Source organism: Erpetoichthys calabaricus, chromosome 1 (genome assembly GCF_900747795.2).
Source record: "Erpetoichthys calabaricus chromosome 1, fErpCal1.3, whole genome shotgun sequence".
NCBI classification, from domain to species: Eukaryota; Metazoa; Chordata; class Cladistia; order Polypteriformes; family Polypteridae; genus Erpetoichthys; species Erpetoichthys calabaricus.
The window spans coordinates 61425571-61544551 of NC_041394.2; the positions used below are offsets into that span (position 1 = coordinate 61425571).

At 37.8% G+C, this 118981-nt stretch overlaps 1 protein-coding gene across 1 annotated transcript; it reads left to right on the forward strand.

The window, feature by feature from the left end:
* The first annotated feature begins 7437 nt into the window (after positions 1-7437).
* On the forward strand, positions 7438-113362 carry vars2 (valyl-tRNA synthetase 2, mitochondrial). Its single transcript, XM_028800536.2, has 30 exons — positions 7438-7561; positions 9772-9997; positions 17456-17537; positions 19431-19531; positions 34290-34411; positions 36575-36641; positions 38459-38556; positions 45334-45415; positions 45505-45624; positions 47161-47269; positions 47406-47494; positions 50972-51062; positions 51701-51828; positions 53393-53496; positions 53648-53729; positions 54300-54376; positions 61483-61570; positions 63018-63126; positions 80777-80847; positions 91822-91947; positions 92839-92943; positions 93375-93443; positions 93769-93847; positions 97277-97404; positions 100375-100527; positions 100693-100905; positions 101219-101330; positions 102402-102577; positions 102963-103112; positions 112581-113362. The coding sequence occupies exons 2-30, from the start codon at positions 9788-9790 to the stop codon at positions 112656-112658; spliced, it is 3219 nt and encodes a 1072-aa protein (XP_028656369.1). The 5' UTR covers positions 7438-7561; positions 9772-9787; the 3' UTR covers positions 112659-113362.
* The last annotated feature ends 5619 nt before the right edge of the window (positions 113363-118981 follow it).

Sequence of the window (118981 nt, forward strand, 5' to 3'; positions counted from 1 at the left end):
TCCTACAAGCCTAATCTTAACCGTATTGTAATGGCCATAGTGCGATGGGCATTTTGTGAATGACGTTCTGGGCAGTACTTGACATACGTCATAGGTATTACAGGCTGCAGTTAAACCCATCTCCAACCATCCCATACTCCTTTAATAAATAAATGCTTTTTTACATCACCGCGCTACAAGAGCTGGAAGTGACGTCAAACTGAAGCGTTGAAGCCTTGGTAAATGCGTAATTAGGTAGCCCGGAAGCGCACTTTTGTAATTTTTTATTCTAACATTATCTCGTACATACGTGAAACTATCCCGTACGTACGCGAAAACGTATGAGATAAGGGTTATCCCATAATTTTCTTACTGACTGGACTGAAGATAGACTTCACTTTTTTTTTTTTTTTTTTTGCACTGTATATTCCAGAATCGAAAGGCCGTGAAGGATCAGTTAAGAACTGATCACTAATAATGTTATTACAGCATTCTATGTTATGTTACAGTAACGTTACATTTTAATGTTAATGAAATGTTAGCACGTAGAGTTTCCTCTGTGTTTTTAGAACGTTATTTATGAACGTTGCACCATAATGTTACAGTAACATTATATTTTAATTTTAATGGAATGACACAGTATAGATTTCTCTCCGAGTTCATACAAAGTTATTTATCCCAACTGGAAAACGGGACTTGCCGTCCCTGTCCAGAAAGGGAAGGGTGATCGCCTGGATTGCGGCAATTACAAAGGGAAAATACTGCTCTATAAAGTCCTCACTAGGGTCATCCTTAATAGTATCTGTGATCACTTGGTCTGGTGAAGAAGTTTACCATCAACCTCATCCTGGCATTGAAGGTTCTCATTGAGTGCCAACGCAAATATCGGCAGAGTTTCTTTGCAGTCGTAGTCGATTTTCGTAAAGCGTTTGACTCAGTTGATTGAGCTGCCCTTTGGGACATCCTGAGGGTTCATGGGGTCCCCCTGAATTTGCTGGATATCATGGATGGCCTGTACACTGGTACTGTGAGTGCTGTGCAGAGTGGAGGCAGGACCTCTGCATCTTTCCCAGTTGATTCTGGGGTTCACCAGGGTTGTGTTCTTGCTCCTACTCTGTTCAATGCTTGCATGGACTGAGTGTTGGGCAGGGTTGTGGGGTCCAGCAGCTGTGGAGCATCTGCCGGTGAAGAAAGATTCACAGATTTTGACTTTGCTGACGATGTTGTGATCTTCGCAGAGTCAATGGAGGCTCTGATTGGGGCTCTCAAGAGACTGAGTGAGGAGTCTGAGTGTCTGGGCTTAAGAGTGTCCTGGATAAAAACCAAGATCCAGATCTTTAATGACCTCTTGGGCACGGCCATTAGCAGTGTGTCTGTCTGCAGAGAGAGTGTCAACCTTGTCGAGAGGTTTACTTACCTCAGCAACAATATTCATGTTTCTGGTGACTCTCCCTTTGAAATCAGTAGATAGATTGGGAGAGCATGGGTTGGGGGGTAATGAGGTTGCTGGAAAGGGGTGTGTAGATAGATTGGGAGAGCATGGGTTGGGGGGTAATGAGGTTGCTGGAAAGGGGTGTGTGGTACTGCCGATATCTATGCAAAAGGACAAAGGATCAAGTCTTTAGAATCTTATAGAGCTCCTTGTATTGCTATATGGTTGCGAGACATGGAAACAATCCAGTGACCTGAGATGAAGACTGGACTCCTTCAGTACTGTGTGTCTTCAGGGAATCCTTGGGTACTTCAGGTTTGAGTTTGTTTCGAACAAGAGGTTGCTCACAGAGTCCTGAATGAGGCACATTACCTGCATTGAGAGGTAGCGTCAGTTACAGCACTACAGCCATGTGGTGCGATTCCCAGAGGGTGATTCGGCTCACAGGATCCTCATTGTTGAGGATCTGAGTGGCTTGATCAGGTCAAGGGGACTCCCATGTGACACCTGGCTGTGGCAGAGAGAGGGTCATTTCCAGAGGGTGGGACTGGAGCACATGTCTGCCTGGGGGTTGCCATCCGGGATCCCAAGCTGTTTCTTTGTGTGATGGGTGTGGCAATGCGCTGTACCAGTGCATGCTTCCCAGACTAACCTGGCATGACTGAAATAACATTATCAAAGTTTATTCCCTGTACCCTTTATTCCTTGTTCTGAACAAATAACTCATAGACAATCAAAAAGGTCAATTCAACAGTACACCATGTATTATGTCTCCAAGTAAGACACGGATAACACTAGGAATAGCCACTACACCTTCCTGAAAGGAATAACCACTATGCTTTCCTTATTTATAAAAAAACCCCAAAACCAATCAAAAAAATTAATCAGTCAAACAAAAAAAGATTTATTCAACAAGGAAAACCTGGAAAGTCACACCCCTGAGAGAAAAGATTCATCTATGTAGCTCGTGTCTCCACATTTCAAATGCTTGGTCTATTGGAGCTTTTGCAATAGAATGCAATACAAAGTACGCATAAATGGGAACATTTTAAAAAAAGAACAAAATTTGAACATGAAATACTTTATTGTTGTCATACTGGTAGAGCCAGAGCTGCTCCTGCCAAAAGACTTTTATTTGGATCCACCATCCCAAAAAGGTGCATGTTTTAGGACCTCTCTGAGCTCATTGTTTACATCTTAGTTATTTTTTGTAGGTCAGTAAGCCTTTTCTGTAATTATAACAGCCAAACACTAGCTTTACACCTTGATAGTCATGCTTTTTACTTCAGTATCTTTGCAAAGGAAAAAAAAACTGCTTTATAAGGCATATAAGACTATTGACTGTAAAGTGAATCGTAGAGCATATGAGAACATGAGGGCACCCATTAAGAAGGATATCAGGGAGGCTAAAAGACAGTTGGAGAGGAATAGAGCAGATAAGGCAAAAGAAAACCCTAAGAGATTCTTTCAATATTTTAGTAGTAAAAGAACAGTCAAGGAGGAGGTCAAATGCATCAGAAATAGTAAAGGGGAATTAAAAGGTATAGACAATGAAATACTGTAGTGGATGTCCTAAACTTATATTTTTCTGAGGTATTCACAAGTGACCAAGTGGATAACCTCCCAGAGGTAAATGTGACTACTAAGGAGGTACTGAGGGATTTGGAAATTGTAGAGGGAGAAGTACTGCTCAGATTAAATAAGCTGAAATCAAACAAATCACCAGCACCAGATAATACTTACACTCGAGTTCTTAAGGAGGCTTGTGAGTACATATGTATTTATATATATAAACATTTGACACATATTATTAGGAAGTCATTGCACACTAGAGAGATTCCAAAGGACTGGAAAATGGCAAATATCATCTCATTATATATAAAGAGTGACAGGGCAGATCCAAGCAACTATAGGCCAGTAAGCTTAACATGCATCACAGGAAAATTAATAGAAGGAATTATTAAGGATAAGATTGAGCAACACCTGGCAAGGACAGGAGTTATTAGGAACAGTCAACATGGGTTCAGAAGAGGGAGGTCATGTTTTACTAACATGCTGGAATTCTATGAGGAGGCATACAAAAGGATACGATCAAAGTGGAGCATATGATATTATTTATCTGGACTTTCAGAAAGCATTTGATAAGGTGCCACATGAGAGGTTGGGCATCAAACTAAAAGAAGTGGGAGTTCAGGGTGATGTTTTTAGATGGGTGCAGAATTGGCTCAGACACAGGAAGCAGAGGGTGATGGTGCAAGGAACCTCATCAGAATTGGCTGATGTTAAGAGTGGAGTTCCAGAGGTCAGTGCTAGGGCCGCTGCTATTTTTAATATATATAAATGATTTAGATAGGAATATATGTAACAAATTGGTTAAGTTTGCAGATGATACCAAAATAAGTGGATTAGCAGATAATTTGGAATCCGTTATATCATTACAGAAGGACTTGGATAGCATACAGGCTTGGGAAGACTTGTGGTAGATGAAATTTAATGTCAATAAATGTAAAGTATTACACATAGGAAGTAAAAATGTTAGGTTTGAATACACAATGGCCGGTCAGAAAATCAAGAGTACACTTTATGAGAAGGAGTTGTAGTGGACTCTAAGCTATCGACTTCCAGACAGTGTTCAAAAGCCATTAAGAAGGCTAACAGAATGTTAGGTTATATAACATGATGTGTGGAGTACAAGTCCAAGAAGGTTCTGCTCAAGCTTTATAATGCACTGGTGAGGCCTCATCTGGAGTCCTGTGTGCAGATTTGGTCTCCAGGCTACAAAAAGGACATAGCAGCACTAGAAAAGGTCCAGAGAAGAGCAACTAGGCTGATTCCAGGGCTACAGGGGTTAAATTATGAGGAAAGATTAAAAGAGCTGAGCCAATACAGTTTAAACAAAAGAAGATTAAGAGGTGACATGATTGAAGTGTTTAAAATTATGAAAGGAATTAGTACAGTGGATCGAGACTGTTATTTTAAAATGAGTTCATCAGGAACACATGGACAAAGTTGGAAACTTGTTAAGGGTAAATTTCGCACAAACATTAGGGAGTTTTTCTTTACACAAAGAATGATAGACACTTGGAATAAGCTACCAAGTAGTGTGGTAGACAGTAAGACTTTAGGGATTTTCAAAACTCGACTTGATGTTTTTTTGGAAGAAATAAGTGGATAGGACTGGCAAGCTTTGTTGGGCTGAATGGCCTGTTCTCGTCTAGAGTGTTCTAATGTTCTAATTAAAATGATTAAGGAAGAATTAATTAAAATAAGGCACACTTACTAGCAATCACTGTATAAATAGAAATCATCTTTAGAGAAACCTTCTCTTTTTCTGATGATTACTGAACAACTCCTAAACGTTGTTCTCTACAACATTCCTCATCATACTTAGAAGTCATAGTTCCAGAATGCTGGGTTTAAACTCTAAAATTTGCCAAAAACATAACTGGCCACATTTATTCAATGTGTTTACAGACATGCACAAAATTAGGCTATGTTGAGTAATCTGGTAAGGCAGAAGTCAGTGGTGTTGTTTATGGGCTTCTGGGCCTTGAGCCTCTTGTTTTTGTCTGTGTATATAAAAGACAAAAACACAAACAGCAGCACTCATGTTCCGAAAGCAAAATGTGAGGAAACAGCAAATATCGTGAGGTGTAAGAGAGAACCTCCTAGTCAAAGGTATGTACAGTGTTACATCCTTAATTTTAGTGCCATAAGTATAACCTTTGAAACACCCCTCATCACGGGCATCTAGCCCCTGATCTTTGAGAGCCCAGCCCTCCGTCCTCCTGTTCTGCGTTCTGACATGTATGGAGGACTAAGCAAAAACTCAGGCATGGAAACTATGGTTACCCGTTTTTCCCATCTAAACACATATGTTGAAGTACAAACATTATCAGGATCATAATAATAATAATAATAATAATTCATTGCATTTATATTGCACTTTTCAAGGTACTCAAAGTGCATTATACAATGAGTCAGGAGCCACCTCAACCAACACTAATGTGCAGCATCCACTTGGAGGATTTGATGGCAGCAATTTTGCGCCAGTATGCTCACCATACATTAGCTGTTAGGTGGTGAAGGGGTGAGAGATAGTTAGCCAATCAGAGACAGGGGATGATTAGGGGGTCAGAATGACGGTTACATCCTACAATTTACAAAGGATGCCCAGGAATCTTCTATGACCACAGAGAGTCAGGACCTCAGTTTTATGTCTCATCCGAAGAACAGTGCCATTTTTACAGCACTGGGATCCACATTCAGACTACAGGATAGGTACCTTCTGCTGCTCTTAGCAACACCTCTTCTAGTGAAATGTATCGATCTGCAGAGCCATAGCACCATACGTCACGGTAGGTCTACGTCAACAGTTTCAGGGCGGAAGTGACATAAACACATGTCTAGACCTGCAGTTTGGTAATAAATGTTTATAGGTTGTCACAAATCAAATTGATTGACATGTTAACCACACCAAACCTAAAAAAACTAACCACTAACCTTAGCCATTTATCCTACATGCTAACCATACTAACCCCTAACCTTAACTTCCGTCCTATAACCTCTGGTCATGGACTTGCGGTGACGAATGGTGCTGTGGCGCTGCAGTTGGGTATTATTGCTTCCAGCTGCAACCCAAGCTTTTTCCTGGGTGGTCTCCCATCCAAGTACTGGCCAGGTCCAAACATGTCTAGCTTCAGGTGGATGACCTGTTCTGAAGTGCATGTGGTAAGGCAGCTGGCTGGGTTTAAGTTTCTAATAAGTGCTGAAGCTGGCGACACCCCTAGCAGAAACTTGGCTTCATCAAAACCTCTGTTTACATGCGGGAGTCCCCTTAGGACTTCTTCTTTGGCAAAACGCTCCTTTGTCCTAGAAATGTGAAAAAAAAATGACTGTTGTGAATCTGAATAAAAGCATAGCGCCTGTGTCTCCCGAGCAACATTGGGAATGTTACTTTTAAAAATAGCTTACTTACGTTACTCATTACATACAAAAAAGTTACTAAAATGCTATATAACTACTACTATAAAATGTAACGCATTACAAGCAGTGCCTTAATTTTGAAATACTTTTTCTTATTTTGTATGAAAAGCTGCACATTTCACTGGCCATAATTTACTATTAAATGACAAGAGCATAAATGAACGTTTTCTGGAAAATGACCAGAAAAACAGTCAAATTTGATAATATTCAACCATCCATCCATTATCCAACCCGCTATATCCTATCTACAGGGTGTTTTTACTTTAGTAAAATAAGTAGGCCGTTAGGTTATTCGATATTTCAAACAGCAATTGGACTGCGTAACGCACGTTACTTTTTATGACAGGTCGTTTTAATATTTAATCAATTTTCCTTAATATCATCAGTTACAGCTGATATCAAGCTTTTACATGTGGTAACCTGCAAAATCGCTCCCAAAATTGAATGTGGTTTCTGAGACTAGCACTATACCCATAGCTCAGTAATATAGATTTAGCGATGTCTAAAATATTAAGACAGGTTATTTCATCCAGGAGAAGGAATAATGCCATTTGCTTTAGGATATTTATCTTGTGGACGCTTCTACATCTGGCTGCTAAAAGCCTCCTGCGGAGCAAAGCAGGCGAACAAAGTACAGCGGACATACACATACTACACATCATTATGTACTAGCTAAATAACTGTTACTCGCGCAGAAATCTCCGTGGGTTAAGCTGGTTTCTCAGACACCAATAACCCGATTTCTCTAGCCTGAATAAAGGTTTATATAGCTTTTTAAAAACCAAGTATCTGTGACTAACCTGCGCTTCATGCACACGCACTGATTGAAAGAAACCTCATCCACAACTGATGAGGCTTTGCTACTGCGCAGTTCTAAAAAAAATTAAGGAGGCGATTTTGAAAAAATAAATCTTTGCCCGAAAACCTGACAGACTTTCCTCATAAAATAGCGTTTGTTCGTTTGTGATTATAAATAAAGTTATTGAAGTCACGATCCGTTGTTTAAACCCCATTGTCCTGGTAACCAGGAAGCAGGCGCGGTGACGGTAAATAAACATGGCGGCGCCCTTGGAAGACAAGTGAGACACACGATGGCTTTGTCAAGTGCAAATATCAGTAAATGTTGACGTACTATATAATACATAAAGTGGCACAGAGGAGACGGTAAGTATGTTTTGCGATCGGTTGGTGTGGCAATCGTTTTTCAGGAAAGGAGAGTGTATATTATTTCAGAAAAATTCTTTCACGCTTATATTATCGTTGTTAATATTATATTTAGAGCAGAATTACCGGGAGACCTGCAGGTTCAGAGCACATGAAAATGAATTTTAATGAATACATTGCCACTTATATAAATATGAAGAAACGTGCTTGGAACACCCGTTTTTCTATTTTCAGAACCTGCTTAATAATGGATGGATGAGGTTTATGGTTGGTGTCATGGACTTTTTCTTTACAATGTCTTTTTTATTTCATAATTTGTCTTAGAAAATGATAATATCCGCCTATAGTGGGCATGATTGCCCTCGTGTAGGTTACATTTTACCTTATGAAATGCTCATTAGCTTTTTCTTTCCAATAGCACCATTAGCCACTGGCTCATACCACCATAGTGCGGCAGGAGGTGCTACCGAGGCAACATTCGTACTGCGTACTGCCCACCCACTCCCAATGAATTTAAATATGCTATTTCAGAATTTCCAAACTGTTAGCTTTAGTGTGTATTTGTTTAGCATGGAGATACCAATGACTGATTATGTATTTTTTTTATATTCATTAAGATACCCCGGCAAAAATAGAATTCCCTTTCACTGGCTTTAAAATTAAAAGTACCTCCATTATTCAAGTGGGCAATATTGTGCCTTCTTCTGTAATAAAATATAAAATATTGTAAATACTAAAAGTAACAGCACATTTAAAATGATGGCATATCAAAGAAGTAGTTGGCCAGCTGTCATTTAAGTAAGCTGTTATTGGCATTCTGTAATATAAAATAACAATGCAATACTTAAGTTTAATTTGTGAAAGACATGGGGATTCCGCTAGTGTAACAGAAAAAGGGGGGGGGGGGGGATATTAGCATAGGGCTTACAAACAATTATAATTTACTGACCGATTTGTCTGACTGTGTGCACATTTTGAATTTCTTTGACATGTTTTCTGCATAAACACTGCTTAAAATCTAATCTCATCTTATTTTCTCAACTCACCCTTTCTTGTGAAAGCCACCGGGGCAATGCTTAAAATCAATATTAAAAATAAGAATTCAAATATATCTGTGATGTTGAATTGCTGAAAATATCCAGAATTATCTTGGTAAACTTGGTTTTTGTAACAACATGCATTTAAAATCTAGTTTGTCAAGGTTTGTGACATTTGCGATTGTAAGTTTTATATCTGCATCATTAACTGATAAAACACTTAATAAAGACTGATGAGTCAAATTGATTCAGATTTCAAAGTCACAAACTTCTAGGGCTTTTAATTGTTTAAATCTGTCCCTTTTTTCTATTTGTCCCAAATTTAAGGCATTCTGTGTGAAATCAGACTTACCAGATTTACTGTCAAGCATTATGCAAATGTCATGTAAAAACTGCCTTTGTTGTTCTGTTGTCAGAGTATCTTACATGAGTGATCAAATTTTGGTATTGTCTAGCCTGTGTACAAATCCAGAATTAGAAAATGAATGGATTAATTGTAGTCAGTTAATTGTAATGGGAAGATTGCATTACATTCGCCAATGTACCGTTCAAATATGTGATGTACTCTGTGCCAGTGTTAGGTTATTTTACACCCTAGGCCAATCTTATTAGTGTGCCAATCGACTGTTCACTAGCTAACCCATGTGGCTGGGCACCTCCACCTTATGATCTGCACTCTAGGCAAATGCCTAATTCGCCTTAATGGTGGCGCTGACCCTGGATATACTGCATGCATTTTCACTGCGTTTATCACATGTATGGAGTAATGCTCAAATTTAGCCTTTGTAGACTCACATTTAGAATTGTTTTTGCCCATATTGCTGAAACTATGTGTGTATTTGTGGATGTGTGCTTGGTCTCCCTCTGAACTGTACAAATATGTTGTAATTTGTACAAGGTGTGACAGAAAGCTATGCAAATACCATTAAATGAAAGTCTGCAATGTGTACTTTAATCACATGTGAATTGCTTGATTTGTAATTATAAACTGTGGGGCAGAGGGGTAAATCAAGGAAAAATGTGTCTTTGTCCCAACCATTATGGAGGGCACTGAATTTATGCATTTTTTTAAATACACCATCTACAGGAGTGTAATATTTCTTATCTATGCTCAAGAAGAGGTCTAAGCTGACTTTTAATTAGTACATAATTGCTTTTTTTTTTTTCTGTTAGATTGCACGTCTGATCCATGAACGTTTTTCGATATGGGTCTGCAGGTCTTGGACTGCACTTGTGGGGATCCAGAGTTGGAAGACTGAGTTACAGCAGCAATGCGAAGGAAACAGTTGGCACTGAGCTAAACCCCAGCCGAATCAAACACCTCCAGTACAAACATGAAAAGGAAAAAAGGCAGAGAGATCGGCTAGCAGCTATTAAAGCAAAAGGAGAATATGCAAATGTGAGTCACGACACCCGATTAGTGGTTTATATAAACATTAAAAATTAAAGTTGTTTTTAGATTTCAGAGAATTTTGTTTCTTTGAGTTTGAAGTGTGCAGTACATCACTACCTTTTAGTAGGTTTTCTTTAACTAAAACAATAGTTGCAGTGGGAAGTTAATCAGAAGATGATTAAATGCAAATGCTAAAAGTAATTCAGTTATGTTCTTTGCAGAGAAAATTACAAAAAATATTGTAACATACAAAGATAATACAGTTAGGTACATAAATATTTGGACAGAGACAACTTTTTTCTAATTTTGGTTCTGTACTTTACCACAATGAATTTTAAATGAAACAACTCAGATGCTGTTGAAGTGCAGACTTTCAGCTTTAATTCAGTGGGGTGAACAAAACGATTGCATAAAAATGTGAGGCAACTAAAGCATTTTTTTAACACAATCCCTTCATTTCAGGGGCTCAAAAGTAATTGGACAAATTAAATAACTGGAAATAAAATGTTAATTTCTAATACTCGGTTGAAAACCCTTTGCTGGCAATGACAGCCTGAAGTCTTGAACTCAAGGACATCACCAGATGCTGGGTTTCCTCCTTTTTAATGCTCTGCCAGGCCTTTACTGCAGCGGCTTTCAGTTGCTGTTTGTTTGTGGGCCTTTGTCTGAAGTTTAGTCTTCAACAAGTGAAATGCATGCTGAATTTGGTTAAGATCAGGTGACTGATTTGGCCATTCAAGAATTTTCCACTTCTTCACTTTAATAAACTCCCAGGTTGCTTTGGCTGTATGTTTTGGGTCATTGTCCATCTGTATCATGAAACGCCGCCCAATCAATTTGACTGCATTTAGCTGGATTTGAGCAGACAGTATGTCTCTGAACACCTCAGAATTCATTCAGCTGCTTCTGTCCTGTGTCACATCATCAATAAACACTAGTGTCCCAGTGCCACTGGCAGCCATGCACGCCCAAGCCATCACACTACCTCCACCGTGTTTTACAGATGATGTGGTATGCTTTGGATAATGAGCTGTTCCACGCCTTCTCCATACTTTTTTCTTGCCATCATTAGGGATGGGAATTGATAAGATTTTCACGATTCCGATTCCATTTTCGATTCTGTTTAACAATTCGATTCTTTATCGATTCTCCTATCGATTCTTATTTTTAAAAAAGGAGAACACACAGGTCGATTAACTTAGAACTTTGTTTTATATCTTATCTTTGAACAAGATAGAAATTTAGGAGTAGCATGACCTTACAAACCCAATAGTGAGATCTTAAGAGATCCACAGCCTACGGCTCCTCGATGGGGTGCCATGGGGTCCCCAGAAAAAAATGTGTAAATGTAAAATAATAATAAAATAAATATTCTTCTGTAGCAATAACAAAGTATAACATAAATTATTCTGTGGCAATTACACAAGAATGTCCAGTAACATTTACACTCTCCTTTTTAAAAGTATATATGAGCTGAGCACTCAAAAATAAAACTACATCAGCCAGCAACAAATACAATCAACTCAAGTCCAATGGAACTGTGCACAGTGCAATTCTGCAACCATCAACTATTTTGACAGCTACATCCATGTTGGCCGCATTATCAACAGTGGCTGCCATAACCTTGTCTTTGATACCATACTCCTCCAAGATCTCATCAGTCTCCTCTGCTACAGCTGTCCCTGTCTGTGCCTTGTTTACTGGTTTGGTTTTGAGGACTTTTTCTTGAGCCTGGCCATTCCTGACATAATGCAGCGTTACTGTGAGGTAATGATCTTGACTAAAACTTGTCTATCCATCTGCAGTGACGGCTGCCTTCAACACATGTTTCAGCTTAGAAATGGAAACGGATGCAACATCTGGTAAGAGGAGAACACGCAAATTTGACATTCCATGACTTAGCCTACAATTAAACACATTCACTTACCGAAAATCGGGGGCATCTACTGTGGCAAATGGGTGCAAGCCTTTTACCACAAACTTAGTCACTGCTCGGTGACATTCGTCTATCCTGGCCTGTGTCATTTTACTTTTCCCCGCCTCTGTGAAAGGAGAAGCTACCGGTAGACTGCAGCGAGAACTGCCAGCATCTGAGACAGCCAGACTCTGTCTGTCTCTCTCGTCATGGTCATCTAAATGCAATGCACAATAATAGCAGGTTTTGCAATAAGGCAAATCGCGCTAACATAATATGCAATGTTAGTTGATTAGTTACCTGCCGTATTAACGGGAGAGGACCTGCAAACGTTACCGCTGCTGCTGGGTTGAGATTCACTAGTCCAGAGCGGATCAAAAACACAACATTCATTTAAGGTTATCGCGTGTTTTGTGTGCAAATGCTTTTGCATATTCGTAGTGTTTCCTCCCTTTGATTAAATATCTACTTTGCAAGTATTGCAAGTTGCCCTGTTGTCATCCTTTCTCATAAAGTATAACCAAACTTTTGAGCATTTGTGCCGCTTAGGCGCCATGTATCCTGCTGGGTAAATGACGCTACGCAACGCGGTGACGTCATTCGAGGCGACTGGAATCGATAGGGGAATCGTTTGCAAAAATGGCAAGCATTCCAAGGAATTGAAACAGTGGGAACCGGTTTTCGATGCCCATCCCTAGCCATCATTCTGGTAGAAGTTGATCTTGGTTTAATCTGCCCAAAGAATGTTTTTCCAGAACTGTGCTGGCTTTTTTAGATGTTCTTTAGCAAAGTCCAATCTAGCCTTTCTATTCTTGAGGCTTATGAGTGGCTTGCACCTTGCAGTGCACCCTCTGTATTTACTTTCATGCAGTCTTCTCTTTATGGTAGACTTGGATATCGATACGCCTACCCCCTGGAGAGTGTTGTTCACTTGGTTGGCTGTTGTGAAGGGGTTTCTCTTCACCATGGAAATAATTCTGCGATCATCCACCACGTTGTCTTCCTTGGATGTCCAGGTCTTTTTGCGTTGCTGAGTTCACCAGTGCTTGCTTTTTTTCTCAGGATGTACCAAACTGTAGATTTTGCCACTCGTAATATTGTAGCAATTTCTCGGATGGGTTTCTTCTGTTTTCGCAGCTTAAGGATGGCTTCTTTCACCTTCATGGAGAGCTCCTTTGACCGCATGTTGTCTGTTCCTAGCAAAATCTTCCACATGCAAGCACCACACCTCAAATCAACTCCAGGCCTTTTATCTGCTTAATTGATAATGACATAACGACGGACTTGCCCACACCTGCCCATGAAATAGCCTTTGAGTCAATTGTCCAATTACTTTTGAGCCCCTGAAATGAAGGGATTGTGTTAAAAAAATGCTTTAGTTGCCTCACATTTTTATGCAATCATTTTGTTCACCCCACTGAATTAAAGCTGAGAGTCTGCACTTCAACTGCATCAGAGTTGTTTCATTTAAAATTCATTGTGGTAATGTACAGAGCCAAAATTAGAAAAAAGTTGCCTCTGTCCAAATATTTATGGACCTAACTATATCTACCCTAAATAATATTAATATATATATATATATATATATATATATATATATATATATATATATATATATATAATATTTATATATATATATATATATAATATTTATATATATATATATAATATTTATATATATATATATATATAATATTTATATATATAATATTTATATATATATATATATATAATATTTATATATATATATATATAATATATATATATATATAATATTTATATATATATAATATTTATATATATATATATATATATATATATATATATATATATATATATATATATATATATATATATAATATTATATATATATATATATATATATATATATATATATATAATATTATATATATATATATATATATATATATATATATATATATATATATAAATATTATATATATATATATATATATATATATATAAATATTATATATATATATATATATATATATAATATTTATATATATATATATATATATATATATATATAATATTTATATATATATATATATATATATATATATATAATATTATATATATATATATATATATATATATATATATATATATATATAATAAAATCTTAAGGCTAAAAGTGCAACGATTTTATGTGATGTTTTTTGTCATGCTTTAAATTGGGCTTATTTTAAAACCTACATATATATGTTGGTATCATTCTTTTCAGAGTTTATCGAACTTTAATGTGATGTTGTTAGATTTTCAGATTCTTATTCTGTTTTTAAATTATAAACTAAAAAATTTCAAGAACTCACATCTCACGAGACAAGACTTTGTGCCAAGTCCTGGGGCTGGAAATAAAAGACAAACAGTAGGACAGCTGGTGTACAGGCTTTTAAATGTTCGAAGTGCCGAGCGAGATGCAGATCACGCGGCACGGCAGCAGCAGCAAGCCAGCAGCTAATCGAGGAAAGAGGAGGTAAAAAAAAAAAAATATTTGTTTCCTATTGTATCACCATTTAAGAGGGGGGAGCGCGTCTGCTTGGGGTGCATTCAGCCCCCCTCTTCATAGTGCAAGAGGCAGAGACACGAAGTTTCTGGCGAACCCCCTAGTATTAACATACAATTCAAGCTAATTAATATAATGCATATTTTAAACTGTGTGTTCAGTGCTTCATGTAAACATATACAGTTAATGACAATTTGGACAAGTGGCACCAGGGGAGAGCTGAAACCTCACACTGCTTATATCCTAATTTGATTCCTTTGCGGACTTTGCTTTTCTCACACACTCCAAACACATACAGATAGGCTGGCAAATAAATCTCAATTTACTTTATTTGAGTGAAGGTATGTGTGTCTGACAGTGTGCCTTGTAATGGACTGATGGCTTGGGCAAAGTTTGATCCATCTGCTGCTGGGATAATCTTTTGCTCCCATAACCCTGTACTATGATTAATAATTTAATTATCTTTATACTGTATAAAGCACTTTTCTATCCTACTCGACACACTTTACATAGACAGCGAATAACCATTTTAACCATCACCTAAATGACATGATGGCAGCCATTCTTGCACCATTATGTTCACCACACATTAGCTGTTAGGTGGTGAAGTACGTAGTGAGAATGAGAGTTAGCCAGTAAGGGATAAGGGATTATTAGGGGGGCAGAATGCACAAGACTGCAATCCTCCGGGATGTTTTATGACCACAGAAAGTCAGGGCCTCAGTTTTATGTCTCATCTGAAGAACTGAGCCAATTTTTACAGTACATTGTCTCCATCACTGCAATGGGACATTGGGATCCACTCACAGACCTCAGGGTAAGCGCCCTGTGCTGGCCTCCCCAACATGTTTCAGTGGATAATTTCAGAGCACTTGAGTAAAATTAAACTAATCAATGTCTTAAATATTCACACACTTCTAATAATTATGTCAATTATTTTTTAACCAGGAGTGACATATTTGAGTTTTTCATTCTCTTTTTCATGATGTTTCATGACTCATTTTACTTATGTTGTATATGAGGAACCTCAAATAACAACTGAATTGCACTATTTACTGTACCTGGGTGATGCTATATAGTTGTTTTTTTATCTTGGCACCTTAAGCTATACATATGACTACATCCAAGTCAAATTAACAATACTCTGTGAAATTTCATAATAAATGAAATGCGAAGATTGGATTGTATAAATTTATTAACTTGGAAGTCTCCTGGAAATAAGTGTCTACTTCTCTGACATCTGCAAGTGATCTCTAATCTTTTGTAAATTGCTCTCTCCTGCCATCTTTTTATTTCAGTGATGTCTCAAATGAATTAAAGATCAAGCGTGAGTTTTTTTTAAGTGGGAAGTTCTCCGTCCCTTCCTGTTCCACAGCTTCTCATAAAAGGGGCAGCCCCACACCCTTGTGAAATCAATATACAAAGATATTTCATTACTTAGCTGTGTGTGGGCACATGTTTTTTCACATGGGACCCTTCTGAATTCATTTTTTAAAATCAGAATGTCTGGATTGCTTCAGCCTCCTTTCAACCCTATAATTATATTTACTGGGTTCAGTATATGGATGAGTGGTAAATTTTCCTAGGAGTTGGATGAAACCATTTAGGCCTTCCAGTAAACTAACTTAATAATCCTAATATGTTTAAGCAGTATGAGAAATGTCACAGTTGGTGCATAGTTTAATGGTGAAAGGTGTCTCCTGCAGCAAAGTGCCCGTTGTTGCAGTTCTTGAGGATGTTGTTATTTTGCTACAGAAAGAAGAGGATTTATCTGATCTAACAGCATTCATGTTTGATAGTAGCCAGATATTTCTTTGATTTAACTGCCAGACATCAGGCTAATACTTTCATATTCTGACTCGTATTATAAGATAACTGAATGACAATAACTGCATTCACTATATAGTTCACATTTACAATATACTGTAAATAATCAAAATCTAGATAAAAATATTACTTCACACAAGCTAGAATGGTGTCCAGATCAGTTGTATGTGGTAGAATTTTTTTTTGTCTTTGATGGTAATATACTGTATATATATTTTTTTACCTTATCATGCTCTAGTGTGCTTTGCAAACTTTAAAGCTTTGCCTTTTCCCACTTTTTCAGCATTGAAACTAAAGGTGTGTAATATAATATTGTTTACAATAATACTGGTATATTTTCAGAGATAAGATTTTGTAATACTGTATCTCAACACTGTGACATGACCAAGATGGGCAGCAGATGAACAAAAACAAAAAGGTGTGGTTGATTAGCATCGGAGTTTGAAGAATTTGAGTGCCTCTTCCTCTTCATCTTTTCCCTCTTCATCATCTTCCCAATTACTGTCACAGCCACCACCCAGTACACAGCAAATATGTAAATGTAAAACCAGTGAAGAGCAATAGGTTGCAATCAGCATGTCATAAGTCAATTGTAATATATTCACATGTAGATGCATCAGATATAAAGTGAAGCTCTTAACTTTATAATTTAGGAGACTGGGTTTGAATGTATGTGCATTTTTTCTATTGATATATAAATTTTCTGACACATCCAATAGCCATGCATATTAGATTGATTAATTTGCACTGTCTGGAGTTAATTGTGTTGTACCCAATGCTGCTGCTCCTTGTGATCATAATTTTAGATTTTCTGGATTACATTAAATGAAGGCAGGTATTTGAAGCCCTCTGGTATGAATAGTTTATAGTCTGCAATGAGTGATATGTGTGTTCTGGTAGTGAGATAAATATTTTTAAAAGAAAATGAACTATTTAGGCTACTGTGACTTATCCTGTTTTTAATATTTATTTGCTTAAACCTCACTATATAGGAAATACAATTCTCTAATTTGTCTTCTCTTAATCACCTGGATTCTTAGTTTCTCAAGCTGGTGGCCATTTGAATGTTATGGGGATAAAATACATTCTGTTTTTCATCATATCTGCTACTTGTTTAAGATTTCCAAGCACATAGTTTATTTGTAACAAGCAAATGAACATTGAAAGAGCTAAAATTACACATTTTTTGTAGGAGGATGAAGAGAAGACAAGTAAATGGTTAGAAAAAGAAAAGATAACTTACAACATTTTAACAAAGCCTGGAGAGAAAAAAGGTACATATTTCTCTGAACTGATTTTGGTATGTTGTAATAGCTTTTTTTAGCCTCATTTTGCTTTGTGTTTAAAACTGCATTTTGTTCTTCATGTTTGTGAAATTGCTGGCAACAGGCAGCTGAAATATTTGGGTTTCAGGGATGTCATCCATGTATTTTGGATGTCTTAAAAAAGCAGCAATTATACAGTGCATCCGGAAAGTATTCAGAGCGCATCACTTTTTCCACATTTTGTTATGTTACAGCCTTATTCCAAAATGGATTAAATTCATTTTTTTCGTCAGAATTCTACACACAACACCCCATAATTACAACATGAAAAATGTTTACTTGAGGTTTTTGCAAATTTATTAAAAATAAAAAAACTGAGAAATCACATGTACATAAGTATTCACAGCCTTTGCTCAATACTTTGTTGATGCACCTTTGGCAGCAATTGCAGCCTCAAGTCTTTTTGAATATGATGCCACAAGCTTGGCACGCCTATCCTTGGCCAGTTTCGCCCATTCCTCTTTGCAGCACCTCTCAAGCTCCATCAGGTTGGATGGGAAGTGTCGGTGCACAGCCATTTTAAGATCTCTCCAGAGATGTTCAATCGGATTCAAGTCTGGGCTCTGGCTGGGCCACTCAAGGACATTCACAGAGCTGTCCTGAAGCCACTCCTTTGATATTTTGGCTGTGTGCTTAGGGTCGTTGTCCTGCTGAAAGATGAACCGTCGCCCCAGTCTGAGGTCAAGAGCACTCTGGAGCAGGTTTTCATCCAGGATGTCTCTGTACATTGCTGCAGTCATCTTTCCCTTTATCCTGACTAGTCTCCCAGTCCCTGCCGCTGAAAAACATCCCCACAGCATGATGCTGCCACCACCATGCTTCACTGTAGGGATGGTATTGGCCTGGTGATGAGCGGTGCCTGGCTTCCTCCAAACGTGACGCCTGGCATTTACACCAAAGAGTCCAATCTTTGTCTCATCAGACCAGAGAATTTTCTTTCTCATGGTCTGAGAGTCCTTCGGGTGCCTTTTGGCAAACTCCAGGTGGGCTGTCATGTGCCTTTTACTAAGGAGTGGCTTCCGTCTGGCCACTCTACCATACAGGCCTGATTGGTGGATTGCTGCAGAGATGGTTGTCCTTCTGGAAGGTTCTCCTCTCTCCACAGAGGACCTCTGGAGCTCTGACAGAGTGACCATCGGGTTCTTGGTCACCTCCCTGACTAAGGCCCTTCTCCCCCGATCGCTCAGTTTAGATGGCCAGCCAGCTCTAGGAAGAGTCCTGGTGGTTTCGAACTTCTTCCACTTACGGATGATGGAGGCCACTGTGCTCATTGGGACCTTCAAAGCAGCACAAATTTTTCTGTAACCTTCCCCAGATGTATGCCTCGAGACAATCCTGTCTTGGAGGTCTACAGACAATTCCTCTGACTTCATGCTTGGTTTGTGCTCTGACATGAACTGTCAACTGTGGGACCTTATATAGACAGGTGTGTGCCTTTCCAAATCATGTCCAATCAACTGAATTTACCACAGGTGGACTCCGATTAAGCTGCAGAAACATCTCAAGGATGATCAGGGGAAACAGGATGCACCTGAGCTCAATTTTGAGTTTCATGGCAAAGGCTGTGAATACTTATGTACATGTGCTTTCTCAATTTTTTTATTTTTAATAAATTTGCAAAAACCTCAAGTAAACTTTTTTCAGGTTGTCATTATGGGGTGTTGTGTGTAGAATTCTGAGGGAAAAAAAATGAATTTAATCCATTTTGGAATAAGGCTGTAACATAACAAAATGTAGAAAAAGTGATGCGCTGTGAATACTTTCCGGATGCACTGTATGTTTAGTTGGTTCTAAAGATGTGTTTGAACAGTTTGAAAAGTAATGTTTTTTGTTAATTGGCAGATACATCAAGCCCTTTACCTCCTGCTTACAGCCCTTTGTATGTGGAGGCATGCTGGTATGACTGGTGGGAGAACCAAGGCTTCTTTCAGCCTGAGTATAATGTGAGTACTGTACAATTTTGTTTCACTAGTATTGTATTTAGCGCTGCTGCATCTCTTCTGTAGGTATGAGTGTTTGCATACGTCTGTCCTGTGGCAAAACGACAGCTTATCTAGAGATGATGCCCAAAGCTGCTGGCACAGGCTTGGCTCCCCATGGTCCTTAACTGGATAAGTGGGCTGTGAAATAAGTTTATAAATAGGTAGACCAAAACATGTTTGCTGGAGGTTTTGTCTGAAAACTGTATTAATTCTTATTTACTGTGTTTTACAGAAGAGTACACAATGCTTTCAGGACAGGGTGGTTTATAGACTAAATGTGATTTGCTTTTTATTTTTCACTGGTTAGTGGTGATGCGTGACGGTGATAGATCAGTAGCTATGGAAGAGGAGGGTGCATGGCTGTGTAGGGTGTGCACTAGAGGTGCTAGGATATATGCAAAAGATGTAGTGGTGTCTGCAGGTGGCCAGTGTGAACTTTATTTGTGGGAAGTGTGTGAGCAGGTTAAGAATGCTGAAGTAGTAAGTGTAAATTTATATAACTGCAATGGAATTGTTTTGAAGAACGTAGGGATGATCTGCTAATAAGGTGATATGTTAAGTGCTGATGGAGGGTCAGGCAGAGCAGTGATAGCAAAGGTGAGATGTTCATGGAAGAAATTCCGGGTGCTGTCCCCTATTTTGATTTCTAAATGGGTCCCTCTGGCATTGAAGGGAGATGTTTATGGAAGCTGTGTGAAGAGCAGCATGATGTCTGGAAGTGAAATATGTCTGATAAGGTGGAACATGAAGGAAAGCTGGACAGAACAAAGATGAGAAAGACCAGATGAATGTGTAAAGACTAATGGAGCGAGAGGAAGATGAATGCTGAGGGAAATACTTGGTGTGGTTTTCTGAGTGGGGAAAAAAACTGTGATGGTTTGGCCATGTGGAGCAAATTGCCAAGGATGATGGGGATAAGAAGTACACCAAGATAGAGGAGTAAAGGGGATGAGACTAAGAGAGAGGCCAAAGAAGACATTGCTGGAAGTGGTGTCAGACGATGTGAAAAGAATGGGTCACATTCCAAAGGATGGCCCAAAACTATGGAAAATGGAGGGAACAGATTTGGGGGGCATTCGGTTAACCTGGCTAAACCCAGAAAATGACCATTAAACTGGTAATGATGATAATTACCAGTAGTTGGTGCTCGTAAATTTATTCATTTCTGATTTGATGAAATGTAAGCCTTCTTTGAGAAAAAAATAGTAATAACACATACAGTAAATAAATGCAATGTATTATCATAATGCTAAGGTTTGTGTATATGCAAAGTAATCCTAGCAAGTACCTATATTACTTAAGCGGGTTGTATGAAATCAGTGAGCATATTTTTCTATATGCTGGATCATTTCCTGTAGCACATTTATGTTTTGACCACCAAATCTTGTCAGAACAACTGAAAGTTTCATATGGTATGATAATGCATCTACAATATATATAAAGTTGACTGATTCACTTAGTCATCAACAAAAATACAATTTTCCATTTAGTTAAAAGTTGAAATTTGGCAGGACTGTACATCTAGGGCAGTATGCATCCAATAAGAATAGACATTTCAATATATCAATATTTAGGGGTTAAACCCCCAAAAGAAAAACTAAATACCCCTGATTCGCAAACATGCTGTGATTGATTTGATTGAACATGGGAGGTTATAGAAAAAAAGAAAATTAGCTGACATTTCCTTTTTTTATTTGTTCATAAATTTTTTTTTTGTAGATATTATTGATATTATGTTAATGTACATCTCATGCACTGTACTGACAGAGGGCTTTAGGCAAACAAAGGACACAGCACAAGCCATTTATGGGCCACGCAAACAACACCATTAAAAATAGGGTTAATGGATGACTTAAGAAGGAGAGGTGTCCTGGACAGAAAATAGGAATCATGATCACTTTTAATGTGTGCAGTCAGGTGTGAAATGGAAGAAGAAAGTTCAGCTGAGTTCAAGGAAGCTCCAAAGCTCAAAGGTTAGCAAGCGCTCTATAAACTTTGAGTGCCTGTGCCGGGAGCTGTGCCTGTGAGCATAGTTGTTGCTTTGCTACCTGCAAAAAGGAAACGAGAGAGAAGTTATGTTTACATGCACTTCTGGTTGCTTTGAACTGTGATGCCCCACCACCCTGTTCTCCAAAATTCTTTGTGTAAATCTGCATATGTGGTCTTTAAAGGGGAACCACATACAGCTGATGAAAAATATGAAAATAAATGCTTGAGTGAATAACATAAACAAATGAAAATTATAAGCATCTAATTAAGATAATATGTACTCAAATTTCACATTATAACTACTGACTACCCATTTCAATTCAAAAGAATACACTTTCCTGTAAAATTGATTACAAGTAAAACCTAATTTATACAAATAGTCATGGTCCTGTTGTCAGAAATGTCAAAAACAGTTCTGCACAGATGATTTTTTTTGTGATTTATTGTAATCATACATTTTTCAATAGTAATTTTTTTTTTATTTGAAACAGTGAAAACTTTAAGTACTCTTTAGTTAATGCTTTTCATTGTTTATGATTCCATGCTTTCAGTCCTTAATTTTATCAGCCTACTAGTTTTTTTGGAATATGGTGTTGCATTTCTTTCAGGGCAAACTTGTACAGCTTTCTTCAGTATGTTAACAGGAACATTCTTGGATAAAGTCTCTTCAGTTTGATAGAGAAATACTGTATGTGCAACAAACAGTGAAACTTGAAACAACTCTGAAACGTCATTTCTCGGTTACATGGTATTCTGTCTGCAAATGATGAGGATAGACAGCCACTTACTGCTGCGGTTCACAGCATTATAGTAGGGCACTTTATATTTTGAATCTGAGTGGAATTACCATTCAACTATACAACTTACAATCTGAGATTTTTTTTTAATACATATTTTTTTGAAATTGAGAGACTTTTGGTTCATTTTAACAATGTCTTCGTTGCTCTTAGGTTAGGATGAATACACATCTAAGTTAGAAGATTTTACTTCAGCTGTGACTTTGCTTAGAAGAAGGTGGTTTTAAACAGGGGTACTTTCACATGTGCATTATGTTGTCTTGTTATATCAATGTATACATTTCTGTATCTTCTTCTTCTTTTTCTTTCGGCTGCTCCCGTTAGGGGGTTGGCACAGCGGATCATCCTCTTCCATATCTTTCTGTCCTCTGCATCTTGTTCTGTTACACCCATCAACTGCATGTCCTCTCTCACCACATCCATAAACCTTCGCTTAGGCCTTCCTCTTTTCCTCTTCCCTGGCAGCTCTATCTTTAGCATCCTTCTTCCAATATACCCAGCATCTCTCCTCTGCACATGTCCAAACCAACGCAATTAGCCTCTCTGACTTTGTCTCCCAACCATCCAACTTGACCTGAGCCTCTAATGTCCTCATTTCTAATCCTATCCATCCTCGTCACACTCAGTGCAAATCTTAGCATCTTTAACTCTGTTACCTCCAGCTCTGTCTCCTGCTTTCTGGTCAGTGCCACCGTCTCCAACCGATATAACATAGCTGGTCTCACTACCATCCTGTAGACCAGTGGTCCCCAACCTTTTTGACAGCAAGGACCACTTTATTAGATGCAAATTTTTCCACGGACCTGGGGGGGGGGGGACAGTTTTATACACAATTTACATAACATTTCTATTATTATTAAAGTTATTAAGCAGTTCGCATACGTTTGCAATCTGAGCTTTTTCTTCTTTTTTTGCATATAACAAAGACATATGCTTTACATTTGCCAATCCAACAGATTGCACATCACAAACATTAACACTGCAATCTTTTTTTCGTGTCTGCCATTTCTATAGGAGGGTGACAATGAGTTAAATTCCAATGGATGTTTTTCAAATGTTGACAAGCAATAAGCAAAAGGAATCAATGAAAACCACAGAAAACAAAAACAGCAAAAAAAAAAAAAAAAAAAACAGTACGAGGAAAGTTCGAAGAAAGAGATTTTTTTACAATGTTTCTGTTTGGGGGTTGTTGTGCAAACGTGCACAACTGAGCTGCGACTACAGATCTAACTGCTCTGTGGATGATTCGTTCAAGCATTTCAAGGTCACTTCGTTGTAATGAAAGCATCTGTTGAATGTACTTCGTAGTAACGTGATTTCTATAGACTCATGTCATATGGGGAAACTGTCGGGACCATAAAAATACTTTGTTGTAATAGTCTCTCACCTCGGTCTCTGTCCTCTCTCTGCACCGCTGCAAAGCCCCGCCCGCCAAGCGTTCTGAAAGGTCTGAGTGAGTCGCCATTGCCAGCAGTTCTCTCGCGGCCCGGCTGTCAGACGGCTGCGGACCGGTAGTGGGCCGCGGACCGGGGGTTGGGGACCCCTGCTGTAGACCTTCCCTTTCACTCTTGCTGATACCCGTCTGTCACAAATTACTCCTGACACTCTTCTCCACCCATTCCACCCTGCCTGCACTCTCTTTTTCATTTCTCTTCCACAGTCCCCATCACTCTGTACTGTTGATCCCAAGTATTTAAACTCATCCACATTCGCCAACTCTGCTCCCTGCATCCTCACCATTGCACTGGCCTCCCTCTCATTTACAGACATGTATTCTGTCTTGTTCCTACTGACCTTCATTCCTCTCCTCTCTAGAGCATCTCTCCACCTCTCCAGGGTCTCCTCAACCTGCTCTCTACTCTCACTGCAGATCACAATGTCATCCGCAAACATCGTAGTCCACAGGGACTCCTGTCTAATCTCGTTTGTCAACCTGTCCATCACCATTGCAGATAAGAAAGGGCTCAGAGCTGATCCCTGATGTAATCCCACCTCCACGTTGAATTCATTTGTCACTCCTACCGCAGACCTCACCACTGTCACACTTCCCTCGTACATATCCTGTACAACTTTTATGTACTTCTCTGCCACTCACAACTTTCTCATACAATACCACAGCTCCTCTCGAGGCACCCTGTCATATGCTTTCTCCAGGCCCACAAAGACACAATGCAACTCCTTCTGGCCTTCTCTATACTTCTCCATCAACATCCTCAGAGCAGACATTGCATCTGTGGTGCTCTTTTTTGGCATGAAACCATACTGCTGCTCACTAACCATCACCTCGCTTCTTAACCTAGCTTCCACTACTCTTTCCCATAACTTCATGCTGTGGCTCATCAATTTTATTCCCCTGTAGTTACTGCAGTCCTGCACATCCCCCTTATTCTTAAATATAGGCACCAGTACACTTCTTCTCCACTCCTCAGGCATCCTCTCACTTTCCAAGATTCCATTAAACAATCTGGTTAAAAACTCCACTGCCATCTCTCCTAAACATCTCCATGCTTCCATAGGTATGTCATTTGGACCAACGGCCTTTCCATTTTTCATCCTCTTTAAAGCTGTCCTTACTTCCTCCTTGCTAATCCGTTGCACTTCCTGATTCACTATCTCCACATCATCCAACCTCTTCTCTCTCTCGTTCTCTTCATTCGTCAGCCTCTCAAAGTACTCTTTCAATCTGCTTAACACACTCTCCTCGCTTGTGAGTATGTTTCCATCTTTATCACCCTAACCTGCTGTACATCTTTCCCAGCTCGGTCCCTCTGTCTAGCCAATCGGTACAGGTCCTTTTCTCCCTCCTTGGTGTCCAACCTCTCATACAACTCATCATACACCTTTTCTGTAGCCTTCGCCACCTCTCTCTTCACCTTGCGCCTTATCTCCTTGTACTCTTGTCTACTTTCTGTATCTCTCTGACTATCCCACTTCTTCTTTGTTGTCCTCTTCCTCTGTATACTCTCCTGTATTTCCACATTCCACCACCAGGTTTCCTTTTCCTCCTTCCTCTTTCCAGATGTCACGCCATGCACCCTTCTTGCTGTTACCCTTACTACATCTGCTGTAGTTTCCCAGCTGTCTGGTAACTCTTCACTGCCACCCAGTGCCTGTCTTACCTCCTCCCTAAACTCAACCTTGCAGTCTTCCTTTTTCAACTTTCACCATTTGATCCATGGCTCTACCCTCACTCTCTTCCTCTTCTTGATCTCCAACATCATCCTACAGACCACCATCCTATGCTGCTTAACTACACTTTCCCCTGCCACCACTTTGCAGTCTTCAATCTCCTTCAATCAGCTCTTCTGCATAGGATGTAATCTACCTGTGTGCATCTTCCTCCACTCTTGTACGTAACCCTATGTTCCTCCCTCTTCTTAAAATACGTATTCACCACAGCCATGTCCATCCTTTTGGCAAAATCCACTATCCTCTGACCTTCTTCATTCCTCTCTTTGATACTATACCTACCCATCACCTCCTCGTCTCCACTGTTCCCCTCACCAACATGCCCATTGAAATCCGCTCCAATCACCACTTTCTGTCCCTTGGGTACACTGTTCATCACTTCATCCAACTCACTCCAAAAATCTTCTTTCTCTCCCATTGTACACCCAACTTGTGGTGCACATGCACTAACAACATTCATCATGACACCTCCAATTTCCATCTTCATAATCATTACTCTACCTGACACTCTTTTCACCTCCAAAACACTCTTGACATACTGTTCCTTCAGAATAACTCCTACCCCATTTCTCCTCCCATCGACACCATGATAGAACAATTTGAATCCACCTGACTTAGTAGTAATACAGATTAAACGCAGACAATGTAGCAAACACACACCCCAACTTCTACAGCTTTCTACCATAACAAATCACTAGCTTGTCAAAATTATACTAAGAATTGATGTCAAGAAGTCACAAAAGTAGGTTAGTGGCATCTGATACGGTCACCTGTAACACAGAGTAAACAATGACACATGGATATGGTTTATCCAGTTTTTTTGCCAGATCATGCTTTCTTAACCCCAGCAAAGGTTGATAGCTAAGAAATTTTCAGGCACTTCTGTATGAAGGAAGGCATCAGTTATCAGGTCTGTATTGTTTGGAGCCTTTGTCCCTGGTAAAATTGTCAATGGCAACCTTATAAGTGTTTGGCACGTACAAAAAACAATAAAAAATGTGCTTGCACTGATGATTTCTTATGTCCCTAACTGGATCTTATACACGACCAAGGTTATGTACTTGGATCAATTTCTGTAGCCAGGTCTGTGGGGATGATTTTTGACAATAAGCACTGAAGGTTGGATAGCTTTGACTGCTTGGGTAAGATTCATCCTGTACAGTAAAAGCCATATGGAGGTTGGGTACGCTGTCAATAGGCTGGCAAACATGGACATTCACACCTTAAAAAGGCTAACGGAACTATCAGTATTTATAAGTTTGTAAAAAACTTGCTATTCAGGATAAGAGAAGCTTCATGATGATAGCATTAGTGGAGTCACTATTGAACTTTGCTCTCACTTCTCAGTGAACTGGCTGACAGGTCAGGAATATCTCTGGCAAGCTTCACTCCATATTTCCCGCTGCCAATAAGTGACTGTTGAGAATCTACATTCAGTTTTTGTGTGGGCATGCATACATAAAATATAATTTGTTTTTGCCAACGTAAACTGACAGTTTGCCTCAGTGTCTGGTTCTTGTAATGTAAACAGAGTATTTCAATAAGAGCATCTAATGAGAACAAAGCTGCTTTTGTTAACTGTAATCAGTTACATTCCATTAACACACAAGCCATCTGTGATGCACCTGACAAATGTCATGGCTCAGTGGCCTGAGTCAACCTGGGATTCATTTATTTTGAGGTAAAGTAGCTTTGACAGATGTGACAGTACTGTATGTGCTGCCTGGTTGCTGGTAAGGTAATTAGCTCAACCCTCTGTTTTTATATGGCCTGTGATATTCATTGTAACAGCAATCATGTCATTACATGTGCCAGGTAATAAGAGGTCTTCTGCTGAGACTCTGATACCTTACACCTTTGCAGAACGAAGAAGAGGCACTATAATGCTGCTCTTTACCTTGCATCAGTCGCTGGGCACAGCCAGATACTATTGAATGCAGGTGATGGTGTCTGGCTGCGTCAGGAGGGAAGTTGCTCGACCAGGCAAGGAAGTTCTGGAGAATTTTTACAGCTTATTGTAGCCTGTAGTGGGCACCACTGAGCCCAAACCCCAGACACCAACACATCCAACTCAGCCCTTGTTTCAAATATACATTTTTGTTTATTAATGCAGTACATTTACACATGAACAAGATCCACTTTTATAGTCACTGATTATATAATGTTCCTTTTGCTCCTTCCAGTCCTCCAGGTGAGTGGCGCCTTCTACCTCCCACCTCTAACTCAACTGTAGTCCTTTTATGTTGGTCCTGGGAATACTTCTGATGCCATAACACTGAATAGCAGAAGCACTTCTGAGTCAAAAGTTAGTCCCACGAAACAGGGAGTTCTTCTCCCTGCAGCGTACTCTAGCAGCACCCAAGAACCCTGACAGGGTTGTCCCTCAGGACTACAAATCCAGTGGACTCCTGCAGGTATCCATACTGAGTCCACAGCAGTGAAGCAACATCTATTGTAGTGCAGAAGAATTTTCGTCCATGCAATATGGACTCTATTCACATATTTTCATGCTTAACACTACACAAAGTTTTATAAATGAAACCCTAGGTCAAATTTATCATCTTAGGCCACTTCAGTTTTCTCCACTGACCTGTCTCCAGGCCTTAATATAATAAAATCCCTTTAGGATGAGGTGGAGTGGGGAAGGTCATGGCATGAATTTGTGACTTGAAAATGTGCAAGAGGGTATTAAGTCAGCAAGTACTAAAATCCCTATGCGTTTTACACAATGGACTTTATGTTAAAGTACTAGATCACCCACTAGAGTTGCAGAGACATTCCAGAAGATTCTGGAAGTCTGTTCTTTCCCAGATGTGACCTAACATTCTCTAAAGAGTGCTGCAATTTGCCATTTTTTCACCTAAGCCATTGTTTTTGTAACACAGTAAAGTTCAATATGACGTCTGATATTTTGGAAGAGATTAGAATACTAATAAAATATATGTCCTTGGTGAAGTGCTTAGCTTTTTAAACTACTATTAACATTAGGAAAAGAAAAGTGTGACACAATCCTTAACAAAGTAGGAGAGAACTGAAAATTAGCAACCACAGTGTAGACATGTTGTTTTCAATGTATTGATTTTATAATTACACTTTATGGTTTATTTAGCAGAGAATGTTTATCTAAAACAGCTTACAAATGAGGGCAACAAAATCAACTCAACATCAGTTATGTGCTTTGAAACAAGTTTTGCTAAACTAGGTTACAAAAATTTAGCAAACTAAGTGAAATGTTCTCTTGTTCTTAACAGTAAGCAGCCATTAAACCAAATAAAACCAAGATTAATTAATCTTTGTTTAACCAAAAAAAAAAAAATATTTAGACTCAGAAACCATTAGCAATTAGGAAAACATTCACAAAACAGGGACATCTTCCAATGCTAATTTTAGATTTTAGGGTAACTTTGCAAGCCAGGAAACGGAGAGACAGTTATTTTTTTTATGTACATGCAGTTTATGGTGTCATTGAGCAAGTGGTTACCCTGTTGAACTTAAAAAGCTATTGAAAATGGTTTATTGTGTCAATGCACGATTTGATGGTTCTGGTCCTGGAGCACTCCAGTGAATTCATTTTTTCAGTTTAGTCCACCTCTTAATCAGAGAATGGTTTGTGTCTTATTCATTGCAGGTTTAATTACCTTTTTTAAGTTTAACAAATGTGTTCATTTCTTTGGTCAGAGGCACTTAATCTCAATCCTCAAGGGACATAGTGGCTGTAGATTTTCTTTGCAAAGCAATATTTTAATTAGAAGCTAATTCCTGCTTTACAATGACCTCTTTGCTTAATTAGATTTACTTGTTGTCCTATATTTCTACTCTGGATTTGAGCAGAGGTTTAATCAAATTGAGCAATAAGCACAGTTGTATTTTCTGTAACCTGATGCATAATTTTGTAATTTTTTCTATTTTTATTTTGAAAAAAGTACTTGTGTAAAATAGATTTTTAGCCTAAAATGACATTTAAATAATGTGTAATTTACAATGTACACAACCTGAACAGTGACTTATGATTAATATAGATCATCTTTAGCAAAAAAATATTATCTATCTGCTAGGAAATTAATCATTATAAAAATAAGAGTTTTAAAGGTTCTGTCAGCAAAATTCCCAAATTTGGTGAGAATGCAATATATGAAGTACAGAAAGTTAAGTATTACAGAAACTATAAAATTAGAATGCAATTAAATTAGAATGTTGACATGATGATACAGTCGTTTGTGCTGTTGCCTCACAGCATCTGCATCTGAAGCCCAGACAGGGTACTTCTTGCCTGGATTTTGGTTACAGAGAAAGCCAGAATGGTATTGATCATTAGTGCTTTAAGAGACAGACACCCTTATAAGTTCTAACATGTGAATATTATTCAAGGGTGTAACAAAGTTTGAGGCTGGTAGATGGCAGCAGTGTTAAAACTGACTGATGTTCTGTAACTCCTTAATTTGATCTAGTTAGGAGTACATAGCTAGTCACATCACTTTAAAATAAGGAGGTGAATAGATAAAGGCCCACTGTTGTAGTTGAAATCTAGTGTGTCCTTTACACTCTGTACTTTTTTTTTTTGCTAAAGGAATTTGTTTCAGACTTGCATTCTGGGAAAAGAAATCTGTCTCCTCTGGCAGTCTGGTGTTCAAATCCTTATAGATTGCCCTGTTTGGCTATTTAACTCTGAAAAGTACTCTTTTCAAGTTTATGCCTACGCTACAAAATTTTACATAGTCTCATGGCTGCTGCATTTGAACCAACACTACAGTATTGCATTTTTATTCTGTGTTCAATTTTTGTGAAATGTAATATTATTAACAGTGTAGAATTTGTAGATTGCATTCATATGCAGTGTGCAAGGCAGTTAACTTTTATTACCATGAATATTTTGTGTTTATGTTCCAGATAATTGGAAAGATAATTTGAATAAGCTGATTAAATACATTAGTTAACATTAAAGCTGGGTTTTAATCAGTTCTGACCCATATAAATGTCATTTCTCTCCTCCCTTCAAACTAAAGTTGTAAGCACATTGGATTGCAAGTGCACTTCATGCCATTATCAAAAGACATTCTTATAAATCTTGGGCAGGAGGAAAGCTGTTGGCTTCCATTAATCTGGAAAGGGACACTGTATTGAAATAAACAACATTCAGTGCAACTTTGACCAAATAAAGAAAATTTGGAGTAGTAGTGATGAAGGATGAAGCAGCATCCAATGAGTTTGGAGGCATTTACTGGAACCTGAGCAGATAGGATGTTTCTGTATACCTAAGAATTCATAGATAGATACTTTATTAATCCCAAGGGGAAATTCACATATTCCAGCAGCAGTATACTGATACAAAAAACAATATTAAATTAAAGATTGATAACAATATAGATAAAAACAGACAATAACTTTGTACAATGTTAACGTTTACCCCCCCCGGCTGGAATTGAAGAGTCGCATAGTTTGGGCATCTGCCATTAGAGTTGCATCATCAGTGAAGATAAGTGTGCCAGTACCTGTGGCAGACATACATGTCCAAGCCTTAACACCCTCACCACCATGTTTAACAAGTGAGGTGGTATGCTTTGGCTCTTGGGCAGTTCGTTCTCGTCTCACACTTTGCTCTTGCCATCACTCTGGTACAGGTTAGTCATTGTCTTGTTTGTCCACAAGAGCTATTTCCAGAATTTTTTTTTTTTTTTTTTTACTTTTCGCAAAATCTAATCAGGCCATCCTGTTTTTGTGGTAACTAGTGGATTGCATCTTGGAGAGTAGCCTTGTTATTTGTGTTCATGAAGTCTTCTGCAGATAGTAATCTCGGTTACATCAACATCTGCCTCCTGAAGACTGTTTTCTGATCTGTCCGACAGGCTTTTGTGGCTTTTTCTTTACCATAGTTAGGATTCTTCTGTCATCAGCAGTGGAGGTCTTCCTTGGCTTACCAGTCCCTTTGCAATTACTAAGCTCATCAGTGTGTTGTTTCTTGTTAATGCTGTTCCAGACAATTGAGTTAGGTAATTCTAAGGTTTTACTGATGTCTTTAATGGTTTCATTCTTGTTTTTCGGCCTTATAATAGCTTATTTGACTTTCACTGGCACAGTTCTTGTCCTAATGTTGAAAAATGGCAAGTACAGACTCCAAAGGTAGTCTGTACGTAGAAGCAAGCCTAGGTATCTTATGCCTGCAGAAATGAAGCAATGAAACACACCTGAGTAATCACAAGCACTTGTGATGGCAATTTTCCAAAACATTATAGTGCTCTGAAATGGATGGGGGACTATATACAAAAAGTGTTATAATTTCTACATGGTGTGACCAAACTGTATGCAAATTAAAATCTGCAATTTGCACTTTAGTCAGATCTGAAATGTTTGATTTTAGACTATGGAGTAGAGGTGTAAATCAAGGAAAAATGCATCTTTTTTCCCCAAACATTATAGAGGGCACTGCATACGTATGGAGATAACCATGAGTGAATTTTGCTTAAAACTGGGTGGTAACAATTGCACAGCTCATTGATTGTCACATTTCTAAACCAACCGAACATCTCATTAAGGCCGCACTTAAAGCAGAGATGATGATTTTTGAACTGCAAAGAGCAGTATTGATGTTCTTAATCTGGTATGACAGATAGCAAGCTTCTGATTACCACAAACTGTCTACGGCTGAATTGTCTCCTGAAAACACCACTGTTAAACATAAATGTGCGTTGCATGTAGAGAGCACATTGTATATGTTAAAAAAATATTTATAACTAGAAAAAAACCTTCCTTTAACAGCATATTATACATTGACATTTGAAGACATCAATGGACAAGTGCAAACCGATCGGTAAATGCTTTTGGATACTTCTGTTCGGTTCCAATGATAGTTTTTGGGTTGATGTAACCTTGAAAGAATTGGCAACTATGTTAGTAAAAATATGAATGGCAAAATATGCATTTGAAGTGAACTGTGTGCCACAGCCTGTCAAAATTAGATGAAAAGGACTTCCATTAAAAGAGTGGATAACAAAGAGCCACTGGAGATTTAAATTTGGTACTCAAAACACACAAGAAGAACCATAGACGAGGTGGCACAGCATCCACCTTCTGACTGCATGTCTAAACAAATTAATAAAGTTAGCATTGCTGCCTAATTGGAAATGTAAACATGCCATTCCTGACTATTGCTTTAGCGTTTTAACATACATATCTATAGACGACAATGCTTATCTAAGCTCTGTTTGCTGTTATTTTGCCATATAGTGATGCAATAGTCAAAATGACGGAAAGATATTCCAGCAAGCAGAAGCACTTCTCAAACGCTGCAGTGGTCTATGTGTATGTATGTTTCTGACTCTTCTGTCACCTCACTCTTTACAATGTACAAATTGATTACCAAGCTTCAAATGCCTTATGCTACTGAGCTCCTGAATTGAAAACAGCAAATTTAGCTTTTTATGTTCTTTCAGTGTATGGTCCCTGAAACTCCGACCATTTAAAGTGCATGGACTGGATGAATTGGCCTTGGATTTTTGGCCCTGTGGGATTTCAGCAGTGGATTTCACTACTTTTCAGTGTAAACCTTTAAATGAGGTGTCCCCAGATAAATATTGTTGTTTAAGAATGACGTCTGACCCTACAAGACTAGGCTTGTGTTGTTTCTGCTAAGGTCAATTTACATAACTTTAGTATCAACAGCAACAAGAGTCAGAGTGAACAATTCTCAGTTAAAACACAAGTATAGATTATACTAATTACTAAATATAACTGGTACACATATAAATGCAGATTTGTTTAAAAACCCAAAGAACAAGGTAGAAACTAAGTATAAATAGAAACCAACTATATCTGTCCATTAATTAATTGATGAACCATGCAGTTGACACTGGTGGAGATTAAAATTGTAAAGAGAAAGTAAAAGATAAAGTCACAGCCCTAGAGACCCCTGCCAACTTGCTGCCCACCTGCTCCTAGGTTTTCAATAGTGGAATCTACGATGGCCGCCCAGTCTGATGAGAGAATCTTTCTATGTGAAGATTTCAGCGCTCATTTATCTGAGATCACTTTTTCATATGTAGGAGTGCAGCTTGGCAATAGAGCAGTGGTACCAAATACCATATACAGATACTGAGAAGAGAGAACAGAATAAGGCAGGGTTAGTAATGGTTTAAAAATATTGTGAAACGTTTATTTCTGTACAAATGATTAACAAACAGAAATGCAGTATGCATGGCTTATCAGCAGCTGTAGTCAGGGTATACTAGACTAAAGTAGTAAGTCTTCAGCCTGGATCACATATACATTAGTCGAATGTTAAGGTATATAGTAAGATATAAAGCACTGCTCAATTACAAGAACATGTATGCTTTATTCAGTTTTGCCAAACTATATGTTGCACAAAAAAATCTAGAAAATGTGATGTTAGTTTTGAAAGTTAACACTGTATTCTATAGAGAGAATTCTTTTCTTTAACAGTCTGGTATGGTGGACGTAGTACTGTAGCTTAACAGTGCATTTCTGCATCAGGAGCTGGGGAATTTATAACAATTGAAGGATTCCATAAGAGAATGCTAAATTATCTGCTAATAATCTGAAGTGCAGCTGTGTCCAGGAGCAAGACAATGCTCTAAACATGCATCTCAGTCTGCCTATAATTCTGAATCAATTTATAATGAGATATAAAGTATATATCAGTTTAAAATGAATGTTATTTTAGTGATACTATTTAATCTGTAAAGAACACCTAAAGACTTTGTCATGATTTCTGACTGTTTTTCACCTTTCAGAACCATATTCCACATGCTGTGAATAAAACATTCTCTTTGTGTATTCCTCCACCAAATGTGACTGGGTCTCTACACTTAGGCCATGCTCTCACTGTGGCAATTGAGGACTCATTAGCTCGCTGGTAAGTTCATTGAACCACTTTGCATCCAGCTCACTCTTACTTTTGCCAGAAGAAATTTTATTACATTGTTTGCATGGAGAAAAGTCAGCTCATAATAGTATTGATGTCTGATTAAAATGAAATAAAAAGATGAAGACATTTGAAGGGTTCCAAATTTTTTGATACTAAATATATAATATATACTATATATAAACTATATGTGTGTAACTAAACAACAACATCATTTCTCATAACTTATCACAACATAAGTACAGGCAAAGGTATTCGTCAAGAGACATAATTTATTGGCAGTCAACTGGAAGTTAAATTAATATAATTTTAGTTTAATATAATGCCTATTTGATTTGTTTATGAAACCTGAGTCAGAAGTGCCAACACTGGAAATTGTAGCTGATAAGGCTGTCCAGTTCTAAAATCCTTTAAACAGCTTAATTTATGTCCATTTTATTTGATTTAACTGGCTAATGCTTCATCATCCTCCATTCAATTTTCATGTTATACTCCTCAAAATAAAGGTCAGACATTTCACTTTCAGAATTATTGGTATCACTTTAGATTAGGTTTCCCTAATTACTCTGTACTTACCAAGTAATTACCCATATAATTACAGAGTAACTAGGTTTTATTACATTGCATTTATTGTGTAAATACAATGTAATACTGTGGATACTCAGTTATAATCGTTATTCCACAATTTATATACATACATACATACTTTTAAATGTTGTGGAATAACAATTACAATTGAGTACTTAATTATAGCGTTACACTGTGTTACTCAGTAACTCCAAGGTAATAACCCAAGTACCTAGTTACTCTGGTATTATGCATGTAATTTACATGGTAAGTACAGCGTAATTAGGGATACCTAATCTAAAGGGATACTGAATTTTTACAGAGAATTAGTTATGTTGTACACATATTGTTGCCGCAGAATTAATTGCAAAATTCAGTAAAATTTTTGAATGTTATTTTTGTTTCCATAGGTGTTGGAATAAGCTTCTGAACATTATAAAAGTGTCAGGTACACCCTAAAAAAAAGTTAGAAATAGATATATCTGCAAGTAATATTTCTAGGTTTACTGTTTTGAAGCAGTACAAAGAACAGGGTTCTTTTTCTCCACTTTTACAGTTTTCAAAGTATCCATAGCATATATATCCATTGTTGAAGACTCATGGCCTATTTATCATTTTGAAGGGTAGATCTTACTCCTCCGAATATACAGTATATAATTCGAAAATAAACTGTACTTTATATCCAAATTACACCAATAGTTGCAAGATTCAAAAACATCTTTACAAAAAATTGAAATATATAAAAGTAGAAAATCTAGAAAGTGGAATGTGGCATCTTTTGAATGTTAACCACCCAAACCCTTCCCATAAACCCCCCCCCCCCCAAACTCCCCCCACCCGTTTAGTAGCTTATAATCTGTCCATCAAATTGTATGCAATTGAATCAGGACGTTCTAGAAAGCCATGGGAGGAGATTTGGTGAAGATGTTGCTGTAATACAGACGTTCAGCCATCTTTGAAGAGAGAGTGAAAAATATTATAATTTGGTATTGGGGTATGCAGTATGGAATTTTAATAGCAATAAACACTGTACTTTAATTGTAGCAGTAAGAAAATGAATTATTTTATGCAGTTTTTTAATTTAAAAAATATGGCATTATTGTTCGGTCCTGCTAGTGGGTCCAAAATATTGCGGTTTAGGGTTAAGGTGTTGATATTTCCATTTACGCAGTTCACTGGCAGATGGTGGGTGAAAAGGCTCACAATTTTCTTAATGTTTAAATGGATATTATTGTATTTTGACAAGTAATGGCAATTTTAGAGGATATCACAGTGATCTGATACAACTGCAGACTGATCAGGCACCTATTGATTTTTTTTTTTTATTATGCATGATATGTGTGAGCTTGCACAAGTCATTAGCAAAATATTGACAGATATTATTATTTGGGAAGTTAATGTCAATTATAGAGAAGACTGTGGACATAAAGGAAAATTGTGGTATGGCCCTACCAGAACTTTCATGCAAAAAAATGCCACGGATATTGACATAATAATGATAATGCTTTAACATTGTGTAGCTGTCTCTCCAATGTCTCTGATGTGTGGAAAGAATGAACCAAAACATGGAAACCTTTGTATTTTTAGGAGGCGAATGAAAGGCCACAAAGTGCTTTGGGTGCCAGGATGTGACCATGCTGGAATTGCAACACAGGTAAATTGTAATAACCACTATCATATTGTGCTGTGTAACTTAATCTTCTAAACTCCACATGGAATCAGAGTAAAATAATTATTATCAATAATATTGCAGAAAATGAGGGGTGTTAATAGGATGCAATACACAATACAAAACAATAAAAAACCCAGTGTGTGCCTTCCTGAACAAATACAGTGTCTCTATAAAATTCCAATGATAGCTAACCTGCTGTCTTCTGATAAAACTCAATCTCTCTTACATATCAAGCATTTATAAACATTGTTTTGTACTAGAAATCTGCATGTTTATTTATGTCTTCCTAAGAGAGTCTCTGTTGTCTACAGCAGTATTTCTTAATCTTTTTTGGTACTGCAACCTACTTTTTTCCATACAAGTGTCCTTGTGACCCATCAAGGGTGCTCTCATGGCAATTCGAGTGATGCATTTGTCACAGTGGGGGTTATTGGATGTGGCTTGGGGATGTGGTGGTATTATAGATTTCAATCAAACTCGATCATCAGACCAAAACAAGGGGTAGAATTTAATCTAGCATGATTATCAGAGCTGCTTCCCTTTGGTGAATTGAGCATGATTTTCAACGCTTCGACCCATTTCATGAACCACTATTAATACAAACAACAAACAACAGCAACTCTCAACCCACCAGTGGCAGACCATGACCCAAAACTCCTTACCTCACTCTCTCACTAGTGAAGCTTTCTTCTGAGTTGGCCTTACGAAAGTTCAAACATTTTCAAGCATTTTACCTTTGACTCCTGATATGAGGTACCTGGTGGATTCTTCATAAACTTATTGACTGCTTTGAAATTACATATTTCTCTTTTATGTTCATTTATATATTTGAGCTTATCTGATTTTATTTGTAGTTGACAATTTCTTTTCGGTATTTAGCCTGTCAGCTACTTTTGTTTAATGTTTAAACTTGGTTATCAAGCTCTGAGAGTGTTCTTTTTTTAATTTTAGTATCGGATTAATTGCCTAATTAATTTAATTGTGTAATTTGTATTTCTTTAGAAACATATTGTGTTTCCAATTCAGAGTTGCACAAAGAATACTCGGAAAAGTCCTTTTGATCACATTTTATTCTTGAGTTTGAAAGAGTAATATTGGAGTCTTTTAAAGGTAGACTGCAAACGCAATATACTTTACTCATCTGACTCCTGTCATCTTTTCCTGCAAATTAAAATAATTTACAGGCCTATCCATCAGTACTATCAAACTTCCTGAACAATCTACAGGAAAGAAATCCCAGCCGGGTAGAGAACTGATTATATATTAGGTTGCTGAGCTTTAAATGTTTTTGCTAACGTGAGACATGCTACTTTGCATGCCGAATTGCAGCTTTTTGAAGCTGATCCCATACTGTCAAAATGCCACCTGTCTGATTTGTCTGTAATTGAACCAGCTCTAGAAAACAAAAGTGCAGCCCAATTGTTTACAACATTTATAGAGAAAATTAATAGAAAATTAAACTTCTAACACTGGCCACCCTAATTTAATAAATATAGGTAGTTGATAAACAAAGTCCTCATGAACAAACCACAAGGTCACAATGGTATCTTGTGATTCCTGTTTGTCCACTGCAGATAAACTGCTCTTGTATTGTCTTTACCATCTTGGAGTCACTGTAGCCATCTTGATGTGTAAGCGGGAATCTCCAAATGTGCCTCCTGTACTGCACTGTCTGTATTATTGACTAAAATGTATTATGGCCTTTGGTATGTGTAAGGTGTCAAATATATGGCTGCGTTTTTCATTTTCTTTAACTTCCTTTGTACTTCCCTTGTCTCTGCCTCTGTATTCCTGTGTAGGCAGTTGTGGAGAAGAGATTGTTAAGAGAAAAAGGACTGCAACGCAAAGACATGAGCCGGGAGGAATTCTTGACTGAAGTTTGGAGATGGAAAGAGCAGTATGATTATATCTTTTATTTACCTTGGATCATCAGGAGATAGAAGACAATTATCTGTGTTTTAGCTTTCACACATTTACTGATAACCCACTTCTCTACCACAGAATCTCCCCGTCACTGCAAAGGAAAGTCTTCTAGAGGTGTGGAGGAGGTTTAATGGTAAACCACATTTAGGTTTACAGTGAACTGTAGTTCCCAAAAACTAAAAATGGCAATCAATACATTTCCCCCATATTAATGAGTGTTTTATTGAAATTTGAATGAGAGTATCATCTGAATCCCATTCTTTTTCTTGTAACATTCCCACTGAATCAACATATTCACTGTCTGCCTTTTTATGCCATTTAAAAAAAGAGATGCCTCCAAGTAACAGGTTCTTATACAACACTGCATGGAACTGATAAAGGCACACCATGTTAATGAACATTGTGTGAGAAGTTAATCCTTTGGAGCAGGGTAAAGCATGTACAGTATGTGTATAAGACAGGAAGCAGTTTTATGTTGGATTCGCTCATTTTTAAACTTGGTCCTGTTAGTTGAAGCTGAAATCATTTGCAAGAATGACTTTGTAGTGGTTTAACTTTTATTTATTATGTGTCAACTACAGTATCCTAGGTTATTAGCATGCAGCTGTTCGCCAGACATTTGACAGTAGGGTGTTAAATACTATCAGCAGAATAGGATGTGGGTAGATAACCTTAGCTCTCAATGCAGCCATTCTCGAACTTTTTAATCCATTCATAGACACTTCACTGGGCAAATTTTTTCCATACTATCAGTGGATCTGTCATGCTACACCTTCAATATAGATACTTCTGACTTACTCTTAATATATTTACTTATAAGAAATATTATAACAAATAACACCCTTCTCACATGCACACAAGAATCAGGGATAAAAAGACAAAATATTTCCAACTTTGCTAATTTTGTCGTTGGTATTTAAGGAGCCCCAATGGTGTTTCCTGAGAAAATTCTGTTAAATAATATGTTGACTAAAAGTACTTAATGGTGGTGTGTCATAGAGAGGATATGCAGCATTGTTCATCTTCTTCTTCTTCTTCTTCTTCTTCTACTTTCGGCTGCTCCCGTTAGGGGTTGCCACAGCGGATCATCTTCTTCCATATCTTTCTTTCCCTTGGATCTTGTTCTGTTACACCCTTCACCTGCATGTCATCTCTCACTACATCCATAAACCTTCACTTAGGCCTTCCTCTTTTCCTCTTCCCTGGCAGCTGTATCCTTAGCATCCTTCTCCCAATATACCCAGCATCTCTCCTCTGCACATGTACAAACCAACGCAATCGCGCCTCTCTGACTTTGTCTCCCAACCATCCAACTTGAGCTGACTCTCTAATGTCCTCTTTTCTAATCCTATCCATCCTTGTCACACCCAGTGCAAATCTTAGCATCTTTAACTCTGCTACCTCCAGCTCTGTCTCCTGCTTTCTGGTCAGTGCCAATGTCTCCAACCCATATAACATAGCTGGTCTCAACTACCGTCCTGTAGACCTTCCCTTTCACTCTTGCTGATACCCGTCTGTCACAAATTACTCCTGACACTCTTCTCCACCCATTCCACCCTGCCTGTACTCTTTTTTTCACTTCTCTTCTACAATCCCCATTACTCTGTACTGTTGATCCCAAGTATTTAAACTCATCCACCTTCGCCAACTCTACTCCCATATCTTCTTATATAATACGCTACCGTGGCTGTTCGTTTGTCTGTCCAGGATTTTAAATCACCTGTAGCTCGCAAACTGTTTGACCTATTGACCTGAAATTTGGTACACGTATACTATGTGACGTCTACGATGCGCTTTCGGGGTGATGATTAACCTCCAAAGTTATTCGTCTTTTTATTTTTATTTTATTTTATTGTAGAATCAACTCTCTGCAGTGGCCAATAGGGCGGCCGTGCGGCGTATGTGTGTGGGCGTCATTCTCATCCCTACCACCTTCTCCATCACACCCCTACCTCTTCATATCTTAAATCGTTCTTGAGGCAGATTGGGCACGTAGAAAACGTACTAAGTAATTGTAACACAAACACTGACTTAATCACTTTTAACGCGAAAAGATGTTAATGAAAGAAGAGAAGAAGTGGGCCGCTAGGGTGGAGAAAAGAAGAGCTGCTCAGGAAGCAGCAAGCACATCAACCTCTAAGCAAACGAATGTTAAACGTACACATTATATGTATATAATGTCTGTGTGTAAATTATTCTCCTGAACATTGTAATTACTCTTCCTTTCTTATGAATTTTCTGAGAATGATCATTAGCTTTATTTACATTTTCTATCATTTTGTTTTAGTTGCTGTTTTATGCCATCTTTGTTTCTGAACACCGCCATATTATTTTGACTACCTTTGTTGCCATGTGACAGTTAGTGATGCAGAGTGTAATGTCATGGGAGTTTTGCTTTAACCTGGGAGCACCCAGTCTCTCATATATCCTGAGAAATTCCATAGTGTATTTGATGGTTACTCTCACTACCTAGTGCCAAATTCTTTGGTTTTTCAATTTTTTCTTCTCCATTTTCATCCTATGTCTTACCCTGTTTGGTTTTGGTTATTTGGAAATTCTTCTTTTGATTTTCTGGTGTTGTGCTTTTACCGAAAGTTAGCCTTATCCCTTTTTCTTTATTTCATCTTCTGCTCAGTTGTCTGTACTGCAAACATTCTATATAATCTTACATTAAATATGATTTCATGATTACATAAGGTATGATCAATAAGATTTCTTAATCATTTATAAAGCTGATATATTAATATTTAAACATGACTCTTATTCATTTATGTGCTCACATTAAAGAATTAAACACATAAATGTATTTTATGCCCATGCGTTCAGTTGTTAAGCCATAGTGCTCAAATGTGAGCAATTAAACAGCAATGAAGAAGAAATTGCAAAATACTGAACATTAATTTGACTAAATATAAGATGACATTATTTCCTGAATAAAAGAGTTTATATTTACTCTAGTTATGTATGTATTGCATGAATGTGAGTGTGTTCTGAATATATTTACATATGCATTCATTTTTTCTTTCATCCTTATTTCCGAACTGTCTCAATGGCGATATTGAACATGAAAATAGTTTGCTTTTTTTTTATTTAAAAAAAAAAACAAAAACAAATACAGCATTTGAAGTAAGGCACGGTAAATTGACTTTTCTGTGTCAAGTAAATGTAGCTCTTTAATAACTTATGAATAAATACGTGGAGATAAATGGCCCTGTGGTTGACAGTGGTTAGGCAATGATGAAACTAGGCATGGCAGATGCTTGCCACAATTGAATATAACATAAAAACAAATCTCAAGATGTCCATAAGGATTCTGCTGCAGCAGGTGGTTACTTTAAAGAGATCTTTTCAGTCAGTGCTACAGTTTCCATTTTCCATTTTTTTGCATTGAAAAGAAGAGTACTTGAAAGACAGAATGAAATAATTTTTTTCTCCTTTTTTCCCAGGACATAAATAAATAAATAGCTTAATTTTTCTGGTTATAACCTAACTATTAAACTAAATTGCAAAGAAACTACTACTAAGCACACCACTGTTTATCAGAGATTATAACATATGTTTTTGATTTTTATGTTTTGTGCTTACTATTTTACATTTAGTGAGCTCAAAGCATGAAGTGCAAGATCTTAGCTGCTTGTGGACATTCATAAAGAGTATCATCTTCTCTTTTGGATTCCAACTCTCATCAGACAGACTTAGGCAGAGTATATTATTTCTTCAAAAAAATATTAACAGCAGATATTTATTAAAATACTAAGGGGCTCTATCCCCTGCTAGCTTTGCTTGCCAACCCCACTTTGTGTCTCTGCCGCTCGAGTATATGGATTTCACTTTCACCAAACTGCAAATCTTTTAATTCTCGTGGATACGCCTCTTCACTGGGAAGAAACACTAGTTTTCCTTGATAGCAACACGAATTAGCCGATCCGAACAATATCTACATGCTTCTGTCATATCACCTATGTCCATATATTCGATCTCTTTTTGCTGTTTCGTTATTTCACCAAGTAATAATTTCCGTTTGTTAGTGCTAATGCGATGTTTACTATTAGTTTTTTAAGACTTTCGAATTTTAGTACTTTCATAATCTCTAACCTGCTCTGCATGTGTATCGCGCCAATGTTTTCGAACCTCTTTACGACGTTCTACTTTGTCTTCTACTCTTTGTCTTTTATTTCCGACCCCGCTTGGAGCTGAGAGCGCAGGAACTGTGTCTGACAATAGCATTCACAGGAATGAGAAGTATGTGGACCATGGGCATGATTGTAAATGTTTGAGAGGAGGGTGGGACTTGTCCAAATCTCTTGGCAAAAAGTCTCATCTCACTGGACCTGAAATTATCTCTTGTGGGAATTGAAATTATCTCTGAGAAAGTCTCATCTCTGGATTTCCTTTTATAATAGAGAGATATGACTAGTTGGTGTAGTATACCTAAGGATTATGCTACCACTGAGGAGCCATAACACACAGCGGCCTTTATTGGTGCCTGAATGTTTACTGAGTTAACTTAAAAAAATTTAAATAAAAAGTTTAAACATTGTTAGGTGTGATGTCTCAGTACTCCATTGATCTCTGTTCAGTTCCTGGCTGAGCCATTGTTTGCATTGTCATCCTGTGTCTTTGTGAATATCCTCTAGTATATAGTGAATAGGTATGTGTCTCTTGTGATGGATTGTCGTTCCATCTAGGATTGGTTCCTTCCTTGCATCCAGTGTTGCAAAGATCAATTCCAGTAATCTGTGCTTCAATAATAGAGTATGTAAACAAGTTTGGAAAATGGTGAATGGATGAAATGTTTAAATATTTTTGGCTCAAGTAATTTATTACAGAGTGACATGTTCAACACATTACCCTTTCTGTTTAATAATTAAAAAAATATTAAATGAACTTGATTTTTCAGTGATTTTTGTGAAGTTGTATATGTAAAATAGTTATTATTTTTGATATAGATAGAATGACCAAAGATTGCATCCTACTTTTGAATATATGTACTGTATATGTACAGACATATTTTAATAAACCCTGTTAATCTAATTCAAGGGTTTGGGGAACCTTTCCTGGTAGCAGGTGGCCACAATCCTTGCCAGGGTATACATATACATGGAAGCTGTTTTAGAATACTACATTTATATTTATTTGCTTAGCAGACACTTTTTTCAAAGTGACTCACTATTGATCAAACTAACACATGTCTTGGGGATATTGGAGGAAAATGTATTACCCCCAGGAAAACACATGTAGATATGAGGAGAATATGCAGACCCCACAAATACATTGAGCAGATGCTGAATTTGCACTCAGGATGCTGGATCTCTGTGGTCAGTGTTTTACAGGTGAGATGTATTAGAATGAGATGCTTGTTCTTCCAATTACATAGTACAGGACTAGTAGAAGGTGGCTGGCACAAGGTAGAGATGTTTTTGTGCAATAATTGCAAAAGCTCATCTAACACTAAATCCTGTCAGTTGTTTAGCTGTTGAAAATGTATGCAGGCCTTTTTAGTTCAGCATTATTTTTATGTTGACATGCAATAGGCTGTGTTGGTTAATACAGGGAGATTCACTTGAAAGAGGCCCTGAATATTCTGTAATAACTCTCACTAGGATGAAGCAATCTGTGTGAAACAATTTGCAATGTGCTCCTCGAATGAGTTTCGAACAAGCCGGGATACTCCTGTGTCGGAGCGATGAGGTAGGCGCCGGACAGCCATTGCGACGTTTAACCTCTGTTTGCGACTTCTGGGCGCATAACTCTTGTACCCCTTCACTTAGTCACTCGACTTATTATCAGGATGGTGGTGTACAGTATTGAGCAGAGTGTCTTCATGGTGTGAAACTATTGGGTCACCAATTTGTTTAAGCCATGTCAGAATCAGCTGGATGATCGTGAGTTATATCGGCAAGGAGCATGGCAGAAACTGAATCCTCCTTCGACAACAGGGCAACTTCAAAGAGGCTTTGGCCACCACGGTTGCTAGATCTGACACCACCAGACTTCTTCCTTTGGGGTATGCTCAAAGGAAAAGTCTATTGGAATTGGCCACGCACTGTGGAAGATTCGAAGGAAAACATCCAACGTGAGATTGGTGCTATTCCCCCCCGAGACGCTTGCCAATACGTTCAGGAATATGGAGTGGCATGGCAAAATGTGTTTGGCAGAAAACGGAAACCTCTTCCAGCTTTGCTTGTAATGCAATCGATTACACATACGTCAAGGTATATAGCATTTTTTTTTTTTTGGTTCAGATTGCTTCATCCTAACGGGAGTTACAACAGAATATTCAGGGCCTCTTTCAAGTGAATCTCCCTGTATTTACCCTTTTTCTGTGAAACAAAAATACACTTCAAAAATACCAAATTTTGGGGGAACAATCTTGAAGATTATATTTGCTTAGTCCACATTTTTTTTCCAAATTGGAACATACCTTGCAAAAGATTGATTTTTGTGTTTAGTTAGTAATCTGCTTAATTTGGCAGTTCAATGTAAATAAGCTATGTTATTTACCTTTTTAAAAATATTTTTCACAGGTAAAGGCTGTTTCTGCCATTTACTTCGCATTCTGCTTGCATGTTCAAAATCTTAACTTCTGTAATATGTGATCTAAATGTTCATGTACTAATAGCATGTAGGCTTTCAAGGATAATTAGGAAATCTGATATCCATTAGACTGTGCACTTTAAAAGGTGTTTAATTTGAATAACTGTCATCAATATCTGAAACCTTTGTTAATATGTTAAGTGTGCTTTTGCAGAAAAGGGGATGAAATTTACCATCAACTGAAGAAACTGGGTGCTTCACTAGATTGGAAGCGAGTCTGCTTTACAATGGACAAAGTGAGTTGAACAATTAATCTAAATATAGACTTGTTATGGTGCAAGGAATGGTTTCTAGTCAAGTACCCATGTTGTCATTGTGCTTTCAGAAATTCTCCACTGCTGTAACAGAGGCATTTGTAAGACTCTATGAGGCAGGGCTCATCTACAGAGGAGAACGATTAGTCAACTGGTCGTGTGCCCTGACATCAGCTATATCTGATATAGAGGTGAGTCTATTTCTAACTGCATATAGCTGGTACTTTGACAGAACTACAAATGACTGAATGATTCATCTTTACGGCTTAGATAAGATTTTCATTTTTTTTATGTAAAAACTGTTAAAAATTTAAACAAACAGTTCTTTGCTGCTACCTAACCTCATGCATGCCAAATAATGCTGGATATAAAGAAGGCAGCATAAGTGCTAATTATTGTCTACTATTTTCAGTCTTTTGCCATTCCTCTTATTAACAGACAAGGTAAAGCAGACGCTGAGAGGAAATGGGTGCCCTTTGAACTGGATTGGATAATTAGGTGATATTAAGAGAATTTGAAAGATGAATACTGACTCTCTTTTACACAATACCATTGAAACTTTCACCTAAAAATACATTTTCACATTTTGGTTGAGGATTTTAACTTGGAATTTTGCCCTGCACAATTTTTGCATGATTATTTTCTTTTATGACTGGGCATGACTGTGAACTCATAGCTGCCGCTAAATTTCAACTGTTTAAGTTGCACTGTTCCACAAATCTCGAAATTTCTTAAAATTCCTTTCAGCTGTTTTTGCATGTCGTATTAACACCCAGGTAGAATTTGTTTTAATCTACAGTATCTCACCAATGGTGTATTTCTGATGTCGCTTCATATTGTAGATTCAGGGCCATTTCTAATTCTTGGTGCCACACCCCTCCAATCTACCAGCAACATTATATGTACATTCATTATCAAAGACATCATCATTATTATCTTCGTTTTCATTGCTTTTTAGCAGCCATTTTCAAGAATAACCACACTGGGGCTTCCCTACCCCACTGACTGTTGGGCCTCAGTTGTTATCTTGGATATGCCATGAAATGGCCATGTGTAATGCACATTCAGCAGTATGAGTAGCCTGGTTTTCCTTTGTCCTTGAATATATTTGGTTGTATAAAGGCAGACTGGAATGGTCTATTAACATATTAGGGATAGTCTAATTGTAAATCATTGGAAGGAGGAGACATCTGCTCTATGAAGTTGTTGCAGTTGCAAGCAATATTATTGTAAATATTACAAACAAACCTGTTAAGGTTTAGGTAAATTTTGCTTTGTGTCAAAGCAATAACCACACTGCCCTCAGACACCTTATATTGGAAATAATGGATGGACAAAACACTCATGCATTTGGTATTTGTTGCAGTACTGCAGACACTATATGTATTATGAGTTGTTTTATTTGTTGCCACAATAGTAGAAAATGAAAAAGTAGAAGGTGGACTGAAAGTCAATTAGTAGTGGAAATAAATTCTGAGAATGCTGTTCTCATTACATTTTGCACTTACTTTAAGTAGTGAGAAACTGGTTATACATCTGACTCTGACATTATAGTACATCTCTAGAAGTATAGAAGAACTGTAGTCTTTTTTTGGGCATATCAATACTTTATGAGCTTTTTCTTTGGATAAAGTGATATCTAAGCACTTTGTACTGAAAAACATTTAAGCATTATACAGAAAATCCAAACACTCTTGGATAGTGTCAAAATTTATGTCTTATTGCAGGTAAACAAAGTATGTTTGTTGGGAAAAACGTTGTTAAATGTCCCAGGTTATGAAGAGAAAATAACTTTTGGCACCATGACGCATTTTGCCTACCCCTTGGATGGAGAAGGTATGTATGCTTTCTATAAAACTTTACCATGGCAACAACAAACTAAGTTTGCTAAATTCCTTCTGCAGTTTTGTATTTATTTGGTTTTTTTAAGATTTTAACACTGAAGTTTTAACTGAAATTTCTTGTCTTTCAGAAGGAGAAATCATAGTTGCCACTACACGCCTCGAAACAATGCTGGGTGATGTGGCCATTGTTGTCCACCCTGATGATTCACGATATACAGTACGTGAAATATGTCATTTCAGTGAATTGCATTCACTTCAGACAAGTGTTAGGTTAATAAAGATGTATTTATTTCCATTACATTTAAAGGATAATGAGTATACAGCATATTTATAAGGACTACCGGGATGTTTACAGCTGGTTAAAAGTGAGTTGAAGATACAACTCACTTGTATCACGTGAACCTTGGTTCACGACCATAATTTGTTCCAAAACTCTGGTCGTAAACCGAGTTGGTCGTGAACCGAAGCAATTTATGTAAATACAATTAATCCGTTCCAGACCGTACGAACTGTATGTAAATATATATATATTTTTTAGTTTTTAAGCACAAATATAGTTAAATATACCATAGAATGCACAGCGTAATAGTAAACTAAATGTAAAAACATTGAATAACACTGAGAAAACCTTGAACAACAGAGAAAACTAACATTGCAATAGTTCGCGCTATAGTGCTAGGAACCGCTCGCTAAAAACACTTTTTTTTTTAATGAGTTTTAAGCATAGGGGAAAAAATGAACATTTGAAAAATCCTTAATTTAATAAACCACCAAGAAAAGTAACAATGCAGGCTACGAACCGATCACCGTAAACAGAAGTGAAAACAAAAACAAGCCTTCTCTACCTTATGCGTCCCTCCCTCCCTCTCTCGCTCGCTCGCTCTCTCTCTCTCACTCGCGCGCCTGTGTGTGTGTACGTGCGTCTCTCTTTTGCGAGCCTGGAGCGCGTGCGCGTCTGTCTGTCTCTTTCGCGCTCCTGTGTGTGTGTGTGTGCACGGCTCTCTCTGCCTGGCGCTGCCTGTGTGTGTGCCTCTGTCTCTCGCGCTCTCTCTTGCGCTGCCTGTGTGTGTGTGTCGCGCTTTCTCACTCTCTCTCTTGCTTGCTGCACAGGACATGCATAGGGAGAGACTGAACATGTACAAACCGAAAGGGAACCTGGCTTGTTCGTATACCAAATGTGTTGTCGTGAACCGAGGCAAAAGTTTGGCGAACTTTTTGGTCGTAAACCGATTTGTACATGTACCGAGACGTTCGTGAACCGAGGTTCCACTGTATATGTAAACTATTGTTACTGTTACATTTTTTTGGTATATGATAATTTTATTTAATTCAATGAATTCAAGAATGAATGCAATATTTCATCATATCTTGTAGTGGGACATGTCTATCTGTTTATACAACTTTAGGTGGCACTGCTTCCAGTAGACATGTTAATCCTGTCTGGCTCAAGAGCATTCTGATCAGTAGATCGTCATTAATCCTTAAGAATTTTACCCTGCATTTATAGGGCATTTAATCAGAAGGAATGCTTGACAGTTTTCTTTATGAAAGACACAATAATTAAAGCAATTTCTGTCTTTCTTGGATGTGGTGAATAATCCTTTATGCTGCGGGCTAGTCTTACTTCAGAACACAAAGTCTTGTGGAGAGTGTGCTATCACTTACTGTATGACCCATATATTAGTAATGATGCATCTGTTTTATCAAACATAAAGAAAATTACATAGTCAATCCAGCTATTGTTGTGGAGATATCACAAAATATGACTTACATAAAATTCTATTATCTGTGAAAGTGCAGCCGTTTTGAAAAACTGTGAAATGTAATATTCTTGCTCTCTGAAGAGTAGAAAGTACATATCTAATTATTGTGGGCTTGAATGTTTATACTAAAAAAGCCAGTTGATGGTGAAGAACTTGCATTGCCATGCGTTTGTCATATGTAGCAAACAGGTTTTGGTTTTCTGGCTACACTATTAGCATTGAGGTGAGCAGTCAAAGATATGATTATTTTATGTAGAAATAGGTTTTCATGGGGTAAAGAAAGTGCCATTTTGCTGTATCTTTTTCTTTCAGCTGCTCCCATTAGGGGTTGCCACAATGGATCATCTTTTTCTACATGTTCCTGTCCTTTGCATCTTGTTCTGTTACACCCATCACCTGCATGTCCTCTCTCACCACATCCATAAACATTCTCTTAGGCCTTCCTCTTTTCCTCTTGCCTGGCAGCTCTATCCTTAGCATCCTTTTACCAATACACCCAGTATCTCTCCTCTGCACATGTCCAAACCAATGTAATCTCACTTCTCTGACTTTGTCTCTCAACCGTCCAACTTGAGCTGACTCTCTAATGTACTCTTTTCTAATTCTGTCCATCCTCGTCACACCCAGTGCAAATCTTAGCATTTTTAACTTTGCCACCTCCAGCTATGTATCCTGGTTTTTGGTCAGTGCCACTGTATCCAACCCATATAACATAGCTGGTCTCACTACAATATAAATGTAATGAATTATTATTATTATTATTACCGTCCTGTAGCTCTTCTCTTTCACACTTGCTGGTACCCACCTGTCACAAATGACTCCTGACACTCTGTTCCAACCATTCCACCCTGTCTGCACTCTTTTCCACCTCTCTTCCACAATCCCCATTACTCTGAATTGTTGATCCCAAGTACTTAAACGCATCACCTTTGCCAACTCTACTCCATGCGAACTTGGGATTCCACTGACCTCCCTCTCATGTACGCACATTTATTCTGTCTTGTTCCTACTGACCTTTATTCCTCTCCTTTCTAGAGCATATCTCCACCTCTCCAGGGTGTCCTCAACCTACTACCTACTCTCACTACAGATCACAGTGTCATCAGCAAACATCACAGTCCACGGGGACTCCTGTCTAATCGCGTCTGTTAACCTGTTCATCACCATTGAAAATAAAACCTCACCACAGTCACACTTCCCTCGTACATATCTAGTACAACTCTTACATACTTCTCTGCCACTCCCGACTTCCTCATACAATACCACAACACTATCATCTCACCTTCTTCATTCCTTTCCTTGACACCGTACCTACCCATCACCTCCTCATCTCTTCTGTTCCCTTCACCAACATGTCCATTGAAATCTGCTCCAATCACCACTCTTTGTCCCATTCTGCTATATAAATAGATAAATTAATATGGTTTTATTGATTATGTCTTTGAATCACTGGTTGAACTAAGCCCTGGATAAAACCTAATCTACTGTAATTGCCGCCATTCTTGCCTTTGCAATATTTTTTACAATTTTATTTCACTGTATATCTAAAGTTATTTACTATGTTTTGTGTGTTAAAGTCATGTTTTATACAGGATAATAAAACCGGTACCTCAATTTGGATTTTGCATACCGATTGATAGTTTATCAGCCTCTTTTGGTCTGTTACTGGACTATAATCTGTGCATGCTGGTCTACTGTATGTAGAGCTATGTACAATAAAGACTGATTCATCCTGGCAGTCAGTGTGTCCTCAGCAGTAATTTTTGAGTGTATTTTAGAATGCCCATTATCTAAAAGTTATTAAAGCAGTTTACACTATAAGTGAATGTCTGAATATCTGCACTGTGTTCAGTTTAACATGATTGATTTTTGTAAAACAGGTAGAAAACCCGGTAACTGCTGTACTATCATAAACCTTATTTTTTATTTAGAGTCTTCATGGGAAGCATGCCTGTCATCCATTTACAGGAAGAATGTTACCCATTCTTACTGACACTTTGGTTAATCCACATCTGGGAACAGGTAATTGACTCTGTACATGAGATACTACTGTAGCTACTACAGCTTCTGCTAAACATATGCTTCATACTTTTAAACATTTAAACCTTTACTGTAACATTTTTCCAAAATGTGGTTGTCTCACAAATGTATTTACTTCTGTACTGGAACATGCACATAAAGCTGTCCTTTGAATGATGGTTTAACCTTGTCCAAATTTTTATCAGCTATTGAAGTACATTTAATTCTTTTTTCTCATGTACACTTAAGATGCTGTATAGTTGACTGGTTTACAACAAAAATAAAACTGTTGTTGAAAATAGGTTGTTTTTTATTGCTTAAGTTGCTTTTTATTGCATTTATTGCCTCCACATTTTACATCACTTTTAAATGCTATGAACAATAATAATTTGATCCCCAGAAAATAATTACGCAATTAAGTAACATATTTATGGTAATAAAGTATGTTTAGGTTAATTATAGGCCAGTTGATTAAAGAACATATCAAACATATGCTTTGATGGCTTTATATTTATATATTTATTGATATTTAGAGGTGCATGTTGAGGTATATTTCACATGCTCTAGTCATTATGTGAAAAGTTTGCCCTTCAGTAATAGTTGATACTATATCACGATTTTCAAATGTTGTTTATATACAGGTGCAGTAAAATGCACTCCTGCACATGATGCTGTTGATTTTGAGATATCTGAGCATCATGGTCTTCCACGTCTCTCAGTAATTCATGAAGATGGCACTATGACAGGGCTCTGTGGAGAATGGCTGCAGGTAGCTACTTTTGATACTTTTTTTAATACAGTTACTGGCCTAAAAGGTTTTTAATTTCATTGAATATTTGACTGATCTGGATGAATCTTTACGTTTTGTTTGTTATTATGGGTGTAGGAAGGTGTCACCATAGATTTATCCTGTCAGACTGATTAAAATATATATTTATACAATTGATTTTTGTTTTATTAATAAAACAATACAAACATTTACACACAGGTCACAAATATAGTCATGCAAGCAATACTGGCTGATCATTTACAAATACACAAGAAACCAAAGAAAAATGCTATTAAATGAAGGAGACTGAAAATGGATGGGGTGTTTGTCTTTTTCTTTCTGGATTGCATCCTATGCACAAAAATGGTTGAGAGTTCCAAAGATTATTTCAAATACTGTACAGATGTACATTTACAGCTACTATATTCATTACATTTTCTGAAAAAAGTCAGTGCCACAGATGGCAAAACTTTAGTCCATGGCAAATATAAAATGGCTTTAGAATAGAAACTGTTGCAAACTAGAAATATGCCTTGCTTATAATGTTAACTTTTAACACTGTTTGTAGCCACAGATTATTTTGATTTTTTCCCTTCAAATATTGTAATAAAGATGATCTGCAGCATCAATCTAATGGGCTTTAACTGTCAAGTCAATTCTCAATGATAATAAATGTGGTTTAGTTCTCACATCTGACCCTCTGTGGCACAGAATCTGGGCATTAAGCTACATGTGCTGTGATTGTTTAAAAATATGTTAAACACTGGTGTGTTTTAATGAACTACATCATTAGTCCTAAGGGAGTATGATGTGTTTTATTCCATAAGTTTAACATGAAAATGCATTAGAACCATGTTTACAAGAAGTTCTTTTCTAGAAAATCAATACTATAGTACTCATGCATAAATGATGGCATGTCATTTTCAAGTTTAAGTTTTATTTGTCATTTGTGATTGGTATTTTGGAATCGTTATTCACTATTGTTCTCTCAATAACAATGGAAGTATCTAATAAATAGCTAGAAGGATTTTTTTAATGTCTGTATCATTTACATCAGTTTAGTATAAACTGTAGTGTAAGAGGATGAAGTCTATCCATCCATTCATTCATCCATCTTCCAAGCCAGCTAATCCAGAGCAGGGAGAAGTCTTTTGTATAAAATATTCCTCTGCTTCAGTGCACAATGTATCGCTTTTGCCATTTATCTACTGTTGACAATTCTGTCATTCACATACTGTATCTGGATTCATCTTCTCCATCTTCATATATATTCTAGTTTAATGTCTTCATTATATTGCCCTGAGAATTAGGTCATTTTTTGAATGTTTGACATTTTCTAATGTTTCTTCCTTGCATGTCCTTAGACACACCTAAATATAGTTATTTTATATATTTCTTGTGGGCTTTAGTAAGCTGTAGGTATTTGTTTCAGAGTCGGGCTCTCAGTGGACTAGTCTTTGACTTCTTCTTAGATAGATGCTTTTATGTCAGAATCAGTTTGAGAAATTATTTGTCAAATTCAGTAAACAAAAAATGAAATGCCCTGAGTTTTGTACATTAATAGGGAGTCAAACGTTTCTTGGCAAGAGAGCGAGTATTGGAGGCTTTAAAGCAGAAAGGACTCTACAGAGGAACTTATGATCATGCTATGGCTTTGCCACTGTGCAGGTACTCATTAGTTTTGCCTTTGTTAAAAGTGTTCTCTTTATTGTGCCTTTTGTAATTTGCATATTTTCTACTTAGCAATTACTATTTTGTTACTGTTTTGCTTGAACTTTCACAACCTTTTCCTGCCACTCTCTGCATGCTCCTTCTGTAGCCGCACAGGTGATGTTGTGGAGCCTCTTTTGAAGAGCCAGTGGTTTTTGAGATGCGATGAAATGGCAAAGCGAGCAGTGGAGGTGAGGGTCATGACATTTCTTTCTGTCTTCTGTTCACTTCATTGTTCTTGTAAACTTAACTGGGGATGGAGGAGAATTCAAGAGGACTAGATAGATAGAGCCTATGTGTTATTTTTGAAACATTCTTATCTGTCTAATTAATTCTGTCATTCAAACCAACATCTATGATTGAGAAAAAAGAAAATAATGGAGTGTATTCCCCTGTAAAAAAAAAAAAAAAAAAAAAAAAAAAAGAAAACATAAAGGAATAAATAATTCACAAAAATTATAGCCATTTTCAAACCTTACAAGCTGTTAATAGACAAGAGGTGTCTGCACTTTTTGGTTGTTTCATTTTTCATAAAGTGTTTAGAAGAGTTAAATTTTCATGCAGAAACTGTAAGTCCCAGTTAAGCCACATTAATTTGTTTTTGCTATAGGAATTATTTGGAGGAATATTCTTTAAAGAACAATCAGAGTGGACAGCTACATTAACTGCAACAGAGATTAAGGTCCTAACTGACCACTCTTAAATACAAGACAGAAAAGGCATTAATATAAAAAATTTAACTACGGTCATTCTTGTTACAGGCAGTGGAGTCTGGCAATCTGGAGTTTATTCCCCATTTCCACAGAAAAACTTGGAACACATGGTTATCATCTATCAGGTATATTAGTGTTGAGTCTTGGAGATTTTTTACATTGTATTTTAATTAATGCCTAACACACCTGGAATACTGTTATTAAGAATAGTATACTTGGAAAGGGATGTTAACTAATTAATGATTATACAGTAATATAGCATTGAACAATAGCCTTCAAAATTGTTTTTGCTTATTTAATATACTGTGTATGTAGAATAGTAGAAGTTAAACATATAGTTATTGAAGAAAATTATTTTTATCAGCTAGAAAATAAAGAAATATGTAAAGGATATAGAGCAAACTGAATCATTAGAAAACAAATATTCAAGTGTATGAAAAGTCTTAGTGGGAAAAAATGTTTTTTGAGGTTTTTAGCATCCTAAGTTAATAAAAATATAAGTCTCAGACATTACATGTGTCGAAAAACTGCAACAGTTTTGGTCTTATTTATAAAACCATCATAGAAACAAAGTTAATCCTAAATTCAGTAGATCCAATTGTATATTAAAATCAATGTACAAAGCAATGAGAACATGCTTAGTATGTTTACAGACACTCGCAATTATGCAAGATTTATTGAAAGCAAAAACAAATAAGAAAACAAATCAAAAAATATTTTAAGTTCAGGTGACATCAAGTGTGAACACCTTAAAACCCAAAGAAAAAAACAACAGCCAACATGAGAATGAATTAACATATTGACCAGATAGGCAATGCAGAATGAATTTTGAAAAGATGCAAGAAAGTGGCTTTTTTGCCATTATCAGATACTAAGAGTCATTCTTCCATACCTCTGTTATCAGTTCCATCTCATCCTCTCCATCACACAATAATGCTATTTCTTGCAGACAGACTGGGAATATCTCTGCCTACTCTCAGTTGAAGGTTGCCTGTTGTCTTGAAGGCTGCCCATATGCATGTCTTTACAGTTTGTGATCAAAGAGCTCAAGGTTGGATTAAGAGGGGATTTGAGCAAACAGCAGGATTCGTATGTGTGATTGCATACACATACATGTGACAATCTTAGTGAATGAACACACATATATCAGTAAGAAGCACCAACGTTCAATAAATACTCCAATCATCTGCCATTTTAACAGAGTTATTTGTGGGTGATTTCTTGATCTTTATATGGCATTATATCCTGCCATACAAAAAAAAATTGGGATTGTGCTCCCCTTGACTTTCTCGTATACTCAGACAGAGGAAAAGGTCATCAGAACTACTTCCAGTTGCGCGATATATCTCAAATATCGTATGTCTTTGTTTCTCATCATAACTAATTGATAATATTGATACACAATAATTTATCTCTATTTATAATCAAACTTTATATTAAAATTACATTTTTGCATGTAAGGAGGTCAAAAACGGTGGTATTTTTTCATGGTTACATATGCATTACCTAGATTACGTGCAAATTAAAGAGTTATAGTCACCTAAAAACATAGAAAAAGTGCTAACATTATGTAATATTTGTTGCAATAAATTGCTACAGATAAAACTGAATTTAGCTGCAGTTAATTATGATAATGCTTGTGGAAATAAAAAAAAATATAATAAAATTAAATGAATTACCACGAAAACGACAGGGACGTTGCATCTTATTATTTCCATTATATCTTTATATTTATAGGGCATGTTCAATGTTTACACGTTATTGTTAAACTGATGGCGTATAAATTAAAATAAAATGAATAATAGTTATTGAAAAAAAATGTTTTATATTGAATACAGTTTTTAATACAGTACAATTTATTTTTTGTATAGCCCAAAATCACACAAGAAGTGCCGCAATGGACTTTAGCAAGCCCAGCCTCTTGACAGCCCCCCAGCCTTGACTCTCTAAGAAGACAAGAAAAAACTCCCAAAAAAACCCTTCTAGGGAAAAAATGGAAGAAACCTTGGGAAAGGCAGTTCAAAGAGAGACCCCTTTCCAAGTAGGTTGGGCGTGCAGTGGGTGACAAAAAGAAGGGGGTCAATACAATACACAGAACAGAACAAATCCTCAATACAGTATAAAAATAAAAATTACAGAGTAATTGTACGGAGTACAATTTAACAGTAGATGATATCACATAATATGGTTTGGATTTGTTTAGAGTCCTGGAGACCTCATTCATCAAGCTGCCTCCCCCATTTGGCCATTCCACAGCTGAAATAGTGCTAATCCTATGAAAGGACCACTCTTTCCCACAATTCCTGCGATCCTCCATCAGGGATGACTTTACCTTAGGCAGGCAAAACAACTTGGCAGGTGCCACATTTGAGTACCGAGAAGAGAAACAGAATAGCTGAGGGTTAGTATCCAATTATAACTATCATGTTACTTATGTTTTAGTGCTAATGACTAACAACAGAGTGCAGTATGTACAGTTAATCAGTAGCTCTAGTCAGGATATGCTAAACTGAAGTAGTGAGTCTTCAGCCGGGATTTAAAAGCTGAGACCGAAGAGGCATCCCTTATAGTAGCAGGCAGACCATTCCACAGTTTAGGGGCCCTGTAACTAAAAGCTCGACCTCCCACCGTTATTTTATTAATTCTTGGAATCATAAGCAGACCGGCATCTTGAGATATTAATGTGCGCTCAGGTCTGTAAGTCATGATAAGATCAGACAAGTAAACCAGACCTTGGCCATTTAATGCTTTATATGTTAAAAGGAGGATTTTGAAATCTGCCCTAAACTTAACTGGGAGCCAGTGTAAGGATTTAAGAACTGGAGTTATGTGTTCGTATTTTCTTGTTCTTGTAATAATTCTTGCAGCAGCATTTTGGATTAACTGGAGGCTGTATAAAGAACAGTTTGAACATCCAGTGAACACCTCATTGCAGTAGTCAATCCTACTAGAAATAAATGCATGAATTAACTTCTCAGAATCCTGTTTATTTAGAAAACGCCTTATTTCCGAACATTTTTAAGATGGAAGAAACATGATTTGGACAACTTTGTAATATGCGCTTTAAATGACAAAGATAACTCCTAGATTGTGGGCTGAGTCAGTAAAATTAATGGTGATTCCAACTGAGTTAAATGATGACAGAATATTGTTGTGATCAGCGTCATTCCCCCCAACAATTAACATCTCTGTTGTATCTGTGTTTAATGACAAGTACTGTAGTTCTCATCCATCCACTCGTTTAATTCACTAACACAACTAATTAAAGACAACATCGGAGAAACTTCATTTGATCTAAATGAAATGTATAACTGGGTGTCATCTGCATACGAGTGAAAATTAACATTATGTTTCCTAATGATAGATCCCAGTGGAAGCATGTAAATTGAGAATACTAAAGGTCCTAGTACTGAGCCCTGCGGGACACCATATCTCACTTCTGTGTATAATGATGAAGTACTGTCAGCACATTTTTGTACATATTGGAATCGATTTGATAAATAAGAGCTAAACCAAGAGAGCACAGTGCCTGTAATCCCAACATCATTTTCTAGTCTGTGCAGTAAAATAGAATGGTCAATGGTGTCAAATGCTGCACTTAAGTCCAACAACATAATTACAGTGGAGTTTCCTTCATCAGAGGATATCAGAATGTCGTTTACAACCCGTATTAGTGCTGTTTCTGTACCATGACCAGTGCGGAAACCAGACTGGAATTTCTCAAATAAATTGTAATGCGTAAGGTGTGACTGAAGCTGATTGGTGACTACTTTTTCTAGTATTTTAGAGAGAAAGGGTAAATTTGAAATAGGCCTATAATTATTTAGTATGTGTGGGTCTAGGTCTGACTTTTTAAGTAATGGTTTAATAACTGACACTTTTAGTGCATCAGGTACTGTGCCATGCAGTAATGAACTACTGATAATGTTTAGAATAGGTGCTGCAAGAACATCCATTGAACTTTTTACTAGTTTTGTTGGCACTGGATCTAGGGAACAAGTAGTGGGCTTCATTTTAGAAATTAAAGTTAAGACTTCCTGCTCGGTTACAGGATTAAAATTACTAAAGTGCTGAATGCTATGAGGCAGGGTCTGCTAAGCTAGTATTTGGTTTGTACTGTGATGCTGATATCTGGGATCTTATTTTTTTTAATTTTCTCATTGAAGAAGTTCATAAAGTCTGAACTGCTAATATCTATTGGTATTTTGCACTGTAGATCTGAATTTCCATTTGTTAATTTAGCCACTGTTCTAAACAGTACCTGAGGATTTTTATTATTGCTATCTATTATTGTAGAATAGTATTCTGAGTGAGCTTTAAAGAGAATGTCTTTATATTTTTTTAACACTCTCTGTCCATGCAATTTGAAAGACATGTAGCTTTGTTGTTCTCCATCTGCGCACCATTTTTTGACACTAATTTAAGGGCTCGAGTGTTTTCATTAAACCAGGGAGAGTTTCTATGTGTTTTAATCACTTTTGTTTTAAGGGGAGCCACTATGTCCAGAGCATCTCTCAAGGTCACATTATAATGTGATGTTAGCTGATCTAAATTGTTTTCCACGTTTACATTTGATGTTAACTGATCTAAATGGTTTTCCACAATTACACTCGACTTACTCAAAGTATCTATAAATTTTGAAGCAGAATTACAATCTAGATGTCGCACTGTCTTTGTTTTAATCTGGGAGTGTGTTGGCAAGGGCAGGACTAAATCAAATGTAATTAAGTAGTGATCAGAAATAACTTCATTTAATGGAGTAATATTTAAATTTTGAATTTCAACTTTGTAATTTAAAATTAAATCTAATGTGTGGTTATGATTATGAGTTGGACCTTTGACATCTGACAAAATCCTACTGAATTTAACAAGTAAGTAAAACATTTGCTAAAAGTGTCAGTTTCCACATCAATGTGTACATTAAAATCCCCCATCAGTACTACTGATCATAATTTATAGCCAACTCAGATAAAAGGTTGCTAAATTCAGTCATGAACAATGAATATGGCATTGGTGGTCTGTAGACTAGCACTATAATTTTGTTGGAATCTGTTTTAATATTTAAAATGAATGCCTCAAAGGATGTAAAGTCGCCTAAATTCTTAGACGTGATTTGCATTTTGTTACAATGAATTATTCCAAGGCCTCCTCCTCGACCAAAATCTCTAGACTTATGAAGGAACGAGTATCCATCTGGTGACGCCTCAGCTAGTGGAACAGTGTCACATTTACTAAGCCAGGTTTCAGTGAGAAGACACAGATCAGATTTTGTACTTAATACAATATCATTTACTTAAACAGCTTTACTGCCAAGAGAGTGAATGTTCAGTAAGCAGCATTTAAAACTGCATGCTTCTTTCTGAACTGGTGATATATTTTTTGTTTTAATTTGAAGTAAATTTCTATTACAGATTTCCCTAGTGGAGGGTCTGGTTTTATCCCTTGGTCTAATTATACACCTTATTTTTTGGTTACCAGGTAATTTAAGGTTTGCATCAAGACTAAATTTACTGGATGCCCCACAACAGGAATTATGGGTAACAGGTTCAGGACAGTAACAGGTGGGATAAACAACAGGCTGTGATTTAAGATTACATGACTGCAGCCTGGATGGTGCTCTAATTAGTCAACCAGGCAGTTTTGCTGCCATATTTTGGGATAATACATAAGATCCCCTCCAGTTAGGATGAAGACCATCTCTTTTGAAAAATCCAGGCCTTTCCCAAAAATCATCCCAATTGTTCACAAACGCTATGCTTTTATTTGCACACCAGGTTTCTAGCCAGCAGTGAAGGGAATGCAATCTGCTATAAATCACATCCCCTCTATATAATCTTGGTAAGGGGCCAGATACAACTAAATTCCGACATTTTCTTTTAGCTTTGGTGCATAGAGAGATGAAGTTCCTCTTTAATACCTCACATTGCTGTAAATAAATATCATTAGTGCCGACATGCAGCAATAAGGTAGATACTTCATTGTCGGCGACACAGTCCAATGCAGCCTCTATGTCAGAAATCTTGGCCCCTGCGAGGCATTTAACATTAACTGCTGGTTTAACATAGTTTGGAATTCTAACATTCCGCACTATGGAATCACCAATTATGAGCACTTTCTTATTCTCAGTTTCCACAGGCGCTACGAGTGCTGAGAATCTGTTCTGGGTCCGAATTGGTGACCTGGGTGCCGAGGGACTAAATTTTGGCTTCTTAGACCCCGTCTTACTGTTACCCACTCGCCCTGTGGCTGAATTGGTGCTGCTGACTTCGGCTGCGCACTAACTACAGTAGGACCTGGAGAGACTGAAGCCGAATCAGAAGTATCCGAATTGTCTAAACAAACCGAGTCAATCCAATTTTCAGTTTGCCTAATTGCTATCAGGTTCCTAACGCGGTCCTCCAATTCGCGTATTTTCCCCACCAACTCTAAATTAACTAAACACTTTTGGCAGGTGAAGCTGTCTACACTGTCGGCCAGAAAACCTGAACTGTACATGCTGCAGTTCAATAACGTGTGCACATTTATATTTCCATGATACAAGAAATTTGGATGGCTGTTTAAATCAAAGACTACTTCCAGTTGAGTATTTTTTCTCAAATTTCATATGTTTGCTTTTTATCATTCTAAATATCTATCCAAAATTGTAATCATCAATTTGTATTTATAACTATAGTTTACTTGAAAATTCACAAAAGTATTCAGTTAAAGTACCAGTGGCCCAAAAGTTGGTAGAATTCCTTATTTTTGATATAAAGCATGTGTACAAAATCCCATTGACCTTGGTCAAAGCGTTTTCGAGTTATTATGTTTAGAGACACATAATTTCAAAAATGGTATTTTTTGACTTGGGAAGGTCTAAAACGTCAAGATTCATCAAAATCTTGAGGTCGAATTTTTTCATGATTCCTATTCTTTCTGTATATTATGTGTACGAGAAAGTAAAAATTGAAGGTGTTACTTGGGAAGAGACAACATTCTTGTTCACATGCACACAAATTTAAGATGTTAGTAATTTATAAACAGGCTTTGAGTGGGATGGATTTAGGAACATTTATTTGCCCATACAGATGTTTTATAAATTGTTCATAGGAACTTTTAGAAAATAATTGTATGTTAAAATATAGGAGCATTCTATGCAGTTTTAATTTTTTTCTTTAAATGAGGTTCCTGGTTTTAAAGTCTACTTTCACATTTCTAATCATTGGCAAAATGTATATTACTATCTTGACAGTGACTGGTGCATTTCAAGACAGCTTTGGTGGGGCCATCAGATTCCAGCATACCAGATCTCAATTACAGGGTCATATAAGGAAGAAATGGTAGGTTTTTGAATGAAAAAAAAAAATCTGTATCTACAGTGCTATGCAAATTTGCATTGATGTAAATAACCTTAAACCATGGGTATTGACTAAACATGATACTTTAAAATGTTATTTATTGAAATTAGGAAATCTTTTCATTAATCAAGCACATAATATTACCTACAGCTCATTTTTAAGCATACATCTGTTTGCATGTACACAGATGGAAAAAAACCACAACATTTGTTGGATTGAAATTTCAATTTCCAAGCGAAGTGGTGGCTGTGAGGCTAGGGATCTGCACTGGCAATCGGAAGGTTGCCGGTTGAAATCCTGTAAATGCCAATAGGGACTCTGCTCTGTTGGGCCCTTGAGCAAGGCCCTTACCCTGCAATTGCTGAGCGCTTTGAGTAGTGAGAAAAGTGCTATATAAATGCAAAGAATTATTATTATTAAATAACAACGAGCAACTAAAACTAATAAGAATAAAACAGTACAACAACAGAAATGGATAACAATAACAAATGTAAACATTGAAAACCATTTTCTTCCAGTTCTGCAGTATCTGGGACATTGAAGCAATGGTTCTCTGAAAGTTATTCCATTCCTGCTGAAGCCCCTGAGGAAGTTGCTAGCAATTGACAGGGGGAAGGTTATGTCTATGGATGTTGTGACTAAGGATAATCGAAAGGTGATCTGTGAGGGTAAAATCGGAAAAGAAGGCAGGCCAGGACAGCATCTGGACACAAGAATTTTCAGGGCTGCTGTGTGTAACTTTCCGTTTTTCTGCTGTATTGTGAGAACCTATTGCCACTGGGGATGAGTCCATCAAACCCTTTGTCTTGCCCAAGACAGTTAAGTGTTCAGAGTCTGAAGAGAGAGTAGCCGTCAGGTTACCTTTCTCCAAGGCAAGCAGAATAGGATTGTTCTCACACTTTCCTATTATTGATGCAGTCATTATTTCTGTCAGCACATTAAGCAGCCATAGAATGACCAGATCTTGGACACTCTGTGTTGCTTGCCTGAGACCTTGCCTGTAGCTGAGTCACATTAACTTAATATATGGCAATACTGGTACATTACATGCCTGCCTGGATCTTGACAATTGCCCTTCAACTTTTTTTGGAGAAATTGAAACCATTATAAAATACATGGAACACTATGTGTGGCATTTGTCTTTTGAGTTAAAACCTTAATTAAAGGTGACCTGATCAGGTTTCACTTGGACCTCATTAACTAAAAATGCACCTAGGTGCTGTAATGTTTATCAACTTGCAATGCACAAGCTGTGTTGCTTGCTGAAGGAACTGGCAAGATTTCTGACAGTTACACAAGCTGTAATCATATATTTATCATTCAGGAGAAAGTATTTTCGTCATTATATATTATTTACATTTTTGCTTGAAGTGGTATAGTTACTAACAGTGCACTGTGTAAACCGTGTAAAATCTTTTTATTAATTTAGCAAAATGACAGTGAAGGAATATGGGTTTGTGCAAGAAATGAAGATGATGCCAAAGCATTAGCTTCAAAAAAACTTCAGATTCCACAAGATCAGATCACCCTGACACAAGGTAAGATGTTACTTAAAGCATTTCATCCAAACTATTTTGTCATCTTGATATGCCCTAATTGACACTGAGACATTTCTCTCTTTTTAATATAATGAAGCAGAGGAGATTTCGTTGTGTTTGGTAAATACAGCTTGACTTCAAAAACTGAGAAAGTGAGATTTTAAAAATCTTCAAGACATTAGTTTGAACATTTTCAAAATGTGGTACTGTGTATCTGCTGTTAATGCCCACAGTTTAACAGTTTCATTAAATACAGTATTCCAGTTCTAGCAAGAATTTTATGTTAAACAACTTCTTGTAATGTTTGTGCTGTCCACCTAAGATGGGTTGGAATAGTAGAACCCAGCATTAAAATTTGCAGTGCACTGTCTATTGGAATGTATTTTGTAATGGATATCGTAATAAAATACATCAAAGTGGTCATTCCAACAGGTGGTGCATTACAAATATTTATTTTATTGAAATGCATGTTTGTGATGCACCATCTGTCAGAATGACAACTGCAATGCATATGTTTTATGCCTTGTGGTACAGGTTTCATAAAAGCAGTTTTAATGATTGTGATATGCTATCTGTTAGAATGACAAATGCAGTGCATTTTATTACCACAAATGTTTGTGAGACACCATCTGTTAGATTGAAAGAGACACGGGAACCAGATGAACACACAAATGTGTTGAAACATTGACAGATAATCTTTTATTGAAGATGGATTTGCATATTTAATACTTTTAGTATTGTTGATACTATCAATAAAATTACGGACATTGCACATTCTTGTTGTCAGAACCTTTGTTCTTTTTTTAGAGTTAGGATGCTTCACATAATGTTGTTACAGACTCTTACTGTTTATAAAATCAGCAGTTGAATTTATAACAGTAACATTTTAAAGTACATAATTTGCACATTGATGAATTTAATATGAGATTATGGAATATGAAGTGAATATTAAGTTGTGTTTGGACACTGGAATGATTCATGGCTGAAGTATCAGATCTGTGTAGCTCACGTTATTCTCGTATTTGTGGAGCTGCCTACTGTTATCAGCTTTTATGTTCTACAGTCCTAAGATATTTCATTAGGTAATCTGGTTACTGTAAATTAATCAGGTTGGAGCAAATGTGGGTGTGTAATGCATTGGTAGTTCCCTCCTTTACTTGCTGCAATTGGGAAAAACTTACTCTCCCTGGCCCAGTGTTTGGAAAAATGTTTAAGAAATAGATGTGTAATATATATAGTAGTTTATTGTAGTTGGTTGTGGTGCCCCATTGCCCTGACCAGGACGAAACTGAAGCTGAAGCTACAGTGGGCATGTGATCATCAAACTGGATTGCTGAAAAAGTGTTACTTGGTCTGACAAATCTTGATTTATGGACACAGTCTACCCTTTTTAAAATGGACACTTCCAGCAGAGTAATGAGCCATATCACAAAGCATGCATCATCTTAACTTTTTCTTCTTCTTTCGGCTGCACCCATTAGGGATTGCCACAGCGGATCATCTTCTTTCATATCTTTCTGTCCTCTGCATCTTATTGTGTTACACCCATCACCTGCATGTCCTCTCTCACCACATCCATAAACCTTCTCTTAGGCCTTCCTCTTTTCCTCTTCCCTGGCAGCTCTATCCTTAGCTTCCTTTTCCCAATATACCCAGCATCTCTCCACTGCACATGTCCAAACCAACGTAATCTCACCTCTCTGACTTTGTCTCCCAACTGTCCAACTTGAGCTGACCCTCTAATGTACTCATTTCTAATCCTATCCATCCTCGTCACACCCAATGCAAATCTTAGCATCTTTAACTCTGCTACCTCCAGCTCTGTCTCCTACTTTCTGGTCAATGCCACCATCTCCAACCCATATAACATAGCTGTCTCACTACCGTCCTGTAGACCTTCCCTTTCACTCTTGCTGATACCTGTCTGTCACAAATTACTCTTGACACTCTTCTCCACCCAGTTCACCCTGCCTGCACTCTCTTTTTCACCTCTCTTCCACAACATTAACTGATTCTGTGAAAATGACAGTGACTTCAGTTTAGAGCACTTTTAGGATGAAGTGGGACAGAAGGTTTACAGCATGACTATGTGTCCAGAATTAGTGATGGAATTGAAGCGCTGCTAAGCATGGAGACTAGTTTGGCTACTGTGTAACCAAACGTCCTTTTTAATGACAACTTTTTAACTCAGCTATTTACTTATTTATTTGAATTATTTATTTTGTTCCCTTGTTTATCATCTGACAGCTGTTTGCATACTGAATATGTGGAAAACCACAGCTCTAGTCAATAACTACATTGGCATAGGGACTACTTTTTTGCAACAATTTTGGGATGTTTATTTAAGAACTACACAAGGCAAGACAATATTTAACATTCAATTTTTTTTGAACGTCAACCAGGATTGCTATGGTCCCTGAGGACAGCCTGGTTTACCCAAGATTGTAAACCATTGAGATAGGATGCCAGGATGTTTCATATGTGAATATCTGATATATAATGAAACATTATTGTCTGTGCGTGTGGGTCCAGTCTTACTACAGTATTCAGTTTCGTTCAAACGCGATTAAAACAGGACGGATTGGGTAGGAGAGGTTGAGACACGCAAGAATATTGAGGAAAGTCGAAGGAGAAACGCTAAGGGTACATGTAAGGCAAGAGATATCAAATCTCAAATAGTTTCCGATTTATTCTATTATCTTTCTTCAACAAGGTAGCATAGCAAGTTTCTAATAAAGACCTAATTAATCATTTATTTTTTATATTATGCAAATCCCTAAATTTTATGTAACACATTAATACAAAACGTGACTGAAAATTGCAGTTTTTAATTCTTGTATGCTGGGTGAAGTTACAGCTACATAAAGTTTTTCCACCTCTCAATTTTATAGTAGAACTTTTAATGATGTTCACTTGCTGGGAACATTTTTTACTTATGAATGGGTGTCAGGAATCCTCAAGATTTTGAGTCATAAATGATTATGAAGTCCCTTACAGTGTGACCAATATCTGGACTTTCCTTCTTGACAATATGGGCTGATGATATACAGGTAAGCGTTAGGCAATTACACAAACACACATGGTGCATAAGTATGCTGTGAAGCACACCATGCTTGAGCTGGCATACCCCCATATACTTTATCACAGCTCCTAGAAATAACTGACTGAAATTAGAAGTGGTGTTCCAGCTCTTATGTTGAGAATGACAGAATCATGGCTATAAATGTTTTCACTGTTCATGGCACAAATTGAATGATTGATAGAAAATGAGAGCTTTGGAAGATATGTAACCTTCTTGGTTTCTACATGTCCACACTGTTCCCCTTTTGCCTTTGTTCATTTATTACTTTTGACTGTCCACCTCTCACCATTCAGCTCACAACTTATTTGGGCTACCTACCTTTCCCTAAAGAAATTAGTAACACATTTCTACCCTGATTATACCTGCTGTAGGCCTAAGAAAATAGAAGAACATGAACCGTGTTAGTGCTCCTGACATGAGGAGCTGTGGGATTTTTTTTCATATTGCATCCACTGCCTCTGAACACCAGCCTAATTAGTCTAGCCCCCCCTTCTCTAATTTGATGTGCATGCTCCTGCATTGATTATCTGTGATTCAAGTCTATTATTAAAGGTATTCCTTTTTCTATGTTTATTTCTTCTGCTTGTAAAACCCATACGTTGTAGTTAGGGTTGCTGGTGATAAGGTTTGTATGTTTATGCATACAGTAAAGTTCAAATATTAGTGTGTTGCATGTAAAGAAGACAGCACTCTTCCTGTTTCATTTCCCTCATTACATTATAAAGACCAATTTTTTTTCAGAAAAGCACTTTCATTAAGCAAACACTCAATTTGGTCCAGGTATTCTCTTCTTATTTTAGCCAGAGCTTAAGTGTTGCTACGTTCCATCATAATCTAACTTGTTAATTGATTTAATACTTCGGTGGTTATTTATATATTTGCACGTATACAGTTATTTTAGGGCCCTCTCAGTGTTCTTACTGCTATAGATCATTGGTGATTGTGTTTGAGAAATAAATCACTGCTGTTTAATTGTGCTCCAGTTTCTTGTCTCCTCAGGGGAGCTGGGGAGGAAGAAAAGAGCATTGATATTGTATTGCAATTCTCACAAAAATTAAAAGCATAGATGCAAGACTCATGTTTTAGGGCTGAAAATAATGCTTATTTTGTATGTAATTATATAGGCACTTTTTGTAACTTTTTAAAACACCTCCTTAGCTTTTTGTGACACTTTTGTTTTGACTCATTATCAAGAGGATTTGTACAGAATTTCAGGGCACCCTGTTGCTTCTGTAACTTTATTTTATAACCCTGCTTGGGACTCTAAACTTTAAACTTTTTAGGTAATAAGAGACATAGACAGGCTTTTTAAATTATAGAAGCTACTGTATTTTATTCAGCCATGCAGCTCTATGCCTTTGTCTGTAGACGCTTCATTCATAATTTAGTGTCATTTTACCGTGCCGAATAATACAATTTAACTTAAAAATGGTAATTAATGATGCAATGGTGCCTGAACAATAAAGGAGTGAAGGTAAACACCAAAGGCTTAATCGGCAACCTTACGTGTACTAGAGAGGGTTAATTTGTATTCTTTCTAAATATTGCTGTTTCAGGAGTATATAATGTTGTTATTTTGTAGCTCAAAGTTTGGTGCTGTTAGAATGTTGACCTCCTTTGTCACAGCCTTCATAATAGTATAGCAAGACATTCTTCAGCCCTTAAGTTCTTTTCTTCAAGCATGTGTGTGCTTAATAGTTTTCTTTTCTACCAGTTCATCAAATTTGAGATGATAGCATTTCATTTTAATGTAATTGCTTAAGCTTGATTTCAATCTGAAGAGAAAGTAATCAAGATTTTATATACAGTGGTGTGAAAAACTATTTGCCCCCTTCCTGATTTCTTATTCTTTTGCATGTTTGTCACACAAAATGTTTCTGATCATCAAACACATTTAACCATTAGTCAAATATAACACAAGTAAACACAAAATGCAGTTTTTAAATGATGGTTTTTATTATTTAGGGAGAAAAAAAATCCAAACCTACATGGCCCTGTGTGAAAAAGTAATTGCCCCCTTGTTAAAAAATAACCTAACTGTGGTGTATCACACCTGAGTTCAATTTCCGTAGCCACCCCCAGGCCTGATTACTGCCACACCTGTTTCAATCAAGAAATCACTTAAATAGGAGCTGCCTGACACAGAGAAGTAGACAAAAAGCACCTCAAAAGCTAGACATCATGCCAAGATCCAAAGAAATTCAGGAACAAATGAGAACAGAAGTAATTGAGATCTATCAGTCTGGTAAAGGTTATAAAGCCATTTCTAAAGCTTTGGGACTCCAGCGAACCACAGTGAGAGCCATTATCCACAAATGGCAAAAACATGGAACAGTGGTGAACCTTCCCAGGAGTGGTCGGCCGACCAAAATTACCCCAAGAGCGCAGAGACGACTCATCCGAGAGGTCACAAAAGACCCCAGGACAACGTCTAAAGAACTGCAGGCCTCACTTGCCTCAATTAAGGTCAGTGTTCACGACTCCACCATAAGAAAGAGACTGGGCAAAAACGGCCTTCATGGCAGATGTCCAAGACGCAAACCACTGTTAAGCAAAAAGAACATTAGGGCTCGTCTCAATTTTGCTAAGAAACATCTCAATGATTGCCAAGACTTTTGGGAAAATACCTTGTGGACTGATGAGACAAAAGTTGAACTTTTTGGAAGGCAAATGTCCCGTTACATCTGGCGTAAAAGGAACACAGCATTTCAGAAAAAGAACATCATACCAACAGTAAAATATGGTGGTGGTAGTGTGATGGTCTGGGGTTGTTTTGCTGCTTCAGGACCTGGAAGGCTTGCTGTGATAGATGGAACCATGAATTCTACTGTCTACCAAAAAATCCTGAAGGAGAATGTCCGGCCATCTGTTCGTCAACTCAAGCTGAAGCGATCTTGGGTGCTGCAACAGGACAATGACCCAAAACACACCAGCAAATCCACCTCTGAATGGCTGAAGAAAAACAAAATGAAGACTTTGGAGTGGCCTAGTCAAAGTCCTGACCTGAATCCAATTGAGATGCTATGGCATGACCTTAAAAAGGCGGTTCATGCTAGAAAACCCTCAAATAAAGCTGAATTACAACAATTTTGCAAAGATGAGTGGGCCAAAATTCCTCCAGAGCGCTGTAAAAGACTCATTGCAAGTTATCGCAAACGCTTGATTGCAGTTATTGCTGCTAAGGGTGGCCCAACCAGTTATTAGGTTCAGGGGGCAATTACTTTTTCACACAGGGCCATGTAGGTTTGGATTTTTTTTTCTCCCTAAATAATAAAAACCATCATTTAAAAACTGCATTTTGTGTTTACTTGTGTTATATTTGACTAATGGTTAAATGTGTTTGATGATCAGAAACATTTTGTGTGACAAACATGCAAAAGAATAAGAAATCAGGAAGGGGGCAAATAGTTTTTCACACCACTGTATCTGTTTTTATAGGAATTAGTTTTGCATCTTATATTTATTTGGGACTATGTCACATTACATGACTTTTTCATTGATTTTCAGTTGTAAATTTCATTTACTTAACTCTGATCAAGTCAGGAGCATTCTACGGTGCGCTGACGTGAACAATAGTTGTTTAGTGTGACATAAACAGAAACTGAGTTAAACTAGTCTATGGTTAGTCCTGAAAAACCTGTTTAATTTTGTCAACCAATCCGTGCTCACAATGTATAAAATGCAGCTACGTGGAATAAGCAACACCGGTGTTTTAGGATTCAAAACAGAAGGCAGCCTCATTTGTCTGGTGTCTTGTGTAGTGCGTACCATAGCAAAATGAAACCTAAAAAATGAAATAAAAGGCAGGGGCTGCTGCAGGACTTGGTGTACCTGCAAACAATATGCATGGCCACCAGGTTTATTGCTTTCAGAAAAAGGTGCAAGCTCATAATATTTTGGAAACTGTGAAAAGTCATCACACAGTCATGTAATTTGATATCCCCTGCAATTTCTAGTCATGTAAATTTGTTTACTCTGACTATAAGGTCAGGAAATGCAGTCGTCAGTTTTGACATCCCCCCTGACTAGAAGTTGTTCAATGTGACGTCATCTTAAAAATGCATGTTCTTGGTTCTGAGATGCTTGTAGCTTTCTATCTGTATATATTTTTTGGTCTTATTTTGTTTTTTGTACTAAATGATAAGATAAAAAACTGATGTGACAATACAAGCTTGATGGACTGAATGCTTTGTGGCCATTTGTAAAATGTATATTCTTATATGAAGGTTAAAAGTATCGGTGTTAATGTATTTTGTACAACAGTAGTTTTATGAAAGTATATTTTTGTTCTGAAGTGACGCTAATTTATATTGCAAGTATTTTTTTAGTGTGGATCTGAGTATTTCTAGTATATTTAGCCAAAAAAACTGTAGTTAAAAGAAATGAGTACATACTAAAACTTCGCAGATGTATGTTTATGTTGAACAACTATGGTGGTGCAGTGATTTGTGCCTGCTACCTCAAACTGTAGAGTTTCCCATTTGAATTCTAGGTCACTGAGGATTTAAGAGATGCCCAGTTTAGGAGAACTGACCAGTCTAAATTGACCTTCTATAAATCATTGTGGCCGTCTTTGAAATGTGCCCTGTAGTGAACTGGTGCAACCAGTACTGCTGGAAGTAAACTGGAAAAGTGTGTGAGAAAATGACAGCCTATTTTTGTGCTACCTGAAAAGGCAGATTGCTGCCTTGTCCGTAATGTAAACAAAATGTTTAGCTTGCCGTCTAAACAGTTCCTATGTCTTTACATACTGTAAGTAGAGGACAAAACACATGCGGTCAATAACATTCATAATTATTGTAATATTATACAGGGTCTTTTCACTTGAATATAAGGAGAAGTGTTGTGAGTAGCAATGCTCTTTCATTTTTTCTGGATTTATTCTGGATAAAATTCAAAATTATATCATCGTGCAGTTTTCTAATCTCATGGAATTCAGTTTTGTTATTTGTTTTCTACAAAAATGCTGCCTTTAAAATTTTGTCATTTATTTCCGGCATTTTCCACATCATTTTTTTACTTTATAACAGCTCCATTTTGGGGATCGCAGTGTGTTGCTTAGTATGATAGTCCTTCTCATAATTCTGTTGGAATGTGTGATGACTGATGTCATCACATAGGACAGTATCAAGATCGGCATGTTCATTTCTAGCCTTTCCAAGATTTGAATGCTAAAATTGAGACAAAGTGCAACTTTCTTTTTGACTCTTCTGTGATTTTTGTTTTGGGTTAGTGGCTTTGACAATCTCTTTGTCTTTGATGTCCCAGTTTTTGATATCCTCCCCATTAAAACTCCATCCTGAGTTCATGGTGAGAAAAAATTGTTCTCTCACTGTTTTGTCTTGGTAGAGTTCTGTATTACTCTACTTTCCCCTTTTGTATTCTTTATTATGTAGCCTTTGTCAGAATGCTTCAAATCCCATAGACTCACCACTGTTTATAAGGTATTGTACTTTATAACTTCTCTCCACCTTCCCTTCTACATATACTGTATAACCTCAGGTAGTTACATAGAGTAAAAGACAAGCAGGAGTTAAGTTACAACTTGTAAATGATAGACAGATACTTTATTAATCCCAATGGGAAATTCACATTCTCCAGCAGCAACATAATGATACAATAAATAATATTAAATTAAAGAATGATAATACTGCAGGTGAAAAACAGATAATAACTTTGTATAATGTTAAATGTTAATGTTTACACCCCCGGGTGGAATTGAAGAGTCGCATAGTTTGGGGGAGGAACGATCTCCTCAATCTGTCAGTGGAGCAGGGCATTGACAGCAGTCTGTCGCTGAAGCTGCTCTTCTGTCTGGAAATGATACTATTTAGTGGATGCAGTGATTTCTCCATAATTGATAGGAGCCTGCTGAGCGCCCTTCGCTCTGCCACAGATGTTAAACTGTCCAGCTCCATGCCAACAATAGAGCCTGCCTTCCTCACCAGTTTGTCCAGGCGTGAGGCATCTGTCCTCTTAATGCTGCCTCCCCAGCACACCACTGCGTAGAAGAGGGCGCTCGCCACAACTGTCTGATAGAACATCTGCAGCATCTTATTGCAGATGTTGAAGGACGCCAGCCTTCTAAGGAAGTATAGTCGGCTCTGTCCTTTCTTGCACAGCGCATCAGTATTGGCAGTCCAGTCTAATTTATCATCCAGCTGCACTCCCAGATATTTATAGGTCTGCACCATCTGCACACAGTCACCTTTGATGATGCAATACTGACATACATAAAATAATAGCAATAAGCAAAATATATGTGAATCTTGGCAACCATACAACCTAATAAATGCTGATGTGTAGTTTCAGGCAGCACACAGACTTTAAATATCTCTAGTTAAGTTATAATTTGTAACTTTCTTCAGGACAGGCCGCATGCCTGTCTCAATATGGCTGCCGAGTTGTGCTCCTCATGGCAGTGGTGTGACAGAGAGATGCTTCTTCATGGCGATGGTGTAAGAGAGGAAGGGAGCGATAAAGGAACCGAATTTATACATTCTCTGTTCAAATCCTATGGCCAGTGGGGTTTCGTGGTACAGAATGGTCTCTGATTCAAAACCAAACAGCCAACTTTAGACCAATAGAATTCTGGTGCGACACATACCTCAGTTGCTGGCTTATTTTCACACTTGCCCCCCAAAACTATTTTTTAAGTGAAGCTTTCCAGCCAGGTAGTTTGGCTTTCCTGTGGGGGTTGATTGAGAGAGAATGTCCTGCAGAGAATCATTTGCCAAACTGATTTTAGGAACTAACCCCCTGTAATAAACAGATAACAAAAGCATAAAGGTTTGGGTTTTTTCCGGCCCCATATACTGTACAGTTTGCAATAAATTTGTTTTAAAGGTCAGTGAGATAGCATAAAGCATTACAACAGACAGCGTGCATATGATGAGGGGGACCATTTATGGGGTGGGACCAGAAACTGATGGATGGAATGCTGGGAAGGAACCAAGGTACTGTATGGGAACCATGACGTCATCAAAGGTGGACCAGGGGAAGTGGCGGAATGCGGAAGTGGTGACGCGTGGTTAGGGAATTCCGCATAGACTACGGCGGTGTTATTTCTGTCTTTCTCTGAAAACAAAAGAAAGAGAGGTTAGTACCTCGCCTTTGTCCCCTGGCGCAATATATTACGCTGCTCATTGGGTCTTTACGCGGCTCCCTAAGCTCGCGTGCGTGACACCCCTAACTTACAATAAATTCCTAAGTCAGTTCTAAAGGTGGGGTTGTGAGTTTGGAGGTTCTTTAAACATGTAAGCTTCTCATCAATGAAACACTTGCTTTGTCTAAGTTACAAATAAAGGCATACAAAATAATTATCAACTTTTATATAAAATTTCACACCACAACACCTGCATTTTCTCCCCCTGCCCCATTCTTCCCTGAAACTGCAAGTGCCTCTCTCTATCCTTAGTTCTCTTATTTCTTATGTTACTGGGATTTGGCACTGGGTTGAAAGACATCTGGGTTCTTGTTCAGTCTTTCACACCAACACCCCGGACTTTCACAATGAAGTATTTTGAATGATCTGGTGCTCCTTTTTTGCCTGCCTTAAGCACACAGTTACTAGCGCAATTAGGTGGACTTGGTAAGTTTCCAGTCTCTAAAGTCCTCTATTTCATTCCCCTCATTTTTCTTTTACCTCCAGCTATTTCTTGACCTTTAAACATTTGAGATATTCCACAGTTTTCTTCAATTTGCTCCTGTTCAGTTTTTTGATTTGTCTTTTTCTCTGTCTCCAGTTTCAAAACCAGTCTCTAATGATATATGCTATTTTGCATAAAATGTCTTACAGGCCATTGCTGCTATATTTAATATGAAAGAATAAAATCTCTTCCTCTTCCCAGATTAGCATGGAAAATATTTTTGTCTACAATTCTTTTTCAAAAGCCTAATGACTAACATACTCAATTTAAGTTTATACATCATCTGTATTTGACACCTGGAAGTATTATACTAGGGGTATGGCCACCAATCCCCTTGTGCGATTTCCTTTCTCTACGTATTTCTGGCACTGCTCAACTGTCCACTTCAATTGGTCCTTTGTCTGTGACTCTCTTGTTTCTTTCTATAGCTATTCCTTTCTCACCCCATATCTTTCTCCTTTTGGATCTGTCTGTTCTCCATCTCTCCTCTAACCACTGATAGCTGTTATTCCTAGGACCCATTGCAGCCAAGTTGGCTCTCACCTCTCTCTAAAAATTGCTGGAGTCTCCCTCTTCTAACTTCTGTTAGCTCCCTAGTTATAACATGGTTCTTCTTGAACCCTTTGTTATGTAGATCAACATATCCTCCAGTACCGACATTAGTAAGTGGGTTTTTGAAGATGAGCTGGTTGTGGGGGCCCTGGGTGGCCAGAGATCAGTAACATGGAGAGCCTCTTATTTATACAAGCAGCTTTCTTTCTTTACTTTCTGTTTCCTCACAGGGCAGGTACGCGATGGGGTATTTGTTCTACCTTTTATCTTTAAAACAGTTGTCATTTTTACATTTTAATAGGTTCAATGAAAATATGATCACAATAAGCAAGACTAAGGACTGTTTTTAAGGCATAGTTTGCCATGAAGCTTTTAACCTGGTTTTGTCATATTTTTTTATTTAATTAATTGCAATGATTGTTTTGACTGGCCAATGCTAATTCGTTCTCATTCATTTTTGTCTGTTATTGATGTCTGTTATGCCACTTAGTAATACTGTGTATTAGAAATGTAACAAATGGAGGACCTGATTCAGAAATTGTCTGTGCTGCTTTCTTCCTAGATCCCAAAGACATGTGTGTTAAGTTAGTTTGCAATTCTAAAATGGCTTAGTGTGAGGGGGGGGCGTACATGTGAGTGTGTATGGACTGGTGCCCCATTTGGTGTTGGTTATTCTGTTGTGCCCAGGGTTGCGAGGATGGGTACAGGCACCATGGAACTCAGAATTGGATTATGGGCATGTGTGTTTTATTGTGCATTATTTCTTAATTTTATTTAAAAAATAATAATATGCTGTTAGCTCAAACCGCTTCAGATTTTTATGAATAAAAAACATTGAAATGAAATGTAAAACAACATCAACTTCACTGTACACTCCTCTCCTCATTACAGTATTTTTGAAACATAATTTATGGATTTCACACTTTTTCAATACATTAGTGTTCAGTTTTCATGGATAAACATAACATGTTTCCTTGCCTGCTGCAAGGTCATTTTTCTTTTTTGAATCAAATTTAATTCTGTTTTTCCTTTCCCCTTGGCAAAATACTGTCAGTAAAATTTGAATTTATATTCCTAGTTGACACTACATTTCCTCAGGTAATTATGGTATTCTTAAGACGGCATAAAAAGTCTGTAAATATCCTGACAACACCGATATTTTGTTTTGCTAATGGAAAGTGTAAAGGATTGTTTTAATATCCATCAGAACATGGCTACCTAGTCCTTGTTATCAAAATATATCTGTACTTTGTAGACTTTGTTTCAAGCTGAAATTACATTTTTATAATTATAAGACAATTAAAAACAGCATCAATTCTAACATTAGAGAATACTGTTAGCTAATTACTGTGCCCATTTTACTTTCTCTGTATTTCATATATGGAGGAAGTATTGTTTTAATAAAAACAATTGACTTTAGGGTTTCAATAGAAAAACATTTTAGATAGATATAGAACATGGTTTGAGTTTTTACCGAAAGGTGTGTGCTTGGTTGTCTCTGTCTTTATGTTTCTCCCCATAATGTGAATTTTAAATTGGCCAATAAACCTTGTTCCAGTTTACCACAGTGGTACTTAAGGAGGAGCTATTTTATGTTAATGGTGGAGACTGTGGTCCAATAAGATTCAACAAAAGGTTGTGTGTGGTAGAAGGCATTTCTTACATGTAGAATGTAACTTAAGGTAGAGAAATGTGCCAAATGTATAGCTTTGAATTGATTAACTAGTTTGTCAACGAAGAGAGCATACTATCTAATGTTGTTTTCTATTATTTATTTGAAATTCTGATTGTAAGATCCTGTTTCCTGCATTGTTTCTAGTTATTTTAAGAGATGTTTTTAGGGAACAATTTCTGACATTTAAAGTATTGTAATTATAATATTTTGTCCTGTGATATTTAAAAATGTTAGTATCACAATCCTTTCACAACTACCTTCCTGTTTATTTTGTGATCTAAAAAAACTTCTTTAATTCATTATTATTTTTTCAGTTCTGTTTGGTATTTATCGCAATATCATTTTGTTTTTCTGTGTGAGACACCACAGTTGTACAGTTGCCATGTAAGCAGCATTTCCTTGCTGGGAGGCATTGCACTGGAAGTCATGCGACATCATCAGCACAGCCATATAAAGGCTGATTTGTCCAAGATTCAGAGTTTACTGAAAAGGATATTTCATTGTTTTTTCAGATTTCTCAGAAAGAAAAAAATTCTTTTTATCCTGCAAATGGTAAATAAAGAGTGCCAGAGAGCTGGCTGAATCATGGCTATCAAATGAAAATACCAAACAGACACTTGGAAATGATCCCAGCATATGCAGGCTTAAAAAGAACAACATCCAAATAATAAAAAAGACATTAAGACCAACACCCTCTGAACCCCACCTTAATAATCCAAATCCACCTACACCCCCACTTTCTTCATTTGCTATATTTTGACTTTGATTCCTACAGTTAGGTCCATAAATATTTGGACAGGGACAACTTTTTTCTAATTTTGATTCTGTACATTACTACAATGAATTTTAAATGAAACAACTCTGATACAGTTGAAGTGCAGACTTTCAGCTTTAATTCAGAGGGTGAACAAAACGATTGCATAAAAATGTGAGGCAACTAAAGCATTTTTTTAACACAATCCCTTCATTTCAGGGGCTCAAAAGTAATTGGACAATTGACTCAAAGGCTATTTCATGGACAGGTGTGGGCAAGTCCGTCGTTATGTCATTATCAATTGAGCAGATAAAAGGCATGGAGTTGATTTGAGGTGTGGTGCTTGCATGTGGAAGATTTTGCTGTGAACAGACAACATGCGGTCATAGGAGCTCTCCATGCAGGTGAAAGAAGCCATCCTTAAGCTGCGAAAACAGAAAAAATCCATCCGAGAAATTGCTACAATATTACGAGTGTCAAAATCTACAGTTTGGTACATCCTGAGAAAGAAAACAAGCACTGGTGAACTCAGCAAACCACCTTTTATTTTAAATGAAATTAATTAACATTTTTATGTCTTTTGGATTGAATATTTTATTTTTAACAGAGACTATTATTACTTTCCTTGTTGACTGTAGCTTTGTTAGCATGCAAAGGGTTACTGGTAGGGCGTTGGGGGTGACCATTATATTTTAAAGTGATTTTAAATATCATGCACTTTCTACTGAACTGTATTCCACTTTTGAGATACAATTGGTAGAAAACTAAATTCAGTAGGCCACTACTTGTCACTCTTGTATATAGACTTCCTAAATTATGTAAAGATTTTATTAAGTAATTTTCTGACTTTTTCTCTCTTATCATGACTGCTACAACACTGATCTTAAGTGATTTTAACATTCATGTTTGTTGTATTTCAAAATTATTGGTTTCCAAATTTATTCAATTGAATGATTCCTTTAACCTTGTTCAGTGTGTAAATAGTCTTACTCATACAGTACAAACGGTCATATGCTTGTTCTTATTTTATAATCTGGTTTCAATGTTAGTGATGTTAATATTGAAGGTGTTTGTCTTTTCTGATTGTATGCCAGTCATATGCAGTGCTGTTGTACCTTCTCAACAGTCATTTCTGGGATTTCAAGCATCAGCATTTGTGCTATAAATTCTTACATTGAAAATGTTTTTTTTTTTCTGTTAATTATATAAATGTTTCTGTTGTTAGCTCTTTGTCAGCTTACCAGAACACGGAAGAATTGGTAACTCTTTAATTTTACTTGTCGATCCATACTCAATTCTATTGCTCCTGAGAAAATTTGACACATCAAATTTTAAGTCCATCTCTGGTTTAATGATTCTATCTGGGGTTCCAGGACTTAAGAAGCAGTGTAGGAAACCAGGTTGCAGATGGAAAAAAGTTAAATTACAGATACCTTATGATATTCTGATTGTTAGAATTCCAGCAGGTCATTAAATTAGCCAGAACAAAATACTTTTCTGATATTGTTTCCAAAAATGATCAAAACAATAATCCTCCTGACAATTTTAGCTATACGAGGTGAGACACAAAAATAACTAGACTGGGCTTGGGGCTTTCCTGGAAAACCGTCTGGAGGTTGGCCGAACGTGAATCATAGAACTATATCCCCTCCTACACGCCCTTTTTTTTCATCAAACTGAGTCTGCTCTTTTGAAGGTGACGTGTTACTTGCTGTTGATTTTGGCGGTTGTGCGGTTTTGATTCTACTGGATCTAACTGCTGCTTTTGATACAGTTAATCATACTCCACTCCTTGACCGCCTTGAAAATTGGGTTGGCATCTTGGGTAGAGCGCTGGGCTGGTTTGTCTCTTATCTTAATCACAGAACCTTGTCTGTCAGTATTGGAAATCAGTTCTCCTTATCTGCTGTTGTCTCATGTGGAGTCACCCAGAGCTCGATTTTAGGGTGTGTTCTCTTTTCAATTTATATGCTACCATTGGGTCAGATCATTAGGAAACACAATATTTCCTTTCACTTTTATGCTGATGATGTACAGTGTTATTTGTCTGTAAAACCTATTAATCCCTACCATTTGAGAACCTTTTTGACTGCTTGAGGGAGATTAAAGGCTGGTTAGCAAATTATTTTCTGTAAATAAATTAAATTAAATCTGTAGTGATTTTGTTTGGTCTGCCTGAAAGTATAGCAAGGCTCTCTAAAATCCTAGTGCATTTTTCAATTAAAGTTACATAAATTACAGGTTACAAATCTGAGGTTGATTTTTGACCTGGACCTCAAATATGACAAACATGTCTGCTTTGTTATCGAGGGTATTTTGTTTTCAGCTTAGAATAATCTCTAAACTGAAGCCAACAATATCATTTAATGATTTAGAGAAAGTGATCCATGCATACATATCTTCTGGTTTAAATTATTGTGATTCTTTATATTAAGGTGTCATTCAATTATCTTTGCTATATCTGCAATTGGTACAGAATGCAGCGGTTATTAATTGGCATTAAGAAAAGAAGTCACATCACTCTGTTATTAGTTTCCTTTCATTGGCTCCCAGTTTTCTGTAGGATTGATTTTAAAGCACTCCTTTTTATTTTTAAAGCTTAGATCCCTTGGCCTCACCTTATATTGTTGACTTACTTTGCCCTCATTCCATCATCAGAGCATTAAGATCTTCATGTTAGCTATTGTTAGTAGAGATTGTGGACCAGGCTACTCCTCAATATTAGAGCTGCTCCTTCCATTAGTATTTTTAAATGTAGACACCAAGCACACCTTTTTATTAGCCTTTAAATTTGTCAAGATATATGTTTTTATACTTGTTTTTGGGTATATATTTAAATTTGTCTGTACTAGTGATTATATGGTTCATAACTTTGTTGTCATTTTCCTTGCCTTTTAACTCTTATATATACTGTACACACTTTGCTCAACATAATGTTGTTTTTATGTTTTAAATGTGCCCTATAAAATTGCTTGCTTGCTTTTTCCTATCTCTGGCAGAACAATACCCGCAAAAACAATTAAAACACAATCTTATATCTTTAATACTGCACAAATAGTAGGGATTTTATTCTGCAGTTGGAGTGGTGGGGACAACACAAAGATTCTTTTAAGTTTGAGTTGTGAGCCCATAAAGTCAAGAAAGGAAAGTATGCTGCTCTTTTTGCAATGAAATTTAAGGTTATGTGACTCTCCTACTTACACTTAGGCTATAACAAAAGAAAGTAAAGAGTACAGTTGCCATTCTGTGTCATGGGAATGCATTCCAGCAGTTAATGGATTTCTGCCTAAAAAGGGCTTGGCATGCCTTTGTCCCTTTCTTTTTTATGCTTTGAAACTACTCAATTTAGTGGAATTAAACATAGACTGGATATATGATCCTTGTTTGATTTGGAGGAAAAGTGATCACTTAACTGGGGCATTTTCTTTGTTTTTCCTTGTGACTAGTTCAATGTACACCAACCCTCTCTGTCTACTTCAGCTCAACCTTGTTTTTTTTGTGAATTAAACCTGGAGCAGTTTATCTTTTTTATACACTAATGAGTTTAACTGGATTTTTACGTGGCTATTAGTTTTTCCTAAGTCTCTTCAAGCTTAGTCTACTCAGACTTTTTTTTTAATGTGGTCCCCTTAAGCAAGGTGATTAATCTTGCTGCACATTTCAGTAGCTATTTCAAAGCCTCATTCTTTTTGAAAATGGTGACCAGAATCTGTATGAAGCACTTCAAGTATTTTTACACATTGAACAGAATTTAAATTCAAAATCAGTAAATGAATTATTTAGTTAGAATATGGATGAAATTGTAAGAACTTGAATCTCTGTATGTGGCAGGAGAATAGTAGGTTAATATCATGTTTGCTATTTATAGTATGCTCTTAATTTTTTTTGAGGTAATGCCATTTATCATTTATCACCATCAATAAATTCTTTTGTTTCAGATCCTGATGTTTTAGATACCTGGTTTTCTTCTGGTCTGTTTCCATTTGCTATGTTAGGCTGGCCTGAACAGGTAAAATTTGGTTTAGTCTTTGAAAATATTATTTTGTTATAGTCTGTGACGGACTGGTGCCATGTCCAGTTCTGTTTCATGCTCTGGCCTCCTGAGATCCTGCATTAAATCAAACAGAACTTAGAGTTATTATATTATGTTTTTTTGCTTCTTATGAAAATTTTTACATGTTCAGTTTTTGAGCCTACTATTGTTAAAAGAAAAAAGTGTTCTGTTACAGTTGAAATTGGCAATTTGCCTACCATGACTCAATTGCTTCCCTGAGAAATTCTGTGATTCAACTAATAAAAAATAAGGACACGCAGAGTTCTGTTGACTGATGTGTTAGTTTGAATAACAAATTTATGGTCCTTTCCTTTTTATAAGCTTTACTTATTTTAAGTAGTTATTGTATGTGATAATATTTAATGTCAAAATAGGAAACAGATATGTTTGTTTGTTAATGCAACACATTTCCAGACTGAAACTATATTGAAATAATTCCACCATGGAGTCAAACCTGAGCTATCTTTTGCTCCTTAAATATTTATTTAATCAGAAATGGAGCAGAAGAACTATATTCCTGTTCCTTTTATTACCCTTGACATTGCTTTATGCTATGTGTCATTCCTTAACAAGCTGCAGTGACCTATTATGAGAAACAAAATGCTTTGACACAAGGAAATGAATGGTACTTCCTCTGAAGAGGTGAAGGTGAAATTCCCTGTATGTTGTAGCATTGCAAAAACAGAGAACCATTCTAGGTGAAAAGCTAAATGCTAATCTCAGTATAGTGTCAAATGCAGCAGAGTTTCACACTTTCCTTTCAGCATGGATAGTTAAGCAAATCTTCCTCAAGAAGCATGTCTCCAGGTTATAAGCAGACTACTAAAGCCATTCCTTAATACACAGCCTGCATATTCTTCTATGGTCCCTGTAGAGTTCAGTACACAGCTGCTGTTTGAATGTAGTATCAAATGATTGGCCAAACAGCTGCCACTTACATATGTTCTCAAAATGTGAGCAAATGAATAATAACACATTCCACTTTTGTCACCACCTCAAATTATCTTTACTGGTCTGTTATAAACAATGGTCCTCTTCCGTTTATGGGACTAGGTAGCTATTCAATGCTGTAGAACCCATGCCAAAAGAACATATTCCTCCCTTATTTTTACTCCTCAAGAAAGCTAGGTAGATATTATACAATATTAAATTTGAAGCAGTTTGTTCACAAGTGAAATTTTGAATTCATAACTTTGAACGATATTGCAAGAGTTGTTTGCAAAGATGACTAGGTCAGGTCAAGTTGGGGAGCATGTACTGGTACAGCGCTTTGTTGCACCCGCCACATGACGAAACAGCTCAGGATCCCAGTGGACAACCCCCAAGCAGATATATGGTCCAGTCCCACTCTGTGGAAATGACCATCTATCTGCCGCAGCCAGGTGTTACGTGGGTGTCCCCTTGGCCTGGTCCAGCCACTCGGGTCCTTTGAGAACCACATTATCCTTAGTTGTCCGTAGTGCAGTAACTGATGCTCTCTCACAATGCAGGTAATATGCATTATTTTGGAATCTGTGATCATCCGCAGAGGAGTCCATTCTTCATCTATGGTCACTGGATAAAGTCCATATCTCACAACCATTTAGCCGTAAAAGTAGGAAGCATCAGGACTCTAAAGACTTGGACCTTCATCCTTTTGCAAAAATATTGGGAGCGCCACACACCGCTTTCCAGCAACTTCATGACCCCCCCATGCTCACCAATCTTCCAATCTGTCTACTGACTTCATAGGAATAGTCACCAGAGACATGAATGACGCTGTAAGTAAACCTCTCGACGAGGTTGATATTCTCTCCGCTGACATACACACTGTTGTTAGCTGTGTCCAAGCGGTCATTAAAGGCTTGGATCTTGCTTTTTATCAAGGAGAGTTACAAGCCTAGACATTCAGACTCCTCACTCAGTCTCTTGAGAGCCCCAATCAGAGCCTCCATTGACTCTACGAAAAATATCACAATATCATCAGCTAAGTCAACATCAGTGAATCTTTCTTCATCAACAGATACCCCACAGCCTCTGGACCACATGGCCCTACCCAACATCCAGTCCATGCAAGCATTGAACAGAGTAGGAAAAGAATACACCCTTGATGAACCCCAGCATCAACTAGGAAAAACTCAGAGTTTCTGCCTCCACTCTGCACAACACTCACCATACCAGTGTACAGGCCAGCCATGAAATAAGGCGACTTTGGGGATCCTGTGTAGTCTTAGAATATTCCACAAGGCAGCTTGATCGATTTATGAAAATCAATATTGACTGCAAAGAAACTCTGTTGATATTCGCGTTTGTGCTCCATGAGAACCCTCAGTGCCAGGATGCTGACAATGGTAGACTTCTTAGGCATAAAACCAGAATGCTTCAGTTGCTGGTAGATGAAGAAGTTATCACGGATCCTATTGAGGATGACCCTAGCAAGGACCATACCCGGCACAGAGAGCAGTGTTATCCTCTTGTAGCTGCCGCAATCCAGGCGATCACTTTTCCCTTATATATCGGTGGCAAGTCCTGTTTTCCAATCAGACTAGCTGACCCATGAAATGTGCGCTTTCATGTATTAATATTGTAAGTCAGGAAGATCAATGGTGACTCAAATTTGTTATTCAGGAAAAACACACCCGATTCTGAAAGTATCTGTTCAAAGTGGCAACATGGCCTTAGTTCCCTGAAACGTTATACCAGTGCATCCACTGTTGAGCATATAGCAGGCATTTCTAAACTTTTGACATAACAGCTGGCAGAAAGATAAGGGAAAATAATTGTGAAAATCTTTTTGTAGCCTCGGGTTATGTCGTGGAATAAACACAAACGGATCAGCAGATTAGCTCCTACACTGTTTATTAAGCACGTGTAGAGAGCACAAGACACCAAAAGGCAAAATCTTTGGTCTCATGAAGGGAGCAGTCACAGAATTTTAAATAATAGCAACCAAAGAAGGTTGCAGAGTTGTAAACATGATAAGAAGTCAACTATAATCTTCAGTGCGACTCAAAAACAGTCTTGCCTCGTAAACTGGAATAGACTGACCTTGTAGATGGATGTAAGCAGAAACTCTAAAGGGCTTTAAAAGTCAAACTATACCATAATGAATGGCCTCTCTCTCTTGACAGAACTTTCAGGTGTTTCTAGTTGTAGTTACCTTTAAGCTTGTACAAAGCTAAGTTTCTGCTTTATAACACACAAAAATACATTATTCCACATTTACTCCCATTTTTATGCAAATAATGATTAGTATATTCTATAATATGGTAGGTTTAAAATACATTAAGATCTTAATGAAAACGTAAAGTCATTTCTACATCAGTTTTAAGTGGGAGCAATGGGGGCAGTGTGGAAAAGATAAGAAGAGAAGCAACAGACACCATTTTAATAAAAACAGGTTTTTGTTACAAAAACGAAAAAGAAGAGGCAATAAGACCAATGTAGAACAAAATCACCAAAATAACTTAAAGGAATTGCATTATTTTCTAACTCCATTGTTCTCCACAGAAAGAAAAGAGGTTGCTTAAATAATCTGTTGCATAACTTGGGATAATTCCAAGTTTGACTACCACATACCGAAATACTTTGGTAGGGAATTAAACTGTGTCACTCAAATGACTCACAAAACGTGTTCAAATGTGGTATCATTACTGGGACACATTGCTTCCACAACACTATTGATTGATAACACAGGGCTACACATGTACCACCTGCAACAATGCCTAAAAATATCATGGAATGTAGATGTCCAAGACAAAATAAAAAACCCAGGTTTCACAAAAAGGGTTCCATTACATGCTAGATTATGGTTGTTTATCTATATTACTAAACCACAGTTAATATATGCACGGCGGACGCACCGAGGCGCATGCGCACTGCGGCCTTGGCGCCCGCCCCAGAGTCAAACGCAGTGGCTTTCCAAAACGCGGCGGCTTCCCAGAGTCAGTAGGTGGCGCCCAAACAACACAACCTGTACAATCAAATGCAGCGGCTTCCCAAAACGTGGCGGATTCCCAGAGTCAGTAGGTGGCGCCCAAACAACTCTAATCCACTGTGCCAGTAATATAGATCACATAACGGTAATTCAGTTTGGCGCCCGCCCCAGAGTCCAGAGTCAAACGCAGGGTCTTCCCAAAAGGCGGCGGCGCCCGCCCCAGAGTCAAACGCAGCGACTTCCCAAAACGCAGCGGCTTCCCAGAGTCGGTAGGTGGCGCCCAAATAACACAACGTAATGCGCCGTGGCACCCGCCCCAGAGTCAAACGCAGCGGCTTCCCAAAATGCAGCGGCTTCCCAGAGTCAGTAGGTGGCGCCCAAACAACACAACCTGTGAGCTACACTTGCTCTAATCCACTGTGCCAGGAATATAGATCACATAACGGTCACAGACTCTAACCCAGCGGCTTCCCAGACTCAGTGGCTGGCACACGAACACCACAACCTGTAAACTAAACTTGCTGTGCTCCACTCTGCCAGCAGTCGGTGTCAGCAAAGGCAACGGAATCACGTCTCCACAAAACGAAACCGCTTTAGTACAGATATGCTTATTTAATTAAATGACATTTCCCCAGACGCACCCACCCTCCATGATATGTCATCCATCCAAATATCGGACGGAACAGAAACTGATTGCCATTCTTGGATTTCCGATTTGCTAGTGAATCGCGGGCTTACTTGTGCTTCACTAAGAGCAAGTTTAAAGTGTTTTGTATAGTAGTACTGTCCATGATAAGTAAAAGAGATACAAGTCTGGAGTTTACTGATACATTAATGTTCATATATTATTTTCAGTGCTGTGCATTTTTGACAGTAGTAAAATTAGTCCAGTATCAGGTACACAGAGACCGCCTTACAACAATGAGCTATCCAAACTACATGTCTTTCTGGCAGCTGGCATTAAATACATAGACACTAAATTAACAATATTACTAAAAAGGTTACAAAACAAACTGATAGGTACATTAAGAAGAAAACCATTTCCACAAGAATGCACACTAAATAAAAATGTACTTGCTAGGTCGCAGGTGAGAATTTTACAGTACTCTGTACAAGTGACAATAAACTTTTAACTTGAATATTTTAAGAATTACTATTCTAGATTGCTACATGTGCAGCTTTTTGTGACCTGGGACAAAGTAAAGACTCTTCTCTTACACAGTAAATGCTCTCACCTTGAAGTGAAAATGAGTAGTTCTCATTTTCAATAGGAAAAGAAAGATGAAAATAATCTGGAAGTGTGTTTTTCATGCTGGTCATTTACAGTAGATGCAGCAAGGTTGCACTCCATGTAAACTAATAATCAAATAACTTATTTCTCTGCTGTTCTGCAACAGGTTGTAAGTTGACAGGTAAAAAGGCAAAAAAGGATGAGAATCAAGAAATGAGAATGTTAATCAAAAAAGCTAATGAGAGTCAAAACAAGAAAGACACAACAATCATGTCTCAGAACACAATGCGTTTCCAAAAATCTTAGTCTCAAGAATCTACCAATAGCAAAAGGCAGAAAACTGTTGAGTTTGGTAAGAGCTGCTCACCACAAACTCGCACATCCTTGGACAAAGGATTCTTCACAGTGTTGGTGTAAATAACATCTTGCTGATGAGGTCACATGGCACAACTTCTGGGACTGCACCACCTGACAATGAACAGCTGCATCATGGTAATGAGCACCACAAATGTTACTAACTGCTAACAAAACAAGATGTATTCACAGTAAATCCAAAACATAGTGATAAATTAAATCAAGTCCCAGAACAAAATTAAAGTACACAATAAAAGAAATTAAATTCTAAATTAAACATTAGATAAAACAAATACAAACTCCAAGACAAACATTTATTGAACCAAGGAACCATTAACAATCACAGTACCTGCAAACACTTTTGTACTTGACCAGTAACTTCAGAAACTGATAGAGAAATGAAGAACTTGTATAATTGTAAAAGTATTTATCCTAAACAAAATAAAAAACAGACTTTAGCAGATCATATCTGGGCTCCATTAATCAAATAAGGAAAGAAAAAAATATGAAGTAACTTTTTTGGCAGAGAGAGGCATGAATGCCACAACAAACAAATGTGCTCTTCAAAACAAATGATGTCAGTTTGAAAACAAGGCAGGAATAGAAGTGTTCTTTGTTATTGATTATAGGCCACGACAACACAGTTTTGCTATTGTGTCTCACAGTAGTATTGTTCCTACCAGCAGCAGACCATCCCACATTACACAGACAGTGAACCAAGTGCCACCATGAACAGGTGAAAACTTCATGTTAGGGCAAATAGTAATAGAAATAGAACAGCACAATTCAGAAACATAGAAATAAATTCAAGTCCAAAATCAGTCATTCTCCCTGAAATTCTTCCAGCTCCACACGCTAAAGACATGGTGTCAACAAAATGTTGTTAGTTTCCTCAACAACTTCATCATAGTACACTTTATTTATCAAGAAGACTGATTACCCCCATAAGAAAAAGTGACAAATATTCTGGAGGCATGGTTATTTAGAGAAGTGTGCAAATATTTACAATAAATCAGACTCCTTGTAGAGAAATCAAAAAGAAGATGTAGGATAAAGAAAAAAAAACTGCTTAATGAAGAGTGAGCCCGAATAAATAGACACAAAATGTTCAATGTTAAAATGTGAAATATTAAACCTGAAAGAGTGTATATGTACTTTCAGTCTCTCAATGTTTTCCAAGGTAGCAAAAAACGGGATATCCTATCAAGCATGTAGCTTTGAGTAAATGAAGTTAACCAGACAGGTTAGGTGTCATAAGATAAGATGGATGCATTGACTGAGTAGATTACAAGAAATTAGAGCTTTAAATGAAACATAAAATGTACAGTACGATTTGGTCAGTATCTTAGCTTGTATATTTAGCTGCATCTATCTAATGATCACATACTCTATTCTGAAAACTTTTTGAAATGCTAGATCTGTTATTTGAGCTTTACATTTCAGCTGTGGGGTCAAGAAGGTCAACTATTTGCTAGTAGCTATTGCTTCATTTTTTCTGTCTGACTAGCTGTTTATCTATTCTATAAAATTGATTCAGCATTCAGAGTGATAGTACACAAGCTAAATGTTAAACCGTTAATACCTTTAATCATAAAGGTATGATTCTTATGGCACTGATATTGCTTAAATCAAAGAAGATCACCACAATAACTCCAGATGTTTTACAAAACTAAACTGTTCATTCCAAATGTTTGATTTGGTAATCTTTTCTAAAACCAACGATAGTGGATAAAAAGATGATTGAAGTGGTTGTTGCTTAGATGATCACTATCCATCCATTCTTCTGTCCATTTATTTTGTGACACATGTGTCCTGTTTAAGTTCACAGGGGTTTGAACCTGTGCTGTCAGCATCGAGCACAATGCAGGAACTAGACCCAGAATAGTGTACTCCTCAAACCCAGGATTTGCTTCAGGTAGTGTGCTAAAACAAAGACACATATATTTCTTGCAAAATGCAGACCTTCTAGGATACACCTGGAAAATGCAAAATAAGAAAGTTATTCTATAAAAAATACATTACATTATTCCAGGATTATTTTGATTCATCACAAAAGCTCATACATTTACAAACAAAATTAAACTAGTACTGTAACTAAATGGCACAGTTGGATTGAAATGAAGTTAAATATGCAGTGTAGCACAAATTTCAGTAAGGAGCAATAATTTGAATAATAGAGGCAATTAGAAATTTCAAAAACATCCAAAAGGTTAAGAGAGAAACTGGAAAAATGCAATGTAAAATAAGGTAAATAAAATTTCTTCTCGTACTTTTCCAGTTAAAAAAAACAGTAAAAGGCAACTTAAAAACCTACAAAGATACACAACAAAACAATAATTGAAACTAGACAGAAAAGTTAAATAAGTACATTAAAGGTAACAATTAAAAATTGCACCTGAATTTATCTTAAACAAGAATTAAATGTGGAGCTCATTTTTGCTTCTCTTGAGGCATTCATGTAAGTACAGTCATGCACTGAGTTACGGTTCCATTTGGTCCTATGCAGATTGGCCGTATGTTGTTCACAAAATGTACAGGTCATTGCTATTCAGGCTATGTGGGTCTGGTGTGGATTGCTGGTATGCATACTTTAACTTCCGGTACAGAGTAGTGCAAAGCAATCTTAAAGTTTCAGCATTCATGTTCTGGGTCCATGTAAGGGCAGTGTATCTCAACCATTGCACGGGTTGCGGGTTTCTGTCGTTGTTTCACAAGTGGGTTGCATTGGGTCGTTTAAGTGATTGAAACTGCTGTATAATATATTTTCCTGTTTCTTAGTGAGCTTGTTTCACCAAGGGGGGCCGGTTTACAGTTGCTGGTAAAAGGTCGTCAGTGAACTGAAAATGGCAAAACTCGCAGGACCATAAAGGTTGAGAAACGCTGGTGTTAGGGAAAGTGGGGCAGGCTAAGAATTAGCCTGGAGGAGAAGCCCCAGTCAAAATAAACCTTGAAGGGCCCTGCAAGAGCCAGAAAACATATGAGACCCTCTGAAATAATAAAAGTAATAATGAAAGATTTCTTACTATGGCAGATTTTGGCAGTTTCTATTGATATCCTGTGGCTGTTGGCTGGAAGTATGAAGGACCTCAACTTGGTTGGCTGTAATTTGGCACATGACTGTATTTTCAAAAAAGGAGAGTCAGGTACAGGTATACTTCAGGCACTAGGTACAATGAAAACTAGCAAAATCCTCTAGCCCTCAAGTTTGTTTCTGGAGGGCCTCATTGACTACAGACTTTTATTTAAACCCAGTTGCTTAATTAAGAGGCATTTGCTCAAGCAGCATTTTTAGGATTCATTTTAGCGTATGGGGTACCGGACCTCCTGATAAGGGCTGTTCTGTCCCTGTACGATTGGTGTCAGAGCTTGGTCCGCATTGCCGGCAATAAGTCAACCCCGTTTCCAGTGAGAATTGGACTCCACCAGGGCTGCCCTTTGTCACCAATTCTGTTCATAACTTTTATGGACAGAATTTGTAGGCGCAGCCAGGGCGTTGAAGGGTTCTGGTTTGGAGGACTCAGGATTGGGTCACTGATTTTTGCAGATGATGTTGTCCTGTTTGCTTCATCAGGCCGTGATCTTCATCTCCCTCTGGATCGGTTCGCAACTGAGTGTGAAGTGGCTGGGATGGGAATCAGCACCTCCAAATCTGAGACCATGGTTCTCAGCCGGAAAAGGGTGGAGTGCCCTCTCAGGGTTCGGAGTGAGATTCTGCCCCAAGTGGAGGAGTTCAAGTATCTCGGGATCTTGTTCATGAGTGATGGAAGAATGGAACGTGAGATCGACAGGCGGATCGGTGCGGTGTCCGCAGTGATGCGGGCTTTGCATCGGTCTGTCATGGTGAAAAAGGAACAGAGCCGCAAGGCAAAGCTCTGAATTTACCAGTCAATCTATGTTCCTACCCTCACCTATGGTCATGAGCTATGGGTAGTGATTGAAAGAATGAGATCGCGAATACAAGCGGCTGAAATAAGTTTCCTCCGCAGGGTGTCTGGGCTTTCCCTTAAAGATAGGGTGAGAAACTCAGTCATCCGGGAGGGGCTCAGAGTAGAGCTGCTGCTCCTCCGCATCAAGAGGAGTCAGATGAGGTGGCCCGGGCATCTAATCTAGATGCCTCCTGGACGCCTTCCTGGTGAGGTGTTCCGGGCACATCTAACCAGGAAGAGGCCCCGGGGTAGACCCAGGACACGCTGGAGGGACTGTGTCTCTTGTCTGGCCTTGGAATGCCTTGGGATTCCCCCGGATGAGCTAGAAGAAGTGGCTGGGGAAAGGGAAGCCTGGGCATCTCTGCTCAAGCTGCTGCCCCCGTGACCCGATCTCGGATAAGCGGAAGAGGAGGGATGGATTTTAGCAAACTCACATGTTAGAGTTTCAAATCCTTTGTTGTTTTTAGTCTTAAGCTGTTGCACTCTGTTTTGTATTGCCTCTTGTTTTCTTCAGCATTTACACCATCTAACCTGTTCCCATTTACAGCTGTGTGCGATCATCATGATGGTTCCGTGCAATAAAATATTTGGAAAGAAATGAAAGAGAAAAAAACAAAAGAATTGAGAGATACTAATGTGCTCTGGTTCACAAATCATTTGACTGATATGATCAAAATGTAAAAATAAAGTTCTGCCTTTCTGTCATATATGAATGACATTGCTCCCTTGCCAAGTGAATGAATGAATGAACAAGTTTCGTTATCAACAAAGAATAAAGAAATTGAGTTGGAACCGGACCCTACAGCTACTGTAGACCATACTTTAGGACCTGCTTTAACCTAACAGTATTTTTTCAGTAGTACAAAAAGATATTCTTTCTTGTTAGCAAACATTTTACAGCAGTAACAACATAAGGAAAAAGAAGTAGGGTGATGGAAAGTTGAGAATCCCAGTATAATCTACATAAAAGGAGGAAAAAATGGATCCCAGTAATTACCATCCAATGAGTCTTACCTGTCCCATGTAAAATAATGAAAACTACTGTCAAAAGTCTTTTAGATGACTGCTTGTATGGAGAAGAAAGTTTACATGAATGTCAGCATACGAGTATACTTCAAGAAACAGACAGGTAGAGTAAAAGACAAAAGCAAAGCTTGGGGTTTAGTTTCCATATTCCTGTGTTGGGATTGCTGTTTATCTAATTTATATTAGTACCGCTAATTGTGATAGCAAAGTAAATGTGTGAACTTTGCAGACAATTCTAAAATCAGGGAGAGCAAATAATGAGGATGCAGCAAAACTACGTACAAAGACCAGAATAATCTTCAAACTGGTTAATCGCATGGAAAATTCAATTTGACGCCGACAACTGTAAAGTGCTACATGGAAAATTTGAGGGGGAAAAAAAACTTGTTACTTTCTTGGTTAGGTTTACACCTGCATATGCTTTTTAATGTCCTCTCAATGCATTTCATAATATAAAAATACTTCATTTATTTAAGACACCAGACCTTCAGCACTTCTACCCAAACAGCCTACTTGAGACGGGAAGTGACCTCATCTTCTTCTGGGTGGCACGCATGGTGATGCTTGGCCAGGAGTTAACAGGAAAATTGCCTTTTAGCAAGGTAGTGACATTTTTTTTTGTGTTTTTCTTTTTTATTTAAAAGCATTTTTAAACAAATGTTTTCTTCCAAGTTTGTAAAATACAGTAAAAACAAGTTTCCATTACCTTCTTACATTTGTTAACCATTAAACAAATTGCAATTCTGAACTTCCAATGTGTCATTTTAATTTTCTAATGATGTCTTTATTTTACTCGCTTTGCTATTCAGCTTATTCAGTTATGATTAAGATATAAAACAAATAATTGAATGGCTATACAGGTGTTCATTCTAACCGGATGCTGTGTAAAACTTCTCACTTCTTTATTTCTGTGCTAACTATGTCATGTGAAATACACAGTGGTTTTCGGTGCCAACGGTATGTGGTTAAAATACCTCCGGAGTTACCTAATGCCAACCTACATGTCTGTACTCAGTTACTTGTCACAGCCTGATTAACGATTGCTGCTTTTTGCTATACATTTTGTTTAATAATGATGAAATGGCAGCCAGTTTAAAAAATAAAAAAGTCAGTTTCAAATGGTGTTATATGAAGTCCCCCTTCATTGATTGGTTGGTCAGAAAAATATGAACAAAAATGGTTGTTTTAGCCCCTCTCAAAAATTGATAAACAGTTGAGTGGATCTGAAAATTTAAATACACACAAGCACACACACAGACATTATTAGGCATGACTATGTAAGTTATTTTTGAATCCGTATAGTGGTATAGCAAGTAGAATAAAGACAGTATGTCCCCAAAAGGGATGCCTTAATCCCTAATTAGAATGAAAACAAACAGTCATTTTGGCCTTACAGTGTTGTGATTTGACACTTTTGATCAACGTCATATTTAACAACTAATTTGTACAGATCCTGCCTTTTATATCTAATTGAATCAGGTGTCTTCCTTCAGGTGTTTCTGCATTCATTAGTGAGAGATGCTCACGGAAGGAAAATGAGCAAATCCTTGGGAAATGTCATTGATCCTTTAGATGTCATATCCGGGGCATCTTTGCAGGTGGAGTATTTATGTTATTTGAGAAACTGCAAATCATAAAGTAGTTAATGGTGAAGCAACATCTGTAATGTCACTTTTAAATTGCATTCCTGGTGGTTTTATGTATTATCTTTCTGATCTGAATGAAATTGATTTTACTGCTGAATTACTTGCCATTATCTCTGTTTTATGCTTTGTACTTAAACTTCATATTCACAGTAAAGTATTTCGTGAACAAAGCTGTCGAATGTAGCATGCTCTGTATTTTCAGTGGTATTGACACACCATATGAGCATGCTCGTATTCAGCCTCAGACCAGCTTATTATAAAGATGGTGATGTTCTACTCGGACCAAGCAATGCCCTATAGCTTGGGGAACCATCCATTTTCAATGATCAGTCTTATACATTAGATACTTTAATTAGTTTCTTTCTGTATCTATCTTCCTTTAGACTTTACATGCAAAATTACAGGAAGGCAACCTTGATCCAAAAGAACTGAAGATAGCAATGGAAGGACAGGTGATTTTTTTTTTTATTTACTGTATGCCTGTACGTACTGTACATCTTGCAAGCATACAATGCAGCAGCCAACTCTAGACAGGACTCCCAAGGCAAACTCATGGACAAATTTAGAGTTTGCCTGCACCTCTTTGTAAAAGCACAGTCTTCATGCTCTCATGAAGATATTGTAAAAATGTACAATTTTCACAAAAATAGTGACTGGGCTGTATTTAAAACCAGTCGCCTGAAGGTGTGAGGCAGCTGTGCAAACCGCTATGCAACCACACTCCCCATAATGTAAGAGTTTTTTTAATTCAACTGCTGTTATCTATTTTATGTTTAGAAGCAAGACTTTCCAAAGGGAATTCCCGAATGTGGTACTGATGCCCTAAGATTTGCTTTGTGTTCCTACCATTGTCAAGGTACATTTTTATTTTTTTACATTTTAATTTTGTAAAAATTAATTCACTCACTCATTTAACTCATCATCAAAACTGCTTAATCATGTCATCTTGAATTTTGATATTTAAAAAATGTGTTATAACAATAAGCAGCATTAGTGAGACTTTTATTCTTTGTCTCTTGTTGCAGTTTTTCTTTTCCTTGCAGCCAGATGGAATGAAATAAATAAAAAGGCATTTTACAAAACAACTTTACTATTCTAGAAATGTCAGATTATACTCAGAGAATCAAAGACAGTTACTGATGAAATATATTTTTATGCGAAATAAAGTCTAAGTTGTTAAGTCCTTTCATTCGTGTTGATTCAAATTTAGAGCTGCATGCTTTTGAACTATGGATATAAAATGTGTGGAGCCGTCTATTCCTATGGTGCTGTTCTCTATTAAGCTCTGTTTCTTTTGCGGAACCACATATAAAATTTGACCCATGTTTGAAGGAAAAAAAAAAACTAACTTTGGCTACATCCATTTTCCAAACCTGGTTATCCAAAGCAGGGTCATATAAAAGATGGACTTTATCCCAGAAAGCAATGGGCACAAGGCAGGAACAATCCCTGGTATATAAAGCAAATAGATGCTCTCCGGTGTCCCTTCTGGCATGCATTTTGTAAGTTCTGTATATTAGAGTATAAGAAGTTACTGCTGTCTTTTTAAATCAATATTTTAATGGTATTCACTGAAAATCTTTAGTCTTTAGTTAATAATTAGTCTCAGGTTCTTTAATTATATGCGAAAAAGAGGAAGTTTCACATAAAGAATAAGTGATTAATTAATGATTTAAATCGAGAGAATTCTCAGTGACAGGAATTAGATTACTTTTTTTTTGTTTTGCTGTTTTTATTTGCATGTTACATAGTTTTTTTTAATCTCTCTTCCTTTCCTGTATATACAGTACACACACATAAAATGTCATCTTATTTCTAAACCCGCTAATACAGTTGACGGTTGCAGGAATACAGCTCTGCACAAAGTGCCAGTCCATTTCTGGGCTTACTCACAAACACACCCACAACTTACACAGGAGACAAGTTGGAGACGCCTAATGGGGATGTGGAAGGGAAAAACTTGTGTACCGGGGAGACAACTCACACAAGGGAATGTGTACACTCAAGACGGACAATGTCCAGTCATAAGAATTAAACCAGGGCTGCTGGTTTCATGAGGTGGCAGCATTACCCACCGTGCCATTGTGCCACCCTACATACTACCTCAAATAAAATATGTTATACAGTAATATAACCTTTAGGGGTTTCAGAAGTGCAATTGCTTCATTTTTAGAGATTTGTTTGGCTGATATGTTGTTATTCTTGACAGTCTTTGGCTTGTAATTCGTTTTTTTTAAGTTTTCGCTTATAAGCTCATATGTAAAGAGCTGAAGTTGGCTAGGAATTTAAAAAATAAGCTCAATTTCTGCTATAATTTAGTATTTTTTTATTTTTATTTGTAGAAATGAAAAATAATTGTAAAAATCTAGTAGTAGAATCTGTGCAAATTGTGGATTAACAGCATATATATAGATAGATAGATAGATAGATAGATAGATACTTTATTAATCCCAGGGGGAAATTCACATACTCCAGCAGCAAAAAATATTAAAGAGTAATAAAAAATGCAGGTAAAAAAACAGACAATAACTTGAATAATGTTCAACGTTTACCCCCTCTGGTGGAATTGAAGAGTCGCATAGTTTGGGGGAGGAATGATCTTCTCAGTCTGTCAGTGGAGCAGGACAGTGACAGCAGTCTGTCGCTGAAACTGCTCCTCTGTCTGGAGATGACACTGTTTAATGGATGTAGTGGATTCTCCATAATTGATAGGAGCCTGCTGAGTGCCCGTTGCTCTGCTACGGATGTCAAACCGTCCAGCTCTATGCCAACAATAGAGCCTGCCTTCCTCACCAGTTTGTCCAGGCGTGAGGCATCCTTCTTCTTAATGCTGCCTCCCCAGCACACCACTGCGTAGAAGAGGGCACTCGCCACAACCATCTGATAGAACATCTGCAGCATCTTACTGCAGATGTTGAAGGATGCCAGTCTTCTAAGGAAGTACAGGCGGCTCTGTCCTTTCTTGCACAGAGAATCAGTATTGGCAGTCCAGTCCAATTTATCGTCCAGCTGCACTCCCAGGTATTTATAGGTCTGCACCCTCTGCACACAGTCACCTCTGATGATCACGGGGTCCATGAGGGGCCTGGGTCTCCTAAAATCCAACACCAGTTCCTTGGTTTTGCTGGTGTTCAGTTGTAGGTGGTTTAAGTCGCACCATTTAACAAAGTCCTTGATGAGGTTTCTATACTCCTCCTCCTCCTATAGTATTCTAAACAAGATTTAACAATGTAATTTATATTGATTTGATTTTAAAATGAATATGATGTTTTCAATTAGACTTCATATGTGAACATATGTGACTTGCTTTTTGTGCATAGCTGTGTATAAGGGGGAGAACAGGGGTGTTTGAGCCATAGAATAGAAATATTTATGAAGATGAATAAGCAAAGTTAAAACCATGAGCAGAAGCCTCTATTAGATTTAAAACAGAATGAACATAAAACTTTAAGACTGCTGAGTGCATGTCAGCTCTTTGGTTACTTAATGCATCATTAAAATAAACCACACAACCACATACAATAAACTATGATATTTCAAATTCAGACCTAGCGTGGTTGCAGGTTTTTGCTCCCATCACTTCCTTCACTAAACTGGACTTGTATCTTGATTAAATGCTGTTACTGGTGTTTCACTTTTTTACTTTTACTCTGGCACACCAGAAATTTCCAATAGAGTTTAATGACTTTTTATATAAATATAACAAGTACAGCATTTGTGTGGTTATACATAGAGTGTTATTAATTTACTCACTTATTTCTTTTGAATTTTTTTATTTAATCTTTTTCTTGCTAATAAGCATGTGCATGGGGACTGACATTGAAACAGCTGCTTCTCTGTAGTATTCACAACCGTTTCCATCTGTGCCTGCTTTGCTCTTTAATTAGCACTGTTTGAACACAAATAGTAAAATGATTAAAAAAATAAATAAAATTGCAAAAGACACAGTTGTAAGAAGCATTGACATCAAATGCTAACACTCAGCCTTTACTTTTATGGATGAGAATTTAACACTTTTGTAACAGAAATGAAACATTTTGTTCGTGTTATTTAATACTTTTTTTCTGTTGTTAATTTTAGTACCATTTTCCAGTTTATTATGAAAATGTTTGTATCTTATCAAAGGCCTCAGCTTTCAAGAGATTGCATCTAAATGTTAATTAGCTGAAAAATTATTGTCTGTGAAACATTTGTAAAGTTGTTGGCTACTACTCTTCATTCATCATTGGGTTTTCTTCCTTTTTGTGATGATAAAGGTGAAAATTTCAATGCTTTTCTTATGCAGGTGATGACATCAACATGGATATCAATCAGGTCTTGAGTGCCCGTCACTTTTGTAACAAGATTTGGAATGCAGTTAAGTTTACTCTGAGTACGCTGGGAGAAAACTTTGAACCATTACCACTGATTGAGGTGAGATGACGAGCTGTTCAATGAATGATCAGTACAGTATTTATTGTCTTTTATGCTATGAATCGACTGACATGTTTACTGAAATGTGCCTCATTATTCAGTTCTCACAAATTACTACTAATAGATGGCCTGACCACACCGACTGCTAAGGCATTGGATTTTAAATTCAAAGGTTGTTTAATTCTATCCTCATGAATCAATTCACTTATTCTACCAGTGCTCCATCTGTAAATAAATAATGTTCAGTATTATGCTGTATCTCAATACTGTAAAGCCTCTTAGGATTTGTGAATCAGATAAAATGTGGCAAGGCATACAGAAACTTTACCAGGTGAGGACTAATTCCAATTGCATCCTCATTTTCCTTTGTGGAAGTACTTTGATGCGTTTTACGCCTGCTTTGATCACAACAACAAGACTCCCTCCTGTGTGAGTGCCAACAGCACTAAATGATTCATCCTGCTCTTTTTCTGTGGATGATGTAAGGAGTATTTTTAAATGAGTTAACATTCACAAGGCACTGACTCCAGATGGACTTTTATAAACCTGTAGTGATCAGTTAGTTGCTATTTTCATTTATTTTTGAATGTATTACTGACAAAATGTATCATCTGTGTCAACTTAAAAAAGAGAGCAATTATCCTTGTGCCAATAACAAAGGACTGGTGGCATTTGCTTCCAGTGTGATAAAATGCTTTAGTACTGTGATATATTCAATGTAATATTCCAGATAGTCTGGACCACCTGTAGTTTGTGTATCATCAGAATTTGTCCATAGATGAAACCTTATCACTTGCACTTTGACCATTTTGGCACTCTTGGGTAATAACTGCAGCTCATTATTTAACATTTTTGTTCCATAAGAACTGATCAGCAGGGTCCTGGATTTAACACTTATAACTAGCAGACAAAATTAAAGCATTACTTTCTCTGTACTTATCTTTGGGAAATGCACCCCAAGGGTAGTTTCCTGAGCTCTCTGCTGTACCCCTTATTCGTAGACAACGTGGCTAGGCATCCTCCAACTCTTTTATTAAAGGTGGCAATGATACAACCATTATAGGCCTAATCACCACAAATTATCTGCCTTCTCTCACAGTGGTGCCAGTATAACAATCTTTATTTGTCTCTCGCTCTTTCTCTGTCTCTCTCTCTCTTAATATCAGCAAAAGCAAGGAGAGCAGTTTGTAGATATAGAAAGAAGAGACAGACCACACTTAACACCAGGTTGCTTTGATGAGAGTCAGCAGTTTTACATTTTTTAGAGTTACCTCACTGATGGTTTGAAGTTGGCATAACTTATCTGGCCTTCATCTAGATGGCACACCAACGCTTTTACTTCCCCTGTTATCTGAGAAAAATGTGGTTGTTTCCAGTTGTGCTCATCATCATCTACAGGTTTACAATGGAATATGTATTAAGTGTAACATTCTAGTACGGCAACAGCTCAACTTCGGGCCGCAAAGTACTGCGTGGTGAAGTTGGCACAGAATTTGTAATTCACACTGCCTTAGAAAAGCAAGTCAGTCTTTCATGCACAGTCAGTTGTCTACATCCATCCATCCATTTATCTTCTTAACCTGCTTGTCCACATTTGACAAATGCTGCAACAACAACATCAGATTCAGGGACAGTTTTTACCCTCTGGTCATAAGGGTACACAGCAGCCACTTATAATGACAAATCAATGAGTATACTGGGTGTGCATATTGTGTGGTGCTTTGTTTAATGTGTGGTGCCATGTTCAATGTCTGTTGTTGGTATTTTACTGTTGTCATGGGTCTGTAGGTGACATACCAGTAAAAAGTTCATTGAACTGTGTACACACAGCAATAATGTAGATATTAAACTTGGATAATTTTGCTAACAGAAAGGTGATATATAAAATAATGGTTGGGTGAATATCTCTGCCTAATTATTCTGTGTCCTGTCATTTAGTTACATTTCAGTTCTGCCTTATTCTTACTACAAACAGTGCTCTTTCGTGGGCCTACATAGGGAGCCAAAGTCTGTGTGGTGAGGGCAGCAGAATCCAACCAGTAAGATGCTTTTGATTTTATAGATTTATAACTTATCTCTATTATTTATTAATGTATATGTTATTAAACTTTAATACTATAGCAGTGGGGCGGCACGGTGGCACAGTGGTAGTGCTGCTGCCTCGCAGTAAGGAGACCTGGGTTCGCATCCCAGGTCCTCCCTGCGTGGAGTTTGCATGTTCTCCCCGTGACTGTGTGGGTTTCCTCCGGGTGCTCCAGTTTCCTCCCACAGTCCAAAGACATGCAGGTTAGGTGCATTGGCGATCCTAAAATTGTCCCTAGTGTGTGCTTAGTGCGTGTGTGCGTGTGCACCCTGTGGTGGACTGGCACCCTGCCTGGGGCTTGTTCCTGCCTTGTGCCCTGTGTTGGCTGGGATTGGCTCCAACAGACCCCCGTGACCCTGTGTTAGGATATAGCGGGTTGGATAATGACTGACTGACTGACTATACCAGTTCTCATTATGTCTGAGGTTTATCTTTTCAGAGTGACTCTTTGTGATGTCAATATCCCATCATCTTTGTTGTCTTTTTCTTAGTAGCACATCAGTAACACTTAATGCAAAACTGACCTGATGTTAAATATGAAAAATAACAGAACTTAGCATGCACATTATCTGTATAACATTTTAACACTTCAAAATTAAAATTTCATATTAGGGAGGAATAGTGGTATTTGTTTTCATTAGTTTATTCAGATGAATAAAATAAATAGTATAAACCGTGCTATAATATGAGGCAAACAAATTAAGCATTATCAGTTCATTTATTAGCATGCTGATAAAATGTGAATTGTGGAAAGGGTTAAAAATGATAAAGCGATACATTCATTACAGGTACACTTTTTTCATTCATTTTACTTGGGTTATTTCATTGCAGGGCTGTATAGCGAAGTTCAGTCATTGTGGATATGACTGTCTCTTTTTCTCTTTTAGATATCGCCAGTCTCAGCTATTGACCGTTGGATATGCAGCAGACTATATGGTACAGCACTAGACTGTTCACAAGGCTTTGAAAATTACGATTTTCATGCTGTTACCACAGCCATTCATAATTTCTGGCTGCACAGCTTCTGTGATGTTTATTTGGTAAGAATCTTTCAAGTGAAAACCATATAGTATTTCAGTACTCTTTTCTTGCCATACTTTTTTTTTATTCAAATTTTATTTTTTTTTTCTTGTGAACATTTCTTAAACGTATTGATTAAAGAATACATATTATCATCAAGGCTTTTTTTTCCTCTCACTTGCCAGGAATCAATAAAGACGAAGCTGAAGGAGGGGTCCACCTATGAGATGCAGCAAATCAGACAGATCCTTTATCACTGTGTGTACCAGGCCTTGGCCTTGCTGGCTCCCTTCATGCCATACCTTTGTGAAGAGCTATGGCAGAGGCTGCCATGTCTGCACAATAATGACCTTTACCCAAGTATATGTGTAGTACCATACCCGGTGCCAAGTGACCTGGTAAGTTCTTTATTTGCTTATATTATTGAATTAAACTGATGCTACATTTACTAAGGGTAGCAATTACCAGTGACCCAATGAAATGACATTATTGTAATACCTGTTTTTTGCTTTATCTTATCAAGTATTGTAAATTATTAGTCATTTTTATTTGACTGAAGTTAAATTTAGAAATGAATTTAACCTATCTCAGAAGTCTGTTTGTATGTGGTGTGTAATCTTCAGTTGATGCAATAAAACACGTGGCATGAACTTCTAAGAACATTCTCTTCACTCCTTCTGTGTCTCTTTTTTTTCATTACCAAAATTCCAGGCACATTGGAATTTCTGCAATGAAGAGGCTCAATTCCAACTTGTCAAGGAAACCGTCCGGGTTGTGAGGTCTTTACGGGCACAGTACCAGCTGACCAAAGCAAAGCCAAATGGTAAGTGCTGTGAAGACTAACGCTGTCCACATGGCAATTAGGCTGGACATTATGGTGTCCTATTGTTTATCTCACCTCAGTAAAATATATCATTTTAATCTGATTTTGAACTCCTTTCTGGCTTGTTTACGGTTTAGATTCTCAAATCAACAAGACGCGTAGATGTGCATTAATCCTAGGGAGTCGTATTAAACTCGCCACATAATTGCGTACTGAATCTTTTTGAATTTGTTTGAATTTTAAAAACTCCATGATGTAACTGTTGCTTTTTAAAAAGATGTAGGATATATGTGTCATATGTGAGCATTGTACTGCAATATAACTTTATTGTGTTCCCTTGGCCTGCTAGATTGAAATGAATCTATTGTTCACAAATTGGCCAAATGCAGAGAATTTATACTTCCACCTGTTTATTTGAAATTCCATGCAAAGACGCAGACTAAGTCCTCCTAGCAGGTCTTTTCAAAAGATTTTAGGGTGGTGCAATGGTGAGTTTTGCTGCATCACAGCACCAGAGTTCTAAACCCAAATGCATATGTACAACTGGGTACTCCTCCACCAGTTAAAGACATGCGAGATTCTACATTGGCTTGATTTGTCTGAGTGTACTGGACTGGTGTTCCTGAACTTGAGAAAAGTTAAATGGGATCATTTGTTTATTTATATTCTGAAAAATAAACACTGTTGTAGGTAAGAGCGTAACCTACATTGGAAACACGAAGTCACTTTTACTCAGTTACAGTAAACAGAAGCAGAAAATGGATGAATTCCTAGGTTCTAAAAGCCGTAACGTCAGTACACCTCTCTGTCTAGTTTCCATTGTAGATTCATTTTTAAACGACGTTTGGAGTACAAAACAGGAAATGATGTACAATTAAGTAATTTGGTTTTAAGCCAGGATTTGGCATCTTACTGTGAACTTGATTAGTACACAAATCTGCATACACGTATTACAGCCCTCCAGGCTGATTGTTTCCTACTTCTTCTGTAGACTGATGAACTCTGTGGAGAAGTGAATTCCCCCGTGTCTTTAACTCAGCTGTGTTTCTTTTGAACTCTCTGTTTGAACAGTGCATATTCATTGCAGCAGTGAGCAGCAGAAGACAATACTAGAATCCTTCAGCGGCCCTTTGCAGGCCTTGTGTCGTGCTGGAAGCCTATCCATTTCTGACTCAGTAGACCAACGCCTGGGTGGCTGTGCAGTCGGCATTGTCAGCGATACCTGCCATGTGTACCTACAGATTCAAGTAAGACAACAGAAGACAATGTGTCATATGTCACTGCTTTCATTTGCACATTAGCATTTAAGACACCTGAAATCAGCTTGTGTCTCCACAAAAAGAGAATGGAAATATAAGTATAGAATTGCTTGTGTTAGACATTATTTTGTTCTGTCTTTGCCAATTATAACGTTACACGTAACAGGAGCTCATTAAAAGAATAACAGATACACACCAGAACAATGTCATTCATAGTTTCTTTTTGTGAAATTAGCCAAGTGTGGATTATCACACTATTAGTGTGTGATTGGGAAGATATTTTTAGAGTAAATCAAAATCAGTAGTTATTAGGCATAAAAGGAGACATTGTGATAACCAAAGTCACATCTTTTATAATCATTTGTGTTGGCAGGGTTTGGTTGACATTCACAAGGAGAAGAACAAATTACATGACCAAACAGAGAAAGTAAAGAGTCAGTTAGAAAAAACTTTGGCTAAAACTCGGCTTCAAGATTATGAAGTAAGAGTGCCTGAGCATATCCGAGAAGAAACTGCAAACAAAGTAAGTTTGTAATGTCGTATCATCACTAGATAACTGATATATACACACACTCATTTCCATTATTTTTCGTTGAAGTTTCAATATTTAAATCCAGATATGCATCCACCCTTTCCTTTCTTCATGCAATATGTTTATGTTGATTAAAAGTAATTTTCCAAATGTAGTTCCTGCGATTTCCTCATTATAAATTTTTACACATTTTCTTGTACTAGCATTAGAAATTTGAGAAAGGTTCCATGTCTGTTTGTTAGTGGTGCTATAGAATGAAGGTGCATAATATGAAGTTTCCAAGGGTTCTGAGTCCCCCTAATAAACACTTTTCATTCCCTGAAAGTCTGAAATTTTGTTGGGTTCTGGAAAATAAATTTTAAAAAACACGTAGTGGTGTTATACATCACTCATTGCTAATTACTGAGTTTGTGAGAATGTATTATAGCAGGTCTTGTCAGGACAGGCATTAAGACAGCTGTCTCTATGAGCTTAACAGACTGAGTAGGGCCAAATGCCCACCCATCCAGAAAAGGAGCGTGTCATTTGCCAAATCTCAAGAAGGTTCAAGAAAGAGGGCAGAGACTTTTAAAGAAAATGTATAAATAAGAGCCACACACAGTTGTTAGTGTTGGCCTTGATCTCAGTGATGCTTAAGATGAGAACAAAAAGTGATGGAGACTGCCGATACTGTGATGCCTGACAATGTTAACGTTGCAGAGGAACACGTTGGTAACACTTTAGTTTAAGTACTGCAGAAATGCATCTATTAGTAATGTACTGTCGTGTAACAAGGGCTTATTAACACTTACAAAGTATCAGTAAAATGGATTTTCATCCTGATTTAGAGTTGCATATTTATTGGTAAAATGAGTTGTGAATATGAAGGATAACAAACCGCAGATCTTATACTGAAATGTGCAATATCAAGAGAAATATACCTCACTTAAGCCACCGCTGACCGTACCAAATTGAAGTTATTTTTAGTAGGTCACATTGCAGAAATGAATAACCACTTTACTGATGCTTTGAAGTTACATAAAAGACCAAAGAAGCCTTTGCTAAGGTCTTATTTTAAATGAAACAAGTAATAGATTCATTTTTCCAGTACTTAAAGTAAAGCATGTCCACCATGTCTTTAACTTGGAAATGGCCTGCTTCCAAGCCAGTTGAAGTTGCAGAGCTGGTCAGCATTGGTGTGGTGCTGTATTGCATTACATTAATCTAAGAGATGAAACCGACATTTTAGCATAGAACAAACTGTAGCTACGTTTGCCCAGCGTTTCCAGAATACAGCAGCTTTAGCTTGCTTCAAAGAAAGATTCAGGCAATGAGTGTGATGCGTATGCAAATAATTCCACAGTCCAAGTATCTTCACTTTAAAAGTTTTAATTAAAATCAAAGAAAAAACAATCAACACAAAGATAAAGAGGAAATGTTGAAAGTACACAAAAAAGGGAAAGTTCTTGTATAAGATGTTTCTGTTTAAGGCTTACAGTACATATCTTGGTACATTTCTTTAAGTTTGATTATATGTTCTCTGCCATTGTATCCTGCTATTTGCAACCTCATCTAATAATTAATGTTTTTTGTAACTAACAGACTGACTGAAATTCTGTTACTGCATTATAAATATAGCTGAGCAATAAGGGTGTGCCATTACAAGTTAACTTTAGGGCATAAAACAGAATCTACCATTATTAATGTAGCTATGAGAAACTTGCGTCTTATTCAGATTAAGTAAATACTTATATCAGTTGACCATTCTAAGATGGGCTCTTGAAATACACACAGTGTCCTAAGTGCATATGTGTTAAGAAAAGCAGCACTTCAGTTAAAGATGCATGTCAGTAGTACAAGACTGTGTGTCTTTTACTGATTGTATTTTCCACAGCTAATTAGCTGTACATTTCATAGTACCAACGTAAGATTTCAGTGTTTGGCCAAACCTGGAGCGCTGACAGGACCCCCTGTTTACCACAGGGTGTTTCACTTCTCTGCTCCCATAAGTGCCTTGGTGCTCCTGTAAATGCCACGTATCTATAGAAGAGCAACACAGAAATATAAGGGTACGATCTGGCAGAGCGGTTGATGGAGGAAGCTAATTGTGACACTAAAGATGGCACTCTGGTGCCTGCCAGTTGGCACTTTATCTTGTGTGTAGTGTGTGCAGCTTAGATAGGACTGGCGAGAGTGTGCTGTGCTGCCAACAGATTTGGATTGGAGCTGACAGTGTGTTTTGGCTACTCCTGCAGTCTTTGGTTTGTTGTTGATCAGCTTCTTCTCTGTCTGTAAGCGGCCAGTCTCAATCACAACAGAGGAGATAAGCATGCTCAGGTTTGAGGCATCATGGTTGGACCCACTATGTTGTGAGCGCAGTGGACCAACCTAGTATTTTCTTTGTACTTTCTTTGAAGTGTAAAGCTTATTTTTGTACTTTTGTGTTCTGCATCCACCTTAAAAAGAAATCAGTTTAACAATGTAGCTCACTTAACTATTGTAGAAGCACTAGCATATGTTTATGGCCAATTAATCCCAAAAACTCTGTGACTTACCAGGCAACTAGGGACATTTTGGTGTCTTCCATTCCTGAGTGTGACCGTAGTGTTTGAATGACTGCCTGTTAGCTTTACTTTACAAGCTCCAGGAATGTGTTCACTTTGGTTCATCCAGCTCACAGTGGGACTGGGGTGAAGGGTAAACAACCCCAACTACATAAAACACACCTTCCCAAGCACAGGACAAGGAGAATGGCTGGCCCCCACCTTGTAAACGAGCATTGATAACCTTGGACCACTGGTTGAGTATACTGTATACTGCCTACAACCCAAGATGAGTTTGGAGTGGGTGACCACCACCACCACAAACAGAAATCAAAGCCACACTACAGGACCTGGGGAGCCATGAGCCTTTCCCATTATGTGATCAAAACCCATTTGAACACAGTGGTGGACAAATTCATACAAAGCAACTCAGCTTCTTCTACATGAGATGGCATTGCTGTCCACTGTCATTTATTCAAATGAAAATGTAGCAACATGGCAAAATACGTTGTGTAAGTATTGTACTATTTTATTCATCCTATATGAACTGCCATTTTCAATGACAGTGTGGCTTTTCAGCTGCTGATCTTCATGTTAATATACAGTAGATCTAAGCCAGAAACAGATTTTATAGAACTTAGCATCTTCATCATCATTAGGATGTTTAAAATGATTTTATAAAGTGAGGCTTAGTATAGAAAATTTAACCTTAAAAAAAACAATAATTCAAACAGAAGTCCAGAGATGGTAAAATAAATGATAAAAAGCCTCTGGTGTTGTTGGATCTCACTTTTGGTGTGGTGTGTCCTGTTGAAGCATCGACCCTTTTCTGTTGTTTTTTATTTGATTCTATTATTATTATTATTATTATTATTCTGTTATTTGATTCTGTGAACAGAACAATGTATTTAAAATGTGTTAAAATATTTGGTTCTTTTAGAATAACAGCAAGTGAAGCATGTTCTCATGAGTGAACGTCATATGTATACTTGTTTAGAAAAATATCTTTATAGACAGTAAAAAATGTGCAAAAGAATTCTTATGTACATTCCTATGAAAAGTGGCTGCACACTTCTGCCGTGCCCGCACTTACTGCTGTGATAATCCACTCACAGCCAGCTTGTGTGAAGCAGCGTGAAAGGGGCTTCTGCGTCACCGTATCACTTCATTATTGAAATGTCTTGGTCACTACTCACTACTCCAGTGTTAGCTGCAACCCTTCATAATGTTGGAGTCACATCTAACAAGGCTATGAAGCGTTTCCATATTTAGCTTATAGTAAAGTAATGTATAATTAATCTGCAGCCCAGCATGCTTCCAGAAACATGACGAGTGAAGCTGACAGAAATACTTTGGTTTCACCTCTTCCTGGTATGCATTTCCTTGTGTGAACATCAGTTTAACATCTTTTGATAATCACGGCTTTGTTTGTAATCTTTTCATCTTCTTGGCACGTGGGTTTGGGGACTTTTATTCCTTCTCTTTTTACCGCACTAGTAGAAGCTGTGTTTTGTTTTGTTTTATCCAATCTCCTCTTGTGTTTCACTTCAAGTAAATATAGTTTGTACGGCATTAAAGAAAGCTTTTATAGGGCCATACAGCCACGAATGGACACACTAACAAAATTATTTTTAAGGTGTATTACATGACCTTCCAGAATACAGACCTGCACTTAAAATGTTAATAATAAATACATTTGTTCTTGATCTGGTTTAGAATCCATTTGTTACTATTTTCCTCTAAAATTCCACCCACAAGTTCTAGGAATTTAGAAGTCACCTGTTATCTGTGCCCACACTATAATCATAATACTCATGAAAAGATAACCACGTCATGTGAGCCGGGTGCTGTTTAACGGTGTCACCTTCACTCTTCCCTCCCACACTCCTGCATGCCATTATAATCACTTTAAAGGTCACTTCACTGGGTTACCCTGAGTGTGCCACTTCAGTCAGGTTAGAAAAAAAAAGGTCTAAAATATCTTCAGACTTGAACAGTACTTTACCATTTGCTTTAGATTTCATAAAAAGTGCCATTGCGTTTCGAATGAAAACATTCAAACAGTCAATTTATAATTTTTTTTTCTTCCTGAGTTACAGTGTCAATAGCTAAAGATTTTATTTTTTACAAGTGGGGCAGAGAGGTGGGTGGCATTGCCCTAGCAAAATATTGATGATAGTATATGCACAAAGGCTGCTGGCATACAGTGGCATATGTGAGGAGGCTGAGGTTAAGCGCCCGTCAGGGGATGGTGTGGGAGGCCTATGTGAAACTGTTCTCAGGCTGCAGAAGTAATAATACATTTGGCAGAGGAGCCCATCGCACAGACTGGGAAAAATGTAGTGAGCAGCCTGGCAAAGCCATGGAGATAAGTCACTGTAAACAAAGAAAATGTATATGTATGAGGCATCATAATCCACTGCAAGAAGTGAACTTGTTGACATGATATAAAAAGACCAAAGGTTATAGCAATGACTGGAAAAATAAAAAGACATGCACATACGCACTTATGTAGAGAACTGGGATTAAACACAATCAGAGAACTCCGAACTGGGAACAGGAGGAAAGTTTTGGGCCCACAGAGTAAGCTTTAGAACATTTATTCATGTTGTGACATTTATTCATTATTTAATTGTATCACCTGATAGAAGTGACAATGCTTTTGAGACCTTCAATCATTAAACTTTAGTACTGCATGCACAGAGTGTTAAAAAATTAATTTGGTGAATCCTACTATTTTTGTCAAATATTTCAACAATTCATAACGTGATGTGAAATATAATGAGATCTGATAGTTCTGTTTGCCTTTTATAGCAGCTTTCATATCTGCCTGTCTTTAGGCCCTCATTATCGCTCTGTCTATGCAGTTATTTTCACAATGTTCCAACATTCATAATGAAGATGTTCAAATTACAAGTCCCTAATAACACTTAGTTCATGTTTGACAATTATACATGCAGTCATAAACACTAAGTGGTGTAGTGGTTAATTAAACCCCTTCCCAGTCACTGTCTTTTTGGCGTTGTGCATTTTGTTCTCATATCCAGTTGGATCTTCTTTTGGCACTTGGTGCAACGCCCCCAACCAAAATTACAAAGAAAAGAATGATACTGTAGTTTAAATGGCCAGTCGAAATATTTGTGAGTGTAACCTTTGATGGCCCGGCCTTCTATTCAGTAATTGTTAAGCCATGGGTGCTCACGTTCAATGCAGTTTTTGTTCCATCTTTGTTCCAAAATGAAAAGCCATTTACTTACTTACTGCTTCTGAATGAGATGTCTGCGCGAGGAGCATTTTTGTGCTTTATTTTGGGTAACTTTCCTTTACAATTCCAAACCCCTCTTTGTTTCCTTCAGTTTTAAACAGCTGCATTCCTTGTTTTTATTGGCGTCATGTGTTCTTAAGCAGCTGTCATTTAACAACGAGATGCACATGACAAAGAAATCAGCAATTCACCATCAACTTGACCCCATTTACACCTGTGTCTGTTTGTCATGACCTGTCTGTTTTTTTATAAAATGTTTGGAAAGAAATGAAAGAGAAAACGGTGAGCGGCTAAGAATTGTAAATCTGGCCATGGGCCGTAAATCATTTGGATGATATTGTTAGAAAATAAAAATCTACATATAAAATGAAGAATTAAATAACAAGTTCTCTGTTATTGGCAAGAATTGGCTTCTAATTAGCAAACTGGGTCTGAAGAAAAACCTGCAGCCACAGCGGACCTCCAGGACTAAACTGTGTTATCCCCTGCCTTAAGGGATAGGCTCCGGCCCCCTGTGGCCCTGTATCCTACAGAACTGCTCTGTCCTTTCATTAAGGGGTAGTGAAGGCCAGGATACACAGACAGTGCTGCACCTTTCACGAGTGCTCTTTTTAGGCCGGGTTTATACTTCACGCCACGCATGCTGCAGCGGATGCTCCTGCTACACAAGCGTTTTACTGTTTATACTTGTGCGCGTACTTTACGTAAATCTGGAAGAATCCACCAGGTGGGAGTGTGAGATATCACAGTGAGAACATGTTCGGCTTCGCTGTGTTGTGAATTGCCTGGAACATCCATTAAATTCCGATGACACCTTACCGCAATATCTCTGAAAAGGATGTTTAATGACTAAATCCATCAATCTGGGGATGTGCCCATTCCAGCTAGCATTGGGCACGAGGCAGAAACAATCCCTGAACAGGGCATCAGCTCAACTCAAGGTGAATACAAGCACTCACATACACACTGGCGTCATTTTAGTGTCACCAAATCTGCATATCTTTGGAAGGAAACAGGAGCACACTGAGGAAACCCAGCAGGAAAACATGTAAACTCCATGGAGGGAATACCAGCGACGTGACTCCCTGCAAGACAGCAGTGCTACGGCTCCACCACTGTGTCACCCCCCATGTGTGTAATTATTAACAGTATTCATTATTTAAACAAAATTAACAATTTATCTGTAAAATGTAATATACCTACTTTAATGCATTTCATGATGAAAGTGAAATCAAGTATAAATCTAAGGATTCTAAATGTACAGAGAATATCATACATTTAATGTGTTCTGTGTGGCGATTGCTGCTGTCAGGTCGGGAGGAGGCCCCAGATAAAAAAGACGGCACAAAAGATGGCATGTGAGACTTTTAAAATATATTGTGTCATTACGATCGGGAATATGAGACTCTTGAATATAAAAGCACCACGAATGCATCTGTATGTCGGCATTTTGCTTCACCACATTGAACCATTCATCAAACATCGAAGCATGCACATTGATTACGTAGGATCCTCAAAGCGGCTTTCTGTCACATGTAGATAGTAACCAGAGACTCTGACGTCACACTCCAACTTTTATCACACTGTGCCCCCCGACTTTTTGCTGGTACTGCAACTCGCGCACGTGTCACGTTAATTTCTGAGGACCTGCTCAGAGGCGGCGTCAAATGAACACTGGGAACACGTGGCAGCCATGATGCGTGTACGTACGCGTTCTGAGCGTGAAGTATAAACGAGCCCTTAGGGTGACTCCCCTTCCCTAACTAAAGCATGCTGCGGGAACAAAAAAAACTTTTTCTTTCTTTCTTTCTTTCTTTCTTTCTTTCTTTCTTTCTTTCTTTCTTTCTTTTCAAATGAAAATGGCCTGGACAAAAATGATGGGACAACAAGCAATTCCTGGAGCTCTAAATGAGACGTCTGCACCTGTCAACAGGTAGTTTGGCCCACTCGGCCCGAGCAAATGTTTTGAAGGGGGCCTTCTCCAGACTGCATGTTTCAGTTCTTTCCGACTCAAATCAGGGCTCATAGACGGCCACTTCAGAAGAGTCACATATTTTGTTCTTAGCCATTCTTGGGTGCTTTTAGCTTTGTGTTTTGGGTCATTAGCCTATTGGAGGATCCAGAACCTGCAACTGAGGAAGAGCCTTCTGACACTGGGCAGTACATTTCGCTCCAGAATGTCTTCATAGTCTTGAGATGTCATTGTTCCCTACATAGCCTCAAGGCACCGTGTGCCAAGAAGCATACAAAGCAGCCCCAAAACATAACAGAGCCTCCCTCCTCCATGTGTCACAGTAGGTATGATGTTCTTTTGTTGGAAAGCTTCATGTTTTCATATATGGACAAAGAGCCGACGGTGCTTGCCAGAAAGCCCCTGTTTTGTGTCATCTGTCCAAAGGACATTCTCCCAGAAGCATCATGGCTTGTCAGTATGCATTTTAGCAAATTCCAGTCTGGATTTTTTGTTTTTCTTTCTTCCATTGAGCCCACTTTCACTCAAAATGTAATTGATGGTGCAATCAGACACTGATGGACCTTGAAGTTGGAATTTAGCTTGTACAATACCAAAAAAGTTATGATGGTATGGAAAATGCCAAAAAAAAAATGCAGTGATTCTTAAACTTGCTTTAATTTCATTGCAGACAGTATGAACCCAAGATATTTCATATTTTATCTGGTCAGCTTCATTTCAGTTGTTAATATACATCCATTTGTGCATTTCAGGCCTGTAACACATTCCAAAAAAAGTTGTGACAGTAAAGCATTCACCACTTTGTAATGTTGCCAATCCTTCTCACAACACTTGAAAGATGTTTTGGCACTGAGGATACCAAACGATGAAGCATTTCAGGTGTTATTATGTCCCATTCTTCCAGCAAACACTTCTTAAGGTGTGCAACAGTACGGGGTCGTCGACGTCACATTTTTCATTTCAGAATTCTCCACACATTCTCGATTGAGGACAAGGCAGCACTACAGGCAGGCCACTCCTGTACCAGTACCCTCTTCTTCAAAATGGCTCTTTTTTCTAAATGGCTCATACGTGTTTGTTAAACGCCTTAAATTAAAACTAAAATGAAGCAATCAAGATGTGATTGACACAAAATCACTGTGGTGGTGTACAACGTCAAAATTATGAAAACTGTATCGCTAATTATGGACCTAAGTGTGTATCTGTAGTGGCAGAATGATAGTCAGTCTGTGACGTAGTCTCTCTACTAGGAGCCCAGACTGTTGCATTTGCTTTTAAATGCAACAATGACAGACAGTTTTCTGACCATACGCCTTTCATATGTTCTGGAAGTATGGGATAGGTGCTTAAAGAAAGGTAACAAGATAGCTAAGCCATAAACTGAAACTTTTCCTTTTCTGTAATATCAGGGTTTCTCTTTATTTTTACGTGAAGTTTTTTTGGTTTAAATTTTGCTAAAACTTTTAACAGGAAGATACTTGGACTGTGGACTTATTTGCCCACGTATCACACCCACTGCCCCAATTGTTCAGTGAAGGAAGCTGAAACAGAATTTTGGAAGTCTTGGACAATTGCAGCTATAAACACAATTGTATGCGACTGTAAGAATAAAGCAGGAAAACGGTAAATCAGATGATCGGCATGACAATTATACTTTGTGTTCCAAGCGCAATTTTATTCCTTTTTATTTTTTCCCGTAGATTTCTGCTCTGAAGAATGAACTGGTACAAATTCAGCAGGTGGTAGAGGACCTGGACAACATGCTTAAACAGAAATGAATCTCTTGAGTGAGACTTGTGGAGTGAAGGCTCTGCCAAAAACCCAGAAGTGGCACAGCCAGACCACCAAAAGGTGGTTTAGTTTTTGTGCGTCCAAGTTTTAATCAAGAACTCAATCAAGTATTCTCTCATTATTGTGGGATGTCAGCTTTTTATGAGATTTGATCTATTTGTAGAACTACGAGACTTGTGGGAGTTTTATTTCCGACCATCCGAAATTCATACTGCCTAAACTATTCCTTTGGCACCATTATGTTAAAGTTGGAGAAACTGGGAAGACTGTGTTCAGCAAAAACATTTACCGAATGTCTGACTGCTAGGAAGTCTTGGACTTGTTCAGCCAGGGTCCCTGCACGCCCAACAAGCTGCTTTTCTGTGAAGAGTTTATTTATCCTGGGCTAGCCCAGTGAGTGCGACTCGGTCAGCCTTAAGGTTATCACAATTCAAACTTGTGGATTCCTGTTGCAGGCGATTCCTCCTCAGGGGTTCCATGGCTTGCTTTATCCCACTGGCTGTAGGTCTGTGTGTGTTTAGCTGGTGGGAGAGGTTAGGTCATCGAGCAGCCTGAAATATTTATGGGCCAACCAGAAACATGCGGTGCATGCCGCATTAAAGGACACAAGACAAGTAAAATCACATCCGTTAGCCACAGCGGGGAGGGGATCTCCTCCGGCGGGACTAGCGCACACAATAGCTTAGGATTAGTTCTGAAAAGCAGACTGCAGCAATGTGACAACTGGAAGCCTTGTAGCTTCCAACAACATTTGTGACTCCATTATTACCAAAGAAGGGTTAAACTGAGGATCATGGCATCAGTGCAACACCCCAAAAGTGATTAGAAAAGGTTAATGGAACAGAGTTTCTTTAACAGAAGCCCATCATGCAGTGGAAAGAAGGAAACAACTGTTTAGGGATTTTTTTTTACTTCATACTGTGTGAAAAGGGAAGCAGATTTTAAAGCTGTGTCAACACACTGAATTTTTGAAAGAATCAAAAGTCAGACAGGAAATGAAAACATGTTAGAAAGAAAGAAAAAAAATCCAATCCCTGCCCTTGTTTTAGAAACCACTAACAGGATGTGGTTAAAAAGCCCAGCAAAGCATTGATTCAGATGTGGCAAGTTATTTTTTTAATTAAAAAAATGTAATCCCACTCAGTTTTTCTTCAATAAAATAAAAATAAAAAGGGCTCTGATCTGAATGAAGTCTAGTAAAGAAGAGGTGCCCTTTAATGCAGGCATGACTGGCTTCAAAATGAAACGAAACTGGTCATCGCAGGTGTTTCGTAGGTTTTGCCAGCATACCTAAAAGAGCAATGGAGATGCGCGTTACAAGTCTCACAGCACTTATCCCTTAAAAAAATGTCTTGCAATGCTCAGCTTCTGTAATCGGCTTCACAGTTAAAACTCCGAACTTTATTCAGAAGAGACACATTGGTCAACACCAGGAATGTGTTCGTTTCCCTCTGGCTTTAAGCTCTTTTTAGGAAACGCGACCATTAACTCTTAAACTGGACCGCGTATGACTGGAGACCAAGGCAACACAATCCGTATATGGTCTACTCCTGCTGGTGCAACAAAACAGCCAGACAAGTGTACTTAGGTTCCCTTTAATGCAGGCATGACAGGCTTCAAAATGAAGCCAAATTGGTCATCCCCTGTGTTTCGTATGGACTTCCAGTAAAAGCAACGGAGCCGCGTGTTTCAAGTCTCACAGCACTTATCCCTTAAAAATGTCTAGGAACACTCGGCTTCTGTAATTGCCTTCACAGCTGAAACTCCGCAACTTAATTGAGAGCAGACATGTTGGTCAACACCAGAAAAGTGTTTGTTTACTTTGTTATTAGCACTCGCTGACCCTTTATAAAGGTCTGAGACCATGGCCTGCAGAACTGCATTGGTGCTTCTTATAGGGTTAACGTTGCCAATAGACATGCTGGACTTGCAGCAGGAGCTCTGGCACCTAAACTCTCAGTCGAGGAGGTTGGTCATTCCTGTGCCAGTGTTTGGGGCAGGTAATCTGGAATTCCTAGCTGACTTCTGCACAGTTGGAGTTACCCGAGGTGGCCATAAAGAGCAACTCACTGTGACTGTGTGATTCAGCCACAAACTTTAGTGACTGGTGCCAACCTACCTGGATTCTAGTGTTTTTCCTTTTTTTTGTACTGCCACCCTTGCCCAGAATTTTAAGGGAGTTTCAGATTTTGCCATTATCAAGCTTGACTTTGTGCCCCATGTGAGGTTTATGACATCCCCACTTATGTAGGTGAGGTTCTTGGATGGCTTCCCCAAGCAGAGGACATTTGGTACACTGGGATGTTGTTCACTGATCTGGGACAAGAAAGACACAAGATTTGATGAAGAGATTGGATGATTTGGAATAAACTGTGTTTACTTGTTAGTTGAGGATATTAAAGCAGACTATGGTCATCAAGTGTGGCTGAATGAGGAATGAAGGTAAAAAAGGTGCAGAAATTAGAGTTTTTTTCAGTGTTACTGGACTTAAAGATCTGCAATATGGTGAGGAGGATAGACAATGTAAAATATCCTCTAAATTTAGTTACTTGAGAAATGACTAAGTGCCTCCTGCCTGAGGCTTACCAAACCCTGTGCTGGCCAGGATAGGAGCTGCAATTAATGGTGTGGTGAAGGAAAATCTGGTGTGCCCTCACCAGTAACCTTAGCTCTTAGCTATCAAAGAACTAACAGTGCAGCACTTGAGTGCCCGGACCACTTGATGCCAGACTCGTCTAAAGCACCACTTGCCATTCCCACACATCAGTCATGTCCTTGTGTCCACGTTGCCTCCATTCTTTTTAAACAAAGACGGATCAAACGGAATCAGCAAATGAGGGACACATCAAGACCGACTAGTGCAAACTGTAAGCCCTCCCTGCTACCTCCCTTGCGCTTAACAAACTAACCAAAAAACTTCTGCTGAACGACAAGTGAATCGCACCCCAGGCTGCTATTGTGTTCCTAAACCGGCACAAGCTCACTCGCAATGTCAGACTGCAGGCTAATTATGTGATCGAGCCTTGCTTTTGTAATGGATCTGATCTACTTGTTGAACAGTTGCCGTATTTTTTTAAACAGACACATCAATAAGGAATCAAAAATGTTACAATGGTAATGGTAGCTAGAGTGCTACAAGCCTCGTTCTCTAGCGGCCAGCCAATTTTTGAAAATGCACAGCAACCGACCATCGCTGTGTTCAAGCTCATAGGAATTCATATTTTGAGCCTTGGCACACTCCCCCTACAGTATGTGCACATTTAGTTCAATATTCTGATCCAGAGGTCCTCAGTCTTTCTTCCTGGCATACCAACCTGGGCATTGAAATGTTTAAGTACCACCAGTATTTTGTTTTGGTCTTAAGTTGCTCAGCACTGCACATTTATTAGGTAAAACTAGAGGAGTTAGTCTTTATCCCTCTCCTACACACTGTCATTTTTTAGTGGGGTTTTATATGGATTTAAAATGTGGAAATCCCAACTCATTTAACAAATTGGACTGGAACAAAAAGCTGCAGCCAACACGGCCCTCCATGACTGCCCAAATGTGGATAGCGGGCCGCAGGTTCACACCCATTTAATGCCAGGTTTTGCTTTGCTGTTTATATTTTTCATTCAGTGTTCTAACTTGTGTGATGACTTCTTCGCTAGTTATACTCCGCTACTGAGCAACACACACCTGCTGTACAGAAAAGCCATTTTGTGCAAAGCCTGTTTTACACTTTGTGGTTAAATGGCAGCTGACCATCACACAGATAAGGCCTCGGACTGCACTGTAAAGTGGACAAGTCCTGATGAAGAGCAGGTACCTCTTAACTCAGATGAATTATTCTGCTTTTAATCAGTCTGTTCTTAAGGAAACACCATCCTCGGTCTTAGTTAAGCTGCACTATGAAAAGAGGGTAGTGAATGAACGGCTATTAAAGGGAAAAAATAAAACCGCTCCGATGTGCTGTTCTGTATCTGCCTTAATCGTTTTTGAAAGCTGGCACCCACATCGCATACAGAATGTAGTGCAGGCTGCTTATTTTTACCATCTTCATTTTAACTCTACTCAAACAGAGTGTGAATGCATGTGCTCCTCTACATAGATGTTTCACCATATTTAAATTAAAAAAGAGAGTTAAAATGCTGCACAACTGGACATTTTCAAACCTGCTCAGTTCTGTTCAGGGTCATGAGGGTCTAACCTGAAAGCCACAGGGCTAGTCCTGGAGGGTGTGCTGGTCAACTACACTTACGCTGAACTGGCAGAATAGAAAACTGCTAGATGTGCACATCTTTGGGATGCAAGAGGAAGACGTAGCAGCATGAGCTCCATTAACCAGCCATTCATTAGAGAGAACTGGGCAAACTTGAACGCCCTACAGGAGAACAGGTGCAGAAAGGGGGCTGTCCTGGAGAAGAAAGTGGAATTGGTTTGAAACTGCAGAGTGCTCACATGAAGTTTTCAGTTTGTTTTGCTAAATTGAACAATGAAGAACTAATGTACAAAAGAACTTCCAGGGCCCTTATGTCAATTTAACTAACTAATGTACTCCGGCAATTCACAATGAAAGCATCCTGTCTTATACACTAATAATTTATGACTCAAATACATTTGTGCATTCTTTCTGTATTGCACCAGTAAGTTAAACTTTAATGCATCTGTTAAGTTATCCAAGGAATTAATGGTGCTTTTAGTTAAATTAGTAAGACAAGTTTAAGAACTTAACGTCAGAAAGAATGGAGACAGTAAGAGATTGTAAAATTACACACAGGATCAAAGCTTTTGGGCAGAGTTGTCATCCATCAACAGGACAGCTAGCCATTCATATGGATGTATTGTCACGCTGTGGAGTGCCCATGTGTGATATTTAATATAAATATACTGTAGCTCATCCACTGCACCAAAAAAGATGTGACAACATAGGACGCAACATCAAAAAGAGACCATTTCCATTGGATACTGAAGAATGTAAGCTTATACATCACGCCGATTGCTGAATCAAAAAGCCACCAAGGACAACATCCACACTCTATATTGCCGAGATAGATATAAACACACACACACACACACCAAATCCCATAATAACAAATACTGCAGTAATGACATTTACAGAAAAAGAAATACTTTTTGTTGGTCTATAAAAATGTTCATGCAACATCATGTTTAACAAATTTTGTTTTAATGAAATGTAAAATTTCCGTATAACACATTTTTTCAACTAAAAAAGGTCACTGAAGATAAAAATACGATGCAAAAAAATGCTTAATGCCGTATCTATACTTTCACGGAGTCTCAGGATCTCTGCAACAGGTTGTGTCTTTCTTCTTAGACCAAAATCGGGCCAGCTAGGCAAGAGTGTGGGCTCGACCTCACACAGGTAAAGATGAATCCAGCAGTCCACCGAGCATCTGTGTGGGCAGTTATGTCGTGTGTGGATACTGTACTGTTGAAGTTTCATAGTGCTTCTCAAAGTTTTCTTTGTGATGAACAAAAAAAAAAAAAGTGAGGAACAACTTCCATCCATCGTCTCATTTTCATAACATTTTTTGCACTTTAAGAAGTGCTTTTTTTATTATTATTACAAGTATTGTCAGTAGTGTCACAGAATTACACGAGAGACAAAAAGGTAAGTCCAGGTTTCCAAGGAAAATACAGGTACTGTAGAGAGAAGGCAGGCACAGTCTCAAGACTTCATTCAAAATAAGAGCCGCTAGGAGCCACTCAACCCTGTGGGGGCCATGGACACCACACCAGGAAATACTGCAGGAAGGTCATGAGGGAGCACATCCGGGTGCATTATAAAAGGGGCCACGTCACTCCAATTGTGTGTGTGTGTATATATACATATATACACACACACACACACACACAATTGAGTGGGTAAACTATGTAACATTCCACGATCTGCTTCTTGCAACTGAAAGGGGGCACTGTGGCGGGTGTGCGCAGAACGGCAGACCAACCATAAGCGTTACCTGGTAGGTAACCACCCACACAATTCAGGTCGTCGAGACTCAGACTACGAATGCAATGTATGTAAGCACTCCGGACCTACAGGCTGTTAAATAAACGAACCACACGCCGTGGCGCTGCGTAAAGGGGCTTCATCTCTGACATCCGAGGTTTGATTCCCCGAGAGGGGAGCAGTAGAGTGAGTACGCCTGATGAGCCCAAATAAGGGCGAAACATATGTTGCGTACTCTTTGCTTTATTTGACAGTAAACTATGCAAAAAAAAAAATTGTTTATATTTTTATATATAAACAAACAAGTGCACAAAGAAATGAGAGTCTTCTGTTCCAACTGCAACAGTAAAGCAGTAG

What these genes read in the sequence shown, in the direction of transcription:
- vars2 (XM_028800536.2), top strand. Translation starts at nt 9,788, where the DNA reads ATGAACGTTTTTCGATATGGGTCTGCAGGTCTTGGACTGCACTTGTGG. An exon ending in ATGCTGGAATTGCAACACAG is followed by an intron (nt 36,642 to 38,458) that starts GTAAATTGTAAT and finishes ATTCCTGTGTAG; the next exon opens with GCAGTTGTGGAGAAGAGATT. An exon ending in ATGGCTTTGCCACTGTGCAG is followed by an intron (nt 53,497 to 53,647) that starts GTACTCATTAGT and finishes CTCCTTCTGTAG; the next exon opens with CCGCACAGGTGATGTTGTGG.